The sequence below is a fragment of the Calypte anna genome, chromosome 3 (genome assembly GCF_003957555.1).
Source record: "Calypte anna isolate BGI_N300 chromosome 3, bCalAnn1_v1.p, whole genome shotgun sequence".
Lineage (NCBI taxonomy): Eukaryota > Metazoa > Chordata > Aves > Apodiformes > Trochilidae > Calypte > Calypte anna.
The window spans coordinates 99632624-99746200 of NC_044246.1; the positions used below are offsets into that span (position 1 = coordinate 99632624).

Sequence of the window (113577 nt, forward strand, 5' to 3'; positions counted from 1 at the left end):
TGAAATAAGCTATTCATTATCAATCAATTATTTAGGAAACAGGAGTGTTTGGGGGTTTATCTTGTGCTTGGTTTGTATTTATGTTTTTATTACAACAGCAGAATAACCAAAATAAAAGTATGGAGAGTTCTTTTACTGTCATAGTTTTAGTTTGGAAAGAATTAGTAACCCACACAGAGAAACAACTCTTGCTACTCTATTATGGCCATCCTAGGAAATCAGATGCACTGCAGGTGCACTTGCTAGTGCAGGATGCACTAGCAAACCTTGCTGAGGGTACAGGCCTCCAACACTAGTCTGAGAATCAGACTGAAGACATCTTCCTGTTACAACTACTTCTGTATTCTATACCAAAACATCCTGCATGTTATCAGGAAATTATTCCGATGGAATTAAGTTAATTATAGGCACAGGAAAATATCTGCTGGCTCCAGGATGTTTTTAATCAGGGCTCTTTCTGTTCAATACCCTAAAAAAGCAAAGTTAAAGACTTCCATTGTAAGAATAATCTGATTTACCAACAAGTGTTAGCATCCTGAAGTAGAAGCAGGAAGCTATTTTAACATAATCTATTGACATGAGTTTCTCACTATATGCAGCAATAAATATTTTAGTTCATGAAAATAATTTTTACACTCCTGACCGACTCCATTGTGCATGGGTATCTGAGAAGGGAATTTCCATCAAAATCTCTCACTACTGGTAAAAATGACAAAAAACACCAGAGCTTCTAAAACTGCACCTGAAGTCCTTTATGTTGAAATAGCAAGAGGTTTTATTATCCATGAAACAGCTTGCTAGAAGATCATTCTGAACAGGAAAGTCTTAAAAATGTCATTACTACAGCAGAACCTTTCAAGAGACCAACACACACACTCCAGTATTCCTTTGGGGTGGGGCCACTTGTAGAAACAGAGCTTTGTAAAGAGATCTTTGCAAAGTTAAATTTCTTTGCAAGGATTGTACTGAAGCAGAACTAATACTAAATCAAAAGAAGAGCATAAATACTTGTATTAGGAATCTAGAAGGAGAATCTCCATTAAAATAATTTTGTTCTTTAACACTCATTAAAAACAGACACAGCAAAGAATTTAGAAAAAAACTAGTTCACTTTTTTAAACTACAGTTTAATCAGATTCAAAGACACAAATTAGAAAAAAACATTTATAGGCAAGTTAAAAACACCTTTAGAACATATCAGCATGCTGTTTCTGCAGCACTGCTGAGACAAATTAGAAATAAGTAATTATTAAAATATCACAATCACAGTGTAACTAACAGTGGTATTTTAATTTTACCATACACCAACACTTAGTTTATGGATTTGTTGAAAAATAACACTTTTTAAAAAATATATATTTTGGAATAATAAAAATGAAATTCACCAACAATGCATCATAATCTGAACCAGGAAAGGCAAATTTAGGAATACTGTAGCTATCCACTTTTATGGGTGTTTTTTCACCTTAACATATGGGCAGTTGGAGGCATAACTACTTCTGCATGAGGTAAAACTATTCCCTTGAATGTGTAACCAAGGCAGGAAAGAACAAAATTCCATATTTTAGATTCTTAAATTGAATAACTTATTACAATATCTTTGAATAATGCTATATTTACCCTCCTTACACTATTTTTCATTCAATACATTTTGAATGTTTTCTTCTAACTCATCTAGAACACATCTGAGGTCTTGGATTTAAAAATAACTACCTAATTACTATTTTATAGTTTTGACACCTTTGTCACAGTAAGACACATCAGAAGATTCTTTACAGAAATAGTCGGCCACTGGACAAAAGTAAGTACAAAGAAAAGATGTAAAGAGAACTGAAAAACACATAGAAGGCAAAACAGGCACAGGCAAATACTCCTTGACTTACTGTAACACAAGATTTTTGTATCTTCAATATGCAGTGTTGCACTATTACAATTACCAGGCTCTAGGCACCCTGTTTCTCTCTTTTTTGTTTCAGATTACATCGTCACACTCTGGAAGCCTGATCCAACTCCAGCATGGGCCACATCTGTCTGGTCATATAATGTATTACAGTGAAATGTAAAAGAAATTCCAGTTCAGGTTATTTCTCCCTCAAAGAACAAAAGAAATGAGAAAGATTGTGCAGAAGGCTAATTTGCCAAGAGGTTCATTTGAAGGAAGGTGCTGGACTGAGTCACTATCCATACAAAAAGTTTCCTCCAAAAGTGGCCTTAGCTTAAGACTTCAGTCATGTATCTGGAGTCAAAATTTGTATTCATAGCCTGCAGCAGAATATACTATCAGGGTTAGTTTTCTAACAGTGAAAGAAGCCCTTTACCTCCCACTGGAAGTGTAGCCAACAGATTAAATTTTCCCTTTAGGAAGTAGAAAGCTTGGAACTCTGAGAATGGAGCCCAACAGCCTGGTCTCAACACTGGCTCATACAAATATTGATACAGCCTATTTTAAGTGTATTTATGTACCCTAAATGTAACTCAGTTTCACAAATTCATGAAGTTTATGCAATGCTGATATGGATATGCACATGGATTTAGAAAAACTAAAGCCATCTAAAAAAATCAGGCCTAAGTCTCTGGACGCATAGCTAACGCACAGGAGATGGAGTGGCAAAATTTGCTTTTGCACACATTTGTATAGCTAGAGTGAGAAAAAACATGTTTTAAATATTTAAGGGGATGAAAACTTACACACTTGATGGCTAGGTTTCTGGGGGGAAAAAAGCATTCAAAAACTCAACTCCAAACATTTTTTTTAGATTTTTTTTTCCATTTAGTTTTAACCATAACAAACAACTCTTAAGAGTATTTGTAGTTGTAACCTTGCAGGGTGACTTTGTGGGTGCCTGGATTTCATGGTGTTTGCAAAACGTTTTGGTTAAGACAGCAAACAGAAAAAAATCCAGGCAGATCTAGCAGAGAGGAGCTGCATCCTGAATCACAAGCAAGTAGACTCTTTGTCAAGCTCTGCATGCAGGGTTAGTGCTCCCCTGGAACTCTGTGGTGAACCCTCTTGGGCCACTTCTTCACAGCCAGCTTGTCCACCACGACCAGAAAGAGGAACATGGTAATCCAATCAGAACAGGATCAGTTCAGCAGAGTATCTGCTTGGATACTGATTCAGCATAGCACCTAAATACTTGTAGCAAATTTGGTTTTTAAAAGTAAATTAAAAAATACTCTCAAGTGCTCTGTTAAATATTACTGGATGTAAATGAATACCTAGAGGCTAGTCATGTCATGAAATGCTGTGATCAATCAGCACAGGACCAATGTTTATATTTTTTTACATGGAGAGCCTGCATCATATTAAAATCCTTAAATTCATTTCCATCCATTTTTCTAACACCACTTTACAACATAAACAGCACTATTTCCAAACTTTCAATGAAAACAAAAATTTTTAAGCATGATTTCAGAATTCAATGAGAACTACTAAGTGAAAGTCTTAAGGGAAATGAAAGCCTAAACTATTGTAATTTGTGCTTTTAAATTTCTTTATCATTCAAGGTCAACTTATAAAGTTGAAAGCAACATCGTCACATTTGTAGGCCAATGTGAGGATTAGTTTGACCATGTATTTAAACAAATTGCCAACTATTTGTTTGCAAAGCTTCTGAGAGAAAACCACAGACTCTCTTAAAATTACTTTTGACATGAATTTGACAGGAGGTGAGGATCTTAAAAGTTCTCCACATTTTACCACTAACCAAATCAATGCCATAAAAGAGGCTCCACTACCTAGTGCACAGCCCATCAGACAAGCACAGCATTTATATTCACGTCACTTGCTTCCCCTATGGAAATAAAACAAGTTATTAAGATGTAAAATTCCTCTAATAAATAATAAACTATACTAGTAAAACTCATACCACAAGTCAGGGAAGAGCAGGGAAAATACAATGATCTCATGAAGTCTTCTCACCAAAGTAGACTTTGTTATGAAGAGCAGATTGAAATGCATACCAGTATTTTTACATGGTAATATATTTTAAAATGTCACCTGTTACTGAAATCTTGTCTATGGGTCAACTTAAGAAGTGCCCACAGAAGAGTAAGTTTCCTGAATAAAAAGGGCATGCTTGTAACTTGAAAGCTAATTAAGCCTTCCCAAACACAACAGTAGTAGGCACTCCTGAAAGTATAATTTAAACATACATCTTTTTCACTAATACAGAATTGTAAAGTTTTAAAAAGTTTATGCAAGTAAATAGTTACTACCAGGGTGACTATATTTACTAACTAACATTAACTCATTAAGTGCCTGAATGAATTGCTTACAATAGGCAAATAACTGCAAAGCACCATAAAATATGGATGATATGTTGTATTTACTATTTATAATGTGCTAATCTGCAATACAGAAAACCCTTCTACCTTTTGGATATACATTAGTTAGTAAGTGAAAGAATACTTAAGTGTGTTTCCCTCATGCCCAAAACATAGGAAATTCACTTTCTACAGTTTTTCTCAGCAAGAGCAATAGTAAATCACTGCTATCTTTCTAAATTCAGTATTATAATTTTACGTGTGTAAAAGCTAAATATTGCCTAAAGCACTGGGGCTGGCTGCTCTTGACTTTGGCTGAACAGATTAAAAGGATCCAGTGCAAGGCAGAAAACTAGTAAGGCAGAGGGAAAGCAACAACAAAACCTGTTTGACTTAAAATCAGAGCACTGCCATTAAAACAAAAAACCTCTTTCCACAGTCCCCAGGATAATTTCCACAAAGGGCAGATTTAGATTCAAAATGCTTTTATATTCAGCAATCAGATGTAAAGGGCAAATTCTAGGACACTACACCTAAGCATAAATTTTGTGCAGAACTAATTGTCATAATTTTCTTGTGTAGCAATTATTTAAGGGGTTAAGACAATGAAGCAAAAACTGTATTGTAGGCACACACCAGTCACATCTGATTTTGAAACCCATATCTTCCCACTTGTGCCCAGCTAATTCACTTCCCCATATACAATAGTTCGAACAAAATTCTTACCTGTGAATTCACTCCCACTGATGTACCTAAACCTGCTTGTTTTATGGGATTGTTTACAACATTTTTCATATTTATTAATGAAGAATTAGAAAGCCTCCATTGCATCTATGGACATACATGGCAAAACAAAAAACCAGAAGTACCAGAACATTACTGGGGAAAATGGCACATCAGATTTTGTACTGACATCCAAAAGTGCTTGATTAGGTAGATACGTAGATCGCACCAACAGGATGAATTTAAGCAACAAATGCTGAAAGAATTAACCCTAACTCTACTCACCCACCCAGAAATGTGCAATTCTATTTGTCTGGGGTTTTTTTAATGTAAATGTCCCTTCAAGAACAGAAAGTAGAAATTGCAATAAAGAACCAAACCAGGTTGCCCAAACCAGGACAAATATCTTTCCTGATTCTGTATCTAATAAGAATAATCAAACACAAACTACTCTGCCCTTACTTATACACAATAACAAAACATTGTAATAGAACTTCAAACAGGTATCTGACAAACACAGCCCTATAGAAGGGGAAGTCTACTTGGGTAATCAAAGTACAGATTTCTAAATCAGATTATTTTTATCTTAAAGATAATACAGCTTTGACTGAACAAGAAACATCCCTGCTTACCTAAACAGACTCACTCACTCTCATTTGATATTCAGTTCCCCCTTTCTAACTGTGTAGATTAATTAGTGCTAACCTATACATATAGGAAAGGTACACTATACTCTGGGAGTTTTAGGCAAGGAGCCAAAGGCCAGACACAAAACTGTCACAGCAAGGAAACAACTCTGACCTGACTGAGAGTCTGGTTCTTTAGAGAGTAAGCCAGAAGTACTGTGACTTATTCTGCATGGTAGTATCCTCCCAAAGCTAAGGACTATCATTACACTTCTGGTACTATGAATATGCACCTCCCTAGTGCCTTATTATTTGATCAAAAATTTAAGATTCAAAATATTGTGACAAAATCTCTCTCATTCATTTGTAGGTTGGTAACCAACAAGCTGCATTATTTTTCTCCAGTAGTATCTTGTGTTGGTTTTCCAGCTAAACAAAAAACAATCATGTGGATAAACAGTTTATGTTTACTTAAAAAAAATTACAAGAAAATACAGAACACAAGCAATTAAAATGTAGCCCTTTAACAGTAGTACTCTAGCAGGGACCATAATCACAACAAATGGTCTGGAATAAATATAATCACTGCATTATTCCCTTGACACACTTCTGTAAGTCAGTCAGTCAGAAGGACTTCTTTCTCTCATTATGTTAACCACAAATAGGACATGAATTCTGCATCTAAAATTCTAATTTAAAGAAAAAGCTTTTCCTCAGATTCACATACTTCTTTGGATAAAAGGACATCAATTATCAAGCATACAGAAAGTGGTTATGATAGTAATTTCACATTTGACTACCTGTGCATCAGAGCTCAAGGTAATGTTGCTGTTTTATACTGAAAAGCATCATCAAATCACTACTGTATGCCTGAAAATTCAAACCCATTTTAAGTATTACAAATAATTGTAAAACACTTCTCTTCTAGAACAAGTATTTCTGGTATTTAAGGGTAAAAATGCATGTTCACTGAAATCCTGCTGCTTGCACTGTCTTCTCTGTCCTATAGCTGCCTTTCCTTCCCGAGCTGTAAAGCCCACTTGGCAGTGTATTTTTAAGTTGGTTTTAGGTATTTTAAAGTAAAAGAGAACTAGATTAGCTATCAACCCCTGGAAAAGCTGAATCTTAATTTTATTCTTCAGGTTGTTGTGGTTTTTTTTTAATCCATTCAGAAGGGCTATCTGTAATTATACTCTTTATCAGAGAAACCTAACTATAATTTGGCATCAGTAATGCTTACAGTTCCATAACTGTAATAGTTTGAGATACTTCAAGAAAACCCTCCAAATACTGAGATGCTTATTGCAATGTCTTTGAAAGATTCAAAAGCCTTTTAGTGACTTTACATTTCCTATTTTTATCTTCTTTATAGCAGATAGTATTACACATTTGAAATATGCTTTCCACATAAAATCAAACTTGAAAATACCCACTTAAGAAACAATAGTTCAGTAAATAGAGGGTTTAAGGCAAGTCATTCATTTGGAAAAATTCATTTCCATTTGTTAATCCTAGATTGACACAATTTTATTCCACCCCATCAGTGCCTTGGGATACACAACGTACATTCAGCAAGGGGCACGCATATGACCCTATGGACATACGTTGCAAGTCCTGAGTGCCCATTGAAATAATGGTAAATTCTTCATATAAGGCGTGACCCACAGGGACATGGCATGGGAGGGGTTAATTTGTTTTGTTTCCAGTCTTGCTATTGTATGTGATTTTTCCTAGGTAATGCATTCTTTTCTTACTAAACATCTTTGCAAACAAATACAAACCCCTTTAAAAGGTGCTAAAAATGGGTTTCTGAAAACATACAAAATAATTTGTCATAGTACTTCTTAATCACTGTTTTAATGCTTGATATCTGCAGGTTATTTCTTGTTTCTGACTGAAACTATTATTCGTTGTGGAATGATTGTTCTTTTGCAAAAGATTTTCTTCTTCTAGGTTTTTGGACCACACGGGCGGGATGCTTTCGTGCTTTTTACTTCCTTTTTGAGTTCTTTTCAGTGGAAATACCAACAACACCAGGATGCTGGCAGCATGAAGACAGAAATAGCAGGAGCTAAAAAAAAAAAAAAAAATTTCAATGCAACTCTGACTACTCTTTTATGAAGCTTAGGGAATAAACTGTCAAAGCCTACTTTCATAGAGTACTTGAGATATTGCACATAAGACATTTAAATCGTGAAGACATCAGTATTTGCCTTTTAACTAAAGTAGTAGGTGGAAAATGCAAAATGAAGTCTTCCCCCACAGTACTTAGTGCTGTAACCAAGACAGAAAGGGAAGTCTGCTTTTAACTGTTTTTCATAAAAAGGTACTTTGAGGAAGTCATTGCCTCATCTTGCTATAAAATAGTTCCAAGTGCATTTAGTGATCTCAAAAGTACCTTCTGGTTTTGTTATTTGTTTGTTTGGTTTTCTTCCTGCTCCTAGGAAAAAAAGTCTACTACAACAAGAAAACGAGATCACTTTAAGGTTTCTCATATACAACACAAACTGCTTGAGCACTAGAACACATGGTTTCCCCAGCTAAGTCTTACAATTATCATTAAAATAGCTTCAGAAATCTTATGCCACAGGAAATACTTCAACTATAAAGAAAAAGGAAACATGTAGAATGTGCTTACCTGTAAAAGGTGAAAGAGGGTTTTACAGAGAGCAGTACAAATGGCACGACTGTGTAACTTATTGCTATTTGAGTTGCCATCCACGTTACAATATCATAACATAGTTTAACAGCAGGAGATTCCACAAAATAGTGTCTGATATTGTTTCTAATCTGAAAAAGCAGGTAACAGTAACTTAGGTTAGGAATAAACTTGGAGAACTATCTTACTGTACAGACTTGGTTGCACTTCCACAAAACTCATAGAATGAATCTAATTGCTACAGGATGGTCAAGGATCTTTGAACTATTAAAAAAAATCATCACCTTCCAACGAGTCAGTCTAAATTCCCTGCCTTTTAGGAACATCAATCAGAACATACAATGTATCAGTTTAAATGACATATTTCAGGAGTCTTACTCACAATTATCAAGTAGAACTTAAAGGACTCAATTTTTTATGCTGTCTTTTGTTCATAAAATTCTGTTAAACAAAGGAATACCAAAGGTATTAAAAAAATCCAAAACCCATAGGTTTGGGTTCAGTTTTAAGTATATAATTACAAAGACACCAATAGAACTTTCCCTTTCACTTTCTTTGACTGAACTGTTGTCCTCGCTCACACTCTTATTTGCTGACAAGGCAAATGGGCTCCGTGTAGCTTGGTATCACACTCAGCACCTTCCAGCCATCGTCAATGAAGGAAGCCCTCTCTGAAAAGCTGCACACCAAAGGACAGTGTAGCTTTTCCACCCTTTAGAATTCCTTGTTCTAAGGAACATATGGAAGGCTAGCTTGTCCTGATTTCATTCTTTACATTAGAAAGGTCTTTTATTATTCTTGTCCTTCATACTCAAATTCCCCTTTAGGTACAATGTTCATATTCAGCCTTTGCTTTGTTAAGCTAAGTAAAACAAGTCATGCCAGCCACTATGCTTCATCCTGACATCTCTCACCAGTTTTCTTCTATAGTCACATGAAGTGACTTGTTCATGAGGTCTGTAACCCTTCAAGTTTCACAGAATTTCTTGTAGAGAAATCTAGTATTTTAGGACCTGAAGGACAACTTTTAAGATAAATATGTAATTGCCTCATCTGGCAAGTAAACACCTGCTTATGAAAAACATAATGATTAAAAGGAGGAAAACTAGTTGAATACACAATTCCAGATGACAGGAGAATAAAGTGTGGGCCAGAGCTTCGCAGTCTTTAATAAAGGGTAGTACAGTTAAAAAATAAAAATGTTAAAATACCTCCAGCATACCTTACCAGTTAATATTAAGTAACTGTTCATACAGAAATTAACAATATTTTAATTTACTAGTCTGCCAATTAATACATATTTAATATGAATACAATGCAGCTTACTAGAGAAGCCCAGGACAAAGTGCAGTGAGCACTCCCATTTACTGGACTTGTCTTACTGAGAGAACACAACTTTTACCTGTGAACAGTCCCTGAACCTTGGCTTTTGCACCATTCTCTAGCTGATGAATGTCAAAAGTTTTCTGTGACAGAGTCTGGAGAGAAGAAGGGAGCTATCCCTATTGTAAAGAAAGGATTCACTTCTATCAAGTAACAACTATACCCAGAAAGAAAGAGAAGGAGCATCTGTCTTACTGCTGCTAGTAACAACCTAAATCTGAAGTACCACCTTCCCTTAACTGTTAGAGCAACAAAGAGGAATATTCTTCATTTTTCATTCTCCTATATCTTTGGACCCAGCAGTGGTCTGCTATTCTGCTCTCCAGACAGCTGACTTTGTTGCTTTCTCTGTCCCCTTGAGTACCTGATAAACCTGCTTTTGTTCTTACTCAAGCAGGACAGAGATTTCTTGGCAGATTTGCTGGTTCCACATGGTTCTGAAGAGCAGCTGTAAAAACTTACTAATGTGACTGTACTGCTGACTGCCCAGTTTTGAGTAGTAGAAATGGTTATCTGGTGGCTGAAGGGGAGCATTCTTCAGATACCATCTTTACAATAGTACTGGACAGAATCTAATACTGGGTGACAGAGGGTGACAGACTCAATAAATACCTAGGACTAACACCCACCCACCACAACTCCCATAAATTTTAAGCTACCAGTAGTCAGTCATAAAGCATGTTCTAGATGATCTTATTTAACACCATCTTGTTTAGCATACCATAACAATATATGATCAGTTAATGCATAGGAAGGCTTTCCACAAAATATATGATATTACATATCATATGATGTTACAGGCTGCTTGTAGTTTTGCTTATTTGCACTGACCAACCCCTCCTTATCAATAATCATTCCCATTGTTCTCACAACTAAAAAAGGTAAACAAACAAAACTATCACACAGGCTGTGTGTTAACAGTTAATCACATCTTTGGACTACATAACACAATCAGCTTTCATTTACAGGACTACTTATTATTTAAGAAAGTACTTGGTTGATACTTACAGCTCGTGCCGCTAGTGTCATTAGTACTCCTGTTAAAAATGTTAAATAATATCCTGGGTAAACCCCATGCCAAATGGCAGAGAGGATGAAGGTCTGGATCGTTGGGCTGAAGGTTGCTCGCTCATAGCAGACTCTAGCAAGTCAAGGATAATTAAAGATAAACAACATGAGACAGATCACCAACAATCTTCCTAGTTTTCATTTAAACTTTTAGCAGTCTCCAATTTTCAGTCTCCAATTTTTTTCCCAATACATTGTTTGCAACGGAACTGCAGTTTATACTATTCAAGAATGTTGCCCCTATATTATGACTTCCAGAAAGTAAAGCTGTTCATGGCTCCTCATTTAACCCCTCAATGCTAACCTGTGCTCAGTGCCATCACATGGTACTTATTTATAATAAAGTGATACAGAAGGATCCTAAGATAGGTGTTGGTGTTAATGGATCTTAGGCCATCCAAGAATGTGGTTGAAAAGCTACACTGAAAGGCACAGACTATCTCACAAACTCTTGCAATGAGTCAGATGTGTATTTTTCATGAAACAAAAACAGCTTAAAGGAGAAGGGAAAAAGTAATAACTAACTTCAGTTTTGAGTAATAGAGATTACAGTAGAAAATGTGTCTTGTATGGCAATTGGGTGAGCATGATGATGAAATTATAATTAATGACTGGATTGAGACTGGATTAATGACAGGATTGAGAATATCAAAAAAGGAGAATGCTGAAATCTGCTATTTAAGAATTGAGACTCTGAATGACTAGACAAGGTCCTCTAATAAGGAATTCTAGAGGGAAGAAGGGAAATAAGAATCTAAGAAAAGTATTTTCCAGACAACAACATTAAATGACACAATGACAAACCATAATGATGTGGAAGAATGATAGGAAACATGGTAAGGTCCTGACATGGCTTCATCAAAAGTTCTTTAATGATCTGAAAACCAAAAAGCAATAGGAAATATGGAAACAGATGCACACTAACATAAAGTGAAAACAAACAGCACAAGCATGAATAAACACAAACCTAAGGCTACTGTACAAAAATGAGTTTCAACTAAAAAAAAGGCCATAGAAACCAATATGTAAAAAGGTTTTATAAACACATAGCAAGCAACAGAGAGAAAAGAATGCATATCTACTAATCAAAGAAGAAGACAAGCTAATGATACAGAGGGCCAAAACATTCATTGCTAAGGTAACTACTGCAACTTCTGTATATACAGAAACTGCTGAGACCAAATGATAGCCATGTTACAGAGCAGAAGGTAAATATGCAGGATCTGAATAAGGAAAGATAAAAAATGTTTTTTGCTAATTTAGTTTATTCCAGTCAAAGGGATGTGGTAATTTTGTCTTGTGAGGTCCTCAGTGGGGGGTACCAGTAGAGCTCTCTCCCCTTACCAAAGGGCCTGAGTAATGAACTGAGTAATGGTCTGAGCAGGGGGCAGGTGCATGCATATGTAATAGACAAAACCATCTGAGAACAAGTATATTGTCCACAATAGATCATCTGAAAGAGGAAAGAGGAAAGTAACTATGGTCAGACTAAATAATAACCAAGGAATTTCAATGAGACCTTTGAAACAAAGGTGTCAGCCTAGTAAATAGAAAATCACAGATTCATAGCATGGCACCTTAAAGCTCATCTAGATCCAACCTCCCTGCATGGGCAGGGACACCTTCCACCAGACCAGGCTGCACAAAGCTCCATCCAATCAGGCCTTGAGCACTTCCAGGGAAGGGGGCAACCACAACTTCTTTGGGCAACCTGTGCCACTGTCTGACCACCCTCAAATTAAATAACTTCTTTCTAATAACTACTCTAAATCTCCCCTCTCCAAGTTTCAAACCACTGCCTTTTGTCCTCTCACTACGCACCCATGTAGAGAGCCCTACCCCAGCTTTCTTGTAGGCCCCCTTCAGATATTGGAAAGTTGCTACAAGGTCACCTCACAGCCTCCTCTTCTCCAGGTGGAACAACCCCCACTTCTTTAGCCTGTTCCCATAGGGGAGGTGCTCCAGCCCTCTGATCATTTTAGTCGCTCTCCTCTGGATAAGTTTCAGGACCTTTATGTCCTTCTTTTGTTGGAACTCCAGAACTGGACACAGCACTCCAGGTGGGGTCTCACAAGAACAGAGCAGAGGGGGAGAATCACTTCCCTCAGCCATGTGTCTGTCAGCCATCTGCATCTTTGATGCAGCCCAGGACCTGGTTGGCTTTCTGGGCTGCAAGCACAGACTGATGGCTCATGTTGAGCTTCTGGACCACCCTCTCCCCCAAGTCCTTCTCCTCAGGGCTGTCCACAATCCTTTGTCCTCCCAACCTGTACCTGTGCATGGGATTACCTCGACCCAGGTGCAGAACCTTGCACTTGGCCTTGTTGAACTTCATGCAGTTTGCACAAGCCCACTTCTCAAGCCTGCCAAGGTCCCTCTGGATGCCATCCCTTCCCTCCACATTGTTGAATTCACCACACAGCTTGGTCTCATCAGCAAACTTCCTGAGGGTGCATTTGATTCCAGTGTCCTTGTTGCTGATAAAGATGTTAAACAGCACTGCTCTGAGTACCAACCCTTGAGGAACACCACTCGTCACACATCTCCATTTGGACACTGAGCCATTGATCACAACTCTTTGGGTGCAACCAGCCAGCCAGCTCCTTATCCAGTGGTCCATCCATTGAACCCATAGTGTTCCAGTTTGGAGATCAGAATGTTGTGTGGGACAGTGCTGAATGCTTTGCACAGGTCTGGGTAGGTGACATCTGTTGCTCTGCATTTGTCCACTGAGGCTGTGACCCCATTGTAAAAGGCCACCAAAGTAGTCAGACAGGACTTGCCCCTAGTGAAGCGGTGTTGGCTGTCACCAATCACCCCTTTGTTATCTGCTTGCCTTACAGAGACTTCAGGAGAATCTCCTCCATGATCTTGCCACACACAGAGGTGAGACTGACTGGCCTGTAGTGCCCTGGATCATCTTTTTTTCCATTTTTGAAAACAATTTCCCCTTTCCCAGTCAGCGGGGACTTCCCCAGACTGTCATGACTTTTCAAATATGATGGACAGTGGTTTTGCAATGTCATCCACCCGTTCTTTCAGGAACCATGGGTGAGTCCCATGTCGTCCCATGGACTTGTTCACCTTCACATTCTTTAGGTGGTCTCAAATCTGCTCTTCCTTTTCCCAGTCCCTGCCTTCAGCTTCTACAACATGGAGGATGTGACCAGAATTCTTGCCAGTGAAGACAGAGGCAAAGTAGTCATTTGGTATCTTGGTCTTCTCTCCATCTTGGGTGACCAGCTCTCCCATTTTCTTCTGTAGTGGGCCTACATTTTCCCTAGTCTTCCTCTTATCATTGGAATACCTATAGACATTTTTCCTGTTGTCCTTAGCCCCCCCTTGACAAAACCAGTTCTTTCTGTGCTTTTGCTTTCCTAACCTGATCTCTTGCTTCTCTGACTACTTCTCTGTAACCTCCACTGGTATCTGTCCTTGCTTCCATCCTCTGTAAACTTTGGTTATACCCTTAAGTGTGTTCAGGAGTTCCTTGTTCATCCACATTGGCCTCCTGACACTCTTGCCTTCCTTCCTCTTTATTGGGACACATTGGTCCTGGGCATGCAGGAGGTGATCCTTGAATACAGACAAGCTTTCCTGGGCTCCTTTCCCATACAGGGCTTTACCCCATTCTACCCTATTAAGCAGATCCTTGAGGAGACGAAAGTCTGCCCTTTTAAAATCAGGTGCCATCAGCTTACTTTGCACTTTGTCAGTGCTCTAAGGGTCTTGAATTCTACAGTGTCATGGTCACTGCAGCCTGGCCTCCCATTAATTTTTTACATCACTCACCAGCCTCTCTCTGTTGGTGAGGACAAGGTCTAGCAAAGCTTCTTTTCTAGTTGGTTCCCCTATCATTTGGAGGAGGAACTTGTCATCAATGCACTCAAGGAACTTTCTGGAATTCTGGTGCTTTGCTGTGTTGTCCCTCTAGCAGATGTTAGGGTGATTAAAGTCTCCTGTGAAGACCATGGCTTGTGAGTTCAAAGCAGCTCCTATCTGTCTAAAAAGGTCCTTATCCACTTGGTCATCCTGGACAGGTGGTCTGTAGCAGACTCCTACTATGATATCACTTGCCCCTGCTTTACCTTTAATTGTTACTCATTGGGTCTCTGTGAGCTCATCAACCCCCAGGCAGAGCTCCATGGACTCCAGCTGGTCACTGATGTAGAGAGTGACACCCCCTCCTCTTTTGCCTTTCCTGCTCTTCCTAAACAGTTTCTATCCAGCCATCCCCACATTCCAGTCACAGGAGCCATCCCAGCCCATCTCGGTGATACCAGTGACATAGCCCTGAAGGCAGGCAGATGTGTAACTCCTCTTGTTTATTCCTTATGCTTTGTGTGTTTGCACAGAGGCATCTGAGATGTGTCCCTTTACAAATAGCTATACTGGCAAAGCTTATAACTTCTGTACACATGACCTCCTCTTGGCCTGTGATTCTCTTCCAGGCCCAGAGCATCTTTGTGGGGCAAACACTTTTCTTGAACTGAGGTATGGGTTTCACCCCTAGTATCACCATGCCATCCCTAGGCTCATCTCCAGTGGTCACAGTTCTATCCTCTTCTCCCTTCAAACCTAGTTTAAAGCCCTGTTGATGAGCCCTGCCAACCCCCAGCCAAAAATCCTTTTCACTTTCCTTGATAACTCTGCACCATCCCATGCCAGCAGGGTGTCCCCTGGCCCTGAAGTCCCCTTTTATTGTCCATGGACTTCTCTTGGTGACCCTGTCACTCACTGCCCACCTGCAGGACAAGTAATGGGTAGTAATCAGAGAGTCTTACCAGAACTAGGCACTAGGGAAAAAAAAAAAAAAAAAAAAAAAAAAAAAAAAGCACTAGATTTGGCATTGCCTAATGTTGCCCCATTAGCACCATGACCTCTGGCTTGGCCAAAGCAGAGAATCCTTCCTGGAAGATGGAGAAGCCTGCGCCCAGGGAGGGGACATTCAGTGCAGTATCCAGGGAGCAACAGCCCATCCCTACCAGTCACGAGCACCTGAATTCCTGGTGTTAAAAGTAAGCTTAAAAACTCCTCCACGGATCTGCCAATAATAAATTGTGTTGAAATACTTCACTTAACTTCCTAAGAGGAAACCAAGGAAATATGGTAATCACAGTAGGCTAAGAATCTATTCAAATAGGGATGGTTCAGGTTATCTATGAGTTGCTCTAACAGTGGGAATGTGCATGTTCAGCGAGGTACTCCTCTTAGTCTGGTTCTATCCTTTCAGTACTACTTGTACAGTAGACAAGAGAAGTGAAGTGTATTTTTCTACCTTGTCTCCTTTTTTTTTTTTTTTTTGTGTGTGTGTGTTTGCGCGTGTGTGTGTGTGCGTGAAGGGGAAGGAATGAAGGAAATTGGCATTGTTTTCTTAACAGATAGAGCAATAGAATGCAAAATTATCTTAGCCAACCTGAACAGTGTTCTGAAATCAACAAGATGAAGTTCAAAATCTAGAACGTTTACAAAACTGGAAGATACAAAACAGTACCCATCTATTTAACATCACTGAAGAAACCCAGCTGAGTGTGAATATGAATCAACAGTATGAAACACTGAGTATCAGCTGAGCATGAATCAACACTAGATTGCTGAAAAAAAAAAAAAAAAAAGACAGAAGTAATACTGTAATAGTTCACTCAAAGCAATAAACTCTGCCTTTAACAAGCCAAGGAAAGATCTTGGAGGTCCTAGCAGAAGTCCTACATCCACTGTACGATGACACAGTTTGGAAAGAAACCAGAAGAGAGCAGCCTGAACCACAGAGGCTTTGCAAACATGGCCAAAGACAAATGGACTTAGATGTTTTCTTAGGAAAAAAGTATAGACAGGGTGAAGGTGAACGCAACAGCTTCTTTAATCAGGAAAAATTACCATGATATATATTGTTGATATATGCTGCTATGTAAATATGTATTTTAACTTGCATGCCTGTAACAATAATTTCTTTGAACTGCTGTATTTTGTGATCTAAATTAAACATCTCTTAAGACTTCTTAATGATCTGTAGATGGTTATGTGTTTTTACAAAGTGTTTTCACAAACTCTCAGGGTTTAAGATCAGTTCTTTTAATAATATCAGAAAAAAACAGAATGAATGCTGCTATGAATGTGACATCTGGTATTTCTGCATTTCATGCAAGAAAATTTCCAATATCTTAGATACCTCTATAAATGGTACAGAGGTGAGGTATGAAAAGTGGATGTTTAAAGTAGTCTATGAGCTTGTCGTCTATTTAAATATTGCAACTAACCAAATTATTGGTCATATAATACATACTCTGGGCCAATATTTATGCCTCATATATAACAATTAAAACAATCTCTTACTTGCTACAAACCTTTAAGACAATAACCCACACTTCTCTCTTCCACAGTGACAGAAACAGTGTGTATTTTGACTACCCTCAAAGATTCTTCTACCATTGTTCTTAAAACCTTAAGACCAATTAATTATTCTTAAATTGAGCTTAATCATTCTTGCCAGGGACCAGACCTCAGGGGATGTATTCTGGGAAGTGGTGTGAAACAGCACTGTAAGCCCTGCCCCCCAACACATGCTCCTTGTGACCATTCCAAAGAGAATGTCCAATGCCCATGGAAATGGCCTGCATATGGTCTAGGGCCTGCACACGACAGAGATAAGGACTGAGGAGCAAAGTGGGTGAGGTTGTTCAATCTGCTATGTCTCAACCACTCTTACAAAGTGAAACAAGCCTATAACATTAGGGGCTGCACTGGTGGGCTTGGGAGTCCCTTTGACACCAACTCTCTCCTGTTGGATGGCCCAATGCTGGATCCAGGACAGGTGATTTTCTGTTATCCATCTCAGCTTTTCTTCTCCTACTTTCTAGCTTCCCGTCTTTCCTAAAATAATTAGGTAACCACGATTTTTTTCTCAGGTTATGAAGCTTGAACATACATGTATTGTGACTTTTGTGATCTAAATAATCAGCCTTTATGACTGCTCAGCGTGAGCCTATATAATAACAGTCTCAGCTTTTATTCCTTCCACAGTTCTGATGAAATCTTACGTTCAAATACAAACCTTGAGTGTCATTTGACCTTAATCCAGTCAAGGGGTATCAGATGGTCAAGTTTTCCCTCAGGCCATCATCATTTGGCTACTCTCTCTGGGAAACCCAGGCCTGAGAGAAGGATTGGATCCAGTTGCACAAAGGCTCCTCTCTGAGTAGGAGACTAGAAAGCAAAGGGGTCCAGTCCAGATCTCCTTGGGCTGTTGTCTGGGTTCTATCACCTAGATAAGGATTTGGATCCAGCCACACGCAGGATCCTCTCTGAGAAGGACTAGAAAGCAAGGGAGTCAAAGTCCAAATATTCCTGGGTTTCTTGATCTGGGATGTGACAATTCTTTAAATATTTATTTAATTTACTTTTTCTTTACATCTTCTTTTAATGTCAACCTGAACAACTTAATTGTATTTTTAAATTTCAATTTCTAACAGAAATTATATTCGTCTCCACTAAAGAAATTTTAGTTTAACTTCATTCAGTTTAGGAGCTTGGAAAGTTTGTTGGAACACAACCTTATTCTGTTAAGTTTTAATATTGATTAACAGCTATTTTCTAACTAAATTAAAATGCATTTTAAAATAGCTTACTTGCTTTGTTAAATTATATATTTCAAGAGTAAGGAAATATTGCATGTTAACATGTAAGTGTCCTAGCAATAGATTCTATTGCCTATTGATTCAGTCAAAAATTAACACCAATTTTAATTTCTGTTTTTAATTTGGTTAGAAAAAATATTTAGGGAAGAAATTGAGGAAGAAAGAGAATACACTATAAGGAAATTTGATGGAAGCAACATTCTATTGCCAGACATCCTAGAATAAGAGATTACGTCCTCTGAGTGATCCCAAGATCACTCAATGAATGGGTCTCAATGAAAACTTGCATCTATTTATAAAAGATCATCTATATAGAGAGACTTTTTTACTTTCTTATTACTACAAAGAAACAGCAAAAGCATTACACCTATTTCCCAGATGAGGAAAAAAACTGCTTTCTGCAGGCTGGCAGCCAAAGATGTGCATTTTGTTTACTGTTCTCAGCAACATACACTGCTTTGAATACCAAGAGGGGGAAAAAAGAAAAATTTCCAAAGATTAATACTTTCAGGTTCCCTATGACCAGTGGAAGAAATCATTTCAATCATTACCTGACAGTTTACAATAAGACAGAAGTGCTAAATTCAGACGTTTTAATTAAAGAGGAATGCCCCATGCAGTTGCTGAACAACTGTACCTTTTTCTGGGGTTTAGCTTTAAATGTTAAATCATCTTCAAAGACATATTTATGTAAAACACTTCATTGGTGAAAAGCCTTCCTTTAAAAAATAAATACCTTTTAAGCCAAAGTGCTGTTTGGATATTCCAGTTATCAAGAAACATCTTGAAACTCGTGGAAAACTGAAAAGAAAATACAAAAATTTAATTTCCATAATTGTATTACTAAGTCTTTCAGAATTATGACATATAAATCATAATATCATCCACCCTACTTTGTGATGAGTTGAACAAGGAAGGTATTTACTCAACTATTTATAACCACAAACTATTTTGTAAGTCAACTGACAAACAGAACATATTTAAAACAGACTATTTTCCATTCTTTCCTAAGGGTCTGAACACAATTTCTGAATTAGAACATATTACTCATTATCTTGAGGAACAAAATGCATAGGAAAAGTTACTGAAATTACAAGCAGCTACCTACATGGGCACATATTTTATTTGAAAGAAACATGAACAAACCTCTATTTGCTGGATTCTCAGATTTGATATTAGATCCCAATGTGTAACACCATTTTTATCATAGCCACTAAAACCAAACCCTGCTGCATTGTTTATTGCATCTGCTGCAATGAAACAAAAAGAAACAAATTAATTATAAACTGCCTATATTACAAATTGTGCATCGCACAACACATAGTTTATTCTGAATATCGCATTTCAAAGGCTACATACTCATTTATTTTTAATAAATTATATTTTAAAATAAATAATTTGAGTATTTTTAAATACTTTTTAAAATTGTTTTAATACTGTATTAGACACCTAAAACAAATAGAAAATAACCCAAGCAATGCACTGACTCTCAATTAAAAACTTTCACCAAAGCAAAAGAAAAGGAAGCACTATGGACTTCACAGTATAGATGTCCCCCCCTCCCTTATTTCCCCTACTTCAACTTGCTTGATAGAAAAATAAACTCAATTAGATACATAGACCAGGAAAGAGCAGCTGACTGTAAGGATAGCAGTATTTCACTCAGATGTGCTTCTTTGGTCTTCATTATACAGTAACAGTGATGTTAAAGCAGAAAGATAAAATTGCACAATTCACTTCAAACAGGTACAAATTAACAACACCACACAGAGTAGTGCAAGAGAATAGTGCAAAAGAATAAAAGAGTAATTTACTAAGCAGTGTAGTTTGCCATATTTCCACTGCTAAGACCACTTCTGAATGTGAAGACAAGACAACACATGTCAAAAGTCAAATAGTTCAAAGCAAACAATATTGGACTAGGAGCAGAAGCTGCTACCATCATTTGGACTGTGCAGGAAAAGACAAGAGAGCTCTGTGAATACAGCTTTGCTTTCAGTCTTCACCTTTGACTCAGCTTTGTTGGCTCATACAGTAAAATTTCCTTAGCTCTATTTGTCAAATTAGGATGGCCATCTAAAGTAAATTAATTTTTTTGCAAATATTGACTCTGTTGAGCCAGGTGATTGTTTGCACGCATTCAAACATGGACACACATCTATGAGGCATGAACCCAAGCATGCATCCACTTGCATGGATTAATGACTGACTGGGCCCTTCTTCCAGTTCAGAGAAGTCCTGAGGAACTGGATGCAAGATAGACAAAAGTCTCTACAGAAGCAATATAGATCTTAATTCTCAAATTACATAGGTTGAGCTTTCTCTATCAGCTCAGAATTCATATAAACCAGTAATTAGATTGTCAGCTTTTAAATTACAGCTAAGAGGGCAAGATAAATTGTTCAGTGTGTGATACAATACTAAGAAGAATTTACTTAGTAACATGTAAGAGAAATTAAACTCTCCTGCATTTTCCTTTCTTCTTAGCAACTTTTTCAACATATTAATCCCCTGTATTTGGAAACTTAAGGAAACAACGGACTGAAGCAGTTCCTTTCCTGAAGTTCAGGTACTTACCCCAGTCTGGGAGATCCTCATCAATACCAATTTTTAAGAAACATATTTGAAAGCAATGAAATTGGCTGCTATACATCTGGCATGACTTGCTGATGTCAACTTCAAATATTAGACAATGGTGTAACACTCAATTAGAAACAGCCAAAAACATAAGCTCCACAATCTCATTAGCTACAGTACAAAGAGTAAGTACCCATTTTATCAACTTGTATTTTGGTAAGTATTCATTTTAAGCAAACCATTTTATCAACAGATTTTCTTTTTTCCTCGTTTAAAAGAATAGTGATGTACAGCTCAGAAGCACATCATCCAGTAAATCTTTAAGGTCCCTTCATGTTCTACTCATATAATTTCAAGTTTAGACGTAGTAAAGTAGAAGGAAAAGATTGAAAAAGCTATTCAGCAAACTAAAAGTAAGGAGTTGATACAGTTTATATTCTTCAGCATTTTATGAAAGGAGTGCCAGCTCTACACCACTAGCAAGTGCATAAAGAGAAATCCATCTAAAGTATTACAGAAAAAAAACCCCAATGAATATTATTATATTATTAATTTTTCAGATTACTCCTACTCTTTACAGACAATGATACTGGTGCATAAAAGAAAAATATTCAAAATTATTTCATTCCACAACAAACCCCAGAATTACTATATCCAGCCAAGCTAAAAGCACTTCATTCATTGACCAGGAATGAAACCAGCAGCTGTAAATGAGTCATGCTGTTCTGCTGCACTAAAGCTTTCTTTATTGCATTGTTTCCCACAGTTTCTCTCTCAAAAGAATTATGAAACAAATATGTAAAACTGGATAAGAGGAGGAAGCTGATGAAATCTGTTTTGTGAGCCACTTTCAAGATGTCAGGTTACATAAATACAGCATTTTGCATTTGTACATGATGTTTTTTTCAACAGCACATGAAGTGAAAGGCAAAACACTCTATATTATCTATTCAGTGTCATAAATGAGTGATTATGGGTCTTATCCAATTAGATGGGATACCATTAGGGTCATAAAACATTTAGTAAATAAAGTAAAGACTAAAACTGAAGTGTCACCCACCAAATTCTGAAAATACTACTGTAAATGCCACCTAATATTAACAACACTATCATACAGCTTAATTTCAATATACTAATTTTTCCTTCATGCTTGAGTAACACCAAGCAAATTGCAGGTGACTTACCAAATAATGAGGCTTACAATAACTTTTCTGATATGCCAGAAATCAAGGTATCAAAAAAAGCAAAAGTAAAAAAAAGTAAATAATCAGGGATTGTACATCAGACTACAGTTTTTTAAAAATGAAAAAGTCATTGCTCATTAAAACACTTTCCAAAACCCCTTATGTTCACTCAGATGTTTTCAGGAAACCATGATCTCATTTGCAACACTGTCACAACATTTTGCTTAGATTTATGGTAAGGTTTGTTCTCAAAAAGAGAAACACCATTCAATATACTTCGGCAATACCTAATAATATTTAAATGTAATAATGTTTTCATAAAGCCTCAAGAGGGCACTATCACTTTTAAATACAGGCTTAGTGTGCAGCATCTCAAATGAAACTCAATATATACACTTTCTTGTCTTTTAAAAACATGCATACGTACCTAAAGTCCATGCAAAGTAATACTTGGGTCTGGCAGCCATTAGAGACACGTACAGGTAGAAAAGCCTTACAGGCCATGATGCTGTGGCTCTGAAGTTATCATCAATGTTGTATTCCACAGGCAAAGTTTTTGTAACAGTCATGTGGAAGAGTAAGGACAGGCCACAGATTAAGAGTTTCTGTGCCACGGCTATCTGAAAAGTTTAAAATGGGAGACTTGGTAAGCTTCATTTGTTAATGTTAATCATCCAGAAACAAAGCCAAGTTATCACCTTCCTTCCCTAAAAAAGATGTATATATATGCCAATTTTTTCAGTAATATGTACTACCAACTATAAAATAATTGGTAACATTTTAAAGAGGTTCAAGGAATATTGTTATCTTGAATAAACTGACCACCACTTCTTATGGCAAACACAACAAATCCAGTATGACTACAGTGAGGCTCCAAAAACCCTTTTAATAAAGGGAACATCTTTTGCAACCCCCTTTTTTCTTCTTTTTTTATTCCACTGTCAAATTACTAAAGCCAGTAAGATGTTAAGACATTGTATCATAACTCATATTATTTTGGATGAGTACAATAATTGCACAGATTCCAAAAACAACGGCAAAGCCTCCGTTAGTTTTTGGGAATCTTTGGTATAATGCAGTTGTTCAATTGCTGTCCAACCCACTAAATCCATCATCTCTGTTACCACTTTCAAACCAACTAAAATATTGAAATAATTTATGAATTTTCAATCAAAATACCTTAGTTCTATATAGTTCTATGCCTCAGCTGTTTTCCCAAATGGAGTGATCAAACTATGAGAGGTCAGACTCACAGATATGTACAAATACATTGTTCAGGTAGGACCTGGACTCAGATTTTGTGAAAATTCAGTGTCACTAGAACCACCAAACTAAAGAGTATGTATTTTAGGAAAACATTTCTAAGGTTCCATTATAAAATACAGAGAGCAATAATGCATGACATTGACTGCTTTAAGTCACTAGTCTGATACACATCCCAAGGGCAGATACCATGTTCTGTTTAAGTTCTTAGTTACACAGTAATTAAGCACCTACAAAAAAGAAGTCTGAGACTTAGTTAATCTAAATGTATTAAATTTAATATTAATTAAATTAAAATTTTCAAGTTCTGACTAAGTAATCTTGATATTTAAATTTTACCATTACAGTTATAATTTATATTACCATCCCAGAGACACTGAGCTTGGCAAGAAAACAATCTAGCTATTTTTCTTTGAAGCATCAGAGCAGGAAGACAATTAGAATGCTTTTTCTGTTCATACTTGCCCCAACTTTTAATGATAATGTCCTGCTTTAATTAAGAGTGCAGCTTGACATGTCTAGGGTTAAAATAAAGAGTAATCCTGTTCCATGATTCAGAATGGAGCTTTCAGTGCCCCACTGTAACCATTGCTTCCTTTGAGACACACAGAGTATCAAAGATTCACCCAGTCACACAGGTGTAAGAGTTGGCACAACCTTAATAAAAATTTGACTGGAAAAAGATATAAATAGATGAGGGTAACTTGGGATATTGCACATATTTCATATGGCTCACCTCAGCTGATATTTCAGAGAGGATCAGAAAATGCAGCTAATTAAAGAAACCACCAGGATCATTCAGGAGGCAGCTACCTATTAACAGCTAAAGCTAGTGTTTAATTGTTTGTTTCTATTTGTCCTCTGATAAACTACATTTCAGTATTTTATTCTACTACAGAAGTTCAATGTAGAGGGCATTAACTTTCTAGAAGTGTTCAATCTCTTTCTCTGCGAGAACAGAGGGAACATTCAGTTAGTTTAACTAGTTCAGGAATTTAAATATAAATTAATGTTAATAAAATCAATTATTAACAGTAACAAATATTTAATTTTGGTATTCAATATTGGATACATGGAAAAGTTAGATATTTGTTAATATCAAAAGGTATCACACTAAATTTTCTAAGACAGTTGCAAAGATTAAAGTTGCAAAGTCTAAGATATAACTAAAAGCCCATCTTCAATTTAGCAAACAGTCTTTATGGGCTGGTAACCTTTGCATGAAACCAAAAACATAAGCATCAACATATAAAATAGGTGTTTTCCATCTGAAGTTCTCTACAAAGTATCAAAATATGTTTTAGTAATTTATAAATAATTGATCTCTGTTTAAAGGCTTGCTTTTTGCCACTACCTCCATTTACCAGTTTTTCTGTTGGTAAATATAAATCAATAATCTCCATATTCAACCCAAAATATAATAGAACCATAGAATCGTTTGTGTTAGATGGAACCTTAAAGATCATGTAGTTCCAGCCCCTCTGCATGGCCAGGGACAGCTCCCACTAAACCACATTGCTCAAAGCTCCCCCAGCCTGGACTTCAACACTTCCAGGGATGAGGCAGTACCTCTTTGCTTAGTACCTATTTGAAAGTTTTTAACTAAACTGTGGAGGTAAGAGACCTTCCTTTAAGGAAGAGCATCAGAGAATCAATGAAATTAATCTTAAGAAAAAATAATTATCTCAAATAGGGCTCTGCAATAAACTGTACTTATAAAAACTGAACTGCAGTTGTAGAAAAAGTACTGAAGGAGAAAAACGGTTTTTATTTATTTAATTCTCTATTTCTATAGAATTTTTTTTCCAGCTACACTGAGGTATAGGGATAAGCATAACTACATTCAGAAACAGCAAGATTTTTTTTTTTAAAGACATCCCAGAACCACAACAAAGCACAATAAGAAAGTCTAATGGGTTTGCTATCAGGGATATTAGTATCCTTTGCAAAAAAAAGTGATGAAGATAATCTCTTGCTTCTAGAAGGACTGAGAGCTACAGTTAAAGGACTGGTTTAAGCAGAGTTTCTGAAGGACAATCCAAGCACAGGAGGCAAATGCAAAGCAGCAGTTCTGCTCTGTCCTCTCACCTTGGCATCAGTTACTTGCTCTATTTCCTTCTGGTAAGTCTGATTAGACAAACAAGCCCTTTTTAGGCTGTATCAAATGATCTGAATCAGACCAAAATGTAGGGCTATGCATGTTAGCAAAGGACCCAGAACCCACAGCCAGGACCTACCATAGTGAACATGAGTTTATCACTTGATAGGCCTCGACCAAGTATTAAACCTGAGCCTGACACTTACTTGTAGCACTCAAGTTTTCATACAGAAATAGAAGTCCTAACCTGAAATTAAAATAATCTATAGTTCAGTTACCTATAGAAATTAATTTAGTAAAACATTAATTTACTTTCTACTAATTAATTAGGTTACTGATAGAAGCTTCTTTACCAAGACATAAATGGGTAAACACTGGATTGCACAATCACAGGATGAATGTTTTCACAAGTAATGAATGAAGTAATTAATTTAGGAATTTGAAGCTTAATTTCATTCATTCTTTAAAGTTTTCAACATATCAAAATAACTGTTCTGTTTAAGAATTAGAAGATCGTAACTTGGAGGCTAACTTTGACCTCATAGAAAGTAAAATATACAATTTATTTTACAACAAAAAGGTAGGAAGTTCTAGTAGAAAGTCACACCGTTTTGATGAACAAAAACTGGGCATACCTGTATAAAAATAGCAACTATGCTCAACACTGGCAAGGGAAAAAGGTACTTAAGCTAGAAGACAGTGTCAGGACAAAACAAAACACTCATAATTAGATAGGAATATAATCAGATTGAAAGTTAGATACCCAGAGTCAGAGAACAGAGTTCAGAAACAGCTTTCTAATTGAACCAATATAGGTGAAACACTCACTGAGCTCAGGCATTTTATAAATAAATTACTGTGTAAACATATATAAAAGCATACAGAAAAGCAGAAAAGAAACATTTAAAAACTTATTTGAATGAACTTGTTCTTGGCTGATTAAAAAATTAATAAGGATCTCAATATAACATTGAACTATATTAAAGTATATTACTTTGGGGAGAGCTAGCACCTCAAATTAAAAAAAATAAAATAAAAATTGGTAATTAAGCAAGACCTTTACAACCTGTAGGAAGAGGCTGCATAATAAGCAAGAAAGCAGGTATCTGCTGGCAGGAATCTTGTATTTTAACAGTAACCAGAATAAAAAGAAACTTACAAAGACAGATATTAATTTCTGAGAGTTGACATCATTTTGAGCACCAACAATTGATAGCTTGCAAAAAGGCACAACAGGAGGGATATAAGAAATAGGTTTTAATATGCTGACTTGATTTATTTTAACATGCAATCAACATAGCAAAAAAATACTAAACCAAGTTGATATCATGCAGTCAACATATAGTATAGAGGAAGAGGCTGGCATGTACTACTTTGGTTATGTAATTATATTTAACAGGAAATGAAATTTACTGTAACTCATCTAAAGGTTTTTTGTTGTGGTTTTTTTCATTTACTTCATTAACATTTGCTGATCCCCTATACATTTTAATTTATTTTTTGAGTTAGCTAACAATTCATTCTTCTTGAAATAGTAACATAAGAATCAAGGAACAAGTTAATGATATTTAAGCATTCTTCTAGAACAAGACAATGACTATTTTAATTGATGCAGCAAATGTAGTGAAATTACATCATCCATGTGTCTTCAAAAGCACACAATACTCACTGGTGCTATAAAATGAAGTCAGATTTCTCTAACACCAGTGCTGAGATGAAGTATCAACAGCAAAGACAGCTTTTTATTTTTAAGTTGAAAGCTAATGCAGCATAAATCACAAAAACTTTCAAGCATTTTAAAAGCAATTCATTTGAAGAAAAACCACTTACCTGAAAGAAGAATCCATCATAAGTTTACATTTATTTCTATTGACTGTGTTCAGATCACTAGCAAGATTATATGGTAAAAAGCTAGGAAGTCCTACCAGGCAATCAGCAGACTCATGTCCAGAAGCATTAATGCTGGCAGCTTTGCTTAGTTCCCTCTTATTTGCAATAATTTGACTGCATATTTTCCTGCAGAAATAGGATCTTAGTACATAAGATGCGATGCCTTTACCAAGCCAAAACAATGTTGAAAAACCTTTGTCAGTACAACATATCAATGCAGACTACAGACTATGAGAGGCCAATCTATGTATGGAATTAACCTGTGTGCTTTGCTCTTCCTATTTGCTCCACAGAACACTTCTGTGAGCTCAGGTGCTTTGTCAACATGTGGAACAGTCTGAAGTGTTACCATCCACCAGCCAGTTTTTACATTCCTGTGGTGCAAGTTACTGCACCCACACTAGAGGGACAGAATGGAAGCTGAAAAGAGTCCTCATTCACATTTAAAGGATGAGAGTGGTTGAAGAACACACAACTGCTGGGGAAGCACTGCCTGTCAGCCCAGGTGTGGGGATGGTAACCTCTAGATGGTAGGACCAGACAAGCAGCTCCATGTGGAAATGCTCGTCTTCATTTGCAGAAAGCAGGTATCTGACACTAGAATTAGCAAAAATATTCCAGTGGATTTCACAACATCTCTACTTTTTATGTGTGGTAAAAATTATCTTAGGCACATACAAATTTACAAGTCTGATATACTCCTATTTAAGAGAACAGAGGGGAAAAAACCAATATTCAATATCCTGAACATTAAAATAATTGGATTAAATTTAAAAAAAAAAAAGAGAGAAAAAGGATATGTGGTATGGATTACTAGTCATAGTGTTATGGCTAGTACAAACTAGCCATTTTGCTACAGCTTCAGATCAAAATACATCTTTAACACCTCTCTCCATGAATTAAAGCAAGAAAAATGAAACTGTTCCTATGAGTGTTTTTTGACTTGGTATATGTAGAGAAACAAGATAAACCAGGTGCCTTGAGTTGCCAAAGAGTGGGTGTAAGTCCACCTGTGCCTGATTAGGACAGGCCCCCTGTTGGGCATGAGCAAGACCAGGGGGCCAATAAAGGTGGGACACACACCCACAGAGCAGAGCTCACTCTTGTGTGAGGCAATGGAGAGGCCAGCAGCTTGTCAAGCCTCAGGAGCAAGAAAGGCTCCTCCCGCTACAGGTATATATGACCATTTTCTACTTGCTGCATGAAGACATTACATAATAGGAGAATTTGAGAATGTTCATGAAACCTTCAGAAACTTCTAAGTCTCATCAGCTTCTGAATGACAAAACGTGCACTTTGTCTTCCTAGGACTTCTTTTTATGCCCAGCATATGCTTTGAAGGAAACATGCATGATTATTTTAAGTTAAAGATGACTTTTTACCATATAACCTTGTTAGGAAGTTCCAATTTAATCTGCTTTTATCAACAAGACCCAGACCGGAAACCATGGAGAAAATCTGCCTTAAAAAAAAAAAGGTACTTAACTTTTTGATCAGGGAGCTATACTGTTGATAAATGAACTCCAGATACAGTTCAGAAGTTATGCCTGTAAATGAACAGTGCAAACCAAGCTTTCCATGCAATGATTATGTAAGCATCAGCACTGCAAGTCATACATCTTACATTTGGAGAAGGATCCGTTTGTTCATATTTTGTATCTTCCTTCCCATTTGCTTCAGACTGTTGCAGTTGGTATGATCTGCCTTCAATGAAAGTAATATAGTCTTTGTAAGAGCATAATGGGCCTGCCAGGATACCCATGAAATTACAGTTGTAACTTAAATACTCCAGTAGACTTGGCATGCGTCTGTAATTCAAACACAAGCAACTCGTGAGATGGAATGCATAGTTCTACAGAATTTCCACAGTAGGAAAAGTCATACTCCAACTTATTGCTTCCCTCTAACTGCAGTAATAAACACACACAGACAAGCAGTTTCTGTGTCTTTTGCAATCACATCTTAAAACATTCTACACATAGTATTTCTTTCCAATCAACCCTGAGTATTTTCATACCAATCTCCTGAACTCTGGTGACTCTTTTGCCCCTGTACTCAGCCCTCGTGAGGCCACACCTTGAGTACTGTGTCCAGTTCTGGGCCCCCCAGTTCAGGAAGGATATCGAGGTCCTGGAGCAGGTCCAAAGGAGGGCAACCAGGCTGGTGAAGGGACTCGAGCATAGACCCTATGAGGAGAGGCTGAGAGAACTGGGGTTGTTCAGCCTAAAGAAGAGGCGGCTCAGGGGAGACCTCATCGCTCTCTACAACTACCTGAAAGGAGGGTGTAGCCAGGTGGGGGTTGGGCTCTTTTACCAAACGACTTTCAACAAGACAAGAGGGCATGGACTTACGTTGTGCCAGGGGAAGTTTAGGTTAGATATTAGAAAGAATTTCTTTACGGAAAGAGTGATCCGGCATTGGAATGGGCTGCCCAGGGAAGTAGTGGATTCTCCGTCCCTGGAGATATTTAAAAAAAGACTGGATGTGGCACTCAGTGCCATGGTCTAGCAACCGCAACGGTGGTTCAAGGGTTGGACTCGATGATCTCTGAGGTCCCTTCCAACCCAGCCAATTCTATGATTCTATGATTCTATGACTCTCTCCTTGCTCAGTTTGACAGAGGCTGAGCCCAGGGAAGGCGAAGGAGGGGTATTTCCCTAAGTCTTTGTTCAACTATTCATAGCTTCTTTTTTTCCTCAATAACTGAACCCATAAACAAAATTTTGTATTAACTGGCAATAATTCCAACTAAGGAAAATGCCTCAAGTTAAGAATGCTGTGTCTGGGACAACATGCTATTTTTCAAGTCTCCTGAATGAATAAAGGAAAAAAGGTAAGTGAAATACTGAAAAAGAGAATTAAACAAGCACGTTCCTTCATCAGCTACATTACATGTGTACTGAATGTTAACTTTGCCTCCTGTCTGATATGGCCTTTATTTGCACAGACTGCACAGAATTTAGAATGTTTCTCTACTAAAACCTATTATTAGCAATTTATTCCAGAACAGATGGATGAATTAATTAAACTGCAAATATAGAAAGGATAGATCTATTTTACATAAGTTTGTATACTATATCTTGAATGTAGCAATTCCACAGAGCACACTAAACATCATCTTGTCCAACCCCCAAAAACTAGACTGACAGATGTCTGAAAGCCTACCTTACAGCCAGGCACCTCTGGGATGGAGTCAAATCTTCATTTTTCCGAAACATTCCTATGGAAGAAGGAAAGAAAATGGAAAAATAAAGAAAAACTAAACCTCCAGATGTTAATTAGCAGTTTCTTTGCTCAGTGCAGCAAGCCTCATGCTACACTGTAATTTCTTAAGTCCTCAAGTAATTTCAGAAATATTATGTCACATAACACTTTTGGTGGAGTGGGATCAAACTATTATTACTGTTGACAAGATAACAAACTCTCACATTGCCAGTTACATCCAACAGTGGCTAAGCCTGAAAGCACGAAGACTTCTGGAAAGCATTAAAGAAGCTTGTAATAAGTATTGGCAAACCCAATTTCCCTATATTGGTTAATATTTCAAAGTCTGCACGTTTTAAAGTCCTTTATTCCCAGTCCTGGAAACTGGAGAAGCCCCAAAACCCTTTCAACATTGCAGTAAGAAAGACATTTCTGTAGTCATTGCATTTTCAATATATAGAACGAACGCAGTACAAGATAAACTTAAGACAGACCTCAAAAGCACCTTCGTGCTTCAAGATTGTAAACAAGGTCCCCTGTAGCAGGCACAACCAGTAAAGGATGCTCAAGTCTTTTTCATGAGCACTAAGGAAAAGCCTTTCCCCTGCTAGCAGAGGGGCGCAGGCCAAGTCTTCAGCAGCAAAACTAAATTTACCTCTTCCTACATATACCACACTTCCAGAAATGCCTTAGCACGTGCATCCATTCCCTGCTATTCACAAGTTCTTTGCCATTGCAAGCACTAATAGATTTATTTTTATAAGCACAGGTTTCCGAAGAAAATTATGATGCCACACAAATTATCTTCCTCCTTAGCAGTGTCTAAACCCAATAGCCAATTTCTAACCAAGTTTGATGAAAGAGTAGAAATAATATAAATATGAAATCCCAATGTGCTTTATGAAAATTGGTGATTCTATAGAAGATGCTCCTCCACTCACAGAAAGGTTGCCTTCAACCCACCCCTGCTGCCAGTAAATGCAGACAGGGGAGCCCTCATATTTGATCCAAGCATATGGAAAGTTTTAACTCAAGCCAAGTTTGCTTTTTTTTTTTTTTTTTTTTTAGATATCAAAATCACTCAGGCTTAAGACAAAAAAAAAAAAAAAAAAAAAAAAATTAAGAGTTGGGGGGGTAAGTCAAGCCTCACTTAATTCTGTGACTCATGGAAATAGTTTTTATCTGAAGAGAAGATAGCTCTGTTGTCTGTGATCTATAAACAGTTACTACTTTAAAACTGCACTTTATGTCTTCAATAAAACTGAGAATAGAGGGGTTGGCAACTTGATAACTCATCTCGTAATGTGGCCTGGAAAAATACCTTCCTTTGTTCTGATCCTTCTCAGTGGAAAGTCACCCCCATTCATACCCATTCAAGGCAAGAAACTGAGGGACAAAGCAGCACACTTAGTGCAGACATTTTTGCTTCCCCACCATTATGTTTTCTCATCTGCTTGGTGCTAACAGCAGATTTCTACACTTCCTGTTCTGAATGCAGGACTAACACAATCCTCTTTTGTGGAAGAAGCATTTCAAAAGGTCATTTAACCTTTAAGGCCATAAAGTTACAATTCCCAGGTAGTGAATCTTTCAACTTAACACAAACTTAAACAGAAATCTAACACAAAGAATCCTATAGATAGATGCAGGTCACTCTGCATGACTAGTGTAGGGAAGTGGCCCTCACAGAGCCCCTGGTCTCTAAATACATACGTAAGAAGTCACTTAAGGCCTAAATAACCTAGTGAGGAATACACTTGCTGTCTCAAACATACCACATATCACCAAGCCTCTATTAATTTTTCATTTCACTAAGACTTCCCTCCATCCAGCAGCTTCTTTGAGGTCAGTCAGTCCAATGGCTTTCCCTGTTTTGGATTATTTTTTTTTTAAATGTCTTTTCAGTGCCTTGAAGGCCCATTTATTATCTTTGCATAGCACAGAAGAACAAAGAAACCACTGATCTCTGCATCTGTCCTACTCTTGAAAGCTTTCCAAAAGCTACTTGTTAACATTTTTTAATTAATAGAAAGTACATACTGAAAAGGTGCTCTTACATGGATGCTTACTTGATATGAGATTAATTAATATATATACATTCAATACTTCACAGGCAGTGTATCTGCCTATGAGAGCAGAGGCCTCATACATTATAGCTGTTCCCTACCTGCTACACACTGGAGATGAAGAAACCCCATTTCAGCAGGATACCCTTGCTAGGGAACTCATTAAGTTTTGTAACTTTTCCCTGGGGATTATGAGAACTGCCTCTCCTGTCCTGAAGCAGGAGACTGCAATGGCCAGAGCTTTCAGTTGCTACAAAATCACACAATGGGCATTAGAGAAAATGGGGTTTATTGAACACCTGTTCAGGTGAAATCAGCTGGTCAAGCAGTGACTATAACTTAAGTTTTCTCAGCTGTTAAGTAGGAAATATTCCTACATTCCTTCCTTGTTAAAAGAATTCTGTAAATCATTAGTAAAAAAACTTTTTACTCAGTGGTCTAGATTATGAAGATGCACCTTTACATTCCTCCTAAGGAGACTACATCCTAATGGTAACAAAATCACCATCTTTAGGTACAAGCCAATATCCTGCCATATAGGTTTTATTAAGGCATGTTATGACTAATACCATGCTCTCACTACCATAATAAAATGTTTACAACCATATTATAGCAACACCCCAGCTTTGTGGTTAATCTGCACATATCCACCTTAGTATTTGCACAAAATCTGGCTAATCAGTAAGCAAGCATTGACAATGTTGAGATATAAAATTGTATTACATTAATAATACTGAAATATAGAGATCATATCACGGGCTCTGTTTTAATTACAGTAAGTTTTAATTTGAGATTCTGAAATGTACCACCAGCTGAGCCCAAATGCATGCTGTAATTAAAGTATTTTAAGACCTGAAGAAGACAGACTGACAATATCAGTTTTAGTTGTTACTAGCACATTGGCAGCAACAAAAGCAAACTAGACACAGATGTCAGCTGGGTAAGATTACAAAGAAACTACAAAAGGCAAGAAAAATCAAGTCTTGATGTTCAGAGATTTATGCAACCAAATGCAGGCCCAGAACAACACTTGGAAGACTTAGAAGGAGAGAAATACAATATAACTCCTCTAAACACTGATGACATATACTGTAATCAAAGTGATTTAGTAACTGATACTGAAATAATAATGACCATTCTGTCACCAACACAAAAGACAACATTTAAAAAAAATAAGTAATGTGCATATTGGATCAAGAGACAATTGAAGACAGCATTAAAAGAAACTCTTAGCCATAAGAAGAAAGCATCGAGTTACAAAGAAAACCCAAAAACACAACAATAAAACCCCCAAAACACACCCATTCGCAACCCCAGCAGGGCAATTTCACTGACATAACACGCATACTAGAAAACAACATTCTTGGTAAAAAAGCTGCAACTTTTTCACTGTAATACCAGCGCTTTTAAAGTAAAACTATGTCATCATCATCATCAAAACATCTTTAAGAGTATTTAGTTCTACAAACATAAGTACACATTTGTCTCAGAAATTGTTTCCATTTCCTCTTTGTTATACTTTCATAACAACGCCCACCCAAATACACTTTTAAAAGGAAACTTTATTAATATTTCAATAATTTATAAGTATTAGGAATAATACATATTTGAAATCATACAAGTGCATTGGAAAGTCAAGGTAAAGAATCAAGGCAATTAAAAATAAATAAGAAATGTTTATATCAGCTACATCAAGAAACATTCTGCAGTACTTCTGACACTATTACTTTGTTCAAGAAGAGCTAACAAAGCCATTACTACTAATATAATAGCAGGTACTGCAGTCTGGATGGGATTGCTTATTAACTGCAAGCTAACAAGGAATTTACTTTCTGATTTAAAAAAAAAAAAGAAAAAAAAAAGAAAAAAGCATTACTTAAAAGCCCTCTGAAGTGTAGCACCGAAACCTGATGAAGCAGGTGGCAAAAGATAAATAATAAAGCTTTTAGGTAAGCTGCTGCAACCTCACCCTTGTTCCCTTTTTTCTTATCTGCTTTCCATTTTCCATGTTTCATTTATGAACCAAAATCTCCTCTCACAGACCACACTGGACATAGACTATACTTTCATTATTTCATGGGAGGGAAATAGGCTCTACTAGCCTATCTGGAAATATTACAACTTTGTAATTATTATAACAGCAGTATGAGGAAAAAACACCATAAAATAATCCAGCCAATGTCCTCATAGCCTGCTGCTGGGGCGAAGTAAAGGAGACTTAAAATATTGGTGTTAGGACAAGCCTTTAGCTTTATTTTGCCAATCTATCATACACATTAAAAGACAGAGCTAAGTAAAAGAAAAGCCTTCAAGTTCCATATTAACTGTAGTCCTTACTCCTTTTTGTTCTCACAGTAAATGCAGTGCCCTGCCTGAGAAGCATCAATGTATATTGCTTTTAAAAACAGAGAGCACCAGATACATAGAAGGAAACAATAATTAGGGAAAAAAGCACACACCATTCCAGGAAAAGCATATTGTAAATTCGCAATTACAGAGCTGAAACTCAAGGCCTAAGAGGTGAGAGAAGGGTACAGAAGGAAAGAGAGAGTTGTTTTTGTTTTGGTTTGGTTTGGGTTTTTTTGTGGTCAGAAAGCGAGATAAATTTCCCTGCTAATTAGAAGCAGCTGACAGAACAGAAGAATGTTATGGTTCTTGTTTCTTACCTGTATCTAGTCACACATTTCTATGGGTAAGTGAAACATCATAATATGAAGAAATCATTTGGAAGAAATAGATTTCATGTTTAGTAGATAAGTACCGCATTTAAAAAATTACACTTTTTAAAAAAGTTTTATGTATTATTTTAATTTAATTATGTTTAAATTAGATAAAATAAATAAGAACAAGGTTGGAAGACACTGTGGTAATTTTTTTTTCCACTTAAGTATCAAATATCAAGTCTAACATTCCCTAGTTCTGCTGGCTGAGTCTCTTGGAGGTTTAAAAATAAATAATATTGTGAGCTCCAGAACTTCAATGAGTTATGAACATAAATATTTGAAGCAACTATTTATGATTCATTAAGTACTAGAATGCAAAACAAGCTGTCAAAGCACATAGATTAGTGAGGTTAGATTTGGGCATAGGCCTTTCCTGTAAACATCCCTGATCTCGTGCAGAACTGTAGTAAAATGAGTGAGGCTGTGTAGGGATGAGTGGCCTACAAGCAGAAAAGAGAGACTGCCATATGAACTCATTGCAAGATACAGAGTTAAACAATGACAGTATCTGACAATATACTCTTTGCCATTTAACTTTTAGGACCTTAAAATAGAATTTCAAAAGCTTCTCTACTTGCCAACTTCTCTTAGTTGGAAATTTCTCATGCAAGTCCAATCCTCCTTCCTATAGCCCTTCTAAGCTGCAGCTGTAGACAAGCCCCTTGCTTCTAGAATAACTGCAATGCACCATTTCCTTCTCCAAAATATACTAGTTTTAAAATTGACAGAAAGGAAAAAACTACTCCAGAACATAGGATCTGAAGTACAAAAGACTTATTTTCTCCCTTAACCCCATCAACAGCCTAAAGTGCTGCATAAATACATCTAAATCTTGCCATAACAAATAATATGGATACAAGCAGCCTCCAAATCATGTTCTGAGGCTTTCTGCCTTTACATGTGTGATGCCAAAGATAATCAGCAAGAAATACAAAGCAAATTTTAAAATACTGACTACTTGTCTTTGGCTGTGCTCATTTGAGTAACAAGAAAATATAAGAAGGCAAGAACTACCAAGTGCTTACAGTACTAAAACAGAAATCAAAGTACACCAAAGGAATACTCCAGATTTACTCAGGTGTAAATGTGTGATCCATGCAACATTCTGGAAAGCATTATACAGTAAGCTTAAATTAATCCTATGCAACTTGCATATACTTTTCCTGCTTAAAAAAAGTCCATAGTAATGCACAGGGACAGTTATAGGAGTAGTTGTTACTTATTTATGGGATCCCTTACTAGCATACAGCTTGGTATCAAACATGTCCACTTAGCTAGAGAGACTCTTTGATACACAGCGTGAGTGAAGGCCCTTCACCATCACATTCAGTTCTACCCAGGACTTTCAAATGTAACCCTGAAACCAGTGGAACAAAATGAACAGGCTGCCAGGAAAACATGAATCCCCCCCAAAGCCCTGCCTTTACCACAAAACCAACCCACCGACAACTAAAGACTTGAAGCTTACCACCATTTTCAAACACACCAACACCTTTTTTACACAGCTGTTGTTTTTCATTACCTCTCTTTGGACATACTGGTAAAAAATTAGAGGGAAAAATAGTAATTGGTGATTAATATAGCCAAGCAGTTATGACTAGAGGCTCAGAGTGTCTTTAATCAGTATAATGATTTTCAACATCATCTCTTTCCCTATCAGTATACCTCAAAGTATTTTCCAGTGGAAGCATGGGCTTTGTACAGAGAACAACCCCATTGATAGCAGGCTTTTTTAAGTTGTCTACAGTTAAAAATCATTGCTTTAATACAATTTCAGTTTCCTTTGTTTATCTTTTCTTAGAATGTCCTGACACCAGGCCAGTAGTTGCTCTTGAATTCAAAATGATCACATCAGTGTTTGAAAGTCATGCTCACCCTGTGCTCCTTGCAGCAGTGATCATCCAGCTGAAGTCAAGGGCTCTGCTCAATTGCAAACACAACCAGAAAAAAAGTTCTACAATATATTACCAACTACTCCCCACAGGCTGACAAAGGCTCTAGAGGATCTCTGATGTGATATCAATAAGAAACAAAATTTCAAGATAGATACTCCAAATCAATGATACCTACAATACATTCAGACAGACAATAAGCTGGGCTTATGAGGAAATACAAATTAACTGCATTAATTAGTTTGTGATGAAAGTTAAGAAAGAAGCTGACTAAATCAAACACATTTCAGAATTACCAGCAACACCCACATGCTTGTCCCATACCACAGCTACACTATTTGTGCAGGATGCCAGCAAATCCAGAACAGCTCTTTCTCTTACCAAAATAATAGTAAAAGGAAGAGCATTTATCTTTGATATTAGAACTCTTACAGTCTTATAATAAACTGTTTCATCTAACTTAAGTGCTGTGTATTCTAATTTATGATAGCTTACAGGATTAATACTTCTGCATGTATTTTCTCTGGAAGTTTATTTCTAACTTCTCTCATCAACTAGATATGCCTAGCATTATTTATTTTCATTCATACAAGAACTTTTACAAAAAGGTGTTTCCCCAACTTTTCACATCCATTAATTTCACTGCCTCCAGGCTTCTCTAGACAGCATAACTTAGTAAGAAAGGAAAAAAATGAAACATAAACAGCACCAAAACTAGGAAGCGTATGAGGCAAAAAGATATTAAACTCAATGCATAATGTGACTAAAGAAATTTCAGAATAACAGGTGGCTTGATCCACATGTTTGGGGCTACACCCTCAAATCTTCAAGTGACAGCAGCAGGTCGAAGTGAATCAAGCTAACTGGTTAGGTTTATTGGATTATATTTTCAGGCTTTAAAATTAAAATTAAATCTTTAAATTCAAAGGTAACAAAAAACCTAGATACTCTGCCCACAGAAGCCAACATTAGGATTCATTTTTGTCACAAGTAGGGCCCACTTACCCAATGGATAAATATGACAGAATACAAGACAATAATAGTTATATAACATCCCCATTCATACTGACATGTTATCAGAAAGTGCAATTATGATAATAAATAAAATGAAACATATACAAAGGTTTAATAAATATCAGTATACATGGCACAAATTAGGGAGACATTAACAGCACTTTAAAACATGAGCTCAGCAACTGAAATTACATGTCCTTTTTTTTCCACTCTGTCAGCAACAGAGATTTCTGAATTTGGCAATTATTTAGCTGACTCTCATGATCAACATCCCAGCCCAAAAAATGTCAGTGGTCCTTGGTCACTGGCCCCAGAACTGTCATTAATCTTCTGATAAAGTGTATCTTCTGAACAAGGTAAGCATTTTCAGAGTTTTTGTAGTGCCTGAGCAACATTAATTAGAACTTCCACTGGTAAGCATCAAAGAATGGGTTGCAACATAAAAATGTATTTTGTCCTGAACACATCCACACTGAACTTTAATTTATTTTGTACGAAAAACTAAACGTAGTTTAAAGAAATCTTACCATCATGAATCTCAAATGCCAAACTAGTGATCTTCTGTGTAATTATCATCATTGGACTGTTATAAAAAAAAGAAGAAAGAATCATTTAGAAAAAACTTAAGGATTTTCTTTCATATGTAAATGTCAAGGAAAGTTTATACTAATAGTCCAGGTTAATTCCTCTCAACTGGAAGATTTTCAATGCAAGGACAAAGTGATTAGTTTTTGCAGTTCAAACCATTAATTCAATGCAATTAGAATAATTCAATTCCTAGATCTAGTATTTGATAACCCATGCCTTCTATTACTGAATTTGATTCCACAAAATGAACCAAAGCCTTTCAGTTATTTTCTACTATCATAGTTTATTTTTTTACACTAGGAAGAGGTAAAAGGGTAACAAGAAAAATTAAACACAAGGCAAATTACAGCATCAGTAAGCAAGGGACAAGAAAAATACACCTAAGTTGAACAATGTTCCTTCATTTAGATGTGTAGCCCACTTCCACTGCTTCTACTAACACCTACTTCCTATGCTGAATTTTTCCATCTAGAATTATTACTTTGTTCAAATAAACATATCTGGCAAAACAAAACCCCAGCATAATTATGCTGGCTCCCATGGAGTTGTTTGCTTTGAATTTGGTACACTCGAGCAGATCTTTAACAGAAATATTCTTCCCTGGCTAACTGAGTCAGCCTTATGTTGAGAAATTATACTATAATTTGTAGTATCTCAGAGTTGCTGACTGAGGTAAATCCCAGCTTTGCTAACCCTCCAAATAGGGGGAGAGAGGCAACTGATGAGATCATAAAGTAGATTTTAAAAGTAGACTTAAAGCAAATTTAGAAATTTAACTTTGTAATCAGATCTCAAAAATATATCAGGGACTGTATCTGATCTGCAGGAAAAAATATTAAAAAAAAAACAACCTTCAACAAAGTAGTCATACTGTATGATGGGGACATAGTTTTACTGAAGTTTTTTTGACTGCACTTGGCATTTTATAATATATTCAACTTGGCACAGTAAAACAAATCCAAGAGCCATAAAGGCCTCCCCTTCATTAACAGGGCAACACCAGTGTTTTGCCAGATGGCTCAGTCTGTGTAGTTTTCTTTCAGGTTATTGCAAGGCAGACAGTATTTCCAGTCTTGAAATGCAGTCAGGGAAAGTTTTTTCTACCATATTATCAGTGCTCCAAAGTCCTGATAACACGGCTGGAGTGACAGATGAGGGTCAGCAGGAAGAAAACTAAACAAGTACAGGCAGTTTTCTTTTTTTCCTCTGTATCTCTTTCTAGTATTTGTGCTGTGGACCTGCGTGGTGCTGGCAGAAATCCCAAATTGATTCTGAATATAATGGGTTTTCCTTCTGTAAGTGGACATGTGACAGTATGGATCCTGCCTGGCAGGAATAGCTTGGTCAGAGCTTACAGCAATTCTAGCTGATACATCTGTCATAGTTTATCATAACAGGCCTTGGCATTTAAAAACTTTTTTGTTTGTTTGTTTTCAAGTGATTATTCCAGTAGCTTCTGAGATTTGACTGAGGTGCCACAATCTAGAGACTAAAAGAGGAAGAGTCCTTCCTGCAACACTGAGGCTGTGAACCAAGATTTCAACCATCCCTTTTAGGTGCTGGCAGAAAGGCAAAGGAGACAGGGGAAGGCTCACTGGCAGATGGGACCTGTTAGTAATGAAGCCAGGACCACACAGCCCTGCACAAGATACTGCACCTCTAGCATAAGGTTTCCTCAGCTTTCTCCACTGCCAGTGCATCAATTCCTTCATTCAAACTTTTCGCAGATTCTCTGGGCTCAGACATCTGAGCAGGGCATGGTATGCTAGGAGAAATATAGATAAACAGACATTCAAAGCTCTTCTGGGGCTAATCACTATATGACTCCATACCAACATCTTTGGAAGAACTTGATGCTGGGATTCAACAGCTGGTTAGGCAACTTTTGTTTGTTTTTTCTTAAGTTTACTCTCTCTTCCTGGAACTAGAGAAAACTTCCAGAATATAGCCCCCTTCAGGTAATTATCTGTTTCCTCTTGTTTTGGAAATAAATTCTGTCACAGGCCCCAAGGAATCAGATCATAGAATCACAGAAAAGTTTTAACTGGAAAAAGACCTTTAAGCTCATCAAGTCCAACTGATGCAGTACACACCAGAAATTTAATGTGATACGAATACATTAAACTCCCAAACTGGTGCACAAAAGGATAGTTTAAATTGGGCAGCTCAAACAGAGACTTGGATCTAGGCTTTTTTATCTAGGCACAGAACATTTAGGTCTTTGGACATGTTTAGACCTAGCAGAAATCTCTGAACACCAAACCAACAGAATCACAAGGAGAGCTGCTATCTGAAAGCAGAACAGTCACATCTGAGCAATGGTCTGCTCAAGCTCTACTACGAGTTTGGAGAGGGGCAACAAACAAATGCAATTAATCTGTTTCCAGAGTCAGATCAGAGCTCTGGTCCAAGGTTGTACACTTTATCATATTGTGAACTGGAAGGGAGAGCATCGGGATTACAGTTCCACTTGTAATGGTGACATTTAATTCAATACCAGTAAATCTAGTTCTCAAGTGTCTATGTTGCAAGTTCTCATTACAGCCAGTAGAGATCTAGTCAGTAGTCAGGGGCATTTGGCAAGTGACCCAGTTCACAGTAAAGTAGATCCATGGGGGTGGGTCAGCTGAAATGCCCTCCAGGCTCTACTGTCACCATCCATCAAATCTCCACTGACTACAATTGGAATTCTGTTTTGCAGCTTTAAGGCAGACACTTGGATGTAGCCATAAATGTAGAAAGATGTTTCAAATGGTAAGACCCAAGTAAAAATTATGGAAACCATCATGAACATTAACCATAAAACTTTTTAGGCTACAAGTTAAGTTTCTGGACTATTTGCCTGTTACCAGTGAAGACTGAAAGTCACAAGGCTTATAAAAAGCACAACTCTATTGCACAACACAGGTAATACTAAACTAGAAAGACCACTGAAAGACCATTTATTCCTGAAAATTATTAAAGGCATGGTTTTTTTTAATCAGACCAGCAAATATTCCCCACCTCTTTTTTGCAAAATACATATTGCCTTTGAAGTCAACAAAAAACACCATCATGGGAGCAAAGCTATCTATAGCAGATGCTGTGCTTCACTTCTCTGTTTGCAGTAGGAACAACCACCAAGATAATTTATTTTTACTTTGCTGATTCAGTTTTTCTCCTGTACAGCTCAAGTCAATGATAGGGTTAAGTTTGTTATATAAAATATAAACACATATAGACAAAACTTTCTCTTTCCAAGTGTTGTGTGACTACTACACCATACAGGTGCCTCTTTAGGTTTCCTCTTCTGAACATGTTAGTTTAGCTAAAAGCTAAAATCCATAAGACATTCAAATTTTCTTCACAGAGTGGTATCAGACTGTGCCAGACATGCAAATATATCAGCTGCAATTCAGATTTCATCATAATGTCATGGGTAGTAACAGAGATTTTAGGGGAAAAAGCAAAAAAATCCCACAGGCACCATATCCTTTATACCCTTCAGACAAGCACAGGAGGCAGTGGACAAAAGATCTGTGGTTCTAACAGACAACTGTTCCCAAAATTCTCAGTCTGCACGATTAAAGTACATAAATTTCATGTAAGCAAAATAATCACATAGGTCCAGCTTTATCTCCAAATTTAAAAGGCTAACACATATAACTTGGAACAAAACCAAATAGATACATTATTCATGTAGGAAGACAAGATGGAAAGACTGTTTTTCTCCTTACCCAGAAAAATCAGCAGAATACTGTCCATAATCAAAAATATAGACTCTAGTAATTTGGCACACAGTGAGGTATCCCAAAGCAAAAACAAAGCAATACCTGGAAGGCAAAGGAAAAAATAATGCTTTTGAATTAAAAACCATAAACATTTTTAAGTAGACCATAAACTGTTTTTTAAGTAGAGTTTAGGCTCCAATTATTTCCAGTAAAAAATACATAATTGGAGTGTGCAATTTTACCTTAATTCTGACTGAGGTTTTTTTGTAATATTTATTCTACTGTAGTGAATCATACAGACTTTTTTTAAAATTTGTGCAGTACAAAAAAATTCTATTGTCATTAGCCAATATATTTATTCACATTAATAAAGCATAGGATTTATAATTTCAAGCACCACCACAAAAACTTGAGGTCCTATAAAGAGAAAATAAATCTGGTAAGCTTATTTATTTATTTCAAAGCAAACTTTTGTCTTTATAAGTGTAGAAATTCAGCAAATCATACAAACTCTTTCCACTGAATGCATTTCTATACATTCAAAATTCAGCACCACAAAATCCACATTTGCTGTTTTCAAAGAAATGGAAAAAGCAATTACTTTTCAAATACACAAATCGCATTTGAGTGAAAAAGGAACAGAATGCTTTTATGGTTCCTGCTAAAGCTGGTCTTCAGCAAATGTAAGAAAAACATAAATAAGAACCACCTTATATAAGTATTATTAATGTGATCTCACCCATAATTTTTACAGGTCAGGGATGGGATTTTTTTTTACCCCTCTTTTTAAGATATACAAACACTATACTAAATGAGAATCAGTTTGCCAATACACCTTACAAAATATGCTCATTATATTTTCCAGTCAAAAAGGATGGTTACATGGGATTTCCCCATAAGCACTTTCTCAGTCATTCCCTGCACACAAGTGTTTCATATAAAATCCATTCCCATTTTAAGAAGAATTTTAGTGATATTCAATGTCATCCCAGTTCTATATATATGAAGAAATTGAGAACTTAAGACATTACATTGGTCTGAATCATTGGTCTGATACAGCTTTTATCTGTACCCCTTGGAAATTTTGGGTTGTAGGATAAGATGACAACTTTGAGTAGCCACTGACAGGCAAGTTGGCTGCACACAGGCCCAGGCTCACCATGCCATACATTACCTGATTATATGCATATAACCAGGGGCAAGAGTTGCATTTCTGTCTGATTTTACACTTTTCATAGAATCATCATGGTTAGAAAGGACCTTCAGGATCATTAAGTTTAGCCATTATTCCTACATTACCATAACCACTAAATCATCTCTCAAAGTGCCCAGTCTGCCCATCTTTTTAATATCCCCAGGGACAGCAACTCTACCACCTCCCCAGGCCACCTGTTCCAATGCTTCACCACTGTTTCAGTGGAGAATTTTTTCCTATTATCCAATTTAAATCTCCCCTGGCACAGCTTGAACCCATTTCCTCTTGTACACTTTTGAGGGACACAGCATCTTAATTATAAACTATTTGGTGAAGTACCTACCATACTTATTTCTGTTTGCACAAAGTGCAGAAAAAATAAAATTGCAACCTTGACAAAAAGACACCTTGGGAAATGATAAGAACTCCTTTTACTGTGGTCTCTTTCCATGCTGTGGAAGGACAACACCACAGTATGATATTTTGCGGAGCAAAGTTATAAAAAACAACATAGGGCACTTTTTCACCAACTAGTTGGCACATGGTATGGATTTAGTTTTGAAATAAATGTTTCATGTCCAGTCAAGATCCATTCCTTCTATTATGTTTGGAAATAATTACTTTTTTTTTCCAAATGTGTTATTGTTTGGTTTCAAAAGGTACACCTGACCACCATGTAACAGGCCAGGGTGCTTTCATTTCTTCCCTGGGATGGAATGAACATTTGAGCTTCATTCTTCCTGTAGGTCTCCATAGTAACACAGAACCAAGAATGGTGGGAATAGAAAAATTTATTTAATCCCTCATCAGACTAAAAGCTAAGAGCTAAAGTTGACCCTGTTCAAAATCTTACTGTTGAACTTAAATGAGACATGTGAAGCCACCCAAGTTCTTTCATCTTAAAAAAAGTGATAAGTGTTCCATATCAACCCCTCTTTCTGCAATCACTTGAAAGTATAACAGTAAACAATGCAGATAAGAGCACTAGAGGTGACCTTTATATTCTAAAAAGTTGACAATTGTACGTGGCACTTAAAAACAGACATGAAGAAGACAGTATAATAGCTTCACAACACAAAACATGTAAGTGCTTGGAATGCCCTTTGTAAGGCTACTGGAATCTGCCTTACAATGCCCAGACGAAGGGATGAGATCCTTGACACATCTGACAAGCATGAGTATTCATAAGTCAAAAACAAAATAGCTGCTAAGGTCCACAACCTCTTTTAACGCCGGCACTGTGAATTTTCATTTGGGAACCCATTTTTAATATTTTTCTATAGAATATACATAATTTAGATACATGATGTTTCACCATCACACCATGCAAATGATTTTAACCTTCCTCCTCCTCCCTTGTTATATGTCAGTAGTCTCTTTCAGACATCAGAACTATGCCCAGTATCTACTTTTACAAACCAATCAAATCCCATAGAGCACAAAGCCAGAAAGTGGTCTCCAAAAAGGAGACAGGCAGCAACACAACTTCAGTACAATACTTCTAAGGAAACACAGTTATTATCAAATGCTGATAATAACAGGACTACTGAAAACACTGTTTTGAAGCAAAGCTATACTGGTTTAGCAGCTGTAACCTAGAACTGCTAAATACAGAATATTTTGCAAGACTAAATCATTTTGTTCCAGTGGACTTCATACAAGAACTCACTGCCAATAAAAAAAAGTTATCTGCTGGCAAATCCATGGTGAGGCCAATCATTAAACCCAATACTGCCATGAGCTTGGTCTTTGGCAAGCATCATCTTGGACAAAGACATGAGTGAGCTGTAATTTCATTCACCCACTCACCACCCTGCCCTAGCTACACACCCATCTCCTTCCCCATGCACATCCCCAGGTGCTGCAGCTGCTGCTCCTTCCTGGCTGTGGAGCAGAAGAGGTTTCCCAGCAGGCTCAGCCCCCTGAGCTCCAGTGCAACCCACGCATCCCTGCCTGGAGACAGGAGAGGAGGTGTTCTGCTCAGCCAGGAGGTGAAACCAGTTGGAATTTGCATTCAGACTGCCAGGAGCCATTTTCTGCATGTGTTAAGGATGGCACCAGCTGGGAAACATACGGGACTCGATTTGCTGAGGTGGTTATGCAGCCAGAATCACTACATGGGGATGTGATAGAAGTTTAATTATAAAAACAAAAAAAAAAACAAAAAAACAAAACAAATCCCTACAAGGTGGAATATGCAAAGTGAAAGCCCACAAGAATCAAATTGAGTTATAGAAATGAAATATTTGCATTGCTCCAGTATCAAAGGAAAGCCAGGAGTTTGTGTAAGCATCCTAAACCATCTGGAAGACAGCTGGATTTCCTTTCAAACCATTTCTCAAAACAAAATGCCCTCTTTTAAAGAATGTACTTATGAGAGGGGACAGTCGTACACTGCTTCCAAAACTATTTCTTGTTTCTCCTTTAGGGAGAAATCAGACAGTTTTGATTTCAACTGACCACCGTTTACTGCAAGCCCTACAGCTGGTCTGACCTGCATCAAAGCTGCAGCCCTGCTCCTTCCCAAGTTTTTTATACTGTTTTTCAGTCAGACACGTACCTCAAGCAGCACAACATCTGGAATAAAAGCTTTTCTGAAAAATCTGATTTACTTAAAACACAGCTTAAATGAAACGCCTGCTTTGCCCTGATTCGATGCTTAAGATTCCTTTAACCTGAAAAGACCCATCCCTTTAGATGACTTGTTTCATTTCTGTCCAATTTTCTCTCTCCTCCCTGATCTCCCTCCCTCCCTTAGCAAAGTTAAAGCACCACAATTACCCAACAATTCCATATCTTCTACATCCCTTAACCACTGCATGGCAATGACATTCACAGGATGCATCAACCTTACCACTGTCACAGTATTTGTCATGTGCTCCTCCAGAATCTCATCTAGAGATCTAAGTCAGCAGTCTCCTGCCCCAAGCCTGGAGAAAACCTCTCAGTAGCTCCATTTTCTTTGCTTCATGGTGAAGCCTGACACAAGTTACTCCTGAATACAGGATGGCAACCTCTATTTTCATGCAGATTTCTTTTCTCCCACCTGACAAAAACACTATTGACTATTTCCAGGGGTCAATTTGAGATACTTCACCAAAGAGTGATATGCAGGGCAGGAAACCAGTCCTCAGCAAAAAAAATAAGCTCTATGCATAGTGGTTATTTGTGGCAAACAGTACTCACTGTACACTCAAAAGGAAATACTTCAGCTTTAGGGTTGGGGAAAAAATAGTACCTGTAGATTGCTGCATGCAAGAACACAAGGAACCCACTATGAAAAGAAGCCTTGCTTTTATTTTTGGAACATTTTTCCTTCTTCCAGTTAATAATGGAAAACTAAAAAAAGAAAATTAACTACTCAATGACAGTCCAAGTCATGGCACAACCATTCACAGAAGTGTTAGACATTAACACCAGGCAAATAATAATTATTCAAAGCTACACTGAAGATATAAGAGCTGTAAGTTAGTATGTAACTGTATTCTCATAGTATATATTTATACGTTACACTTGTTTATAACAATATAAATATACTTTTTTTAGTTTTTATTTACTTGGACACTGCCTGGATCCTATATCTATACACATTTGAATTTTACTGCACTTTCAGCCTAGATTAGCAACTGAAATGCTTGCACTTTCCTTCATAATCTCACTGCCCTTCAGTAAATATATGGAAAACCACTTGTATCTGTGATCTGCATGACCTTCAAAGTTTTCCCTCTAAATGCCTGGAGCAATCAAATTATCTCAATTTTTTTCCTTTTTTAGTCAATTAAAATAATAATTGCTCTGTTTACCCCATCTGAAAGAATCGTATGACCTGTCCCTTTTGAGTACATTTAATCACAACATATGCAGTGAAAGAGGCTACATGTCTGTGTAAATGCAGGTTTCATGTCAATGCTAAGAAGGATTAAGAGTGTTATGTTCGTTATCAATTATCTTCTGAGACACAGAACCAAAATCATTAATTTTTCACCTATACATACACTCATATCAGTGCCAATTGCTCATCATACATCATCAAGGTGTTCCATTACCTTCTTGAATTATTCTCTGTCTTGGATTTCCTAAAACTCACTTGCAATTCATTGAATTTATAAATAACTGAGAAAAGTCACTTAAAATTCTCTTGAGGAAATAAATAATCTTATTTTATCAATTCTCTGAGCATTGAAGTACTTTCCACTCTCACTAAGTACCTGGAAGTTACTACTGGTTTTTTCTCTTTTCTACAATTAGGGGTACAACCAAACACAATGAGCCATTCTTTACGTGAACCTACACCAGTTTTTTTTCTTGTAAAAAAGAGGGTGTCTGAGCAAATTAACTTCTCACTCCTGAAACTTTTTAAGCACTGATTTATCAATGAACAAAATCTTTTACTGCTAGCAGGACTGTCTGGAGGCTGCAAGTTACATACAAGGAAGGTACCTTTAATTATTTTGCCAGCTCAAAGCTTCCTTTGTGAAAATTTTCATTGCTTAGATTCCTCTGTCTACAGGTAACACAAAAGTCATACAAGAATTCTGAAGAGACATTTATAAACTTTAAACCTGAACTACAAAAAAAGAAACTATGAAGACAGTCTTGATTTCTCTTTTTCATGACTGGTACTAGTCTGAATTGGGAAATTTGATCAAATTTCATTTTCCAATCATAATTCTAGACAGTATGCACTAAAAAGCTGTATTGAAACTATCAAAAGCCAAACATTATCACCTACAAGCACGTCTGTCAACTTAGAGCAATGGTCAAAACAGGAACTTACATGAAATAGCTTATACCTCTTTGTTCACAGCAAGAAATACATGTTGCATACATACAGAAGCAGATTACTATTATTATGGTGGCAAAGGTGCCACTGTGCATTAGAAAGTTCACTGTATCACCACTCAACAGCCAGCACAGACAGGTAGGACAATCAAGGAAGAGAGCTGAACTCTGGCAGTCAGGAAGACTCATCACAGACCTGTAAGATTATGAGCAAGTCAATGAAACCAAGATCCACAAATGCAAGTATTTGTATTAATATAGTTGTTCTTTAGGCATTCAAATACCCACTGCATAAGTGCACAGAACCTTTGGACCCAAGAGCTAAGTTTACAGAGCTTTTGAAACTCTCTGATTTTCCCATCTGTAAAACATGAACAGAAACACTTATATAGATCACCATTTCAGTCCATGAGTGTGTTAAAGGTTAAAATTCACTGAACTTCTTTATGGTCACTATTATGGGAATATCTAAACACTAAACAAAGTCTTTTAGAAAACATCAGAAACCTACCAGTGTCTAAATTGTGTTCAAGTTAAGTAAAATCACAGGTTTTCACATAGATCCTCCAATTCCATTCTAAGCATGCTAAACTCCATATGATAACCATTTAAGCCTAAAAATAGTGTGATTGCCAGTCAGCCAGAAATCTTGTATGCATACCAAAGCTCCTACACTGACTTGCCAGGAATGTCAAGACTTTGAAAAATCACATATAGTATAGCAGTCAAGACAAACTCATTTCTATCACAAGCACACAGTGGGCACTCTCCAATTATTCATTATGGTGATGCCTGCAAGCTTCTCTGACGTTAAGACTCCTTCTGTGTTTTCATTGTAAACCAAATTTGAAGAAGTTTCAGCTAAATGTGCATGCCCTATTCTAAAGGCCTTAAAACAACAGTTTAACATATCTGAGGTTTATGAAAATGACTCAAGAATGTGAAGGGAAGCAGACTGTATATTTTAAACAAACAGAATTTCAAACTGGTTTGCCCACCAAAATCCATAGCTATTGATACAGTTCCAGCCAAGAGTAATGAGAACTGTCAAATGAGCAGTTTGACTGAGATATATTCTATTCATAGGAAACAAAACATATTGTTTATATTCCTATTTTTTACCTTAATCATTTGATTAGCAGCTATGTTTTCAAAATGTGAATAAATCTCATTGCTTGATCTTAACACCTTCAGGCATACCTCTAGCCAGGGATAAATGTAAATTACTGTTCAACACTCAGCCCTGCCTCTGCAACCATTAATAATGCTCTTGCTCTACTAGTAATCATCACTAGAATTGTTGGAACAATTGAGAAAGCATTCAGTAAATACAGTATTAGTCTTGAAAAATATTCTTTTTAGACCTTTTTGTTACTTAGAAAGTTTAAGTGGCATTAGTTTGAAAAAACTTCAAGATGGAATGCTTTTCCAACTTCTGTTAGATGTTGGGGACAAATAGTATTTGCTGTAACACCATTTCACACACAGTCTTGCCAGCACACACATTCGAACTAGAAACAGGCAAGAGAGAAAAAAAGTTGGTGGCAGTCTTGTGAGAAAAGCACAGAATTTAAAACAAGCAAACAAATTGTAAGATTCATATTTTGCTTTGGTGAGTTCAGCTGAATGCCAGAACCTTGTCGTACTTCATCTCTGGAAAAGGAAAGATATCACAAGAAGTGTGGAGTGAAAAAGGATGGGGGAAAAAAGAATCAGCAGAAGTCAACACGACAAAAAGTATTTGACTTCAAGCAGCATCAACTGTTTGAGACACTTACAAGAGGCAGTTTCAGTCCTGTCACAACACATAGTGAATTAATTACTTTATAGTTGAAGTCAAGAGTTTTAAACTTTTCAGATGCTGGTTTCTTGGAGTATTTTCAATTTATATGAAAGCTTGACCATGCCTTCATCAAGGCCCACTGCAAAACCCATGAGACCAGATTTGCAAGAAACAGAGGGAAGCTTCAGACTATTGGAACTGCTGTTAAGAACTACACAGCTTTTGCACTTTGTTTTCTTAGCCTAAGGTATATGTTATGAAGTAGTAATAAAATACGTTAACTGCAGTCAAATTCCATGTGGATGAAGTGTAGGGTAGGTTTTTGTTTTCATTTAGATCTTTATTTTTTGATCTTTTTGAGAAGGAGGATGATCAGAGAGACCTCTTGAGGTCCCTTCCATCTGAAACATCTCATTCTATGAATTTATTCAATTTATTTAACTGCTAATTTAACTGTTTATCTAGCTGTTATATCTGTAACATAGGATCTGGTAAAAAAAAGTTAGCAACTTTCTTTTACCCATGTTTGCCATCAAATAATAGCAGCTGAATTCTAAGCATAGAATGGTAGTGTCCAGCAGTGTCCAAATAATCAAAATCTTTCTTAGCATTTGTGAGAGAGCAGAAATGAATGAGAGGAGTATCACAGATGCAGGGCAAAGCAGACCTTACTCAAACAAGTTAACACTACAATTAACAGTATCAAAGCACAACTGAGATGATGCCACATGGGATAAATGCAAGAATGATACTTTTGCAAACAGTTTTGTCTGTACAGTGTATAGCGTATATATCACCCTAGAGCAAGTTATAAAATATGGCTGCATTTATGGAATTGTAGTAAAAGCACTGTGCTTTAAAGCCCCAGCATCTTAATATAATAGTAGAAATGTGTACCTCCTATATGAACTTGTCAAATCCTAAAATGTGAATTTACATAGGAGATTTGATGGCACTGCAAGCCTCACAGCTAAATCTCAGACTTCTACTGATCTGGCTACAAAACTATTTATTCCCAGATATACATTTTTAAGTTGCAGGAGCCTGTAACTGTGAGAGAAAACGTGTCATCTCAACTTTCAGCATGGGTGGCAGAGACTGTAGAAAAATGCATATTTTTATTACAGATGCCAAACATTTCTACAGATACTTCAAAAGAAATAACTGGGGAAGTGACAGAGGAGCATCTCAGATGAAAGGAGTAAAAAGATTATTTACTTTAACAACCATATGTTCTAGAAGTTACTATGATCTGCTGTGGGAAAACATCATTACAAAAATCTCCACATGTGCGTGCCCCAAACCACTTAAAGAAGGACAGGAATTACACAAAGCACCCAGAATTAGCCACAGCTTCAAAATTACATCTTTGGTTCTAACATGTCCCTGCCCCTCTTGCCTCCCACTCCTTATCAAAAGCCTCCAGAAGCTTTATAAAGGCTTTTTAATTTGAGGGCAGAGGTGATACAACACATAACATACAAAACCAGCACAAATGCATTGCTAGAACCACAAACAGAAGCTTGAAATTTAAACAGAAAAATCTGAGAGCAAGTAGGGCAGACAGAACAAAAAACACATCCTCCCCTCATTCACTCTGTCCTTGGCAGTCAGACCTGTGCTTCCAGCCAATTCTACAAAATTCTCAGCAGTGGCAGAGTCTGCTCAATTACCCCTAGTCCTTCAGAAGCTCTCCTTGTCCCCTCCAAGGCCAGGCCATAGGCTCCTGGCCCCTCATTGAAGCCTCACAGCCCCTCGATGAGCCACAGGCATCAGCAGCTCCTTCTGTGACTTTTTGCCACACATCAGCAATCTCCCAGTCCCTTAATCCCTAAGAAAGCTCTCAAAAGAAGTAACTTTCCCCTCCATACAAGACATCCATCTATCCTTGACTTAAACAGAAGAAATCAGTCACTATGCATTTTGCTCTCTGCAAATTATTTTGGTACTTCCTAGGCAATTTTTGTTTTACATAACGGATCAAACTGATGCCTCCCTGGACTCAATATCCCTGTCAGGAACAGATAAATCAGAAGCAGTTGTGAGAACCAGATGGCACAGTAGCTCACACTATAAAATACCTGGTTAGAAGACAAACATAACTTTCATAGTGAAAGAATGTAAGGTCCATTAGGAGACCTATTAAAAAGGTGAAAACCAGGTGGGATTCACAAAAAATAATGCCAGAAACATAGCTCAAAAACTTCAGACTAGAATCAATAAAAATTATTAGAGGAATAAACTTCCAATGGAAAACATTTTCTGACTCTCAGACTCTCTTGCAAAAGCATCCAATCTTGATCGTGAAATACATTTCATTAAACAAGCTATTGGTTGTAATAACTGTGGGAAGTACCATGCCTGTGCTATATCAGAAGCAAGGTAGATGAACATAAAAATCTCCCTTTAAAACTTTATCCTATAGTCATGAATGCTTTATCTTAATTCCTCACAGCTGGAACTCATTTTATAAATACTAGGCATCAAAATCTAAACTTCCCAGAATCCTTTCCCTGTAGTAAGGTCACTGAAGCCCTTCTTGGCATTTTCCTCCTGCCTTGGCCCTAGGAACAACCCACAAAATTAAAATCCCAATTTACATTATGAACAGAGATAGACACTTCATTTGGACAGGATAACAATTTTCTCAACATCAACAGAAACATCTGCCTTTCCCTCCCTGATTGCTTCCCTCTGTCCTTTAACAGAAGTGCAATTTCGCCTATGCAGACAGCTTTAGGCAGATTCTGATACTGTATCCTTCTAATTCACTTCCTTTTCAAGATAACCTACTCAAATATCCTCCATTTCTCATCTGCATTTCCCATGTCTCTTGTGTTTTACTGGTAACCTATTCCAAATCCCCAGTAACTGCAGTACTCCATGCAAAATAAGTCCTTGGCACTGGGCTCTGACACCACATCCCTTATCCATTTAAGAGCAGTATGTCTTCCCCATCATTCTCCACTTCACTAACCTTGCTTTATGAAGCTTCTGTTGGAATTCCTCCATGATACACATGCCCCAATTCTAATTTCCAACTATGTTATATGCACATTTGAAAAACCTGATGTCATGCTTCTTTCTTGAATTTGTTACTCACAGAGGCACATCCAGCTTCCCCTATCTGCTCAGCTTTGGGCAGAGGTGGAGCCAGGATTGGAACCAGGGAAGCTTCCAGCAGCTTCTCACAGGAGTCACCCCTATGACCCCCCTGCTTTCAAAACACAACTGCACTAACCCAAGACATATTCATAGAGCCAGTTACTCTGTCTTAATGCTAAAGTTTCTGTTGCTAGTGACTACATGTGAATACCTAAATAATATTACAAAAAAAAAAAAAAATTAAAAAAGGTATTGTTGAAATACTATCAAATCATAACGTTGCATCAGGTACAGTTCTACTAACCCAAACATATCAAAACAAAAGGAAACAAATAGTTTGGTAACAGGAAGTACACTAATTAAATCTGCAGGTGGACATTAAGTTATAAAAACTTCAAACAGTCAAACAGAAAAACAAGTTATCTTGGGGAAAAAAGTGAAATTAAGAAAGGCTTAAAAGCATTGAATTTACTTATGTGCAAAGCACAATTCTGGATATAAATACTCAGTCATACCAGTCTGTAATGGAAACCAACAATTAGGCAGCATTATAGCAGAAAAGAATCTGAGAAAAGCCACAGCACTCAAAAACAGAACAAGCTTTTTACTCTGCTTAGCATTAGAAATAGCTATCTGTTCTGAAAAGCCCATCTCCAAGTGACATAGAAGAACTGAATGAAGTCCAAAAGTAGATACACAAATTGGAAAGAGTCCTTGAAATCACAACTTGAGGAGACATTAAATAGATGTTTAAGCTTTACTAGACTAAAAGGAGACAACATAAATAGAAGACTGTTGCAAAAAGCAAGGAAATACACTTCCCAGCACAGATGAAGGAGCTCAAACTGCAAAAGATTTAGGCTAAACTTAGGCTAATTTCTAAGAGAACCTACCTGCAAGCATAGTTAAGCACCTATACAGACAAGAAAACAAGGCTTTTTGTATTGTCTAACAGGAATCTCTTTATCAGTGTATTTATTTTATATTTTAGAATATCTCAAACTGCCTTTGATTAGATCACTAGATAAACTGTCAAAACCCTTCCAGAGTCTTTTTCCAAAATTCTGTTATCAAAGTTTGTTTCAGAACATTTTTTTTTTCATTTCTAGAAATGAGAGAAATCCTCTTTTAAAAAAATGATCCAGTACATAAATAAATTAAAAAAAAAACATCTGTTTTTAAATTAGACTCTGTTAGGAGGTCATATGCAGAGGAAAACCAGCTGAGGAAGCCAATCAAAATGCTGATCATCTGGCCAGACCAACACAAGAATAGGAATGAAAGAGACACACCCACAGGACTTGACTTATTGTCATAATATTTTAGTACTACTCAGATTTCTTTTAAATTTTTCCAATGTTGTCAAGCAAAGGTTATATTTGCTGCAAAGATTTCACATTTTGCATTACATATTTACATACGTTTGGGGGCATATATGGCATATGCTAAATATTGTTTGATTAAGTTCAGATTTGCTGTGAGGGGACACAGTCTGCACCTCTCCTATCACTTCAACACCAGGAATTTCAGGAATATCTGTGTGATGACATATTTTCTATTTTATAATTTACAGATTGCTCAAATATTTTGTGTATCATATTTCTTGCAGTAAGCCACAGAACACATAATGAAATTCCAAAATAAAATTCAAGCAAAGTAGAAAATTTAACTTAGCTGAAGTTCCCACACACACTCTTGTCTTTCTACATGTATCTCTCATGTGCTCTACATGCTCTTCTCCTGGAAAAGCCAGATGTAATGTTTCTTATTAATACCCTGGGGAAAGTAAGGACTGCAAGAAAGAGGACAGATTCTCTGACAAAATTCAGAAATCCAAATTCTATGCTTAGAATATCAGATTTCTTAATTTCTGTAAAAAGCACAGAATACATTGAGCAAGATGCAAATCTAAGTAGCACTTAAGACAGCACTATCTTAAATGAAGATATAAAGCTTGCGGTCAAATCAACATTGACCACAGTCCTCCTAAAACTTTCATTAAAAACCCCAAATATGTGTATTTACCTCAGGAATGAACAAAAAGAAGTTGTGGCTTAAAAACCTGAAAGCAGCATCACATCAAAAGCTTTGTTCCTTCTGGAACAGCCGTCTTGGACTTTGCAGCAGAACTGCACCCACACACTGATCCTCACAAGACATTCCCTGATCACAGGAAGAAAGAAGCAGGCAGAAAAGCATAAAGATGAAGGCTCCTTCCTTCAAAAAGGGACTTTCAGAAGTGTTAATCTGTTCACACAAATCTTACTGTTTTCTCCTTTCCAGCAACTGGGAGAAGATGCTGTAGGAAAAAATGGAATTTTAGGTCTAGTCTATTCCTGTGTTTTTTTAATAGTCTACCTCATCTGCCAAAGATATTAAAAGTCAAAACCAAAGTGCACTTAAATATAGAGGCTTTCTTTGCTTTTAAGAAAAAAGAACAACTCTAAACTGAAAGTAATTGAAATATTCTTCAGCTCAGAAAAAGCCTTCCATTTCTGGTTAACAATTTTGTAGTGACAAACCATCAAGAATCAATTTCATTCTAAAAGTCAAAGCTCATCTAAAAAGACAGCTTATACTTGCTTCACTTAAACGGTGATCTCCACATTAGCAGTTGGCTGGTGGAGTTTCTGCACCCTGTATTTTAGACAGCTTTGTGTCCCAGTGGAATATCTGGGAATGGGACAGCCAGATGTCTGAAATCATTTCTAGGTCATCAAGGATGTCCAGAAATGCTTTTCTACCTAGAAATGTTTCCTGTGGATTTGGAACTCTACTTATGAAATCTCTGGAAATCACATTTCATTGTATTTATCTAGTTCATGTAGTAGGGAGATCTGAAGTTTCTTGAATGGTATCTTTCATTACTGAAGCCAAATGATCTCCAAAACAGCCTATGACATTTAAAGGGTAAAGCTACTCGTTTCCTTTTAGAAATTAAGTCAGCCCCTCCCTAAGGTTTATCTGGAAAGATGATGCAAAGATTATTTATTTATTTGGAAAACACACAAGCTGTATTTGTAGAAGAAAAAGTAAGAGCAACTGGAGTCCATACATTAATTAAGCCAGCGGACCTTCTTCCACCCCCCCTGCCTTTCACCTTGAACTTCTCTCTTCTTAGCTTTTGCTATACTGAAATATCAGACTATTATGAAAACAAACATCCAAGGATCTGTGGTGTTTTGTTGTTTGTTTTGGGAGGCTTCTTGTTTGGGTTTGGCTTGTATTGTTTTGTTTTTGATTTCCTAGGTTGGGATTTTTTGGGTTGATTCTCTAGGAGTTGTTTTGGTTTTTGTTGTTTTTGTTTTTTTAACAGCTAAGACACCCTAGCAAGTAAGATTATCTCAAAATGATCTTTTAAAAGAACACTAATGGAAATGAGATGCCAGTATATGCTCTAATAGCTCCATATATTTTGGAGAGCAGTTAAATCCTCTGAATAGAAGAAATGGAGAATTAAAATAATTTGGAAGTAGTTGACTCTCTAATTAATATTGTCCTGCACTTATTCCCACAAGAGCATGGAAAAATCATCCAACAACCTCTTTCCTGCCTGAAGCCAAAAGGCTCTTCCTCTGCCCTAACTTAGGTCAGAAATTGATCTGCAGAAAATGTTTATAACAGACATGGATACAGGAAAACACAAGAGCATTAAGGACACAACAGTCAGATAAATATCATAGTTCAAACTCAAGAAAAATGAACATACCCCTCATGAACTGGTGAGCAAGGGAAGGCACAGAAGTTCAACAGACCAAAAGGTTGAGACACCACAGAAAAATAGGAGAAACAGGCAGCAGGTAGAAGGTGAAGAGCAAGGAGTAGCACAGGTTTACAGGAATGCAACCATTACAGGTTCTCAGCATAGAAAATAAAGGGGGGAGAAACGTGTGTATGAGAGGACAACTAAATTCAACCTGCGGGACAAAGCAAAAGATGGGTAAAGGTTTTGAAAGCATCACAGATCTATGACAGTGAGCATTCTTCACTCAGCATTCAACTTTCACAACAAAGGAAATGATCTTGAAAAAAGCAGAAGTTATGCACAGGCTGCGTGCATAGCTGGGACTATTCTGTCTGGAGAAGGGAAGGCCTAGGTGGGATCTTACTGATGTGTATAAATACCTGAAGGGAGGGTACAAAGAGGATTAAGCCAGACTCTGTTCAGTGGTGCCCAGTGACGAGACCAGATGCAATGGACACAAACTGAAACACAGAAGGTGCTGTCCCTACACCAGGAAACACTTTGTAATGGTGATGGTGACCAAGAATTGGCACAGGTTACCCAAAGACACTGTAGTCTCAGACTACATCTCTAAGTCTCCTTAGAGATACTCAAAAGCCATCTGGACATGGTTCTGTGCAACTAGCTCTAGGTGGCCCTACTTGAGGGGGTTGACCTCTGAAGGCTCCTTCCAACCTCAGACATGCTCTGATTCTGCCAAAACTTTTCAGGCTATTACAATTAATAAAACAGATTCTTTCAGGTAAGCATAAGAACACAAGGACTTGCTCTTACATAAGCTGACCTTGGAACCCCAAGACCAGAACTCTGCTGTTGGAAAACAAGGTGCTGAAAGACCAGACAAAGCAAGCAGTCATAGCACAGGAAGGTTCACTGCTGAGCCTTTAATGAAAAGTGTTTGAATTATTTTGAGGCTACACTGACAGGCTTGGGGCATCAACCATCTCTCTAGGAAGCCTGTTCCAGTGTTTTACTGCCCATTTGGTAAAGAAATGCTTCCTAATTGCTAGTCTAAACCTCCTCTGGCACAGCTCTGAACTGTTCCTACAGATCCTGTCACTGGATACCAGGGAGAAGAGATGAGCACCTCCCTCTCTACTTCCTCAGGACGCTATAGAGAGCAATGAGGTTGCCCCTCAGCTCCTTTTCTCCAAATTAGGCAAACCCAAGTCCCTAAGACTGTCATCATGGTCCTTCTAGCCCTTCAGAAGTTCTGATATTTATGTGTGTTTCAGATGATTGATGTAGTTTGCATCTCAACCCATATTCATAAGACAATAGGGCTGGGGACCAGAATCCATTTCCTGGTCTTGAGGTACTCGCATTTCTGCACTGCAAAGGGAACACCTTTGCAGGACCTTTAAAAAAAATGCAGTGAATAATCCATATGAACAGCAAGGCAGAGCTGGCACAACAAACTGAACTCAATCTACTTCTAGGTGCCTTAGGCTCTATTTAAACACTCATACTGCTTATACAGATTGTGTCACATGAAGTGTGGAAAAATGCCAGAGAAACTGACCAGCTTCCAAAGCCATGTACCAAACCAACATCAGAACAAAGCTTTACTTCAACACACTTCTCAGAAGCCACCCATGAGCCACTTTTGCTTTCACACCTTTTTGAAAGATTTATCTCTTTCAGTCTGGAGATATCCTGCATGGATATTGTTACTTCAGACATTTATATAAAACACAAGAGAATCTGTTTATTCTGTTCTCCAGCAGGTAGCAAATATGAAGAAGCCACTGGTTTCTGACTGCAGCTCTGGTAGCAGCTTAGTAACAAGGCCCTCCTGTTCTTCTGGAAAGCTCCCTCAGGCCCAGTAATGTCAGGTACTACGTATTTACATAGACTGATTCTAATTTTGTTACCACATAAAATGGTAAGAAGCTACTACAGAGAGAATTCTTAAGAAAGTTTAATCACACAGTTTACATGAATTTCTGAAGCAAACCTTCCACTGAAACTACTGTAGTCAAGACAACTGAAAATTAATGCTATCAAGACCATTTTTACACGAATGTCTTCTGCCTGCAGAAGACTCTGCCAATGGAATTTACTGATCAGCTTTCCAGAGCACCAGTATCACGTCAAGAAAGACAGAAGAATCTGGACTTTAAAAGAGCAACTTTTGCTTATCATGGAGACCTACCTCCACCTTGCAGAAAAAAAATAAAAGATGGCTCTACAGATTTTTCTTTTGATTTATTAGAATATATTTGCAAAGATGCAGCTTGCATTTGTATTCCTTACATACAGAAAAGGCAGAATCTTACTAGTTTTTAATATATGCATACCACCTCATTCATACTTTACAAGATGTCCATAAAGCATTCACTAGATTGTGAGCTGCTTTGAAGATTAAAAGATTTCTATAAAGCAATCAATACCAATTACAAAAAAATAGCAAAGCAGTAAGAAAGCCAGAAGATGGTGATTGGACACATGAATGATGACACAGCATACATTAAACATTGTACTGCAAATTGTTACAGGGAGAGGGAGACCTGATGACCAGAAAAGCCCAAGGCTTGAAAATGAGTTTCCATTCCATTTAAAAACATTACAGATACTACTAGAAAGGGCAGAATACCAAGAAAAAGCAAGCCACTTACATGACTGTTGTTTAAAATTATGCACTGCTTGCATGTACTGTGCACTTCCATGTGATGTTCTATTAATAAAGCATATTTTTAATCCTCTAAGTAATCATATGCCAAAATGCCCAATCTACTCCTGCCAACTACTGACTTCACAGTTCCTGTGGTGCCTAAAATTGACAGCAAACTGTATAGTACTTGGCTGTCCTAAGTATTTTTTAATTATTATTCATTTGATTCTTGTTATTAGTCTCCAGTTTTGAAGATTAACACCATGCTACATTTTCCAGGGTACTTGTGTCTTCTTACCAGATGTAGGCACATACCAAACCTGCTTCAGTTCCACATAGCCAAAATTTCACAGAAAACACAACACTAAAATCACCGCTCTCACTTGAGATAGACTTAAGATCTGAATCAGCTATTTATAGTATCTTTTTTTATTTACCCACTTATCTTTCAAGATAATCAAGCACAATTTTTAAACACCAAAGTTGGAAATTTCCTGTCCAAAAAAGGTGGACTTCCCAGCTAAAAGCTGCACCAACCAATACACAAGGCAATAGGAATTCCTGCACATAGTCCTCTAAACCTTTCAGGCAATTCATCCATATGGAAGACTATAAGGCACAGAAGAAAATAATGGCTTTTTTGTTGGAATACTGGAAGCACACTTGTCTTCAAATGTAATTGAAAAGTGAATTGAAAGTACAAACAAACCTGAAGTATCAAATACGCTCTCTGATAATCCCCTCTTACTCAGCATGGCTTCCACCTGTTTCTACTGACTTCAAGACAAAGAGTTGCATACTTTCTTTTGGCATGGTCTTCTTGTATTTCACCCCTACCCTCCCCTGTCTATTCCTGATACTCTCTCTTATAAAAAAGGATAGGAAGACAAACTACTACTACGTGTTGTCTACCATGGTCTAATCTTACCAAACTGTAATTGTTGTATTTCACTTTAAATTGAAGTGAACCTAATAGATTTAAGTTAAGAACACTATGATCTTTAAATGTGACAACACTGGGTGGGGGTTGGAAGTGGGGGAGAAAATAAAGAATAATAAAAAAATAATTTTGCAGCAAGTCCAGATAGATCAGGAAACTAAGCTGCATGAAGTCACCTCAAATGAATTTTAAGCTATAATAGACATTGAAGCAAGACACGAAAAAGGAAATGGCTAGCATGCTTACAACTGGAGCTATCCAGGATCATGTTTGTATTAAGGAAGACTTGGGTGTCAGAGAACAACCTGCTCTATTTCATCCTACTCTGAATAGGGTGAGTCGGAGTCGGAAACACTTCATTCTTCAGCTATTCTATGATTCTTTGATCTCATCTCTGACTTCCAATAAAGGCATTTGACCTGTGTTACATCCCACCCCATGAACAGAGGAGGAAGGTAACTCTGATTCTTAAATCCTCTTGGCTGGATGAAGGTCAAGACAAGAGGGCACAGTCTCAAGTTGTGCCAGGCAAGGTTTAGCTTGGATATTAGAAAGAATTTCTTTACTGAGAGGGTGATCAGACATTGGAATGGGCTGCCCAGGGAAGTAGCGGATTCTCCATCCCTGGAGATATTTAAAAAGAGACTGGATGTGGCACTCAGTGCCATGGTCTAGAGTAACTGCAGCAGTAGTGGAACAAGGGTTGGACTTGATAATCTCTGAGGTCCCTTCCAACCCAGCCAATTCTATGATTCTATGATAAGGTGAAAGAATACTCAAGGTCTGTATTTAAACATTAGCTTTAGTTAGGACTATGGAAGAATAATTTATAAAGGCTGATAATTTAAAATTGTGAAAGTCACAATACACATATGTTCAAGCTGCACAACTCTGAGAATATGATGGCAGGCCTTGTGCTAATGATTGAGGAATGGGGTCACCAGTCCCAGGCCAGCCAATGGGGGTGTTCAGTATGGAGAGACACTGCATTTTAAAATGAAGACATTTGTGGTTTTTAAATATCAACATTTTTTCCTTACATCCTCTTTCCCTTAGAGGAAACAAAACATTGCTTTCCCTTGATAACAAAGAGTCATCTTTCACTTGTTAAGACATCTTTTAGCTCTAGCCCACACACTTTGGGCACAACCACTTGCAGTCCTGCAGGCAAAACTGACTTGCATAATTTCCAGCCAACTGTTCCATTAAGGACAATGAAATTATTGTTGCTGAGCTTGTCATAATTACTCAAGCAAAATCTGTCTCAAATAGAAGACATTTCACCAAAGAATAAAATAAAAAAAACTATGCAGAAGCATGCACTTAGAGAAGAAAGTTGACCGTAATATACAAATCCTTGCATCTGATCTCTCTCTATGACAAACACTGCTGGTTCAATTGAGTCAATACCATGCAACCAGAATTTTTAATCAACTCTTATTAGCAGCAGTCTTTGCCAGAAGCTGAAAAAGAACACAGCTTTCACTGAACTCTTCTAGGTACAATTTATTCTGCCACTTCATTTTGTAGGGAGCCTGATTTATTTGACATCAATGGTTTGTTGAGGTAATAAACCATGCAGCAATGATACCATGACTCAGAGCTCATTTGCTAGCAGTCAAATTGCTTGGCAGCATGACAGGCAGAGTTATGTGCCTTGGAAGAAGTCTTTATGAAGATGCTGTAGTTTTCAGAGATTACCAAACACAAAGCCTAGAAAACATGACTTTACTCTCACTATCAATTTTCTTTTTCTTGATGGATCACGCTTAGCTTCACATTAAGTACAAAGATTAAACTAAGCTAAAAAAGAGGCCTGTGCAAACCAAAAAGCAATATCTACTCAGTCCCAACAGATTTCCAACACACACAACCATTTTATACTACTACTGCTTCTTTCCAAGAAAAGGTTGTCCTCTATATGTTTACAGAAACCAAGAACACTGAAAAAACTACTTATCAATTGAAAGTTTATGCAAGTAAAAGAACCCTTTTTAAAGTAAACATCAAAATAAATCAAGTCAACAAAACCACATTTACCTTGATCAAAGACCTTTGGTAAAGACAAAAATTAAAAATGGGAGTTAGGCAGGTTTTTTAAAAAAATCATTTATGAATTCTCTCAATTCTTAAGATAAAAAGATGCTTACAAAAACCTTGCCAACAACTCACAGGTTGTGAGTAGTTTGCTTGATCCATTTTGCATTTCACTAAAACTGTAACTTTTTAAAAATACCAAGCGAAATTTTCGCAGCCATCTAAGTTATAGGCTAACTAGCAATAAAATTTAAACAAATCATGACAATCAGTGTAATTTGGCAGTCAGGTGTTTAATAAAGTGCCTCAATTGACATGCTGAGTGAATTGGTTTACTCAAAGATTTGAGGGGGTCCTTCCCTCCATGTACCTGGACACATTGAGGAGATGCCCCTCAGCCTTCTCCTCTCCAGGCTGAGCAGTCCCATTCCCTCACCCTTTCCTCAGAAGGGAGATGCTTCAGTCCTCTCATCATCTCTGTGGCCCTTGTGACACATTCAGGCATGTCAGATCATTGTGTTTACTGCTCCAGGTCCTTCATTAATTTACTTTTCACAACTTAAATTGTCAAAAAAAGTTAAGTGATTTCTTTTTTCTCTCCTAAAGCCACAAATAGCCTCCTTAAGTCTTGGTAGAGTAACTCTAGACTTTTGGAACAAGAAAAATATCATCCTGTAACTTCAAGCACGACACAGAAGAGTAATCATATCTAGTAATCTATCACTTAGTGAAGCAGCGGTGAGTTTTAATTATCTTTCCTTTCCCAACAGGCTGAGGGTGTTATTTACCTACCATAAAATGAACAATAAAGTCAAACAAGAGAGACCTACCCTAATGCCTTTAAAACCTTGTCATCAAATCATCTAGGAAGCACTGCTCACAAAGCTCATTGCTAACAGTAGCCAAAATGCTTTATGGGAAAACCTTGTGGTATTGGAGTTCTGCCTCTTAAGACAAGTAACAGTTTCACAACCATAGAAAAAAAACCACAAGAATTTCTAAGGAAAAAGATACTATTGGAATAATATCAGTAACCAAATGCAAATTTATTTTACATTAACACATTACCTAAGATGTGAAAGTAACAAATAAACACTAAGATAGCTTAGTCACAAATCAAACAAGAGCTTTTGAACCATTCAAGAGTGGTATTACCACTCTTTCATTTAATAGCCAACATTTAAATGAGACTTAAGTATAAAAATAGTTAAATTCAAGTCTCAGGTAACATACTTTCTGGTAATTAACTTTATTATAAAAGTTGCCTAAATATAAAGGGTAAGGTTTCCTTAATTTTTAAAATGGTCAGTTTGTTTGGGGATTTCTCTGTTTTTGTTTTTGGTTTTTTTTATCCCAAGGGTTTTATCTTTTTCTTTCTTCCCCTATTTTTCTGTTCAAGTAAGGCTTTCATGTTCTACACACCTTTTTTTTTTTCCTAGAAGCAGTAGCTGCACAAGGTTCAGTTACATCAGGAAAATCACAAAGGCAGGAACCTTGTAGAGCAGAGATTTTTAGGATCTAATGGAAGCACATTAAGAAAGCAGCAGAGGTTTAGAAGGGTATCAGTATTCCAAAATCTGCTTTGGAGAACACAGAAGACTATCAAAAACCTCTCCTTGCTTCAGAATGTAAGGAAAGCCAATACACTCAGTGCACAGCAGCTGAACTGATAAGCAATATAAAACCTTCAGTTGTCTCTCATTTGTTTGAACATTTTTTTAGAGAGGCTGGAGAGCCTAGGGAACTATATTAGAGGGTGGAAGAAGCAGGACAGAGATATCTACTCATGAAACCTGCAGGACAGCAAGCAGGTCAGGGAAAAGAAGAAGGAAACTTTCTCCAGTGAATGAATTTATATAAAAGGCAAAAATATTTTGTACAATACACAAGTGATTTTCCAAGACAAAAGTAACCTGAATCCATATACACTATGTGTAGGTATTTGATGTTCTATAGTCTCAAGCAACTTATGAACAATTCAGGTAAACTCCAATTAAGACTGCCAGCTAATGGACCCTCTGATATAAAAAGTGAATCCCAAAGCCTGGGCTATGCAGGTGTATGTAAGTACTCTGATTAACTGTACATATAAGCACACACACCAGTAAAACCTGAGGCCAGGTGGCACTAGCTACTTCCTACCATATGGCACATAATGTTAAGTCTTCCCTGGGCTCCGTGAGACAGGTTTGTATCTATTTAGGTGGGGAGGGGAGTCATTCACATTAGTTTTTCTTCAGGCTGCCAAACAGAAAGCTGAAAGTGGCATTTTTGTGGCAGAAAATTCAGAATACATTGAATTCTTTCAATAAGAGGTACGGGCACACAAGGGCACCAGGAGGTACCACTCCTTTTGGGATACTGTACCAACAGAGGGAGCAAACTTTGTACAGTCTTGCCTGTATCACCTATTAGAAAAGGTTCCTGGAGCTTCCCATACAGAAACCAAGCACTATCCACAACTTGAAGTAACAAATGTCTTCATTTGTTACACTTTTTTCCATCAGAGAAAGAAGAGCTTCCTAGCTTCACCCAACAGTGCAGTTAATTCATAATACGATAGAGCAGTTTGAGTTTGGTAGTCAAATCCATGTTTTACCCTCCCACCTGCACACCAACCAAGAGTAACAGACAAGATACACAGCTGTGTACAGCACAGCAAACATTTCATCAGATCCATCCCTGCAGTTAAACCAGCTGGTAAAACTAGGGAAAATCAGCAACTTGGAAGTTCCCTCGCTCCAGCACAGGAATGTTCAGTGCAAGGATACCCACCTGCCTCTCATTATTGAGGTAACCTGCTGCTTCACTGCCTTTTATGAGAAACCTGTGTTGTTACAACAAAGTCTAAGCATTCCTTCCTGGTACCTCCCTTGGCAGTAAATACTTGGCAGTATTTAACTGCACCGATAATTTAGTTTAAAATATTAAACTACGTAAGTTATAATTTACATTGTTAGATGTCTAAAGTGAAATCAATATGAACAAGTTGGTAGAAAACAGCTTCTAAGTAAATAAACCATTATAATAAAAACCAGTCATCCAACCAAATGAAGTTCTCTCACAACCGCAGTAGTTTGACTACATCAGGCTCTGTACAAAATTCTGGAAATAAGAGTCTAACACAGCATATTTTAAAAAACAGCCATTCAGTAACAGAGTATAAAGAAGCAGAGTGTCCAAATGGGCAGGATCATGAACTAAGTCCATCATGAATTGCATGGTCATAGAATCATAGAATCGACTGGGTTGGAAGGGACCTCAGAGATCATCAAGTCCAACCCTTGATCCGCTACTGCTGCAGTTACCAGACCATGGCACTGAGTGCCACATCCAGTCTCTTTTTAAGTATCTCCAGGGATGGAGAATCCACTACTTCCCTGGGCAGCCCATTCCAATGCCTGACCACCCTTTGGGTAAAGAAATTCTTTCTAATATCTAACCTAAACCTCCCCCAGCACAACTTAAGACCATGCCCTCATGTCTTGCTGAGAGTTGCCTGGGAAAAGAGACCAACCCCCACCTAGCTACACCTCCTTTCAGGCAGTTGTAGAGAGCGATGAGATCTCCCCTGAGCCGCCTCTTCTCCAGCCTCAACACCCCCAGCTCCCTCAGCCTCTCCTCATAGGATCTGTGCTCGAGTCCCTTCACCAGCCTGGTTGCCCTCCTTTGGACCCGCTCCAGGACCTCAATCTACTTCCTGAACTGGGGGGCCCAGAACTGGACACAGTACTCAAGGTGTGGCCTCACCAGCACTGAGTACAGGGGCAGAATCACTTCCTTGGACCTGCTGGCGACGCTGTTCCTGATACAGGCCAGGATGCCATTGGCCTTCTTGGCCACCTGGGCACACTGCTGGCTCATGTTCAGCTTCCTGTCAAGAAACCAATTCTTCTTGGTTCATAGAATGGTCTGGATTGGAAGGGACCTTAAAGATCATCTCGTTCCAAACTCCCTGCCCATGGCAGGGACACCTCACCTTACACCAGGTTGCTTACACCATCCATTAACAGCACCTTACCTGACAGTCTCACATACTTCAGAAACCTATTCAAGCAAAAACTTCTATTTTACTAAACATGTATGCAAGAATTAATACAGTGGGAACCTAACTTGGTAAAAGTGCCATTCTATATGGATGCAGATACTGCTAATCTAATCACAGGCTCAAGCAAGCCTAAAATAATGGCCCATGTATGTCACTTTATGACAGTGTTCTTAACCTAAGACAGCATTCATATTGCATTATTCTTACAAAAAACAAAACAAAAAACCCAAAACAAACACCACCAACAAAAAAGGAAATAACCAACATTTAATATCTAAACCATTTTCTCACACAAATTCTGTTTCCCTCAGACATTTTCCTTCTATGAGCACTGACTGTTACCCTGTTACCAAATTACATTTAGTTAACTCACCTAAATTACCAGGTAGTGACAAATCAAAATGTTGAAGACTCAAAAGAAGTCTCAGCAGAATATTATCAACTGTAACAAGTTATAAATGCTACAAAAAACTGGCAAAAATATGCAAATAAGCCACATTCTCTCCTGGAAATAAAACTATGGTTAGCAGAATTCAAATACTGAAATATTATGGTACAATCAGACATATGGCATATGTGCACAGTTACAAGAAAAAGTAAACAATAGCATTCTTACAGAAAAAAAAAATTTAGAATGGAAACTTACTTGTGCATATTTTCCACTCCTATTATGATCATGATATAGTAGGAAATTCCACTTTGTATAACAAAATGTAAGGCATACCTAGGAAAAACAAACAATGAAGTAGTAACTTTACTTTAGTAACCTTAACAGCATTTTCATCAAATAAAACTAAACAGCATGCATTGATTAATGTGAAATAAAACTGGTTTGCCAAACTTTAACTCCATCATTGCTTCAAAAAAACCCCTTTTGTTCTGTTTAGGTTTTTTAGCAGCCTTTTGTTCTGTTCAGAGCCTCACCCTTTAGCATAGCATAGACAGCAGTAATGAGCAAAAAGCAGACCTAGCTAGAATTCTCTAGCTCATAAATAAGAACATAGTAAATGCTGATAATCCTTAAAATACAAAGAACACATCTCCTAATACTTCTACTTGGCTTTATTTCATGTGTAAATAACATTAATGTTTTGTGGTTCAATTTTCATATTCACCTTTACCTGCTTGCAACAACAGGTGGCTCAGATAAGGCCAACAGTATCTTAGTATCCATAATATCAGTATTTGGGAAGATCAATCAGTAGAAATGTCAATTCTATCCAGCCAGCCTCTTTTTACCCAGATCACCAATAACTGATAAAAGGATAATGATGATGATAGTCTCAAAAACAAACAACAAACACCTATACACAGATTTACCTATATACAGATTTGCCATTCAGAGAGACTTAGACAGGCTGGAGAGTTGGGCAGAGAGAAACATGATGAAGTTCAACAAGGGGAAGTGTAGAGTTTTGCATTTGGGGAAGAACAACATGATGTCCCAGTATAGGTTGGGGGCTGACCTGCTGGAGAGCAGTGTAGGTGAAAGAGACCTGGGGGTCCTGGTAGACAAGAGGATGACCATGAGCCAGCAATGTGCCCTTGTGGCCAAGAAGGCCAATGGCATCCTGGGGTGCATTAGAAAGGGTGTGGTTAGTAGGTCAAGAGAGGTTCTCCTCCCCCTCTATTCTGCATTGGTGAGGCCGCACCTGGAGTACTGTGTCCAGTTCTGGGCCCCTCAGTTCAAGAAGGACAGGGAAGTGCTTGAAAGAGTCCAGCGCAGAGCTACTAAGATGATTAAGGGAGTGGAACATCTCCCTTATGAGGAAAGGCTGAGGGAGTTGGGTCTCTTTAGTTTGGAGAAAAGGAGACTGAGGGGTGACCTCATCAATGTTTTCAAATATGTAAGGAGTGAGTGTCAGGGAGATGGAGTTAGGCTCTTCTCAGTAGTGACCAGTGATAGGACAAGGGGTAATGGGTGTAAATTGGAGCACAGGAGGTTCAAGTTGAATATTCGAAAAAATTTTTTTACTGTAAGGGTGACAGAGCCCTGGAACAGGCTGCCCAGGGGGGTCGTGGAGTCTCCTTCACTGGAGACATTCAAAACCTGTCTGGACACGTTCCTATGCGAGGTACTCTAGGTGGCCCTGCTCTGGCAGGGGGGGTTGGACTAGATGATCTTTCGAGGTCCCTTCTAACCCCTAGGATTCTATGATTCACAGAGGCGCTGTAACCTCTTCTTGTTTTTTTTCCACAGCTTGCCATCATTGCAATCAGATCACTGTTTTGAGGGTTATTTATTTTTTTAAACAAGTTATATTTCAGTAAGCAAGTGGAACACTGGTGCCAAGTCATTGCCAGTGCCTAGGTAAAGGCATCTGACCTTCATTAAGCTGATTCTCTTTCACAGTGGTACTTTAGGTAACTCAATAGCTTAAATGTGCTCAAGTGACATACTGATCTAGTTTTGCAATTTTTTCCACAAAAAGCAGCCCAAAAATCAGCTACTATTTGCTTATACCAATACTGTTTTCTTTCAGCAGTTTTCTGATTTCACTCATCAGTGACTTTCAACACAAAACCCAGTTCCACCCAGCCAGAATCCTACAAAGTCTACATACCATGAACTGAGGGAAAACAATTCACTTGGGTATTAACTGAACTTGAATATCTAATCTAAGATATGACTACCTAAAATTCAAGGTCTCCCTGGAGCCTTTTTTTCTCCAGGCTGAACAACCCCATGTCTCTTTGTGTGTGTCTTCACAGGAGAGGTGCTACAGACCTGTGATCATCTTTGTGGCCCTCTGGACTTGCTCCAGCAGGTCCATGTCCTTCTCATGTTGGAGGCTCCAGAAGTGGGGTCTCATGGGAGTGGAGCAGAGGAGGAGAATCACCACGCTCAACCTGCTGGCCATGGCTCTTTTGCTGAAGCCCAGGATACAGTTGGCTTTCTGGGCTGCAAGTGCACACTGCTGGCTCACGTTGAGCTTTTCATCAAGCAACGTGCCCAAGTCCTTCTCCTCATGGCTGCTCTAAATCCATTCTCTACTGACCCTGCATTAGTCCTTGACCCACGTGCAAGACATATTATAATACAACTAAAGAGTTGCTAATGGTGTTCCACAGGATTGTAACCTATACATATACTCAGTTCTTTGGGGAGAAGAACCAAACAAAACAAAACCTTCTGAAAACATGTCTGTACAATACATGTTTAATAAATTGGAAAAGGATTTGACACAAGTGCAATGGAACTATCAGCTTTTAGAAGAATGTGTACCTTTAACATTTCAAATTATCTTCTTTTCAGAATTGAAAAAAATAGCTTTTAGTTTCATGATTATAATAAAAAAACTTAGTAAAACTGAAATTATTTGCTAAAATATTGTGTTAAGTATTATCCACAGCAAACTACAATAATCTGGATTTCTACTACAGCATAAAATTTCTCTCCAATTTCTTTTTCCAGAGCCTGTTACCAATGAGAGGCTTCCATAAATCTTTCTATATGTCTGTTGGGGTTAGAGGTTGTTTCTTTACAAAGTTTCCCATGCCCAAATTTTGGGGATAAATAGCTTGTTAGCACTGCCTAATTTCATGCAACAACTAATGATTTTTTGCTTCCACAGCAATGGATATAGAATGTGTTTCTAGAGCTTACACAGCTCTCAAAACCACACACAGTAAGTAGCACCCATGTCAAATGATCTTCAATATCAGGTCACTCTTCCAAAGTAGAATATCATGGCCAAAAGTTGAAGAAATGCATGGGAGTTATGGAATTATATATCCAAATTAAACACACATATAAAGTCAAAGAACCAAACTTAGATTTTTCTTTTCCTAAACTTAAAAATATCGCATATAAACTAATGTTGAGAAGCCTCTGCAACATGCCAGCTGAGGCCTAATCTGTAGCTGGAAATTGCAAGATTTATTTATAGACACTCCATGCATGTGGACACAGAGCTGTATCTTCCCACCTGCACAATATCTCAATTAATTCATCCACATTTAGTAATACTCCACAGCAGTCAGTATAGATCAGTCTTTTATATAGTTAAAGGTGTGCAAAAACTTCCATTTACCATGCAAGAAAAATGAAAATGGCACTTCATTAATCTTAAGCCATACTGAAGATGAGAGCCATTTAGCAAGCTAATTCTGAAGGAAAAACTTTGGCCTACTTAAATGCATTTTCTTTATTAGCCCTACTAACATTCAAGTTTGCTTCTCTGTGAAAAGATCAAGATGAACAAACCAAAGTCACAGAAAATCCATGGGTTGAAAAAAAACAACCAACCAAAAAAAACCACACAAAAAACCCACAGCAACAAAAAAAACCTCAACAGAACAAACCATACCCTCCCTCCAAAACACAAAGAAACTCAGACATGCAAGAAAATTCTCAAATTAAGGCCACCTTTCCAGGTGTTTATACTGCCAGGAACATTATCAGTACTGCATTTCCAGCCACTCTTCCTACAACTTAGATTATTTTCAATATTCAGAAGATGACAGAGTAAGTTCTCTCATGAAGTGAATATTTAAGAGAAATTATCATCACACCTGTGCTGTGCCTCAAGAGAATACTTCCCAAGCAAGATTACAGAAAAAACAAAAACTGGTACCGGTTAAACAGACTGCACCTGCTCCAATCATCCCAAAACCACAGTTAGACAGCAAGTTAGATAACAGTTTGCAAAAAGTATTTTAAAAATTGTGTACCATATCAGGAAATTTAAGATAATTTCTGTACATTTGCAACAGCTAAAAAACCACAGAATTAGGTAATAAGAATCTTCATAAAAATGCTCTGCCTCCCGGCAAGCAAGCAATTAAAATCTAAAAATCCCTGAAAAGTGAACTGAAGTGCAACTTACCATCCAAAACAAAAAAGTGCAAGATAAAGGCCCAGGAGGGTTGCAACAACATGTCTTATAAACGGGCTGGTTTTGCTTGAATGAAGGTATGTTCGAAACCAAATCGCTGCAAGCAAGGCAAACAGTTGGCACACTACAAAGTTGACCTGTACAAAAAGAAAAGAAAGATGTTCACACCCTTGTGCATTAAAAATGAACAGAAATATCCACATATTATTAGCAGTTTGGCCACAGCTCTCACCAGGGCATGTCAGCCTCAAAAAGCTTCTCCTGAGATCTCCTCCTCTCATAGAACACAAAACAGAACTCCCCTGAGCAGCTAAAAAGATAAATCAAACCTCCAGAGGCAAATGGTACATGAATCAAGAAAAAAACATTTTTTACATATTTTCTTGTAAATTTTGTATATACCAAACCCCTTTATCAACTTTGGAATCACATGTTCTCTCTCAGTAACACAAAGATCTGGTTTGGGGTTTTGTTTGTTTTTTAAATGAGTGTGACAAGGAAATTTGTGTCAGCTACATTAATCACTGGTAGATAACTTCGATGCAACATCATCAGATAAATAGCTTGGTTGCACACTGGGTTTTTCTTCTTGTACATAAGTAGGATAGTTTCAGAAACTCCTCCTCTCTTCAAGCCATTTACTCTAGAAAATAGAAAAATCTCTTGCATACTAAATATTTGAAGGCATTAGGGCACTGAAAGGAAAACTGGAAATAAAACTTAATCAGCAAGTAAAAAGAATTAATCTGACTGTGGCCTGAAATAAATTTAACTGTAAAGGTGTGATAAAGAAATAAAATCTTCAACCACTGAATTAAATTCAGCAACCACTACCAAAACTGGCTTAAGCTACAAGAAGCCAGATGAATTTCTTTATTTAGAATATAACATTCCCCACTCCATGGATTTTTTTCCTCTGTAGAAAACTGCCTTACTACTGTCTGCATGTAATAGCCAGCACACAGAGTCATCACAAGCAACAGCTTGGGGACCACTCCTTCAGGTCATAAGCCCTTCAATACAAGAAACAAGCACATCCTGCATGCCAGGGCAGTGCTCAGCCCAGCAGTGGTTTGGCCTGTTTGATGTCACTTAGTTGAAACACATACTTAATACCAGAGGGTACAATGACAACACTATTTTTATGTTCATGACAGAAGGCCTAATGGTGATGTTTGCAGCAACACAGTGCACGTCTCCAGTTCCGTATAATTCATCCAGCCCACTCCTTCCTCATCTTTCAGCCAAGCTTCAGGCAACAACAGGTAAGGGTGTGAGAGTATGCAGACGTGGTTATATTTAAAGTAGAAGTTAAATAACACAATCTACCTACAGAACTCTCAGCTTTGTAACAATTGCATAGATTCCCTTCTTACAAATCCAAGGATATTTCCCCTTTTTCTGAACCAAACTTTCTGTAATACCAAGTTTCACAAGCATTAAGCGTAGTAGAGAAAGAGGCTCAGGAGGCCAGGCTGCTCTATTTAACAGGAGCAATTCCCTAAACTGAACAGTCACGTACACACTGCCATCCATTCCCCTACTCCCACATTTACATTATGCTTTTAATGGTATTTTAAAAATCCTAAATGAATGTGGAGATATTCTTTCAGGGCATAACTTGACCTGTTTTCTCCCCTTTATAAGCAATGATGCAAATGAAAACAGTGAGGTTTATAACTCAGGAGAAGTCTGTGTATTTAGTGGTAAAGTTTCATACAAAACACTTAAGCTGAATGTACCACAGGAAACGAAATAAATTTGTAATATTTTACAAAAAGAGAATAAGAAGGACATTAAAATTAAAATTAAAATAAAAGCCCAAGTAATTAACTATTAATTCACTAGAAGCATTTGGTTTAAATATTAGAGAAATTGTACTATGCATACCACAGAATACATTTCTTATCCAAAGAATTTGGACCCTAGATGAACTAGAAGGGGATGAGACATCTAAGGAGAAAATTTGGACAAATATGCAGTGAAGCTGAGGAGAAGAGAGAGCGAAGAAATGGGCATGACTACTTGTCTGTCAGTGACAGCACAGTGGACAAGTTACCATAGCTGGTCTTCCTGAATGCCCAGGCCTCGCTGATCTGGCAGCATTACAGATTATGTGACAATTAGTGTCTCATGATGCCCTTCTTTTTCAGACTACCCCTCAAAAGCAAGCTAACAAGACCCAGTGAAGAAGAGAAGTCATCACCTGGCTCCTCCTATTACCACAGCTAAGGGCACCAGTGTTTGGCATCTCTGACCTGTGTCATTATCTCCATAAAAGCAGAGAAGCAAAACAACAAACCTTGAATTACACAACTCAGGGTGAGCCTGCATGTTTAGAAACGTGGAAAATCCTTGTACAAAACATGCAAGGAGAATTTGAGAAAGGTGCCCCCTCTTTGCTCCCTGCCTGTTGACCCCTTTCCCAGACACTTGTTTTTGATTTAGCTATTTACTGAAATGACCAAATCTGTATCTGAAAAATATTATCCCACTAAATAAACAATAAAAAACAATAATTAAAAAAATAACCCAAGACACTATCCCCAACAAGAATATTCTGAGAAGAGCAATAAAATGCAGGATATCATACCTTTAGACCAACCCCACAAGCAAAACTTCCAGTGATGTCAGTTCATGATGCTGGCATTTTGAACACACATCTAAATGATTCAAGCAACAATCTTGTCCCAGAAGCCTTCCTTACAAGTGATTCCAAAACTGCCAGTATTTTTAAACTCTTCCCCAAAAGTGCACAAACATATACACACACAGAGGCATAAAGACATGACCATAATATTCACGACCCCACATTTCCTCTCTGTTCTTATCAATCCAATCCTTACACGTGCCTCACAGTGTGCTGAAATGCTGATTACAAAGCACAAATGGTTTTGCTGACTTGTATCAATCACATCCAATCCTGCTAAAGCTTTAAATACATATTTTTACAACCATGCTATGCAGCAGTTAAGATTTGAAAGCCATGCAACTTTAGCTTAGCTTTCATACATACCTGATAATACCCTTTTTGCTGCTTTATTCCATTTCCCCCAGCAGGATTTTTGCTTACCATCTGCATCCTACACTGGATACAAAAACCTTGCAATTCCCATAGACATGTTCATGCAAATCTGTCCATACTGTGGGAAGACTACACAAAATAAACACAAACTTTGCAGTAACTTTGCAAGATCAGTATTCCTACTCCTGTTCTAAAGGCAGATGACTGGCATGCTGGACATACATCTCCACTGCATCCACACAGTGAGGCACATGAAGAACTGAAAATACACAGCTTGCCTGCAAGTAGAGCACAAAAATTACCTGGGTTCCTAGAAGACAAATGTAACAGCCATTCACCCAGCATGGAAAGCAGAAACAAGGACAGAGCTGGACATCACCATCTTGAAAGCTTTCACAAAGGCCAGGAGCTTAACCAAACAGTTATTTTGTTAGCAAATGTTTTATACAGTAACTCCAACATCTGGGATGGGCATACTTGAATACCTTTTGAAAACTTATGTCAAGCTGTTACAACATTATGAGTACTAGGCAAAATACAACTGTTAAACACTCATGACTTGGTCAGACGCAAGAACACCTACAAAGAACAAAGACAACACATTCTCAAAAGCAGTGTGATTCATTCCTCAAACATCAAATCCTAATTTGCCCTCTCCGAACTCATAAAACCTGATCCAACAAACAGCTCCAGTTTTGCAGAAGAAATAAAAAACCTTGACCCACTTAAAGCTGAGATTTCCTAAGGGAAAAAGGTTCTGATGCAGATGCATGGAACAGCACGTTTCACCCTGAATCATTATCATTTACCAGTTGCATAAGAAAACAAACCCAGAATTTTTTACCTCCTCAGGTACAGGTCACACCAACATCTCAGCTTCAAATGACAGTAATACCTCCAAGTCCCACAGAGAAAGCAATGTATAAGGGGAAGTTGTGTACATCAAAAAAATCAAGAACTTACAATGATAACAAATTAACAGCACTGGTTATTCAGCAATGATTAATGTAGCTGTGTGTGAAATACCACTTAGACATACTAAGCTATTACAAAGCCTACTGTATGCATAGTAGCAATTTAAAAAGTAAATCCACTATTTTGTTGCAAGACTTGTCCTACAGCAATGCAGTTCACATGCACACTTTTTGCCAAGTGTAACAGTAAAACAGAAGCACAAATTCAGTTTCAGTGTCTGGAGTACCTACAGAAAATGCAAATACATTATATCATTAACTGCATCAAGACATCTACGTAACATGTTTTCCATTTGCATGGTGTGTTAACAGTCATCAGAAAGATCATTATAAGCTTTTAAAGGCATTCATTCTAGTCTTTAAAAACTTCAAAGGTAGTTTATGCCATGCATTTGTAAAAACAGAGTTATTTCTTAGTGTATGAGAGATCAGTTCTTCAGATAAAGCAAAAGGAGAAAAAAGTCACTGACTGCTACAAGGATTTTCATCATCACGAGGAAGTTTTGTCAAAACATTATCTGAACCCCTAGAAAAACCCAGTCTTCCAACATAGGCAGCATTTTTAATAAGCCATTAAAGATATTTTTGAAGTCAATTTATAAAAGAAATACAGAAGAAAATATTTCTCTTCTGAAACTAATTTTTAATATGTGGAATTTTTATTCACCAATTCAGATTTTAGACTATGCTTTCTCTTCATGAAAGCTGTATTAAAATATCAAAAGCCAATTGTGGCTGCCAAGCTCTCCAGAATTCTGCTACTTCACAGCACAGAAGGCATTCCTCTCATTCAGAAAAGCAGCCAAAGCAGCAAGGGAATTATACTGATACAGAGAATTCCTAACTGGATCACACAAATCATCTACAGGCCCACACTGAGAAGCAGCTGTACAAAGCTTTGCTTACTAGCCCTAGCAAGGCACTGAGATGCATTCAGAAGAACAACATGGACTATCAAGTACCTCTCAAGCAGAAATGTAGTCCAGCTGATAAAGCATCACATAAGATACAGGAATATTGCACTTTTTCTGCCAAGGAACCAGACAAACTCTTTGGAAGTTACCTTCTCTTTATTCTTCTTTGTTTTCATTTTTTACAAATCTTGGATCAGAGGAAAAAGAAACATTCAGACCTGTAAATTGCAATGAATGCCTGTGGCCTCAGTAACACACTTTAAATGAACTAAAGCAAATATGGGTATAGTGGTTGGTTGGTTGGTTGGTTTTGTGTGGTTTTTGTGAGGGTGATTTTTGTTCTTTTGTAAAGAAGAAAAAAAAAAGTTTAGTTCTTACTGCTAATGAAATAGGCTTTGGAAAAAGATAACCCAAATGTAAGCAGAAGCATCAAAGCCTACCTCATCATGCACAGGGGCTAAATCTACAGTTTTAAGATGCAGAATCCTTCATTGGGAATGGTCAAGACAATTATTTGGAGACAATTATTTTGCAGCCAGAGATTTCAGGGGTTTTCCCCCATTTTGCCACACATTGTGGTATGTTTCTTACACAGAATTCAGTTTTTCTGAGGCATTACTTGCCTCCCTCTCTATAGCCATTTTTGGTCCCCCACTCTACCACATAAGCAGCTACCTCACATGCTTCCTGCTCTGTCTGATGGATAGTGAGAAAGGTGCATTGAGCACCATCTTATTCTCCCACCTTTGCCCTACTTTTCAACAACTATAGTTATTAGATAGAAAAGACATTTTGAAAATAAAATTCGTACACTTGATTCTTCCTTCAAGCATCATATTTGTTGACACGTACTTGTCAAAAATTGCCCAGCTTTATCACAATTAAGGAGGCCTTGTTTGTGCCTTGTTTGTATTATCTTGTTCTTGCTGCTGGTTAGGTCAAAGCCATTTCCCTTTTCCACTAAAGTAGTCAAGTTGAGGAACTAAAGACATCTACAGATGTTCAGAAAAAGCTACTTATAAGACAGGGAAATGGATGCTTATCCACAGCAACCAGACAGAAGTACAGATGGATCTTCTTCTGTCTAGTTTCTAACCTTCATCCAGTATAAAAGAAAAGGAACAAACACCTAGCACAATTATTGAGGAACTGCCTGCTGCCGAGCCACTGAGAACTGAAAAGTAAGAATAACTATTATTTTACACCAGCAACAAATTTTCTATCTATTTTCCAAGAATCAAAAGTGAAGTGTTTGGTAATTTTCTTCAATTGGGAGTTGTCAGAAATGGTAGTCCAGAGACACTGTCATAGTTATCTGATAAAAGCTAAAGGGCACACAGGAGACCAATTCAAAGAACATTTCTCATCTAACGAAAGAACTGATGGGAAGAAACGGGCATTCTCCTTTCAACTCAAAAGATCATAAATTTTGTGGTGATGCTTTCAAATGCATTTGAGGCTCAAATAACAAGCATCTTTCATGATGAAAATCTATCTAATTAACATTTCTGCCCTGAGGTGCCAGCCTCACTTCATGAGTAAAATACAAAGAAAGGGGGATAAGCAGCAGTGGTTACTTCGGGGCACTATTAGTATGGGAGATGTGTATACGAAGGCAGGATGCTCCTTGCCTGTGTTACTGCATGTTCATACACTACCCTATGTGAAGGGACACTTGTTTTAAGGTGAGACTTCTAAAGAGAGCACCTTTAAGAGCAGCTCTTTAAAATTTATTGGCAGCTGTAAGGACTTACTCACCAGATTCTCAATACTTTTTATTTTTCCAAGTCCCTTTCAGTCCAAAACACCAAAGGCTAATAATAGTATTTCTATATTCAGTATTACTTCTGGTTTTTAGTTGTAAGTCTTAAGTGTGCTGCAAAGAGTGAAGCCCATCATGAAGAACATGATGTAGCCACTAATACTCTGGTTTGTCTAATAAGCTTTTTCAGACAGGGCTTACTAAACCATTACTCAGAATTATTCTAAGAAAAGCTCTATGACTACAGATGTAAAATGAAATATCAATACACACATTTTACAATAAAAATAGCCAAAACTAATTCATTAAGGCTAGGGAGAGTCTAACTGAAGAGTGTTTTCTCTGATTGGGTCTTAAGGATTATATGTTACAGATACTGGGCTGTCTAGAATACCAAAATCTGGAAAGCAAGTTTAGTTCAAAAGTGAAAGTGGACAACGAACCTGACTTGGGGTTTTTGCTTGCGTGTTTTGTTCTGTTTTGTTCTCTCCTTAAAAACGCTAAGGAAGCAAAACATTTGCTTTTGTTGAGCAAAAACTGGTTTGTCCAGTTGAGGAACTGCAGAACTCAGACTGCCAGGGAAAATGGGTTAAAAACATCAAAACACTACAGCCTGGAACTATGTTGTCAAAACACAGTTCCAAACAAGGACCAATTCAGTTACTTTGTCTTCAGAAGTGTGGCTTTTTATCACACACTCAGAGTGCACAGGCACACAGTGATTAGCCTTAAAATCTCTACTTTGTCACATGATTATCAGGACCATAAAAGATACTGAAATGTCAATTTGAACAAGTTTTTATTTTATTTCTCAGAGACACTACAGTGCCTGACATTTTACAAAAACTTTAAAAGTTGCTCAATTTCATAGCCATTTAAAAACAGTGAAAAATAACATCTATGGAGGGATCCATCTCAATTGCAAGCAGAAACAGATCCTTTTTCCATTGAGATCTACTTCAGTAATATTATATTCTGCCGAAACATTAGAAACCGAAATCCATCTTAGAAGATAAGCAACAAAACAAAAACGTAACTCTTGTCCATATAGTCTGCAGAAATTCAGTAACAGCAGTAGTCAAATTAATTAGCAAGTAAGATGAATGTTCCATGTCCTTAAAACACTCAGCTTCTCAACGTTCTCCATGGGAAAAAAAAAAATAGATTGACCCAGGTTCTCCCTTGAATGAGCTACTGACAGTGACAGTCTCCACTCCTCCATGTCCATTATGCTCCTGCTCTTCCCAGTTCAGGAATGATCTGCATGAAATCAGCCACCTACAAAGTCTCTTAGAGCCACAACAGCAGCCCTGTAAACATCTGCAATACACAGCAACCAGCAGAAGTAACAGACACTACTTGAAGCCACTACAGCTTTCCAAATAATTCCACTTTCTTTTATTTTAGTAAAACTTCCACGTTAAAATATTTTATCTAACTTCATGGTGGCATCAGCTTCTTTTTAGCTTGTCTAGCATAAAGAATAAAAACTAGTTTGTGATACTCTGCACTGTCATTCCACTTTTTGAGGACTTCAATGAACTATTTATATATATATATATATGAATGATGGACAATAAGCAGTAGAATCAAGAGCATTACTCAGGCACAAGGCAGGTCAAAATGATTAGAAACTACCTATACAGGTAGCACTACCAGTATAGAATACACCACTACAGTTATATAAGCCATGTTTCACAAGCCTTTATTCTTCTTTAACCTATGACATATTAGCTAGAAGTCAAAGTAAACACCAAAATTCCAACAACAGCAAATTACACCAGTACAGCCAAACCAAAATAGCTGCTTCACCTATGAATACATCATTCTGGAATAAAAGGCAGAGATGTGGATGTTTGCATTGGCAAAACATAGCTCAAGCTGCAGAAAACTTTACTTAAAACACACAAGCACAAATAACATTTACCTACATTTGCAGACAACTTGAAATTGCCCAACAGGTCTCTTCTCTTAAATGAGTGCTGATAGACCAGTAATGATAACTAATGATGAATTTAAACACATTCCCAAAAGAAATAAGAAAATTGAAATATCCACACTGAAGAACTGCACCAACATTCTCTGTAAAATAAATACTGTAAAGATGTGCACATTAAGTAAACAGGTTTCCATCTGTAATTTTTCTCCCTTTCCAAGAGAAAAAGCCCCATAGTGTAGACTCCTTCATTCAAAAGCTTGGAAACCAAAACCAAAACAAACTGGACAACTGTTACTCAGGAAAACTGCACATTAGTTAAAATAATAAATGTGAGGAAGACAGGTGGCAATCAAGGCAGCAAAGGATGTACCACAGTGCTTCATTAGGTTAACACAGGAACAGGTAAGCAGGAGATGAAGTAATCATTGAATGGTTTAGTTGGAAGGGACCTTGAAGATAACCTAGTTCCAACCCCCTGCATGGGCAGGGACACCTCCCACTCGAGACCAGGTTGCTCAGAACTTCATCCAACCCAGTCTTCAGCACTTCCAGGGAGGGAACATCCACAGCTTCTCTGCACAACCTGTCCCAGTCTCACCACCTTCACACTGGAGTTTCTTCCTAATGTCTAACCTAAATCTACCCTCTTCTAGCCTAAAACTATTACCCCTTGTCCTACCCTATCACTGCATGCCCTTGTAAAAAATCCCTTCTCAGCTTTGCTCTAGGACCTCCTCAGGTACTAGAAGGCCACTATAAGGTGGCCCCAGAGCGTCCTCTTCTCCAGGATGAACAACTCCAACTCTCTCAGCCTGTCTCCACAGCAGAGGTGCTTCAGCCCTCACACCATTTTTGTGACCCTCCTCTGGACTCTCTCTCTCCAACTCATTCCATGTCCTTCCTGTGTTGGGGGTTCCAGAACTGGACATAGTACTTCACGTGGGGTCTCATGAGAGTGGAGTAGAGGGGGAGAATCACCTCCCTCAACCTGCTGGCCATGCTTCTCTTGATGTGGCCCAGGATATGGTTGGCTTTCTGGGCCATCTCTCAAGCCTCTCTGGATGGCTTCTCTTCCCTCCAGTGTGTCAACCACACCACACAGCTTGGTGTCATCAGCAAACCTGCTGAGGGTGCTCTCAGTTCCACTGTCCATGTCTCCAACAAAGATGTTAAATAACACCAGCCCCAGTACTGATCCCTGAGGAATTCCACTCATCACTGGTCATTTGGACATCAAGCTGTCAACCAATACTCTTTGAGTGCAACTGTGCAGCCAATACTTTATCCACAGAGTGGTCCATCCATTGCATCCATATCTTTCCAATTCAGAGACCAGGATGTCATGTAGGACAGTGCTGAATGCATTGCACAAGACCAGTCGATGATGTCAGTTGTTCCCACCTTGTCCACAGATGCTGTGACCCTATCAAAAAGTGCCACAAAATTTGTCAGGCACAATTTCCCCTTGGTTAAGCCACGTTGGTTGCCACCAACCACCTCCACATTTTCCATGTGCCTTAGCAGAGCCTTCAGGAGGATCTGCTCCATAATCATGCCAGGCACAGATATATGACTGACTGGCCTGTAGCTCCCCAGGTCTCCCTTTTTTCCCTTTTTGAAAATTCAGGCATGTTTTCCCTTTTCCAGTCAGGGAGAATTTCACTGCCATGACTTTTCAAATATGATGGAAAGCAGCTTTGCTATTTCATGCACCAGTTCCCTCTGGAGCCATGGATAGATCTTGCCAGGTCCCATGGACTTGTACAGTTTCAGGTTCTTTAGGTGGTCTTGAACCTCCTCTTACAGTGGGTGGATCTTCCTTCTCCCAGTCCCTGCCTTTGCCTTCTGTAACCTGGATGATGTGACCAGAGCCCTTGCTTGTGAAGAGTGAGACAAAAAACATCAACAAGTATCAGGGCTAATGAATGATAAAGGTGACTCATTCCTTTCAGTTTTCAGAACTCTTGTTTTTGTTTTTAAGCTAGCACTGTACCCAGGAAAAAGCCCACAGAGAGAAAGGACCTGCACAGCCTAGGTAACTCAGATTTATAGAAGTAACACTTTAAAAAAAAACAAAACAAAACAAAACCAATTGTGTCTTGAGTCTTGTCATCTTCTTATGCCTTGTTTATTCTTTACTAGCCTGTTCTTTGGGCACTCCAGTATTTCTTTTCAACATCTCAGAACTGCAGTATTTTTGTAGCAATTTCTGTACTCCATTTTCAATTCAGAAATGGTTTTCACTGTGGTAAACATAGGTCATTAAGTGTTCACACTTACATCACCTTAATTAAATGCCTCAGGATAGGAAAAACAATTAGGCAAAACAAAGCAGATTACTATAGACTGTTCAGGTAAACAGTGTTTATTTTAAATACTTACTGTAGAAACCTCAGCCTGTAATTAAATACTTGAATTTTTCCGCTGCTTCAGAAAAACTTGGGAGAAAATATAACCAGTATGAAAGCAAGCAAGAGTATATCAGAATGAAAATTCACTGCTGCCTCCCTAAAAATTAAAGAATTAAAGAAGCTCTATATTTTCCATTCTCACACCAATACACATGAACCTGAATTAAACAGAGGCCTTTCTCTCTAGATCTAGATCTCTCTACCCCGAAACAGATGGTTCACCCTTTCCAACACTGAAACCAATGTCTGCTTTCTTTTCTCTTCAAATTCTGTTCAATTACAGCTTCCACTCCCTCTTTGAAGACTGTTACTTCCTCTTGCCAATTTTTTTTATCCCAACAGTATCATCCTTCTTTACACATTTTTTATTACAGAATAATTTCAACCAGCAAAACCTGCAGAGTTAATACCTAAACTCTAACACTAAAATCTGGAAAAGGTGTTAGTGCCAAGAGACCAACACACTTCTCACGATATATTCCCTTCTTTCCAGTAGCATGGAAAACACAACTTCTTTTCCCAACTTCTCTTCAGCCACTGCACTCTCCATTTCATGGGAGAACATGCTTTTTTCATTCTGACTGCTGCTAGCAGAAGATAAGGAATGTAGAGGCTAAAGCAGGGGCACAATTTCATTACCCTACCATTCCCTTCAGTGTTTGGATTTTACACACCCATGAATTCCACTTTCATGCATTTTTATTACTTGTTTCCTGGCTCACATCAGGAGAATCAGTAAGGTGCTGCTCTGTATTTCAGGGCTACACGCAAAGGCCTAAGAATCAAAGAGGAAAGAGGAACACATGAAACACTCTTCACCTTATTCCTTTTTATAGTTTCATTATGTTTAAGACCAGTATTAGACCATCTGAATTCTGGACAGCTCTGTAAGACAAACTTTTTGATTTCTAACCCATGTTTAGACAACAAGGTGTTTAATCCAACTGAAACTTTTCAGTCCTCAGGAGGCCACATTAGGTTGCCTTTGACAGAAAACAACAGAAGCTAAGGCACCACTAGTGCCCAAAACCTGTAGAAATAACAGAGGGCTAACTAGGAGACACATCCAGATATTCCCTGCAGGCAAATCAGGCACATGGTGCTTCTCAATAAAATGATTCCCCACACCACTTCCAAGCCTGGCCTCTAACTCCAGCTGTGGCTCATCTCCACAGTATCAAAATAAAGAAAAAAAAAATGCAGCTACATCTTGCCAGTTTTGTGTATACAAAACAAGCATTTAATACATATATATGAAGGGGAAAAAATCTTGCCCACTCTCATTGAAGGCACCAAGGTGAAACACAAATATTCCATATATGTTTTTATGTGGAACTGACTGCATTAGGGACATGCTGAAAGCACCCTGAAACCATCTGCACGATGAAGCATATACGAAAAACTATGCAAAGAAGCCAATGCAGCAGAGTGGCCTGTGACCACCAAATTAAGAAGTTCATACCATTTATACAGTTCACATTTAGAAGGACCTGGATTTTAAGGTCCAGTTTGATTTTAAAAAAAGGTCAAATTAGATTCTTTGAAGTTGGTGGCACTCATGTAGAAAATCATATTTATTCTACACAGATGAGCAAATGTATTCAAATAAAAGCTAAAATTTGAGTGGAAAAATACCCAAGAAAAGTGTGGCAACAACAAGGAATTGTTTTATAGACTTTTGTTTAAAAAGCACTGCTTATCTTTATATCTTGGATTGTAAGTGAAGTGATCACAAGCATACCATCTTACTCAGTCCACACATTTCACACATTTATACTGTTAGCAATTGGAGCCATACTCTTTCTTTCCTTATCTGGGAGTTAATCACTGACATTAGCTTAGTGGATCCAGTTGTTTAGACCACATTTCAGGATCTCGAGATCAATCTCTGAGACAACATGCAAAAAGTTGATGCTCACACATCACTGTAGTCAATCTCCTATCTCCCCTCCTCAGCTATTTGCCTATTACAGTTAACTGTTTCTGTGGCAAATGTAGGGCAGCAATAACCCAAATAAATTTTGCCAATTTTGGGATAAAAATTTTGCTCCCTCTGGTGGAAGCAGTGAATGCCAAGATCATCCTCTGAACTCACCTTACCCCACAGAGACCTAATGCCAGGAAGAAAGTCTTGCTCTCCTCGAAAGAACCATTCTCATCTCACAGCAACTTTAAATGTTGACATACCATCAAGAGTAGTAATTTTTCAATACACAATCAGCAAGATAACATCAGAAATAGAAATGAAGCAAGGTCCAACATGCTATTTGTTGGGTACAAGAAATAACAGAAACAAATATGACACAAATTCAATCACCAAAATCAGAAGACTAGGTGAGAGACCTGTAATACAATCATTCAAGTTGCAACCTTAATGCATTATCCAATATATGATTCTCTAGCAGCCAAGTCTGTATGATAATCCACCCTACACTTCTCTTCAGCTGTCAGGAGCAGGAAGGACATAACTCCTTTGACTTCTTCTCTCCCCTAACAAGACAGAAGGCATACTGCAGTACACAGACATGCATTTGCTCAGTCATTAACTTTAAGGACCCAATGTGTTACAGCTGTAAAAGGGATGCTTCTTTTCCTGAGCTGTTAACAGGTTCTCCAGGAACTGAAATGATGTGGTCTTTATGTGAGGCTTTTCACACCCAAGGAGTGAACTTTTCCCTCCTGTAACAAAATACAAAAGAAAGGTGTGCAAGTTTGCCTTTTCTAATCTACAGAGATAACCACAGGTTCACACCAAGCATCTTTCCTTGCACCAAATGACTGAAAATAACAACAGAAAAATTGGAACATGCAGTCCATCAAAAATGCATTAGCTTTTCAAGAAGCCATTTTGGATAACTTGATGCAAGACAAACTAAGAGCCAAAGGGAAATATAATATAACAGCAAGTTAACACATAATACCTTGCTGGGGCATAAGCACAGGAGTAGAAAACAAGCTCTTCTCCATTCCTATAGCTTACAAATACTCTAGTACCAAAAAGACAGGTCTAGAAACAGCAATCTGTTACAAGGCTTGTTACAAGGCTTCTCTCTTGTACTTAGAGGAGACTGTTGTAAAAAATACGTCAAATGGCCCTGATGGAGCTGTCAACCTCCATCTTTCACACTAGCTTCTAGGGAACACCATTCTTAAACAAGTCCATGCTTCTAGTTCTACCAAGCATCAAGTCAAAAAGTAATCAATTTCTGGAACTGAATCCACACAGAGATGTGGATCTGATTAATTAAATCTTAGAGATAACAGTTTCACCTTTAAGTTTCTACATCCATTTTCTGCCAAACAGGCAAGGTTCTCCTGTCTAGTTGTTTGAACACTGAGAGACAGCACAATAACACGGACACATGCCACCTGAACTTCCCCAGACAGTAAGGCTTAAACGTAAATCACTGCTGCATTATTTTGGATGCAAAGATTACTATCTACTTGTGGTCAAAACTGAAGCATAGAAACAAAATCCATTCATCTCCATCAGTTCCCAGTGCTGGAATCTGGAGTGCCCATTTCAAGCACCTGCTGTTACTGGTATGACTGTAGGCACAGTACAGATTTAAACCAAGTAGTAGAGACAACCTGCTAATCAGAAAACACTTACTCTGCTGTTGTTTGGTTTGTGTTCTGTTTTTTGTTTTTTTTCAAAGCACTGCTGTTTCCATACCAAGTATGAGTATAGTATCCCCAAATGTCATGCATAATCTCTGAGCACACACAGCAGAGTATCTTCACTTTGTTTTTCTTCTCTGCTCTCATTCTCTCCTTTACTATGTTTGATTACAGTCAATACATTCTTTCTGTATTACAAATTTACTATCATGACAGACTCGTAAGCTGAGAGGTTATAAAAATCCAACTTGGACTTAAAAAAAAATAAAATCAGTTATGGATACATTCTCCTCAGTGCAGCATAATTTTATAACTCCAGTCATAACCCATGCTCTTCATACACAAGTGGACCTCTGTTACATACACCCCACTGATGTCTAAACCAAAAATATTAATTATTTCTAACCACTTATAACGAATATTTTAAAGCACGTGCTTAGCCACCATCCACTGTGACTATCCCCAAAAGGTCCAACAGAGCTCAATTAGTAATTTATAAAAGCATCTTGGCTTTATAGAAGCATCTGTTGTGAAACATTCAATACAAGGAAGTTTTCCAGGCTTTAGTAAAAACTAACTTTGAATGTTGTGTGTATGGCATTTTGATGATAATAAAGTAAATTTGGTGGGAGCAAACATCATGAAGCAATTAAATTTATGATGACTGTTATGAGTAGATAATTATACAGCACCAGCATCCTGCAATAAAGAGATGGTCATCTCTTACTTGTTTTATAGTAGCTGTAGAAGCCACATGCCTCATGGAAATAAATACACAGCACCTGTCAGGAAGAGGTTATAGCCTGCACGTACAGGGCACTGAGACACGTGGTAACATCGATCCCGGATGCAGGTATCACTGCAAGTTGTGAGCAGTATCCATTCCATCACAGCAAGCTCAATTTAAACCTGCCTGATTTTGTCAGTTTTCTATGGGATAATTTTTTCATGTGTATCCTTAACCTAAGGTTCCATTCAAAGGAATAGCCGGGGGCATGGAGGTAAAAAAAAAATCAAGTGCATGCAGTTCAGTCACTTCAAAAACTCTTTCATTAGATATGCTCCTTCCCCTGCCTTTCATTTCCATACTTGTCAGGTGTGTTTTCTAACACCAAGCCATCAAAAACTTCCTTTACAATAGCACAGCCTTTTCCTTGATGCGTTTCATGCGTTCATAAATTAATGAAAATTACTATCTTTTATATTAATTTTATATTTATATTATATTAAGAATTTCTCATATGAAGTTTCCTGGGTGCTACAATATTTATAGGTGGAGTTACTGAAGGTTACTGATGTATTCACAAACTACAGATATTCTGTAGTTTTAGGTCTACACCTCTGCCCCCATAAACAAAGGTTCTGTCCAACTTCAGTCATTAAGCACCGCAAGCCTGTTTCCCCATCTTGTCATTTTCTGATCTTTTGTGCAGACGACACAATTAATTAACACCCTTCAAGCATTTCTCTGTCACCGGAACAAAAGACGCCACATTAACGCTGTTCCTACAAAGTGCATCAGATTCCCGCAGCACCGTGTGCGGCCACACACCACCCTTTAACGCTTCGTTTAAAATCCACCGGCGGCCGCACGTACCCACGGCCACGCCGCTCTGCCTGTGCAGTGACCACACGGCCTTTCGCACCGCCGAGCCGATACCGGCCCCGCTCCCAGCTGCGGATCCACATCTGGGATCCGGGGGATCCCCACAAGTTGGCGATGCCGCCGCCGCCGCGAGGGCGGGGCACGCGCACCGGGAGCGGCGGGCGCGGGGCGGGCGGGCGGAGGCGCGAGCGCACCTGCACGCGGAGCGTGGCCGCCGCTCCCCGCCCCGGCGCCCCCCCGCGGGCCGCGGCCGCGCCCCCCTGCCCGCCTCCCGCCTCTCCCCTCACCCGCGGCTGCCCGACAGGAACGGCCGCGGCCGCCACCGCCCCGCCGGGCGCTACCCTTCCCCCGGCCCCCCGCCCGGCAGAGGCGGGGAGGATGGAGGAGCCGCCGGGGGGATGGGGCGGAGCGGGACAGAGCGGAGCGGGGGCGCTCGCCCGGCGCGGCGGCGGCGCCGCCCCTCCCCGGCGAGCCCCCGGGAGGCAGCGGCGGGGCATCCTCACCTGGTCGACGGGCAGCCGCACGGCGTTGCTGAGGGGCTGGAGCAGCGTGGAGCCGGTGGTGCTGGTGGCCATGGCGAAGGCGCCTCCTCCCGCGCCGGGTGACGAGGAGGCCGGCGGAACCGCTCCCCTCCCGGGCTCCCGCGGCGGCGGCAACAACGGCGGCGCGAACAGCCCCAGCCCCGCACAGCGCCGTGACAACAAGGGGCCGGCGCGGCCCCGCCGCTGAATGGCAGCGCCAGCGGCCAACCCGAGCGCGGCCCCGCCGCGGAGTGACGGGTGGGCTGGCCCAATCCCCGCCCCTCGGCGGGGTGGGCGGAACGAGGCCGCTCCCCTCCGGCGGACGCCAGCGGCCGCGGCCGAGTGCGGGGTGCGGGAGGGGGAGGATGGAGCCCGGGTGGGCGGAGGTCGGTGAGGCAAATGATAGGGCGGGGGGCGGCCCGGCAAGGTCCTGCAGCGGGCGCTCTGCGCTGAGGGCGAGCAGAAGCTGCGCGCAGGTACCGCGCAGGGCTTGGGCGCGGCCTCGCCCCACCCCAGGCGGCGCTGCGGGGCGGCGCGGGGCAGGGGCTTCGCCGCGCGAAGCTCCGCACTTGGGCGCGGAGGGGAAATGGCTCCTTCCTGCGCGGGGTAAGGGAGCGAGGGCAGCCTGGCAGGGGAGGTCCCCGAGGAAGCGGGGTGCCAGCCGCGGCATTCGGCCCAGGTGGGTGCTGCGGGGTGTCTGTCGCTAAGGGTAGCGCGAAGCCAGGTGGCCGCAGGCCTGTGTTGAGGTAAAGAAGAGGTCGGTCCCGCCTGCAGCTCCTGACCATCTCACCTCCGCCAGAGCCGGCGCGGAGACAGCTCAGCGCTCAGCAGCTGCGTAGGCAGCGGTAGATGAGTGATGGACACACACAGGGTGTGCGGGTGGCCTGCACCCTGAGGAAATTGCAAAAAATTAGTAAAAAAACCTTGTTCCTTCAGCCACCCGTTGACTTAAGGAAGTCTGTCTATCGTGGCTATGAGACACCTTTTTTTTTTTTTTTTAAGTCCTTGTTTCTTAAATACAGAAACCTGAAATGCTACAAGCATGGTACTTATTTAGCTGATTCCACCTAGCAGTCACTTTAAAGAATAAATAAAGTAATGGATTGGGATGTTGCACAACTCTTTCACCTGTCCAGTCAACACTATCTAATGCCAAAGAGTGAAGTCGTAGGTGAGGGCTTCATATTAGGATGTGCAGCAAACTACCAGATGAGCTTGTGCAGTAGGATAGGTAGTAAATCATTCTGGTTTAGTGCCCTGCCTATCTATTTTACATTGCAGCTTTCTGTAGAGTTTTTTCTTATGAAATTTACTAAACTTAATTGTGGGTTATTCCTTTCTTTTTATTAAATATTTTTTAAATTAATATTTTACCTTCAACACAGAAAAATTCACCATTTTATGTACGTGAAGGATGAAATGCTTTGTCCAGTATCATGCTTAAAGTCTGCATGTGGCAGGAGTAGCGGCTAGGGACAGTGATTTACATAGCCATTTAAGTTCATGGTTAATGCTAATTGATAGTAGCAGGAAAACTGAGGTAAGTGTAATTATCTGAAAACATCTGTTGCTTCTGTTACTGAATTGCAGACCACGCTGTACTTACATTTTGGCTTGTGGTAAAGTCTTTTGTCTGCATTTAAAGAGACTGACTAATAGGTACAAATAAGTGGTTTTCTTCACTGCGTGACAGGCAATTAGAATTGTGGTAGCATCTGTAGCTTCTGAGGCAAGAGCATGATGTTTTTGTAGTAAAGCAAAGAATGCTGCTTTTGGAAAGAGGAAAAAAACAAAACAAAACCTTACTTTTCCCAAATAATTCTGAATCAGTCCCTTAAATATAAACCTGCAAATTATATATACGTGTGAGTAACTTCAGAGGAGTGCAGTGCCACCTGGCTCAGTACAGTCTGCGTTAAAATACACAGATATGTATAAAGACTGAGCTCATTTTACCTGATTTTTCTTTTAGTAAGGAGACATATACCTACTCCCAAATCTTTGGAAATCTTAACCTAAACATTCTCGAATTAAGCCACAAAAGAGCTGCTTTAGAAAAGGCTGATAACTAATTCTGAATCATACTCTAGTCACAGGAAATTGTTCTGGTATAACTATATAAATCCATGGAGGTGGTGTTACTGTGACTTTCATGAAATACAGCAAATAATTGACCTACTGAATGAACTCCTTACTTTTAATTAACAAAATGTCTGAGAACAAGCTCATGATATTGACAGCATAAATGTCAGTCGGATTTAAAACATAGCCCTTAATTTTCTCATAAGTTCTGTTTTTAATGCATGTGTTCTTCCAATGGTTAGAAAATCCAAAAATATGCTTTCTTGCATGACTCCTAGAATCTTAGGATTAAAAGTTACATTTAACATTTAACAATGCTGAAAATCACAGTATTGTTATAAATAGTTGGCATCTATGACATTAAGTTTCATAATTATATCTTTCACAAGTTTCCACTGGAGAAATGCAGTGTTTTGGGAAGATGTTATTGTGCTCTTACTTGGGAAGGTATGAGCTGGAGAAGACAATGTCAAAGAAATACATCTTGAAATAAGTCACAACATAGTAGTGACAGGACTGATTGGTTACATGAAAGAGCAAAAGGGGTCCTGCCCCACAGTGCTTAAAATTTGTTTGCAGTTAAAAGTGAAGCATTCAAATGTTGGTCGAGAAGAAAGTAACAGGAATATAAGGAAAATAACTTCTTCCAGAGAAAAAGTAGCTTTTCTTTGATGTCTGCTTTAAAATGCATCATAGGGGCTTTCATGGACACTGCAGTTAAAGAAGGTCTTCTGCTTCTCTCTTTTTTTTTTTTTTTTTTTTTTTTTTTCATTACAAATGTTTTTCAGAGAACTTCTGCCCATGTTAAAACACTGTTTGGGAAGATGAAGCATTGGCTGACAAGAGGTAGCGTTCAGCATCAGATTGACAAGGTAACAGTGCAGTTAGTGGAAGTGAAATGATGCTGTGAAAAAGAAGGCTGGAGAGTGGTAGAAAGAAGCTAATACACCTAGAGCAGTGAACCTATAAAACATCATGTAAATGTCACAGTTCTCAGTAAACATTACTTACTTTCCTACTGGTTTAAATATATGCATGTAGGTGAATAAGAAGTGTTACTTCTGCAAGGAGATTCTTACCACCAAAGCCTGTCAGTCAAAATGCAGGAGGATGTGTTGATTTAAATAATCCCTGGAGACTGGCTTAGCATAGCATGAACTACTTCTGATGTTCTGCAATCAGGTTTTTATGGTCCCATCAGTCCTCGTAGTTCTTAGTTCAAGAATAATCACAAAGGCATCTCTCAGCCCTACAGAGATTACTTAATCTGTCAGAGTGATGTAACAAGCACTAGAGGTTTCCTGTAAACTTTGTTTATTTGAATAACAATTTAAGATGTTCAAGCCTTTACAATACCAGACTTCCCATAATGACATTATCCAGTAAAGAACAAAAGGAGAAGAGTGGTGGCAGAGGACAGAAAGGGACAGTGGAACAAAGTTGCTATGTGCACCACAGCATAAAGTTCTCCTTCCTCTATTTGTCTGATAAGGTCATTCTGGGAACACATTTCACTGTCAGAAAATAGGACCAATTATTGAAACTCCTTTTTTGGCAAAATAAACGAAGAAGAAAATGGGTTTCAGTATTAGCTATGGAAATGTGATCAGTTTTCCACCATAATGTCTTATCTTAGCATTACCTGGATGACTTTGCTTAGCTGAAAATATTTGAGACTTCATTCTGAAGAGAAGAATATTTGTGCAAAAGCTGATGCCAGTAAAACTAAATAACTGTTCATAAAAAACTGCTATTTAGATGTTGTCTTTGTTTCAGCCTTTCTCCAGAGCAGTCTTTTGCCATCCCTTCAAATACTGTGTACAGCACAATAAGCCTCACATGCATCAGTGTTTTTTTAAACTAATATAATCTTTAATTAGCCAGTTCTGCCATAGTAGTAATTTAGTGCCCAGCATGATTCCTATTAATATTAGTAAGAATTCTTCACAATAATACTGTTGATTGCAAGCTCTGTTAACAATTTTTTGGCTATCTACTTAGTGGGAAAAGTATAACACCTTTTTACTATCTAGCTACAAGATAGCTAAAATCTCCCTTTGGCATTTTTAGCAGAACATTTTGGGTTTATTTTTTTTTGTTTGGTCTTAAGAGTGCTCTGAGAGGGAGCAAGCTTCTTTGGTTTTAAGTTTCTGTCATACAGTTGATTTGGCCCAACTTTCTTCCTTTTGAGTGTTTAAGTTTTGTAAATTCTGTGATGGGGTAATGCATCAGTGTCTCTTGGAAACATAGACTCATGTTCAGCTCAGACAATTTGGGTTTTCAATTCTAACAGGAAGTCTGTAAACAAAATCAGGCAGAGCTGAAGAAGAAGGACGAGTGAACTCACTTTACTGCTCAGCTCCGAATATCAACTCTCAAGTACAGATCTTAGAAATTATAATTTCCTTGCTAAAGGAACTTTCTGCAAGGACAAACCAACTGACTTCAGCAAGAAGTTACTCAATAAATGAGCAAGTCACCTTTTCAGAGCAAATTCTACTCTGAAAATCTTATCAGGAAATAGTATAAACTCAGAGTGTACAGCATTTCAAAGTAGTAACTAGTGCCATGTGCAGTTGGGGTATTGTCACTGATGATCAAAAAGTTTGTGGAATAGAAGCTCTTTCAGAACTGAAAAAAAGCAATGAATTTCAATGCTAAGTGATGAGTTTAAGGACAGTTGGTTTTATTTTAATTCTGGTATTTACCAGACTGGGAAATACAGTGGATGGAAGAGGCTAATGATAACCTTGAAAGGAGCCTACTACTACAAAATAATGAAGAACTGTCAAGTCTGCCTTTTTTTTTTTGATTTAACTATTAAAGAAAAGCACATTCATATTAAACATGTAAGACTAAATGTATGGTAAAAACACAGTCTCCTGTCTGACCATAATAGCAGGGCATGGAAATTAACAGTTTTCTCATGTTTCTGGGCCATTATTGTATTGTGTCTCCTGGGCTGAAAGGGCAGACCTGACTTTTCTTGGTATCTAATGTTACAGGTTCTCAAACTGATCCTTGCTACTTAGAGGGCTCAGTTCCCAAGGTTCCTCCCACTTGCCCTAGGTGAATGCAACAAGATAGGACTAAAACTCTTCTTTAGGTGGATTTTGTTTCTGAAATAATAACACAGCTTATTCATCCCAGAGTTGCTTAAGAGTTGCTTTTAATGTAAACTTCCAGAGTAAGTTAAAGTAAATAACAATGCAATTTAAAAATAAGCTAATCAAATAAATTTTCTTTTCAGTTGCTTCAGGTTCACAGTTAACTTAAGGGAGAGAAAGGGAGGACTGTGGAATTGAGAAAGGGAGGACTGTGGAATTTTCTTTTTCTGTCCCCCAGGACTGATGCGCCCTAAATAGCTTTCTCAGTCCATATGGTCATTGCTGCTTCCTTCAGGATGAATTATCATGTTCAATGCTGATTGTACTTCTCTTCAATAAGAAGTAGGAATTTTTCCTTGAGGGTTTTCTTGGGTAAGTCCTTGTGCCTTCGTTCCAGTTTAAATTACCCTCCTATTTTTGCAACATTTTGTAAATTTTTATCTTAAGACTTCTTTAGTGTCCTTACATCTTATTATCTTTATTGTCTGCCATTCATTTTAAAATCCATATAAAAATTGCACACATCAACACTAGAAAAGATAAGGTTGATCCTCTTTGCCATCCAGTAAGTCCTGCTGGACTGTTTAGCCACCCAAACTGGTGGTGTGTGGAAAGGAGGTACTCAGGATGTTAGACCTGTCACAGCCCAGTGCCATTGGACTTGTCAGTGGGTCAGAGCTTGAATGTTTCCATAATTGTCCCAGGACAAACCTGCTTCCCCAGTGCCTTTCTCTTGCTGTGTACAGCAAGCAAGAAACTGTCACTGTCTGTTCTAGTGCTTTTAAGAGCAGTGGCACAGAGAAAGAATTGCTCAGCTCAGAGATTTAGAGACCTGGGATGAAATGGATCTAGAGCCTCAGGTGTAAAAATACTTCCATGAGATTTAATTTCATTAGTTGCATCTTAACTTGATGTCCCCCATGGTAAGCGTCATTCTGCAAGCATGTGAACATTGTTCAAACACAAACTTAGGAGATAATACTCATGATAACATAGTCCTCCCCACAACACACCCAAAGGTTGAATGAGTAATATTCTGGGAACAGCAGCCAAAGGTGCATATTAGTATTCATGTTTCTCAGGGTAATTTCAAGTCAAATAGAAGCTCTGATACATGTTCCATTTATAGGTGGTGTTACTTGAGTAAGTAAAGCCATGAATTTGTTCAACCACTCAGTCAAGCAACAGTCTCTGAATGTGTACTCTGTGAACTTGAAATGCTCTAGGATATAAATTTCTTTTTCAGAAAGCCAATCTACGAAATTGAAGAAGCATTTTAGTAGATTGAGTATACTAATCAATATATATAAATTCTTTTTTTTTCCTTGTCAGTTCAGTTAAATTACTATCACATTAGATATATTTGGCCTGCTGTATTTTATAGTGCTTCATTCTTATGACCCCCTAAACTGTATTTAAGAGCAGAGTTTGGCTTTTATGTCCTCCATGATTTTTTAAATTGATATTTATGGTAATAGTAAATTTAACATGTTTCTAAACTGCTTCAAATGGGGAGGGAAGGATATTTAGGGCCATGAAAGATTAAACAGCCTGAGTGAACAGGCAGTATTCCATCTCTTGCTTGAAGTTGATGAAGCACCTTGATCAATTCTATGTAGATGAGGATATACCTTTAAGTATGAAAAAAACCTGTTCATAACATCAGCTTGCTGTACTCTGTGATGGAGGTCAGAAAAGTCCTGTTTCATAATGTTTTGTCTACATCCTTGTTACAGAGAGCAAATCTTTCTAACGTTGCTGTTTGTTTTGTTTCATCCTGCTCCAAGGCTGTTCTTTTTATTCACAAATTATGGTAAAAGGAATTGTGAATACTAAAGATTTCGTAGGAGCATTGGGTATCTCTTTGTCTTGTCTTTGTCTTTAAATGTGAAGTACAACTACTACAAAATTAAGAGAATAATAAAGAGTTTAACAGTTCCTCTTTTTCTTCTAAAATGTACAACATTAAAGTGAAAATCTGGTAACAATTTAAAAAATTAAAAGTATTATTCTGTGGATAGCAATACCAGAAAATAAAAGCCATTTTAAAAGTATTGAAAGGTGATTTTTGCACCTTTTTGAAAGATGCTTGAGAGAGAGGCTGCTAGACCACTGATGTGATTCCCTAGCACTGTAAAGTTGCTGCATTTCTTCCCAACTGTACCCGGTTCTATTAGAGAGTTATTGTGTCACAGTGGAGAAACCCAAGGTGGGGATCCCGCAGGATGTAGCAGGATGTGGCATTACAGGGGACCCGGGAAGCTGAACAGAGCCCTCTGCCTCCAACACCCAAGTTCATACCATGAGCCGTGTGGTTGATGTTCTCGGGGCTCCACTCCCCACTGTTTTAAACAGGAAGCTCTTCCAGGATCGCTTCAGCTAAGGCCACTTCCCTAACCATACAATAACAGGAATTTTATCAGAAACTTAAAAAAATTCAGTTCTGGAAGGCATGAAGATGATTTCTTTCATTCTTGCATTATCTCCAGTATTTGGGTATAAAAGTTACAGATTTTGTTTGAAAAAAAGAAGAAATGCTTTGCTCATACTATTTTTACAAGGAGGAATCTGGCTTTTGTTATGATTGTTAAAATATTTTTCCAGTTTTGTGAGAGATCTGTCATTCTTCTTTCTTTCTTTCTCTAAACTAGATTTATGGTGCAAATATCACTATATGATTCTGCAGGAAAATGCCCTCTGCTACTTCAAATGTTTTTTAGCTTTTGATATCCATATGTTGTTCACCACTAAGAGTTTTAAACAGGTATTGTTATGGTGCAGGTTGCTCAAGAGGCAGCCCTCAGTTACTGTCTGTATTGATTTGGTACTTCTAATACAGATGTAAGAAATTCTATAGCTAAATAAAACTGAATAGTTTGTAGTGCAGAAATAAATTATTTGCCTTGGTTTTTACTGGTCAGATTTGCTTCCAAGCATTGCCAGGCTGTGAAGATCAGTGGAAAAGTCTGGATCTCTGAAGTCTTAACCTCAGTAGAGGAGCATCAAGTGAGGAAACATTTAAACAAATAGAGCATGCACAAATCTGTAGGACTTACTGGGATTCATCCATGCATGCAGGGCTGCTCTCAGTTATATGAGGAAGGTGATGGCACTTGGAAGAGGTTCCAGGGGACTGTAAGGAAGCAAGTGTCCCACTTGGCTTCTGGAGGTCAGGACGGAGAATCCAGGGAGCTACTGGCTTTGTGGATCAGGGGAGAGCAGTGCATGTTGCTTACCTTGACTTTAGCAAGGCTTTCAACATTGTCTTCCAGAGCATCTACATAGACAAACTAATAGACTAGATAAATGAACACTAAGGAGGACTGAAAACTGACTGAGCAGTTGGTCACAAAGTCCAGCTGGAGGCCAGTCACCAATGCAGTAAGGGTTGGTACTGGGGGCAGTGCTATTTAACCTCTTCATTATGAACCTGGATGATGGGGACAGAGTGCACCATCAGCAAGTTTGCAGACAATACAAAGTTGAGAGGGGTGGTTGATAGACCAGATGGATCTACTGCCACTCAGAGGGACTTAGGCTGCAGAAAACAGCCAATTCCTGCGCATGAACCTTATCATAGAATCATGGAATTTTCAGGGTTGGAAGGGACCTTTAAGATCATATAGTTCCAACCCCGCTGCCATGGGCAGGGACACCTCCCACAAGTTCAACAAAAGGAAATGCCAAGTCCTGTGATAAGTGAGGATTAACCCCATGCACCACTGAAGCCTGGAAAGCAGCTTTTTAGAAAAGGAGCAAGGTATCCTGATGATCAATATTTTGACCATGAGCCAGCACTGTGTACTTACAGAAAAGAAGGCCAACAATACCCTGGGCATTGCCAGCAGGTCAAGGAAAGTGATTTTTCCTTTCTAGTGGGCACTGGTGAGACCACACCTCAAGTGGTGTGTCCAGTTCCGGGCTCCCCGGGACATGCACGTAGTGGAGAAAGTTCAGTGAAAGGTTACAAAGATAATTAAGAGAATGGAGCATGTGTCATACACAGAGAGGCTGAGAGAGATGAAATTGTTTTGCCTGGAGGTAAAAAGGCTCGTGAAATCTTAGCCAAGTGTGTAAACACCAAAAGGGAGGTAGTAAAGAACCAGCATCTTCTCACTGCTCCCCAGAAAGGACAAGTGGCAATGGACAAAATTGAAAGATGGGAAATTCAACTTAAATGTAAGAAAGAAATTCTTTGCATTGAGTGCAGTCAAACACAGACAGGTTTCCTATAGGAGTTGTGGAGTCTTCAGCCCTGGAGATCCTTGAGACCCCACTGGATAAGGCCCTGCTGTAGCTGACCTGTCTTGGGCCAGGCATCTGAACCAGACAATCTGATGAGGTCACTTCATGTCTTGACTATCACAGTTCTGGGAGTCTGTCAAGTTAGGGTAGTCAGAGAGGTTTGAGATAAACTCCATCATCTACAGATGGAGCATAAGAGCACAAAGAGTCAGGTAAAGCCTCCAGATACGTTGTTAGTCAGGAGTTTCAGTTCAGTAATACAAGGTTTGTGCATAACTGCATAGAAATACATATAAACAGACAAATGCTTGCAGAACAGACTTGAACACTTCCTTTTGGCACTGTATGCTAAATTGCTAATAGATGTCCTCCAGATTGTAATTTCCAATTTTAGAGAGACCTTTGAATGAAAAAATCATTTAAAATCCTTTTCAATTTTTGTTTAAATCTGTTAATTCAAGGAACCTGCTGGGAAACCGTATGATTCAGCCATGCACAGACTTGTGTTTTTACTGTGTGTTTGAGGAACTTCATTAAACTGCTGAGTGCAAGAAATTGAAAGGTGTGGCTTTTATGTGTATGTGCAACAATGTCACTAAATAAAAGAGAAATAGGGTGAGAATGCTTCTCTCCACCTTTTTACTGAATCTTCCTTTAGTAGCTCACATAGACATTCTGTTTTTTTGGAATTATCTGAATGACATGTTTTGGATAGTGGTAGGCATGGCACTTGCATAAATCACTCTTTTTTCCTGTAGTTTATTCCTAGCTGTGGTTATACCTATTCTGGATCAAGTTCCTCTTTTTTTGTTGTTTTGTTTGTTTGTTTGTTTGTTTTTTGTTTGTTTTTTGTTTGGTTTTTTGTTTGTTTTTTGTTTTTTGTTTGTTTGTTTGTTTGTTTTGTTTGTTTTTTGTTTTGGGATTTTTTTGTTGGTTGGTTGGTTTTTTCTTGTTTTGTTTTTTTTCTTTTTTCTTTTTCCTTTTTCTTTCACAATAAGCTCCAATAGTCTCTCTTTGGCCAACTTGCAATTACTCTGTCCAGAACAACTGCAAAGGCTTTCCCTTTTCCTTTCAGAAACAGATGGGTGCTTGTATGTTTGGGAAAGAAGATGGAGGCTGGACCTGTATTTCTCAGCCATCTGCTTCCTTGACAACCTCTTTCTTTAAACTGTATTATGGAAGAGGACTAGCAGGGTCTCCAGTATGATGGTTCTGCATAAAGAAAAAGGCATGATTTCAGCTCTAAAATTTTACACTTAAAGGAGAAAAATGTCATGAAAATCACTGAAATCATTGGTGCTTGACACAGCTATGTAAGTTTAAGAGGGATAAAACTGCATCAGGTAAGAAAAAAAAGTCATCAATTCAGTCTGTGCAATATATGGTTATTTATCTCATTCCACCATTAAACAATTCCACCCATAAATTCTAAAAAAACCTGCCAAAATTTCATATATTCAGTTTTCCAGCTCTATAGAATAGAAGGATATATATAATAGAAGGAAGTTTTATATGAAAAAGCCTGTTGGCTAATGGGCTTGTGTTGAAGGGATTGCAAGGTCTATGATGCTTAACTGCATTGATGTCCCACTTCCTCATATACATCCTTGGGAAAGTTGGGAAGTGCAAAGCTCTTGTTTGTTAGTTTGTTTTTGTCCCACACTGCTTTCTGAAATTTATAGCAGGTTTTGATACCCGTGTGCATGCTGTGCTGCTTGCAACTTCGAGCTGTATTATCCCAGGAGGAGCATTGCTGGTTTCCTACAGAGCCCAATAAAAAAGCCTTTTTCCTTTGGGAAAGAAGTTTATATTTCTTTATTAGGCCAAAGCTAGAGCCTATTTTAATCCTCCAAAGTCAGCACTTTACTGATCCAAACTGATTTTCATGTTTAATGCTGTGGAGCTGTCATGGTTTGAGCCAAACATAGATATCTTTACATCTGCAAGTCCTATTTTGTTTTGGAGGAGCAACAGACACATTGTTCAGAGCACTGTGGCAGCAAGGAGGAGATAAAGCAGGAAGGAAGAAAGGAAGGAAGGAAGCAGTACAGATATGGCAGATCTAATACAGGGTTACAGAGTGGGCATTTCAGAGCAGGAGAATTGTCATTGCCTACATTGTTCCTATTTCTCCCAGCAGGCTGAAGAACAACAATGATTCCAAAACCTCTGCCTGAGCAGCCTGCCTCAAATCTCTAGTTTCTCAGTCAAAAATGGTAAAGACTTGCTGCCCTAGGCTGGTGTTGGCAAGTCAACTATTAGACTCGACAGATAAACCAGAAATATTAGTTGGTATTTAGAATGTTCTGCTTATAGGATACAAATGTCCACTTTCTTGCAGCGTTTGAAAGAGCCAATATAACATCAAAAAGTAGTTTTCCTTTGTCCTGCAGGATTAAGAGGCTGTTGGGAGACATCATAAACACCCATTTGGTTGCAGGCTCCACTTCAACATATTCTGTAATACGTGAGCACTCGTCTCCTTGGACAGCCCAAACCTACTTCCACCTCTATAGCTCTCAGTCACACTTTAGGGGGAACTGAGTTTGTCATCTTCTAACATGGCCTCAAAGCAACCTCACACAAATGCAGATCATTTTGTTCTTCATTGCTCAAAGGTAGCAGAATTCCACAACAATAAAGCAGTCACATAAGCAATGATGACTTAGGCCAAGAGAGGCTAGTGAAAATAATGTTCAGCATGTTTACTTCTCTTTACAGGTAATTTAATAAGTAAATGCCTGCAACCATGTACAATGTTAAGTTGCAAAATACTTTGCATCACATCCTCATTTCTTAACAGGCCATGTGGTCTACATGTGCTTAAGCTTCTAGTGTCTGTGACTGTATTTTCTCACAGATTAAGTTTTTGGCTTGATTAGGCAAGCATTTAATTACTGAGGGGAACAATATGACATGTTAAACAGAGATTTGTTCTGAATTCACAAAGTGTATGAGAAAATGTTTATGGAGTCCTGTCAGATAGCTCAGAAAAAGTAAATGTACTTTTTAACTGTGGGAATGTATGCAAACAAGACAAAATTCAACTTCTGAAATGCTAGGACTGGGGCATGAGTTGTAATTTCTTGCATCTCTTCTTTCTTTGGCATGGAATAAGGATCTCATAAAATCCTCACCTTTGTTTTTTTCATCCTCGGAGAAGCAACAGACTAAAGTTTCACAGGAGTTTGGAATACCTGCCTCTGAACCTGAAGGGGAGCTTGTGAGATGAGGTTCATATGCCTTTGTGTCTGCAAGAGATGTTTTTAGATCCCTGGCAAAAGTCTCTTGTTCCTGTGTGAGAGTTTATTGACCTTCCCCACTGAACCAATCCTCCAAGTGTTTCTGGTCTACCTCCACCAAAGAAGTTATATTTAAAGAATCCTGACAGGGTTTATGATTCCTATATGCCCATGATAACTTTTGCAATTTTTTTTGCCTCCTATTTGGGTACAGAGATGTATTTCGTCCTGGCCTCACCCTGTGGTGAGCATGTGCTCATTCTTCCCTGTGTTTACAGTGTATAGATTGGAAAATACCCAGTCCCTTCAGTATTCTTTTTCAGATAGCAAGACATGGGTTTGCAATGTGAGAATTAATTACTTCTACATCACAGGACCACAGCTGGTAGATTTAATATTATTTTCTAACATTTCACCTATGTGCTCAATGTAGACATTTCTGCTAAAATGCACCCCAGTGACAACACACTACATGGTGGGATGGTGGGGTTTAGTTGTTGCTTTGTTTAAATCACTTTTACAAGCTTAGTAACTTCCAGTGGAAAGTGGTTTGTGTCTCACCTTAATGTAGCTAAACAGATCATTAGAGCTTTAGCCTTGGGCCTGTTTGACTTTCTCAGAGCCTGGGTAACCCAGTGGTGATACAAATATCTTGAGAACCCTGAATGGGCAAGAGAGGACATCTCCAAGGCCAGAGTGGCCTGAGCATTTTCTTCAGGCTTTGCAGGTTTTTTATGGCCTTATGAATACATAGGGCATAGGTTAAATGAGAAATATTCTGAACTATAGGAGCTCACTCAAAAATCATACTATTAATGGACCAAATCCATCACCTAAAATGCTTTCTACCTTAAATTTTAAATTTGGATCTGGAGAGCACTGATCTAAAGCAACTACTTTTTGAATGATACTTGCCAATTACCTTTCCACAAGGACAGCTTATCTGCCACAACAGTGGGAGAAGAAGTGAGTGGCAGGCAGTTCCTCACCAGGATCTTCCATGAGAGAGCTCTAAACTGTGGATGCTCAAACCAACCCTTGCCAAAAAGCATGAGCAGCTTCCTCCTGAAACAGACCAGCAGTACAGACCTCTGATGACTTTTAACATTAAAAAGTGTCACCCACTAAAGCAGCCTCACGATTGGAAAGCTAAATCACAGCCTAACTTTGCTAAAACTTTCCCTTACACTAATTCAGGAGCACTCTGCTTACACACATGGTGATGGTGATCATTAGTAGTGAAGTGCAGGCTGCAGCATTTTGCCCACACACCACAAACTGTCTTCACTTAGGGGTCAAGCCTCTTTTCAAACAAACATTTTTAGTATAAATTAACTGAAGACAAAGATGTTTAAGGAGATGGTTGACTTAACAGTTCTGCAGCACATGACTTTGGGTTGGGTCACTGAGACAGTGCTGGAGAAGCAGCTTTGCCATTCCCATGGGCTCTGAAGCAGCTCTGAAGCAGATCAAAGATGCCTCTCAGTAAAGAAACTGGCCAACAAGTAACCAAGGCAGTTTCTTTGAGGAAAAATACTGGGTTATGTGGTTTCCTTTGCAGATCAATATGCTATACCTGGCTGGAGGCAGCAGTCAAACAAAGTAATGCAGCACAGCTTGTCAGCTGTTTCAGAAAGTTACTTTCCACATAAGTTGGCCATATTTGTCTGCAAGTGCTACAACCATGACAAAACCAGCCTTTTTTTTTTTTTTTTTTTTGCTGTTTGACTATTTATGCACATAATTGCATGTTTAAGAATATTTTAATCTTTGTCTGGCAGTTGCTGAGATCTGTTTCATTCTTTAAAAAAAAAACAACCAACAACAACAACAAAGAACTCTATGGCAATTCAAAGTAATGCAATTGCTCAGTTTATGTATATAAAAGCAGTTCCTATTGGCAGTCACCTATGCAAGTGACAGGCATAAACACATTACTTGGTTTCATCCACAGATCAAACCCAGTCAATCTGTGAGGACAGGATCCTTTCTAACAGCAAGAGTCCCTGCAGCTGTCTATGCAAAAATCTCCTCCCCATTGTATTTCCCTCAAACAGCAACAAAATCAACATTTGCTGTTTTAGGGGTCTCATTCAGAGCACAGCAGGATTGTGCCCAGTGCAGCAAGTCCCTGGATGATTCTTCTAGCATCTGGGTGAACCATTTGTTAAGGAGGTTGCTTCAAATAGTGTGCTTGGACACCTGATCATGTTGGTGTTGGGCTAACACTTCCATGGCCTGCCCTTTTACTCTCCTTCCTTTTTTCTTCTCTGAAAAAGTGATTGGTGAAAAAAAAAAAAAAAAAAGAAAAACCAGGACTGCAGAAAGTTCTGTGCTGAGGGCAATAGAAGCACTTTAGTGGGCTCTGTGCAGCAAAGCCTAGAAGCCAGGCATGTCCAGGCTTGGTTCAGACCACTCAGCTTTCTGGAAGTTAGCGTTGTGTATCTGGTGCTCTCCTCACATGGCTATGTTCAGCCTCCCTCAGAATGGCATTGGTGCAATGCTTAATATATCAGCTGAAGTCATGAGGCCTGTGGTGTCTCTGCTGGGATCTGACCAGGATTTGACTGCACTCTTCCTACTGATGGGCTGCGTGTCAGGACCATGCATGATTTGGGCTGGCAGCCTGCAGCAGCCCACAGTAAAAAAGAGTCTGAAAGCCAAACACAGAGTGGTACAGTATTGCCTCAGTAGTGCAGTGGAATGGAAAAGTTTGCCCAAAAGGCAGAAGAGCAGGAGATTTGGGGATGATGAGGCAGATGGATGGACAGACTTAAATACCAGCAGCTTGTGGTTCTGCAAATGAGCAGGATAAAGTGGGGAGAGCAGCTGAAGCAGGGGTGAAATCTGAGCTCCCTGACTCAGGCTGTGCTCAGGCCACAGAGCAGATTTAGGAGCTCTGAGGGCTTGGACAGAAGGGTGAGGAGGAGCTCAGACCCCAGTCCCTCAGGCATGCAATTCCCAGCCCCTGGCAGCAATTGCTGAGCTGCTGGAGAGCTGTCAGGCAGCTCTGTGACCATTGCCATGTCCAGGACCAGCTCATCATCATCTTTGTCCACAGTTTGCAAGGCCTCAGGCTCTGCCTGCACTTTTCTTGACCTGCTTGCAGCTTTGTTTTACTTTAGGCGTGGTGGTAATTTCTGTTATTGATCAGGTTTATGTATGCAAAGTGTTTTACTTTAGTTTATCTTTGTGATTAACAGTTTTATATAGACAACTCTAACAAAGAGCTGCTCAGAGTAGGAACAGATGTTTACAACTCTGATGGCACGATATCCTGTAGAGCAATCCAGGGCTGGTATGGGTGGTGGAAGTGTCACAAGGTGGAGACAGGCACGAGATGTGGCATTTAGGCTGTCACTGGAGATCTCTCAGCCACAAACAGCTCTGTAGTGGTCAGTTAAAAGAACCTGTAAACCTGGAGCTGGACAAAGCTGGTTTTAGGTGTAACAAAGCAAACAAAGAATTAATATCTCATCTAGGTAAGTGGGACCATGTAGAGTAAATTCAGGTATTACCTGGACCTAACTTTTTCTTTCTTAAATGATCTGTAAGTCCAGGCAATATCTGTTAACATCTAGGCCTGTTGTGTGTTAGCAAACATACATATATGACCCTAAATAGAAAGACTGCTACTACTCCAACATTTTCCCAAATATAAATACACTTCCTGCGTTATTATTCCTTATTTTTCTGTATTAATTAGATACAGAGCAGTGACAATGCTCTGTGAATTAAACTGTGAAGATTTGCATTATACTAACAGTAAATTCTTGCCTTTACTTATACATATAAGGAATTCTTCTTTTTTTGCCCACAAGCAAGATTTTAAACATAACAAAACTGAACACACATTTTCTTTATTTGTATAGCTCTTGTAGTGAGTGGCCCAGGAAGAGAGGCACTGTCCTGAGTGGGCTGTCTGTGGAGCAGCCCAGATCCCTTCTCAAGGTCTGACTGAAAGGGCACCTAGCAGATGCATGTAAGAGGGGAATCAAGTACCTGCTCACCCAGCACGTTTTCACTGTGTGACTACACTCATGATTCCCCTGGATTTTAAGCTTGTGATGCTTTAATCCAACAGATGATCTGATTATGTATTTCTGACACTACCATAAAACCATTGTCCTTAGTATTATTTTTTCTCTTCTTTTTAGTGTTCTGAAATAAATCTCTTGATTCAACACAAGATTTCTCAGAAGCTCAGATTTAAATGCTGATTATTTTTTTGAAGATAAACAATAGTAATTACTAGTAATTGCATGTGTACAGTTCTCACTCAGCATGTGTACAGTTCTCACCACTTTACTTTGTAAAGTACATAAGCACTTTACAAACACTGAAGGAGTCAGTCTTGCTGTGGCAAGAAGATGTAAGTAACCATAAAATTTGGGCACTCAGCATGAAACAAATCTGGTAATACATGTGTGTGATGAAAGCATGAAACAATTCCCACTGATTTACTAAGCCTGTTGACTCACTATGTAAGCAAAAACCCAGTTAAAGGAACCAAGGGGTGGCTGTGTAGGACAGAGGGCAAAGACTGTACAGACTGGCAGAGTTTGCTAGGGTGGAACATTGTAAACACAAGGCAGAAAGCTTGAATTGATATTTATTTCCTCCACTTATTTCTTTTTATGTGGATGCCACATTCCAGAAAGGGACAAGTTACAATGAATGTGTCATTGAACAGCCTGGGCTTAACATCTGTAATACTAGAAATACTAGAAAAAAGGAAAGAGGAATAAATAGGAATGCTGGAGCAACAAATATTGCTCAGCAAAGACAATCTCTGGCTTTCTTTGATAACCACCTCACATATTTCCTTTTATAGATCAATAGGGCTGTTTTATAAGCATTGTTACATTGTTTGCCTTTATCATTCCCATTGGAAAGTTTTTTTCAGAAACTCACTTGTTTGTTCTAATGTCAATAAAAATCAGCTTGGGTAAATTGATAACTACTGTGGGCTTTAATTTGAAGAGCACACATCCTTTTATGTGCTTCTTCAACTTTAAATTTCCCATCTCAAAGCAGATGCATTTCTAGTATTACAGGTGTTAAGCCCAGGCTGTTCAATGACACATTCATTGTAACTTGTCCCTTTTTGGAATGTGACATCCACAAAAAAAGAAATTTTGCCTATTCCCTGGGATCTGTCCTTATGGAACACCAGGCATTTTTTCTGCTTCCAGTATTTTAAGTCATCCTAGTGCTGTATTCTTCACTCATTGCCTGTGCCTTAAAGCAATAAGTGTAAGTAATTTGCTCCAAGTGCAAGAATTTTTGCTGCAGTGAATTGCATCTGCTATTATTTTACTATTACTTTGCTATGTGTATTTAAGATGTTTTCCTTAATTATTCCCTACCTATATTTCTGCATTATTTTGAATTATCCACTCATTGTGCTGGATTGGCATGACAGCCCAGAATTCAGTGCTTCCTTGTCTTTCTCTGCCTTATGGGACTTTTTTTCTTTTCCATTGGCAATGAAGATTCTTAGCAGAAGGAGTAGTTAGAAATTACCATAGCTATACACTTTCTTTGCTGGCATTAAGTAAATACCATATGTTTTTAATTGTTTCAGCCATTCAATCGATTCTCTACCATTTTCAAATCCCTGTCAGCCAGCCAGCCCCTTTCAAATCCCAGGGGACTCTACTACTGAGCTCTGCTATTCTTAAGAAGAAAGTGTTGTGCTTACATTTGAAGTAGCTTATTAACTTATTTTTTTTAAATACTGATTTAAAAAACTGATTTTTAAAAACTGATATAAAATGTGATGGGAAAAAAAAGACAAGAGTTTCCAGTGCTACCTGACATGAGTCACAATCTGTCACCAGCCAGAGACAAACTCCATCCCACTAGGAAGGTAAGTCCTAAGCTTAAGATCCCAATTCATGCCTCTTGCAATTCACATAGTTTTTAACATCTTCAACTTTTAACATTTTCCAATATAACTCTAATACTAGATTGATTTTATTCTAGCATTTATTAAGCAAATGTGCATCTGAAGTGGTGGACAGTTTTTGCCATGCAGCTAGGTGGCCCCTTCCTAGGCTGTTGGTAGAATTATGACAAATAGTTCTCAATAAATGCACTGGAATTAAATAAATGCACAGTAATTAATCAAGTAACAAATTGCTTTTAGTTGCAATCACTAAACTTTGCTGTGGAAAAATAAGAAAATTTGCTAGAAAGAATTGACAGAAGTTTGCAAGAATTTGTACTTGGAAAATCCTGAAAATAAAACACTGTAAGTGAATTGTGAATTTTATCATGACTTGCTTCCTGAGTGGAATTAAGGATAGCTATTTCAAGCAAAAGAGGTTTATTATAGCAATTAATATACTTTATTTATAGGCTTGTAACAGCAGTGGAAAACACACTGCACTAGGCAACATTCCTCTCCAGAGTGGCAAAACAGTATCCAACATTTTGGCCTATTTTCAGCTCACCACTCCAGAGCACTTTAATAATCTGTTGTGTGAAGCCTTGGTAAAAATCTCTAAAACTCTTTACTATAGAGTAAAAGTTACTGCTTCCAAGTTCTTATGTTTATATTCTTTCACAGAGTGCTGTTTTCCAGCATATTCCCTCCTAACTAACCAGCTGCTGAATCTCATCTTTGAACACCCTGAGGATGAAGCTGTACCTTTATTCTTGAGCTTACTGGGGGCTTATTTTCTTGAGCTTATTGAAAACAAGGTTGTGTTTGTGAAGTAGGTCCGATGTTAATGAAGTTGCAGCTTGTAAAATTCACGTTGAGTCAAAAGTCATTCTGTAGGTAAATTTGTTTTAAACTTACCTACTGCTGGGATATCATCATCTTTTGCTTCAAATGTCTACTGTGAAGCCCTATTGACACAGATATTGAATAAGGCTTCAGTTGACAAATACTCACTGATAGCTTAGACCAAATTTAGAACTGACTGCAGACTTTCCAGGAGGTGCCCGTGTGCTCCTTTTTTGTCTGGTTTGGGTCTTCTCCATTTCCAGTGATATTGGAATTGTGCAGAATAAATACTGTGAGCCATATCACTTCCAATGTCTATGCAGTGCCTTACAAAACCTTGCTTATCCTTTCTTTGCAGTGCTGCCTTGGACCATGATGTGTCAGCAGCTTTGTCACCATCACCTTTCTCTAGAGAGAGCTGAACTCCAATCTGGGGAGCACTGCTGGGCAGGTGAAAGCTACAAAACCACATACTGACATTGTGGTTTTTTCTCCTGTAATCAGTAGAGCCTTGCACCATCATGACAACTGAAGCTCTGCGGCTTCATTTTGAGGTTCTGGAAATATTCTGACTTTCTGAAGGAACCCCTATTTTTTGCCAGTTTTATCACTGTCCTGACATTTGCCAGAAGTGCCCTAATGTGAGCAGTTGTGCTGATCTTAGACCTAGAAAGCTGAGCTCTTCCTGGCTGGTAAATTAGTGCTGCACCACTTAAGACCTTAATAAAACACCCACAGGCATCTAGCAGGTAGATTTCTTGGTCAATGTTGTAAGTTCCCCTCTCTGTCAGGGGACAAATAAACCAGGGACTGAACATGGAAGCCTCCAGCTTGAGTTGAGACTATGGCTACTGAGTGATCCTGTGTCTGCATGTTACTTCCTTGTATGGCTTGTGAGGTTGGTTGTCATGAAAATTAGATTCTTCACCAGAATTAGTGTGATCCTCCATTATGATTTAAAAATATATTACTGTTTTCTAAATTCAGAAAATAAAAAAAATCAGAGAAAAATAGTTGTATAAATTTATGTCCCAGCATGGCACACACAGGTGCTGGGAAATTACTCCTGTTTCCATACAAAGAAAATCACATATTCTTTTTAAAACTTGTTTGACTTGGTGGCTTTTAAAGTCATTAACCTCTGTTAATGTGATCCCTCATTTTGTCCCTGTACACAAACATATTTGCAACTACAGCACAAGATGGTAATAAAGGAATAATTTCGAGAAAGAGTATGCCTAGAGAATCCTTACCTTATTATCATTCCTTAATGCCAGCCAGCCTGCAGTGGTCAGCAGGTGAATGCAATGGATGAGGCAGTAAGGAGACAACCAGGAAGTTCAGATAATTAACATCATTACCCAGAAACAGGTAAAGAAATGCAGTGACAGACCCTGTGGAAAGACCCAAGGGTTCACACCCATCACTGTTGACTGCCTCTGTCAGCGCCTAGGTTCAGTGATGGCAGCTCAGCCACCAGGGCAGTACAGCAGAAGTTTGCAGCCCAGTTTACAGCACTATCACTGAACTGGGAAATCCAGGCCAGGGAGCTCATGATGGGCTGTGTTTGTTGGAAGGCAGACCCAATACTTGGATAGAAATGATATATAAAGAAATCTGATAACAAGTTGTATGGAAACACAGGCCCCTTTGCCCACATGAGCAAGGAAGGAATTATCTGCTCCTTAGGCTATTTGGGATGCTACTGGAATATTCTCTTATTTTGGGAGATTTTGCTTCCATAGTTCATGACAGTTGTTGGCCCATGAACGGAGAGTTCAGCCATAACCTAAGGGACCGTTGAATATTTGTGGGATGAACATCCATCTGTTGAAAAGTTGAAAGATAAATAATACCTCTTACAGCAAGGCTAGAGATTGGCCTTAGCCTTTGCATCATTATATGCTCCAGGGAGGAATACCTGCTCTTGTGCAGTATTTGGATGAGGAAAGGACTACTGAGGGGGAAAGAAAAGCCAAGCACAGTCTGAGCAACTCGAAAGGATGCAGGTAAAGTGTATGAAGCAGTCACAGAAACAAATATTCCCATTTGCTGCCTGAAGAAAACCATTGTTAAGGACTACACTGTAAGCAAAGAAACATGTTCATTTCTGATTTAATTTGGGATAACTGTATGGACTCCATAATATGCCATGCACAGGTTAAACTGCATTTGATTAGCATTTTCCAGAAAAACAGTAACAACAAATCTAAATAAGAAAACGAATCTTTTATAAAAAATAAAATTATTGAAGACTGTGATAAAAGATAAATAATCATGAAGAATTGTCAAAATAAGGTTCTGGTCTATTGATCCTGCATCTTGACAGAGTGAAATTGTAGTTCTGTTAATAATGGGGATTTTATGCTTTATGAATGTAGAAGACAGGAGAAGAACACTTCAGTCACTTGAACCACAAGTTCTGACAATCCTTTCCCTCCCCAATAAAGCCTGCTTACCTCTCTGCTTCAGGTACAGTGAATTTGGCCTTCACAAACCTTTCTAGCTTTTAGAAATTTGTCAGGCTCTCTGAGAGATTTTATGTTCTACCACTTTTGGTTAAAAGTGCTACAGAAAATCAGAAACTGAGGTTCTGAGGTTTCAGAAGGAATAAAATAGACAGGAATATATGAATTCTTCAAGATCTCAGTGGTCCAATTACACCATTTTATTGATGAAGACTCAGGAAAAACTGAGTAAACTAATAAACCTGTGAGTCATCACGTCTTCTTTATTTATTCGTGTTATCTTTTTGTATCCAAAGCAACAATAAACATGATTTATATGCACTGTGTTTAATTTCCCATGGTGTTCAAATTTTGCATTGGTGTGGGGAAAGGTCAAGGAAGATGGGTGGTGAGCAGAATGCAAACTGGGAGGCAAGCAGCAAATGTGACTAGAAAAGGGTGGAGCAGTATATTGCAGAGTTAAGTAACACTTTTACATCTATATCTAAAGCTGAGAGAGTGTATTAAAAGATTGAGAGTGTATTAAAAGAAAAACTCATTGAGAGTGTATTAAAAGAAAAGAATTTACATGCCTGGTAAAGCAAGAAGATGGTCCTGTATGTATACACAAAAAAAAGTCTATTTAAATCCCTTTGTGGAAATGAATCCTAATATGTTGCTTAATACTAAGGGGCATTGCTTCCAACAGCACTGGTGAGCAGGAACAAGTTTCTGTGAGGTCTTCTTTGAAGTCCAGACAATCTACCTGCTACAGGATTCCTCCTCACTGAACTATACAGGCAAGGTGACACACATGGCATCACAGAAACTTCCAGTGTCTTCATCTGCATTTCCTATGTCCTCTCAAAGTTTGATGGATAGCTGCCTGGAAATAGGCCATAGGTTCCCTGGTGGCATTGTTCACAAGAAATTATTTCAACCTCCTAAAGTGTAGGCAGAGGAAAGTTACCAGAGGCTATTTTCTACTTCCTTCTCTTTGGATACATCATTGGGGCTTTTTTATGGTTTGAAACAACACTGAAATAAGCTGTGAAAGGCCCCCCTCTTTTTTTATTGGCTCTGATAATATCCTCTGTACAACTGTGTTCCAGTTACTGTTGAAATGGTGCTATTTAACTAAATGCTATTTATCTTTGCAGAAGGCCTATGGTTTCTGCTGGAGTCGTGACCCTCTGCCTTCATGTGGGTTTCTGTGTGGAGGCACATGATACAAAAGAGGCACCACTGGCTGCCTCTGAGAATGTGAATGAAGAGAAGTTGCCAGAGCACTCAACTGAAATAGAAATCAGTGCTGAGGATGGCTACCAGGAAAGTGCTTTAGAGGGAAGTGCTAATACATACAGACTTCTGTTCCTCATAAGATTACGTACCATGGCTCAAGAAGCCAAGACCATTGATCTGGAAACATGTCAGTCACAAGCATAGAAAACTTAGAGGCAAAGTAACTGGACTTCTGGAAATGTCATATACCTCTGTAGAGAAAGTTTCAGAGAGAAAGAAAAAAACCTTTCCAAGGACCAGCTATTTGTAGGCCCATTGCAGCCACCAGAGAGGAACATCCCGGGAAGCCCAGCTTTGTCTCCAGTTGTTGTTTTTGGAACAAGAAAAAGGTCACATTCTGAGGCAACAATAGTTTAAAGGCTTTGTGAGCAGCTCCTTCTCTTTGGTTCCTTTTGTGGCCTCACCAGTAAATTATATCACTTTTTCTTCCAGGGAAAGGCAGCTCTACAGTTAGAGAAAAGCCTTTTGGGTTCTGTTGCTCAGCTCTGCTATCGCTCCCTTCCCCAGTGAACACAGAGATCCTTAACCTACTTTCAGGTTATTATGAGGCTCAGAGCCTGTGCCTGCTCCCTTTGAGGACAACTGGAATCCTGCCATTTACTTCAAAAAGAGCATGGGCAGCCTTCTTGTTAGTTAACATTTGGAAAGTGCTTGGAGGTGCTTAGGCAACAGATGTTACATAAATACAATTAATATTGTAACTTCCCTATCAGTAGTACTGCAACACTACACTGCAGCTTGGTCAGCATGCATTTTAAGTCATGCTTAAGTGCTGTGTGTTTGCAGGATTAGGGTTTAGTTAAATGTAGATAAATAATCTTTACAAACTCAATGTAAGTATTAATTTACATAAGTAAAACTTCTACCTTAGTCTCCTTAAGGAGGAAAACTCTTGGTCTTTGTTTCTGTTTGTATGAAAACTCTTATAGAAGTATATATTAACTTAAGCTCTTTATTTCTTGTAAAATTATAAAGCTGTTTAGATGTTGGAATCATTTCAGATGCCCAGGGGATAGCAATGTAATAATAGGTGCAAAAGGCAAATGCTATTTAATACTGATTGCTCAACTGTTCACATTAGCTTTTTCCATTTCGTTGTAAAAATTTAGTTTTACCTTCCAGTGATACAGAGAAGTCCACCAACACTGAAGAGTTATATAGGTTATGTTAATACTTTGGTGTAGTTTTTAACTTGTGTATTCCATGAAAACTAAGTTATTTTGTTATCACTTTACAGAATTTACACTGATGTTTCAAATGCTATGGACATTTTTCAACAATTTTAACCAAGAATCTTCGTATTAACGTTGGACAGTATTTCTGTACTCTTCTCACCTTGAGACCACTACAGTCAGAGATTTGAAAAGAATTCAGATTATTGGAAAGAGAGACAGATGAACACAAAGCCTTGAAAGAATCCATTGCTATGTAATGGCAGCAGTGCAGACAGTGAAAGGTGGACACCAGACACTCACCAGAGAAGGATGCTGGCAGGGAGCTTGTGGAAGGAGGAAGACTTCATGAGTCACAGCTTGTTGCACCAGCAATGGCAATGGGCTGGACACTGAAACCCAGTGGCTGGAAGAGAGGAACAGGCACAAATCACTGTCCTGCAGAGAGAAGTCACATACATGACTTTGTGTCATATGAGCAGAGCCATCATCCACTGTGAAAGCTGCAATATGCATTAACTGGTTGATTTAATTATGTTCTGTGAATCATTCATTGTTTCCAAAAGTTCAATCCACAAGGTAAAATCTGGCATAAAAATCTTTTGATAGGGTTTCTAATAAGATGTGAAATTCTCCTTTTGTATCACAACCCTGCAGCTCTCCATCTTTATGCAATCGTGTTGCTTTGATTCTAAAATGAATATTTTATAGTAGCTTCTTTTGTATTGTAAGCACTTTGTTGTCATATTGTGCAAGAATTAATCAATTTGGTTACCCTTAATATAAAATAGTATGATTTAAATTATTAATATGGCC

At 38.4% G+C, this 113577-nt stretch overlaps 1 protein-coding gene across 4 annotated transcripts; it reads right to left on the reverse strand.

Annotated features, from left to right (window-relative positions):
* Positions 1–6523: 6523 nt before the first annotated feature.
* On the reverse strand, positions 6524–113163 carry MBOAT2 (membrane bound O-acyltransferase domain containing 2). Of its 4 annotated transcripts, XM_030447808.1 has the most exons (13): positions 88411–88574; positions 71647–71792; positions 67464–67541; positions 42575–42670; positions 38798–38853; positions 30537–30591; positions 28996–29179; positions 22548–22740; positions 19506–19609; positions 19096–19160; positions 10666–10798; positions 8254–8405; positions 6524–7686 (listed from the first exon to the last, which is right to left on the reverse strand). In XM_030447808.1, exons 1-13 carry the CDS (start codon positions 88480–88482, stop codon positions 7464–7466), a joined length of 1557 nt encoding a protein of 518 aa, XP_030303668.1. In that variant the 5' UTR covers positions 88483–88574; the 3' UTR covers positions 6524–7463. The 4 variants fall into 4 exon arrangements, with proteins under 4 accessions (XP_030303668.1, XP_030303672.1, XP_030303669.1 ...); XM_030447812.1 differs by lacking the exons at positions 42575–42670; positions 88411–88574 and adding an exon at positions 113065–113163 and having other exon boundaries at positions 7110–7686; XM_030447809.1 differs by lacking the exon at positions 42575–42670 and having other exon boundaries at positions 7110–7686; positions 88411–88541.
* Between the last annotated feature and the right edge of the window lie 414 nt (positions 113164–113577).

What these genes read in the sequence shown, in the direction of transcription:
- MBOAT2 (XM_030447808.1), bottom strand. Translation starts at nt 88,482, where the DNA reads ATGGCCACCAGCACCACCGGCTCCACGCTGCTCCAGCCCCTCAGCAAC. An exon ending in AAACGGATCCTTCTCCAAAT is followed by an intron (nt 22,741 to 28,995) that starts GTAAGATGTATG and finishes TAAACTTTTCAG; the next exon opens with ATAGCCGTGGCACAGAAACT. An exon ending in CCCTCTTTCACCTTTTACAG is followed by an intron (nt 7,687 to 8,253) that starts GTAAGCACATTC and finishes TTTTTTTTTTAG; the next exon opens with CTCCTGCTATTTCTGTCTTC.